The sequence below is a fragment of the Lepus europaeus genome, chromosome 4, assembly GCF_033115175.1.
Source record: "Lepus europaeus isolate LE1 chromosome 4, mLepTim1.pri, whole genome shotgun sequence".
In the NCBI taxonomy this organism is placed as follows: Eukaryota; Metazoa; Chordata; class Mammalia; order Lagomorpha; family Leporidae; genus Lepus; species Lepus europaeus.
This window is the reverse complement of record NC_084830.1, coordinates 161,181,917-161,293,617: the sequence shown is the minus strand read 5'-3', so window position 1 is coordinate 161,293,617 and position 111,701 is coordinate 161,181,917. Positions and strand designations below refer to the sequence as shown.

Sequence of the window (111,701 nt, the reverse complement as noted above, 5' to 3'; positions counted from 1 at the left end):
GATCAAGATCAAGAGGTTCAAATCCTGGTGCCTCTGTCTCGCGTTTTCAACAACAGACTTCTGGGGCCAGGGTTGTGGTGCCATGGGTTGAACTGCCACCTCCGATGCCAGCATCCTAAACGAGCTCAGGTTTGAACCCCGGCAGCTGCACTTCCGATCCAGCTCCCTGCTAACGCACGCTGGGAAAGCAGCAGAGGACGGCCCACGTGCTTGGGTCCCTTCTACCCTCCTGGCAGACCGGATGGCACTCCAGGCTCCTCGGGTGGAAGAGCTCTCTGCGCCTCCTCTCTGCTTTTCCAATAAATAAAGTCAATCTTTGGAAAACAAAGGCGAGCAACTTCCCAAGAACGGGGAGAGAATAAGGCCGGAGGCTCCATGGACGGAGCTCAGGTCAGAAGGGCCAGGTGTGTGGGCATGGGCAGGGGTGGCCGGGGGGAAGGGGCTCCACCGTGCAGCATGGGGTGAAGCCCGCGTGGAGCCGAGGCAGGACAGAGCCCGCCAGCCGCACCTGCCTCGGGGTCCAGGTGCACCGGTCCCAGGTGTGCACGAGGGGCCGGCTAAAGCTCACCCCAGGCCAATACGGCTGATTCGTCTCGTTTCTTCATGTTTTTCTCTATTTTAGATGAGCAATAAAACACACACCTATGGCAAATACTCGTTGTCTTACCTGGCGAACTACAGAAACAGGGGAGCCATGGGACATGTGACTCGGCCTGGCCAATCAAATCACTCCATCTGCGGGCGCAACAACAGACCGGGATTGGCTGCTGTCCCAGGCCGGCCCAATCACAGCGAGCCTCCGCCCTGCAGAGGATGTCGGGAAGGCGGCTCTCCCGGAAGGGGCGGGAGCTCAAGCGGGGCAGGCGGGAGGGAGAGAGTGTTGGCTGAAGGCCCCGTGGGCGCGGGTGTTGCTGGGATGGAGGGAGGAAGCCTCCCGTGATCCTCGGCGGCAGCTCTGTCAGGGGAGCGGGACTGTGGACTCTTCTTACCCTGAGACAGTAAGACCTCCTTCAGGTTGAATTTTTATTTCAATTTATTTTTAAAGGTTTATTAATTTGAAAGACAGAGTTACACAGGGAGAGGGAGAGCCTTCCATCCGCTGGTTCCCTCCCCAAATGGCTGCCAGGCTGAAGCCGGGGGTCTCCACGGGGGTTCAGGGCCCAACACTTGGGCCGTCCGCTGCTGCTTTCTTCCACGCGTTAGCAGGGAGCTGGGTTGGAAGTGGAGCAGCCGGGACTTGAACCTGTGCTCAGTGGATGCCCGCACTGCACTGTGGGCGTTACCCTGTGTGCCAGCTCCGCCGGAGATGTCAATGTGTGCAGGGGCGCCCCTCCGCGTACTCCAGCCGGCGTTTTCCGGGGTGCCTTTGCTCCTGGGGACTTCGGGTGGGGCCGGGCATGTCTCCTCAGTGGGCTTAGGGCACAGCAGTGTCCCGCAGCCGCCGAGAGGGTGCGAAACGTGGCTGCCGCAAGCAGTTCACGAAGCGGGATTTAGCAGCTGCCTGCTAGGCACCCTGGGAGGCAGCCAGCGGTGGCTCAAGAGCTGGGCCCTTGCCACCCACATCAGAGACCCCAGTGGAGTTCCAGCCGCCCGGCCTCGGCCCAGGCCTGACTGTCGCTGGGATTTGGGAAGTGAGCCAGCGGATGGAGGCGTGCTCGCTGTCTCCGTGTCTCCCTCACTGCGTGTGCGTGTGGGTGTGTGTGAGCTTTGTTGTATTAGGGATATTTAAAGTCCTCTTGTCCACCTGTTTTGAAATATATAGTAAATTATTGTGAATTACAGTCGCCCACTGTGCTGTAGAACCCTGGAACTAATTCCGAGCTGTGATTTTAGCCCATTAACCGACCCCTCGATGTGTCACTTTGAGAAGACACCTTTTGGAGTTCTATCAAGGCAGATAAGGAGCTAAACTCTCTTTCTGCTACTTCCTCCTGACCCTCTTCTTCCCACCCGCTAATAGGGGTGCTCCTCAGTTTAGGTCAAATCCACAGAGATTGGTTTGCACGCTGTCCACTGCTGTCCACAAGTCTGGTTCCCGCTCTGATAACGTTTCCTTCTTCGCAGAGTTAATCATTGCCTTGTTTTTTCTTCTGCTTGCACCTGTCTATTTCCAAGTAGCCACTGCAGTTTGCTTAAAGGGCTCCAGGAGAGGCATAAAACTTGGGCCAACAGTGTTTGTCGAAGACGAGAACACACCGGATGCTCCCGCGTCACACCGCACCTTGCGTCAGCCTGGAGCTCGCGCAGCCTCCACGCAGGAGCTAATATCCGGGCCGGCGCCGTGGCTCACTAGGCTAATCCTCCGCCTTGCGGTGCCGGCACATGGGGTTCTAGTCCTGGTCGGGGCGCCAGATTCTGTCCTGGTTGCCCCTCTTCCAGGCCAGCTCTCTGCTATGGCCCGGGAGTGCAGTGGAGGATGGCCCAAGTGCTTGGGCCCTGCACCCCATGGGAGACCAGGAGAAGCACCTGGCTCCTGCCTTCGGATCAGCGCGGTGCGGCGGCCATTGGAGGGTGAACCAACGGCAAAGGAAGACCTTTCTCTCTGTCTCTCTCTCTCACTGTCCACTCTGTCAAAAATAAAGGAGCTAATATCTGGGACTGCTGCACAGGCTCACCCTGCATGTTGAATCTGTTGCTACTTAGGCCCAAGTCTTCGACTCTCCAGTGGGTGAGGAGGCAGTCTTCCACTGGCTTTGTGGGAGTGCGTGGAAGGCAGATTTGTGTAGTCCTCACACACCTGAACATTCCAGATACTTAGTTCACGCTCACATTCATCAATACTTTGACTGAATATAGAATTCTTTTTTTTTTTTTGACAGAGTGAGACAGTGAGAGAGAGAGAGAGAGAGAGAGAGAGAGAGAGAGAGAGAGAGAGAAAGGTCTTCCTTTTCCATTGGTTCACCCCCCCAATGGCCACTGCGGTCAGCGCACCGCGCTGATCCGAAGCCAGGAGCCAGGTGCTTCTCCTGGTCTCCCATGAGGTACAGGGCCCAAGCACTTGGGCCATCCTCCACTGCACTCCTGGGCCACAGCAGAGAGCTGGACAGGAAGAGGAGCAACCAGGACAGAATCCAGCGCCCCAACCGGGACTAGAACCCAGGGTGCCGCTGCCATAGGCAGAGGATTAGCCTATTGAGACATGGGTGGGCAGTGTGGCACAGCGGGTTAAGCTGCTGACTGTGTGCCTTATCAGAGTGCCTGTTCAAGTCCTGGCTACACCACTTCTGACACAGCACCCTGCTAATGCGCCTGGTTGGCAGCCTGTGATGAGAGCAGCGACCCAGGAGAGAGGGAGAGGGCTTGCTGCAGGGTGGCAGAGTGAAGTTAGACGTGGATTTATTAATCACGATAGATGGGAAGTGTCAGGGAAAGAGAGACGTCAAGGAGGACTCCAGGTGTGGGGACCAGGCCGGGGGAGGATCCAGTGCCATCTGCTAGTGGGAGAGGAGGTCCAAGGTGGCTCTGGGTGTGCTGAGTCTCTCTGTGTTCCCTCCTGGCTTAGCCCTGCCCTCTGCTGGGTGTAGTGTCTTGAGATCAGAGCCACTGCCGTTCAGTTGTGACAAAGAGTAGGCCGCCAGGCTCTGTGTGTATGTGGACGTGGGGTGTTGGTAGACATTGGGAAATCTGTGGGCTGTAAAGAGTGAGCAAAAGTGTGTGGGGTGTCTGTGTGTGTCTCTATATGTGTATGTGTATCTGTGTGTGTATCTGTGTGTGTCTGAGTGTGTCTGTATGTGTGTATATGTCTGTGTGTGTCTCTGTATCTGTGTCTGAGTGTATCTCTGTGTCTGTGTGTGTCTCTGTGTGTCTGTATCTGTATGTGTGTGTGTCTGCCTGTGTCTCTGTGTCTGCGTGTGTCTGTATGTGTCTATGTATGTCTCTCTGTGTGTGTGTCTGCGTGTATGTGTGTGTGTGTGTATGCATGAGGGTGTGGCGGGAGTCAGCTCGATCCACACCATTTCACTGCCTTCCATGGAAACTGTCCCCTCCACCTCAGTTGCTCAGTGGTCCTGTAGTTGTAGAATTGCTCTCCTCTTTGCAGGTTTGGGTTCTAACTTAAACAGCTTTTTGAAGAGTTGCAAAAGGCTTGTATCCACTCTTGCTTTACTTACCTTTGGGGAATTGTCTTTCAAAATTCTTTTTCTGTGTTTTGAGCTTGGAGAAGAAGAAGTGTGTGTGGTCAGTTTATCATGTTGAACAAGATCGGTGCCTCAGGACGGCTTTGATATCATGTCCTTTTCCCTTCTGATCCAGCGTTGAGCTTTTACTGCTTAGGGGTGATAAATTCCTCGCTGGATCCCTCAGAGCTCATTCAGCTCAGCCTTGAGCGTAGAGCGGAACCTCAGGAAGCCATCATTTCCAGACCTGTCCCGTTCCCAGGCAAGCACTCCTGAGAAGCCGGGCTCGGGCTTGGAGTTTGAGGGTAAAACATGGTGAAACGAAGAAGGTGGTTGTTGTGCTCAGCTCTGAGAATGCGCTGTTCAGAGCAGATTCCCTGAAACCCTGTCTTCGCGTGGGCTTCATCGCAGCCACAGGAAGCTGAGCCGTGCCCCTGTGCTCTGGGCCTAACTAATGAGGAATAAAAATTGGAGCGCTTTCCTGTTTTTGACTCCCCCGACATTCGTTCTTTATGGGCTGGGTTATTAGGAAAAGACATCTGTGCAGATGCTCCCAACTTTTGTTTTCCCTCTTACTATCTAGTACTTGACCTCGCTAATCAGTTGATGCAAACGTCCATTTCTGGGCTTCTCTGAGGAGTGCTTGTTTTACTCCAGTTTGCCAAGATAAACAAAATCTCTGGTTCTGCTGCAATGATTTAATCGCCCAAAAAGAACATGCATAACCTCGTTTTACAGTCAGCCTCTCTTTTTCAGAAAAAAAGCACCAAGTCTTTTAAAATATTTTCTCAGTGCAAGAGAGGCTTGTTGTAAGCTCTTATGTTGAAGTGCAAGCATTTTTAGTCGATGCACATATCATAAGTAGAATGTATTTATGCAGTTAATTGATAGGTTGGAACCTTTTGTGTTGAGTCTGTTGCATACCTTCCACTTACATTGTGAAGGGATCTCGTGGAGAAGCATGCTTATTGGGTGGTGTTTGTGGATTCTGGTTTAATGACAGTGGAGGATAGATTGTTCTCTCTGCTCCATTCAGGTTTTCCCCTGGCCTGATGGGCCCGGTGCCAGGAGCGGGGCTGCCTCTGAGACAGGCTCTCCAGAGTGACTTCCCAGAGCCTGGCTGCTCAGCCATCCCATTTCTCTAGAGAAATGTCCGCCAGCCTCCTTGGGAGAGACAGGTGTGCCTGGTGCCGTGGTAGTCTGAATGGAAGAAATGGGCTTATCTTGCTGTCTGCTCTTTCAGTAGATCAGGCTGAGTCTGTGTGTCTGCTGGCAGGTGGCAGGAGGGAGGGGCTGGCCCAGCAGAGTGGAGTTGGTGTCACCATCTGCCTGACCAGCAGGGCCTAGATGTTGGCCCACCTGCCAACCAGTTCCGCCATGTCGAACCTTCAGCTTTTCTCCCGCTATCTGTTCTAGAAAGAACCGGTTTATGCAGTGCAAACACTCCAGTTCATGCAAATGGAGATTATTATTGTTATTATTATTTTTTGACAGGCAGAGTGGACAGTGAGAGAGAGAGACAGAGAGAAAGGTCTTCCTTTGCCGTTGGTTCACCCTCCAATGGCTGCTGCGGCCGGCGTACCGCACTGATCCGAAGCCAGGAGCCAGGTGCTTCTCCTGGTCTCCCATGGGGTGCAGGGCCCAAGGACTTGGGCCATCCTCCACTGCACTCCCGGGCCACAGCAGAGAGCTGGCCTGGCCTGGAAGAAGGGCAACCGGGACAGAATCTGGTGCCCTGACCGGGACTAGAACCCGTTGTGCCGGCGCCTCAGGCGGAAGATTAGCCTGTTGAGCCATGGCGCCGGCGCAAATGGAGACTATTACTAACATGCTTTTTTTCTGAGGCACCATGGTATGACTTTTACCACATTATCTTAGTCTTCCTTAAAAACGCTTTGGGGTGTGTCTTCTCAATATCCTTGTTTTGCAGAAAGAATTTGAGGATTGAAACCCCCAGCTGCCTGATTTCAGGGCTTCCCTCCCAACTGCTATGCAGGAAGGTCTCTCTGATGTATGAATAATGTGTTAAGACTCCCATGAGTGAATACACAGAGAACTGGAGTGAAGAGCTAAGTTTACAAAGAATACAGTGGTTCTGAAAAATTTTTTCTTCTCTTCTAGTAAGGTTGAACTTTAAACCTTAAAATAATAGAAATGGAAAATAATGACAGGCTTCTTATTTCAATTAGAGGGATCTTTAAAATTTCTTTAATTTTAAGCCAGTGCCGTGGCTTAACAGGCTAATCCTCTGCCTTGCGGCGCCGGCACACCGGGTTCTAGTCCCGGTTGCCCCTCTTCCAGGCCAGCTCTCTGCTGTGGCCCGAGAGTGCAGTGGAGGATGGCCCAAGTGCTTGGGCCCTGCACCCCATGGGAGACCAGGAGAAGCACCTGGCTCCTGCCATCGGATCAGCGCGGTGCGCCGGCCGCAGCGCGCCAACCGCGGTGGCCATTGGAGGGTGAACCAACGGCAAAGGAAGACCTTTCTCTCTGTCTCTCTCTCTCACTGTCCACTCTGCCTGTCAAAAAAAAAAAAAAAAACTTAAAAAAATTTCTTTAATTTTTAAAATACTTACTTTGAAGCCAGAGAGACAGAGACACACAGACAGAGATCTTTTTGTGCTGAGTTACTCTTCCAGTGCCCACAACAGGCAAGGCTCGACCAGGCAGACGCCAGAAGCCCAGAACTCAATCCAGGTCTCCTGCGTGGTGACAGGGCCCAAGTGCTGGACCATCATCTGCTGGCTACACTAGCAGAATGCCGGAATGAGGAGTGGAACCGAACTGGAACCCAGGCACTCCCATGGTGCGGCATGTGGGTGTCCCCAGCCGCGTCCTGACTGTTGCTTTTGTCAGTGGCAGTTTTCATTGCTATTAAGGGTGCAAGGTGGGGGCCCCGCGAATGAGCACATGCAGACTGATCTTCTGCTCGTGTGCCCCTAAGCCTCCTGTCCCAGTTCCCGGTGGCAGAAGTCTGTCCTCGGTGGCCAGTGGCCCTGCATGGCACTGAACGTTTTGATTTCCAACCCCACCTGGAAGACAGAGCACTGAGATCTATTTAGAAGCAGAAATGGCCATTCTCCTTGTAGTGGTCTGTAATTCTACTCATAAGGAAGTAATATAATTTTGGAACTAGGAGTAAACTTAATTCAACACTCTTAACCTTATTTTTCTTATCAAATATTTAGAAATAATCCACATGTACAGTAGCAGGAAAATGATTTAGTGAACAGAAAGATCTGTTTATACAGATATTAAAAATAAAACAATTATTGGGTAAAATAAAAAGTCACACAAGGAAATGCATAGATACAAGTTAACAGAGGGTCCTAAGGGGCTGACATTTTGGCGCACTGGGTAAAGCTGCTGTCTGCGACACTGGATTGTGTCCTGGCTGCTCCACTTCCCATCTGGTTCCCTACTGATGGCCTGGGAAAAGCAGTGGAAGATGGCCCACGTGCTTGGGCCCCTGCCACCCACATGGGAGACCTGGATGAAGCTCCAGGCTTCTGGCTTCAGTCTGGCTCAGCCCTGGCCATTACAGCCACTCGAAGAGTGAACCAACACGTGGAATATCTCTGTCTGTGTCTCTCCCTTTCTCTCTGTGTCTCTGACTTTCAAATCAATAAATAAATCCTTAAAAAAAGATTCTGTATTTTATAAATCTGTGCTTGTATCTGTGGTTGACTGGGTTTTCAGATGGGGAGATAGAAATAGTAGTTGGGAAGCAATGCGTCAACATGCTCATGGCATTTATGTTACTGTGATAGACTTCTTTTTCCCCATGTGACCTTTTCTATTTTCCATAGCATATGTGTATTTCTAACATGGGAAAAATGTGAAAGAAAAATAGGCTGCCCACAAATCAATTCCTCTTAGACACACAGAACTGCAACATCGTACCCAGTGAAGTGTGCGCTATTAAAGGAAACAGTTCAGTGTATTCTTCCTGGGATTTGGTGAAGGAGCCACAGCGATCCACTGCCGTCCACCTGTGCGAGGGAAGAGCCCATCGGCGCTGTCCCGAGTCTCCTCCGGGTGTGCAGTGCAGTCAGTGGGAAACAGCGCCCCCTTGTGAAGCACTGCGCGCCGGTGGAAGTCGGAGAGAAGACAGAAAGCCCGGCCGGCTTTCAGCAGTTAGCAAGCAAGCACACGCACACCAGAGCCACGGGTGGGCTTGTGAAGAGCGCGGCTGGCACAGGAGCCCAGCAGCGGGGGGTTACCCACCTTCGAGTTTGTGATGGAATATGCCAGCTAGTGGGAGTGGAGTGGGTGGACAGGTGCGGCCACGCAGCCCTGGCCACTGGGCTTTGAGTTTTGACATCCCAGCTTCCAGCGCAGGCTCGGGAGAAACGTGGCTCTCTGCCTCTGGCTTTTCTGTCCCGGATGTGAAGGGGCAGAATGCGGAGGGAGGGGCCCAAACGGGGACAGGTGGTGCAGTGGGGGTTTCAGAAGGGACCACAGCCCCCACTTGCTTACAGTGGGGTTTGTTTTCTCTCCCCTGTTTTGCTTTGCTTTCTTCTTATGTTAAAGATCTAACTGTTGTGCATCTCAGTATCTTAAAACACATGGCTTAGCATCGGAGGAATAGATACTCCTGCACGTGGCTGTGGGTTCAATTTGGGATTTTGTCTTCTCTTCTCTGGGGCAGGAAGTGCTCGAACTTCGCTCAAGTCACTGAGGCCAGCCCTGGCAGGGTGGATGTGGGGGTCATGCAGGGACGTTTCCTGGAGAAACCGCTTCAGGTACAGCTGCCTGGCGTCAGTGCCTTCTTGGTACGTTTGCAGGCGGCTTGTCTGGTATCTAAAATAGCCCTGTGAGTTGCAACTTCGGGATCCTCAGTGTGAGGCCTAGCTGAGCTCTTCCACTCTCACAGTAACCACAAGGGTCTATCCAAGCCAGACCACATGGGAGCACCGCTTGTTACCTGTGATCACATGACAGCAAAAAGCAGCAGCAGTGACAGAGTTGCTTAGACCTTTGTTCTCTCTGCAGTTAAGCTGTGGCCTCCCCAGTTACCTTCCCTCATACTTAGTTTTCAACAAAGCTGGGCAAAGACAGGGTCATTTGCTGTAGAGTTTTAAAAATAAGGTTCCTCTTTAATTTCTCTATTCTTTGGGGGGTGGGGAACAGGTTGGGAGGTGCTGAGCTGAAGCTGTATTTAGTATTAGAAAGTGGGTTTTGGTGTTGAGACATGTAAAGTCTTGTCCTTTCTCACATTTGCTAGGAAATAAGAAGCTATTCTGAGAGAGGAGGCATGTAAAGAAGGAAAGACAGGACAAAGAGGAGGCAGGACACGAGCTCACAGCCAGACAGGTTTACCCAGGGAACAGCCCGACAGGTGACTCGCTACCGGCATTTGCACACAGGCAAACCCGGCAGAGAGGGTCGTGAAGGGAGGGCACTACGCAGGGGCTGGGTGGGTTTGCGGGAGCTTTTCTATTTGGTGGGTGCAGGCTGCCGGCTGAGGTGGGGTCCAGCTGGTTGAGGGGAGCATGCAGGGGACAGGAAAGTCCTTGGGGGATTGGAATGCACTCTCAGTCACGTAGACAAGGAACTGAAATGGCTCTAGGTCTTACGTCCCTGCTTCACCAATGCTGGGGGTGAAGGTGGGGCTCCAGTTTCTTTCTGGCTGCTTCCTGCTGATGTAGGGTGTTGACGCAGGGTGGGGTATCTTACTCTGCATTGGACTCATTGAAGAAGAAGAGCGGTCTTGTGATGTTCTGCGTAATGGCTCAGGATGTAGCAGTCACTCGTTCCTGTAAGCACGTTTGAAATGCCTTAATTATACATGGTAGAAATAGAAGCACTGGGATCATGGAGATAAGAGGAGATAATAGAGACATTGCCTGTGGTGGTGAAGACATCCAGGATGAGGTGGGACTATTTGGGGAACAGATTCCAGATTTGACAGTGATCTGGCTGTGACATCTGTCACCCCACTGATCGCCAGGTTGATTTGGCTGACCTGGCTGGCTAGGGAGGTGTCCCCTTTGTCCCTCCCAGAGCTGTGCAGTCTGGGAGTAGAGAATGACCTTCCATGATAGAGGGGGACTGGTCTTTGGTCCAGGGTACGAGAGTAGCTGCACTCCCCTGTTAGAACCTCCTAATAAGCTCTCAGGGAAAAGATTTTGTTAGCATGCTTTTTATGCATTTGATCCCTTCTCTTACCACACCCTCCCCCAGGAAGAAGCAAAGTGAGCCTCTCTGGGTGTGAGGAGGTCTAATCCCTGGTAGTTCTGAAGGACCTTTGCCACCAAGGAATCCACCTGATCCTGCAGGTGATGCAGTTGCTGTGCTAGGTCGTTTATGTCTTCTTTGAGAGTGATGGATTAGTCTTTGATTTTATTTGCCTTGTCTGTCAAAATTGCCAGTCTGGCCACTCCTGCCCCAGTTCCTGCCAGGATACCTCACGAGATTAGCAAGGGGATGAGTCCAGAATCGCTCTTGATGCCGCGGGTTAGAGGGATGGAGAGCACAGATTGGTCTGGGGTATGGCACAGAGGGGGTGATCGGAAAGCGAGAGTCTGAGTCCCCGGGTGAGCGGGACGATGGACGTCTGGTTGCCGCGGGTTAGAGGGATGGAGAGCACAGGTTGGTCTGGGGTATAGCACAGAGGGGGAGATCGGAAAGCGAGAGTCTGAGTCGCCGGGTGAGCGGGACGATGGACGTCTGGTTGCCGCAGAGGAGGAACGCTCCTGTTTGTTTCGTGTGTACGTGCTGGCCAGGCGCTGTGGGATGCAGTTAGTCTGGCCTGCTTCTGGTCCCTCTGCGGAGGGCAACCCTGGCTGCCGTCAGGGGTTAGGGCGACAGCCGCTCTGGCTTCTGCAGGCTGAGTAGGGACAAAGTTGAGTCCTGCAGTCAAGACAGGGGTCCGGCAGGAGGTGGCCTCTCGAGGGGGCTGCCGTGCCAGCTGGCAGAAACTGCTTTCATTCGAGGCTTCACGTGCGTGACCATCTAGAATTTCACTGCTTCATGTTTGGAAGAAAAGATCTACAAGAGTAGACAGACAAGTTCCAAAACAAAGGACAGTCATTATTAGAGGACCTGGAAAAGGTGTTTTCCAAAACAGGAGGGGCAAATAGAGACTGACAGGAGGGGCTTGATGATAATCAGCTGGGTGTTAAGGCCTGGCCAGGAATATGTGAGGCAGAGACCTATCTCTTCCCACAGGGCACGGTAGGAGGTGTGAATCTCCTTAGGGAGGACACCCCACTGACTCCCAGTACCTGACTGGCCTGGGAGAGCTGAAAGAGGTCAGTGTAGCATAGGTGGCATCTCTAAAAGGAAGCTCCTGGTCCTGTTTGCAGCGTCACTGACCCTCGGCCACCCAGCGATAGCGATGTTAGAGGTTAGATGGTTAGAGGCTGGGCAGAGGGGAGGCATTTTCACCTGAGGGAGGGCCAAGAAGACCTGCAGCTCTGATCTGGGAGTCCTCAATCCCAGGGCAGCTCTGTTTCCAGTGGCCCAGCTCTTGGCAGAGCCGATAGGGCTCCTCAGAAGCTCGTTTCTGACCAATCCCCTGGCTTCCCACATCAGAAACAGATACCACGTGGAGGTGGACTGGTCTTGTTGGGTCTCCTTAGTGCAGTACACTGTGTGGGCAACTATTAACTGGCCTGCCGCCCATCTTTACGTTGCTTCTGCTGCCTAGCTCACTCTTCCTCCTGGCTTCTGTTTAAGACCATGGAGGAAGCCTTCAGGATGTTAGCCAAAGGGTTACTTAGTTCCATCCCTAATTCTTGCAGATTTCTTTTACTATCAGGGTGAGCTAGAAAGCTCTGGTCACGGGCAGAGTCCGATCCTTTATGCTTTCCTGTGAGTTAAGACAATGCCATGAGGAGAACGAGGTCCTTTCAGGTAAGATCAGATGTGGTGACCTGTCTGTCTATTCTGAGGTAACCAGTAAGACTTTTTCCTCTCTCACTTTGCTTGGTTTGAAAAAGGAGAGTTGCTTGTTTATGTGCCCATGGAAAAATAAATCGAACTGTGAAATCGTATCACAATTTAAGCTCTCCTTTGCTTGGCTATGCTAGTTGGTCTTCTCTGTGGTCAGGCATTATTGCAGAAGATGGTGTGTCTTCCCTTTTCTAAGGTCTGGGGAGGAAACTGTGCATCTAATGGAGAGCCCTTCAGAACAGAGTCAGTTTCCCATCTAGAAGAGGATAGAGGAGAATGAGGCTACAAGTCAGGCCTCCCTGGCTGCTTCGCCTGGCTGCCTGGGCTTTGAGACTTAGCTGGTGCCCACCATGTGCCACACTTCTGCGCCTTTGGACTTGGCCAATGTTCACCCTGCAGCATGTGGGTTATGGACCTGGGTTGCCGGGCTGAACTAACACCCGTGTATCCCATACTAGAGCTTCTGTCGGCTCCAGGAACCCTGTTATCTATTCGTCCATCCCATGTCTATTTATCCGTTATCTCTAATTGTCTCTAAGTCTCTTCTGGAACTTTGCTTTCCTTCTGGCTGGACCCTCGTTTGTCATCTCTCGACCTGGCAGTGACTGGGTGTTTTCTGGCCCTTCTTATTCTTCCTCTTCCCTCTTCTTTGTCCCCCTCCCCTCTCCCCTCCTTCTCTGTCAGTGACTGACTGTGGTGCCTAAAACATCAGCACTTTATATAAGCACAGCATAGTTTGGCCTCATTGTATAACCTGACAGTGTATTTTACACAATCTAAATTAGACAGCTATCAGATAAAATCTTAGGCCCTTGCTCGGGTAATTCATTTACCCTGAGTACCTAACCAGGGCCGTGGAGCAGGTCTAATCAGTTACAGTGATCAAACTTTTTAAAAAATAGGCAGATATGGCTAGCTCCTTTAAGACTCAGTTTTCTCAAACAGTCAAAACTCAGTAATGACACAGAAAACATGTGAGATCTTCCCCCAAGATACACAAAATCCTCATTATCAAAACACAGAAAAATCTTGATTAAAAGGATTAGCACATGACATCAGCATATGAACTCATTACTTACAACAGCTAAATACATCATGGAACAAAAACGTAAAGAGTCATAGTCCTGATATCTGGACTTTATCAGACTCTTACAGATTTTATAGTTTCTAGGATATTTACATCAATGACATTTTCATATTAGCATAACTTAGGCTCATTTCATGTCTTGACTGTACCTTTAACACAATCCAAATACTCTAGTTATTATCTCTACAAGATGAGAAATGTATACTTTGACATTTCCAGGGACCCAGCTGGAAATAGCAAAGTCCAAAGAATTTAGAACTTTGAATTTTAGGAAGCCTGTCAAAAGATGCCAAGAGGGCTCAAGATATCTGTCAAAATAAGATTCCTTGACATTGTGAAATAATAGCCGTCCATGTAGTCAAGGTGAATTAACCCGTTGCAGATCAGACTTACCCATTGTTATGGAGTACTTACTCAAATATTTCAAAATAAGTCCATATCCAAAATAAACCTAACTCTTCTTTCCAAACAAATCAGAACGTGTGAAAGACAGCAGTGAACACAAGAAATTACCTCAGTAAAATACAGAATCTGTGTCTCTGGGCGGTTAGCAAACCGGGAAACAAAAGCTGTGAACATAAGCGTCAGCACATAAAACCATGGGAACAAGTCAGCAGAGTCAGAAGCAGAGACGTTTCCAGCACCTGCTTTGTCACGCGGGGACAGTTCATGAAATTCTACCTGCTAACAAGCCCAATGTGTCTTTCTGCATAAAATGTAAGATGCTGAGAGTACTTAAGTTTGCATTTAGAGACATTTATCTCATTTACCTTTTTCCAGTGTATATTTAGCAATTATACCTAGGTGACTTAAGAGACTGAGATATTATACCTTTATATGAATTTGTTTTTAAAATTTTTTTAGTTGTTTATTTGAAAGGATTACACAGAGAGAGAAAGGAGGGAGGGTGGGAGGGAGGGAGAGAGAGAGAGAGGGAAAGAGAGAGAGAGGGGGAGAGAGGGGGAGAGAGGGGGAGAGAGGGGGAGAGGGAGAGAGGGAGAGAGGGGGAGAGGGGGAGAGAGAGAGAGAGAGAGAGAGAGAGAGAGAGAGAGAGGTCTTCAATCCACTGGTTCACTCCCCACTTAGCCACGACAGCCGGAGCTGGGCGGAACCGAAGCCAGGAGTCAGGAGCTTCCTCTGGTCTCCCACGCAGGTGCAAGGCCCCAAGGACTTGGGTCATCTGCTGCTGCTCTCCCAGGCCGCAGCAGAGAGCTGGGTCAGAAGTGGAGCAGCTGGGACCTGAACTGGTGCCCATTCAGGATGCCAGCACTGCAGGCGGCAGCTTTACTCACTACACCACAGCGCTGGCACCGTGAATTAGTTTTAAGGTCAAAGTTACATTTATAGAGAATTTTGCTTTTTGTTTGTTTTAATAAAAACAACTCTAGCTGGAAAACAGTGAGATAAACCAGGTCTATTAAGTGACCATCTCTTTATTTAATCTTAGGGAGTACTGAGACCAAGCAGTATTGTGAAATACCATCTTTTTTTTTTTTTTTAAATTATTTGTTTATTTGAAAGAGTTACAGTGAGAGTGGGAGAAACAGGGAGAAAGATCCGTCCTCTGGTTCCGTCTCCAGATGGCTGCAATGGCCGGGGCTGGGTCAGGCTGAAGCCAAGAGCTCCCGTGTGGGTGGTGGGAGCCAAGCACTTGGGCCATCTCCTGGTGCTTTCCCAGGGTGTAGCATGGAGCTGAATAGGAAGTGGAGCAGCCGGGACACGAACTGGTACCTGTATTGGATGTTGGTGATACAGGAGGTGGCTTTACTCACCAAACCACAATGCTGGCCGCCATCTTTTTTTTTAAATAGGTTTAAACTAAAAATTTTTAATTTTGCAAAGCATACCCTAAATATTAACACCCGGTGATATTTTGGCTGGACCAATTGCAAAATAAGTTTGGCAAGTTACAAAGCAATGTTTCAAGGAAGTGATCTTCCTAGATCCAAAAGGGAGAAATCCCTTTAAACCCTTTAATGTCCAGTCACAGCCGAACCAAAGAAGCATGACAGTATTACCCTGACATTCCTGTGCATGAGATTGTTGTGACCAAAGATGGCCTTTTAGATTTTAAATTGAATTTGAGGCTAGTTTTTTCCAATCCAACGGACACCTTAGGCCAACCTCACCCGGTCGCAGGCAACTGGCTGAGGCCGTCTCTGAGATGAGCAAGCCTTCAGGATGCTGTGTGCAGGCCGTGTGCCAGGGCAAGTTGTTCACTGGCATTGTTTAACTTACGAACAGATGTTAGCGAGAAGAGGGGGAGTCCTTGCCAGGGAGACTCCTGTCAGGGGTGATGTCACTGTGTCATCCTTTGAGAGTCCCAGGGCGCCAGCCAGGTCTCAGGTACAGGCACTTGGGTTTGGGATGTGAATGTGCCAGGCTTGGTTTAATCACTGCACCAAATGCCCACTCTGTGGGAGCTTGCTCTCTTCTACGTTTGTTTCTTTGTGTCTTTCTCTCTCTCTGTCTTTGAAATAAATATAAATGATAAGTTATATAAGTTACAGCAAGGAGAAAGAAGAAAACAATAAAGACATGAGCAGAAACCTATTAAATTTAAAAACAGTGCTAGTGAAATCACATTTCAAAAGCATCAATAAAATGACACATTTCCAGCCAGAATTATTAAGGAAGAAGAGATGACACAAATGACCAACATCTGGAACTCAATGGCCAACATCTGGAATTTAAGAGGGAATAACACCTTTTTCACAAAACATCTATAAACATTAAAAGTAAAGAAGTATTAGGATCAACTTTATGTTGACAAGGAATAAGTAGACTAAATCTACTGAAAGAAATAAACTGGTGGGGTTTTCTCATGAAGAGTTAGCTAACTTAAATATCCCCAAGATTAATAGATAAGTTGAATTTATAGTCAGAATTCTTCCCACAAAACAGTAAACAAGCCTCGGTCACTTTACTTAAGAATTCTACCAAACATTTAGGAAAGAAATAATGCAAACTAAAAAAATCCCTCAAGAAAATGCAAGAGAAGGGACTCCTTCCAATCTCCTTTTATGAAGTTGGTGTTAACCATGCTGTCAAAACCAGAAAAAGCCTGCGGGTGAGAGGCCTGCAGCTGGGAAACATTGGGAGGGATTGGCCTCCAGGGACACTGGAGTTGTCTGGTTGCTGGTGAGTTGCCTTTGTGACTAAAGAAGATGAGACTAAGGCTTGGGACCAGTAGTTAGGAGCTCAGGGAGGGCCCCGAGCTCCCACAGAGGCCTTCACTGAGATCCTCACACCCTCGTTGTCTGTAACAGGAGGACAACTGGACGGCAAGTCTTAGTGATGATCAGGGCCCTGGGGGGAAAACTGCAGTCCTGAAGAGTGGGACAGTGGGCTGGTGCTGTGGCGCAGCAGGGAGGGCGACCAGCGTCCCATAAGGGTGCCGGGTCGAGTCCGGCTGCTCCACTTCCGATCCAGCTCCCTGCTGATGTGCCTGGGAGGGCAGCAGAAGATAGCCCAAGTGCTTGGGCCCCTGCACCCATGTGGGGCACCCAGAGAAGCTCCTGGCTCCTGGCTTTAGCCTGGCCCAGCCCTAGCTGTTGTGGCCATTTGGAAAGTAAACCAGTGGATGGAAGACAGACTCTCTCTCTCTCTCTGTCTCTGTCTCTGTCTCTAACTCTGCCTTTCAAATAAATAACTCAAAAAAAAAAAAAAAAAAAAGAAAAGAAAAGAGAAGTGAGACAGGGACATGTGGGTTCCTCCCCTGTGTTGGAGTATACCACAGAAGCCTGTTGCCACAAGGAGACTGGGAGTCACTCCCTTCTGGAGCTGGCCCCCTCTTTTCTGCAGTTGGTAGGCTAGTATCCGGGGTCAATCCCGAATCTCTTGGTTGAGAGTGTGCTGCTCCTGGTGAGGGAGGGAAATGCCTGTGCTCTCAAGGAATTGGCAGACCTAGCTCGGCAAGGGAGTGCTCCTGGAGTTGAGTTTCCAAGTTGCATGATGAGGGGAGCGGAGTGTAGAGGTAGATGAGCCAAAGTTACTCGTCCGACGGGCTTTATCAGCACACTCAGATGGACACCTTGAAGGATCCCAGGGGCTGGTGTTGCTCTTGGAATCCTGGGAAAACAGATGACAGAGGCTCGTCCTGGGGGCAGATCTAGTGACTAGGATGCCTGCATCCTCCGTGAGTACCTGGGTTTGAGTCCCAGGCCTGGCTCCCGTTTCCAGCTGCTTGGTGCTGTGGTCCCTGTGAGGCTCATGTGGGAGGCCTGGACGGGTTCCTGGTGTCCAGCTTTTAACAAACCCTGTCCTGCCCTGGCCTTGGAGGCTTTTGGGAATGAATGAGAGCTGTCTGCCTCTCCCTCTCTTTTGTCTCTGTCCCCCAAAAATCTGATGACCACCTCTCAGCACAGTAGCAGTGCCTGATTCTCCCTGGCAGATGGTAGAGGCAGAGGAGAAAGTCCAGTCACCCCAGAATACAGTTTTTCCGTGAGCGTACCCAGAGGGTTCTCCTCAGCCAGGAGTGAGTCTGGTGTTGGCTCCTGGTAATGGATGACCACAGGAACACCCATGGTGGTGACGACTGAGCTCAGGCTGTACAGCATGTAGCCACCCCAATTCTACCGACCACAGCTGTCAGAACGACCTGCCAAGATGGAGGAGCGTCCAGGGGTGCTTGGCCCACCAGGAGCTTGGAGGAGGTTGTTAGCGCTTGGTGTCCACAGGAACAAAACACACCCCCAGCAGCAAGGTTGCCTTCACACCTACTGCAGCGTGGGAGACTGTTAGTAAAAGCGCAGGGGCTGCTCTCGACCCTGGTTTAGTTCCCAGACAGCTCGGCTCTGTAACTTGTACTGGAGAGGTGGCTGTCCCGCCCTTAGGAGCAAGGACCTGGTGACATGGTGGCTGGGGTCCCCTGAGGTGACGCCCCAGCCCTCCCGTGGAGTTCACTCGGGAGGCCGTCCCCTCGTGCAAGGGGATGGCTGGAATCCTGAGTGTTGGACACAGGGCCCGAGTTGACAGGAGCGAGCATCCTGCCTACCTTCAGTCTTCTACAGGCGTCTGGGTGGGGGTCTCCGCAGGTGGCGCTGTGAGGCTCACCCAGGCCACTGTGGGTTCGTGGACCTCAGGGAGGCGGGCCGGTCGCGGGCACAGCTAACCTCTTTTTATCTGTGCGCCGCATTGCGTCATCTGGGTCCCGTTGCCAAACCCCAGAGAAGGAGACTCGGGCGCATGGACTGGGTCCAGTTGAGGAAGCAAGCAACCCACCCTCGGGCGGGTCGGCGGGTGTCGCCCCTTGTTGGCGTGGGTGGTCCGGTGCAGGTCAGAGCGCAGGGGGGCTCGCCTCACCCGCCCTGGCTGTGGGTGCTGGACTCCACACCATGGCCTTTCACACCCTGAAAGAGAAGCTTCGGCCAAGTCCTTGCCCTAAAGTTCTCGTGGAGGCCTCCGTGGGCCAAGCCTGCTCGCAGGTGCTAGAGCCTTCTCTTTTTAAACCCGCATCAATTCCACCATCTGGCTAAGGAGGGCGGTTCCAAGTTAACGCCTCCCCAAGAATCTGTTTATTCCCTGGGAGTCACACAGCAAGTTACTGAAATTGTACCATCTTACCAAAATGGCTTCACTCTGTCAAGCTAATGGTGTATCTAAAACAGCTTAATATGTATTTGAGTTTTCAATATTTTATGCATGCCCTATGCACAGGACCAGGGAGCAAGTCTGGCTTGTGGTCCCCGGGTCAGATACTTGAAGTGGGAGTCATCCCAATGTCTCACTCCTGCGCCTGCCAGCCTGAGTCCGTCCCTAACAGTGTTGGACCCTGGGGCTGGCAGAAGTGAGTGCTGTCACCAGAGGCACAGACAGAGAGGCACGGTGGGGTTTGTCCTGGCCCTGTTCCGTCAGGAAGGGAGCCCAGAGGAGCCATGGAGGAGCTCCTCCCTGGATGTGTCTGCTGATCTGCCCCAGCACTGGCAGGCCTCCAGAGCTCCTCATGGAGGCAGGGCCTGAGTGGCCCGGCTAAAGGAAGCCCTGCCTGCCAGGGCTCCGCACTGAGTGAGGGAGGGAGACACAGAGCTCCCCGATGGTGCGCTGTGGGCTTGCCCACTTCCCAGCAGCCTTGCCGACCTTCCGGAGACGCCCACCCAAGCTCCCCTTTGTGGCTTGACGTCAGCTTTACGTTCACGTTTGATGGCTTTCCCAGTCTTCTCTGGCTCCCGCCCTGTTTCCTTTCCCACAGTCGTTTCCCCCGATGACGTTCCCGCACGGTCAGTCTCGTCTCCGTGTCTGCAGCCTGGGCCGAGACTTGGCTGTGGCAGACCGCTGACTGGCCCCGAGTCCGCTGGGCACACCTGAGGCTCGATGTTAACCTCCGATAGACCAGGTCTAAGATGGTCTTTTCCTCCCCTGGTGACTGAGCCCTGAAACCAAGACGTTCACGTTTGGCAGCCTCAGCCCGATGCCCTGAAGTTCAGTGAGCCCCCTTCACCTGGCTGGTCGGAGCTCAAGTCTCCCCACTTCCTGTGAACCCAGGGGTTCTCCTAACAGCTTCCTAGGTGGTCTTTGCTTGGCTTTGTGGCATTTACCCCATGCGTGCACAGCTAAAGATGCAGCCATTGAATCAAGGGACCCCTGTGGCCAGCGCCGTGGCTTAACAGGCTTATCCTCCACCTTGCGGCGCCGGCACACCGGGTTCTAGTCCTGGTTGGGGTGCCGGATTCTGTCTCGGTTGCCCCTCTTCCAGGCCAGCTCTCTGCTATGGCCCAGGAAGGCAGTGGAGGATGGCCCAAGTCTTTGGGCCCTGCACCCGCATGGGAGACCAGGAAAAGCACCTGGCTCCTGGCTTTGGATCAGCGTGATGCGCCGGCCGCAGCGGCCATTGGAGAGTGGACCAACGGCAAAAAGGAAAACCTTTCTCTCTCTCTCTCTCTCTCACTATCCACTCTGACTGTCAAAAAAAAAAAAAAAAAAAAAGGGGGACCCCTGTGCAGATTTCTCTGCATGGATCCCCCTCTCAAACTGTTTTGTGATCTGCCAAGCTCAGCGGCACCCCCCCCCGCCATACTCCAGTCCAGAAGGCGCTGTCACGTGGAAAGCCCAGGCAGCCACAGGTGTTACCATGTGTGTCCTCTCTCAGGAAAGGGTCAGGATTCTGTACAGGCCTCTGCTCAGTATCTGAAAACAGCTGTTTGATCAGTTTGCCCCAGTCTTCTGATGAGTGACCTAGAAGAGCAAGTACCCAGGGGCATAAGCCTGCTCCTAGAATTCCAGCACAGGGCAAGCAGAGCCGCTGGAGCCTCAGAGGGGCCTGTGCTTCAGAACACAGTGGTGATGTCTTCAAGTTTGTTCTGTCCCAGGCCTGAGTCCAGCTGGGACCACCGGGACCATCCTGTCGGGCTGTCCCAAGCCCACACTGGAACCTACACGGGCTTTTGCTCCATCTCTCCCCTTCTGGGTGCTTCTCAACCCTTACCCTGTGCGTGGGTTTTGCCAAGAGTTCCTGAGGGGACCTGATGTGTGAGTGCGGCTGGGCCGGTGGCCTGCTTCCTGTGGCTGATAGGGGATCTGTTTGCTGGGCTGTGTGAGGCTGGGCTGCCAGCAAGGTGCTGATACACTGATTTGGGATGACTTTCATATGAGACGCGGTTAAAGTTCAATTCTCTGGTCTGCTGCGGTCCTGTCCACCCTTGGAGTTCACCCATCGCTGCAGGCGCTGTGGTTTGGATGTGGTTTACGTGTCACACTGCTCCCCAATCATGTGTTGGTGCCTTGGTCCTGGTGTGGTATTGGAAAGCACCAGTTGGGGTGCTGCCCTCAGAAGGGATTAAGTTCTCCTGGGACCCTCGGGTAGTTCTTGTGATGGAAACCTGAGCCTGGCCCCCTCCTGCTCTCTGGCTTCCTGTTTGGGAACGTGATCACTTCTTCCCACAGGCACTTCTATTTCCATCTACCCAGGTGGGACCCAACCAAGAAGGCCCTCCCCAGAGCTGAGCCCGGGGTCCATGCCATGCCGTTGATGCTCTTGAATCTCCAGAACTGTGAGCCAAATGGACATTTTCCTTTGTAAGGTTAGCCTGTCTCAGGTGTTGCGTTACAGCAACTGAAACTCATGCTGTGGGCCTGTGCACCAACCCTCAGGTTCACCTCCCAGCTAGTCTGTCACCCTGAAGAGCAGGGGGCTGGCACGGACAGCCAGGGCGTCTCCTCACCCCTGCACAGGCTGTGCACCAAGCGCCAGGCTGTCTTCCACTGGTGGCTGCGTCTGGCCCTTTTCTGGGCCTGTCTGGGAGGTGGGAGACCAGGTGACACTTCAGGCCCATTCCGGGGTTTCCAAAGACAAGGGCTTGTTGGTTCCTTCCTGGCAACAGTGCTTCTCAGCACTGGAGTCCCCTGGGGAGCTTGAACACCAGAGAGCTTGGCTCCACCCCAGACTAATTGCAACTGCATCTCTGCTGGGCTTCAGAACCATTATGTGCAGAGCTCTGGAGGGGCTTCTGTCTATTAATTTTTATTTGATACTTTTAATTTTACAAAAGGATTGATTTATTTGAAAGGCAGAGTTACACACAGAGATGAGGAGAGACCGAGGAGGGGAGAGAGAGGTCTTTCATCCACTGATTCACTCCTCCAAATGACAGCAATGGACAGGGCTGGGCTAAAGCCAGGGGCCTGGAACTCCATCAGCCTCCCATGTGAGTGGCAGGGCCCAAGGACTTGCGCCACTTTCCACTGCCTTCCCAGGCACGTTCTGGGGAGCTGGACTGGAGCGGAGCAGCCAGGACTCCATCTGGCACTCCAGTGTGAGATGCCAGCGTGCCACAACGCCGGCCCTGGTAGTTGCACATTTCCATGGGGTGCAGCGCAGTACTTCAGCACTGGGTACCGTGCAAGCTGAGCAAGTCAGGCAGTTCGCGCTTCCATTTCCTCGTCTTTTCGTTATGTGTGGAGCCCCCAAACTCCTCTCTTGTAGTTCTGCACACAGTACCTAATACATTATGAGTGACAGTCACCTCTGTGCTAAATCTGTTGCTGGAATCTCTTGCTTCTCCCTGTGACCTTTACAAACTTCCTCTGTTTTCCATCCTCCCTTCCCAGTCTCGCCAACGTCCGCATGTGAGAAAGAACGTGAGTATTTGTCTTTCTGCACCTGGCTTATTTCACTCAGCGTAGTGACCCCCAGTTCCATCCTTTTGTCGAAAATGACAGGATTCTGTTCTTTTTCCTGGATGAATGATATTCCATTGCTTATGTGTATAAACCACATTTTAAAATCTGTTTATCTACTGGTGGAACCCTCAGTTGATTCCGTTCAGCACTGATGGTCAAGTGGGCTGAGTCCGTATCTTGGCTGTGGTGACTACTGGAGTGAGAATGCCACAGTGCCGGCGTCTCTTTGGTAGGCTGATTTCATTTCCCTCTAGCACCCACTCAGCCCTGGGATAACTGGGTCTTCCGGAGATCTCCATCACGGCTGAACTAACTTGCACTCGCTCCAGCAGTGTATGGAGCACCCTTGTCCCCACATCCTGCAGCATTTGTTATTTCTATTTATGTCTTTGTGATAACAGGCATTCTAACTAGGGCTGAGATGACACCTTTTTGTGGGCTTGGTTTGCATTTCCCTGACAGCTAGAGATACTGAACACTTTTTTATGTTTTGATTGCCCATTTGTATTTCTTCTTTTGAGAAATGTCTGTTCAGATCCTATGCCCTTTTCTTCCTAGACTGTTGGTTTTTTGTTGTTGTTGACTCTTCTCGATTCCTTGTATATTCTAGGTATTAATGTTGTGTCAGATGAGTAGTTTGCAAATATTCTCTCCCATTCTGTTTGTTGTCTTTTCAGTCTGTTGATTGTTTTCTTTGGCTGTGCGCAAGCTTATTATTTTGATGTGATCACATTTTTTTTGAAAGATTTATTTAGTCAAGTATTCACATATGTGTAGTCTCACTTTTGTTTCCTATGCTTTTGAATGTTGTCCAAAAAATTTCTGATATCTCAAAGTATTTCCCCTAGGTTTTCTTCTAATAGTTCCATAGTTTCAGGTCTAACAGTAAGATCTTAGATCCATTTTGAATTGATTTTTATATAGGTAGGGGACAGGGTGAGGTCTTGTTTCCATGTTTTGCTTGATGGTATCCAATTTTCCCAGCATTATTGAAAAGAATTTTTCACAGTCTGTGCACCTTTGTTGAGAATCAGCAGTAGATGCTTGGATTCATTTTTGGAATCTGTGTTTTTCGATTGGTCTATGGGCCTGTTTTTATGCCAGTACCCTACAGTTTGGTTTATTATAGCTCTGTGATATAATTTTTTTCCAAAAAAATATTTGTTTTGTTTGTAAATGAGAGGTGGAGAGACAGAGAACTTCCATCTGCTGGTTCACTGCTCAGATGGCTGCAATGGCCAGGGCTGAACCAGGCCGAAGCCAGGAGCTTCATGCAGGTCTGCCATGTGCATGGCAGGGGTCCACACACTTGAGCCATTGTCTGCTGCTTTTCCCAATCTGTCAACAGAGAGCTGGATCAGAAGTGGAGCAGCTGGGACATGAACCGGCTCCCGTATAGGATGCTAGCCATGTCACAATGCCAGCCCCACTGGTACAGTTTGAAATCAGATATTGTGATGCCTCCAGCATTGTTCAAGATTGCTTTGGTTATTTCATGTCTTTTGTGTTTCCATTATGAATTTTTGGATTATTTTTCTACTTTTGTGAAGGAAGTTGTTGGTATTTTGATAGGGATTGTGTTAAATCACTTTGTGTGGTATAGTTTAGTAATATCAATTCTTCCATGGGCACAGAAAGGCTTCGTGTGTGTGTGTGTGTGTGTTCTTCAATTTTTCTTCAGTGAAACCTTTTGGAAAATTATAATGCTCCTTATATTCCACCTAGTCAGTGTCAGAGAACCAGATGGTGGTGCTGGTGGTAGTGGGATTGTGGGTGGAGACTTCATGGAGTTGTATTAGACCCATTGTCACTCTCCACAGTTGTTTAGGATTCTGTTTCACTCTGTCATCTTGGTCAAGTATCTGTTAGGATTAAACTTGATTGTTGTCCTTACACAAATCTCAACACTGAATAGATTTTTTTTTCCTTTTGTATAGCTACATGGTGGGAGGGAAACACTTGATAAATTCTTCAAGAACTAATGGGAGGCCGGCACCGCAGCTCAACAGGCTAATCCTCCGCCTTGCGGCGCCGGCACACCAGGTTCTAGTCCCGGTCGGGGCGCCGGATTCTGTCCTGGTTGCCCCTCTTCCAGGCCAGCTCTCTGCTATGGCCCAGGAGTGCAGTGGAGGATGGCCCAAGTCCTTGGGCCCTGCACCCCATGGGAGACCAGGATAAGCACCTGGCTCCTGCCATCGGATCAGCACGGTGCGCCGGCCGCAGCATGGCGTCCATTGGAGAGTGAACCAACGGCAAAAGGAAGACCACCTTTCTCTCTCACTGTCCACTCTGCCTGTCAAAAAAAAAAAAAAAAAAAAAAGAACTAATGGGAGAAATGACCTAAGATAAAAATACAGAGGGAGTTTAATAGATAAAGAGGAGCAACAGAGATTCAACCTGATGAAAGAGCAACACCGATTGAAACAGAGGTGATAATTAATAACATAAGTCTAAAACTTCTGCCTTAAACTGAAGAAGGATTCAAATTACAACTCTCCAAAGAACTTTGAATATCCAAGGCAAAAAAAAAACAATGAAAAGTGACTTAACTCTTGGGAACATGCTAGCCATAATTTTTGATTTATAAGAATAAAGGAAAAGAAGAACGTTACTTGAATTTTAAACATAATTTTTCCCATAGTGTGTCAGGTGGGGTCCTCCAAGAAACTGACTCCGAAGGGGATCAGATGTGCAAATGATTTTCTGGGGGAAATGATTGGGAAAAGGGCGGAAGCCAGAGGGAACAGGGAGCCTTGGATGGTGCTGGAGTTCCACCCCTGCAGGAGGTGGGCACGAGGGGCGTGCAGGAGCGGAAGGCAGGTGTGGATCTAAGGCCATTGGATGTTTCCCGGTCAAATCCAGGGTCAGCTGAGCCTTCTGCAGCGTCCTCATTAGCATCCCTGCCACACTTGGCCTTGCACTGGCTCACCGCACGCCACAGGAAGCCTCCCTTTGATGAGTTTGTGCAAGAAACCCAGCTTGTGGATGGAGGCTGCAGGGGCTGGGGAGGAATCAACCGTGGTGTGTGTCTGCGTTTTGACTGTGACCGGTCACGTGCGGCCAGGTGCGGGATTTTCCACCTAAGGCATCATATCGGATGCTCAACCCATACTAGGTTTCAAAGTGGAGAAGTGCAACTCTGCCAATTTTATTTCTTTCTCATGATTGTTTTGTCTGCTTGGGACTGCTTGCAATTCCGTATGAATTTGAGGACTGGCTTTTCCATTTGTGTGAAAAAAAAAAAAAAAGGCTTAGAATTAGGGATTGTATTGAAGCTGTTGTGGGTGAGGTGATGTCTAAATCCCTATTCCAGGTCCTTGCCTTTTATTTAGAGAAGTGCTCTATGTACAGCCACAAATCCAGTGCACACAGTGATAAAGTTTATTTACAAGGTGAGGAAAACACACACATGTGTGCACGCATGTATTGTTCAGGTATGGATTGGGCCAGCATGGGAAAAGGATGGGGGTGAGAACTGCAGAATGGTGCCTCAGCTCTCTGTCTGCTCTGCAGAGAGAGAGAGAAAGAGAGAGAAGGGAGAGAGAAGAGAGAGAGCGGGGTAGGGGGGAGACTGAGAGATCAAAACTCTCAGCCCTCACAGCCCCCCACCTGACCTCTCTTGAGGTTGGAAAGGGGCGTGGTTATGTGGCACCACCCCCAGGTCTAGGTGAGGGAGACACATCCTGGGAAAGGGGTTGTTTGATGGGCAGGTGGCTAGGATTACATAGGGCGAGGGAGGTGTGGCTTCCAGCTCAGGCCCTAGTCTAGCTCCCTGCTTTATCCCATATCAATTTGGATTTTTTTTTTTGGGGGGGGGGCATTGACATCTTAATGTTGCATTTTCTTGCTCATAAGCATGGGAGGTCTTTGTATTTATTGAAGTATTCCTCAATTTCTTTCAGTGATATTTTGTATTTTTCAGTGTGCAAGTCTGAACATTTTCATTGGATTCCTTCTTCAGGTTGTCGCTTTCCTGGTTTCCTTTTCTGACTATTCGTTGTTATTCGATAGCAACCCAACTGGTTTTTGTGTTGATTGTGTATCCCACAACTTTGCTGAAGGTGTTAGTTGTAGCGGCATTTTATGGATTCTGTGGGATTTTCTATATATAGGATATGTTATTACAAATAGACATGGTTTCTTACCTTTTCCTTTGCAGTTTTGGAGACTTTTGTATCTTTTTCTTGTCTAATCGCTCTGGCCAGACCCTCCCAATACAGTGTTCAGTAGCAACAATGAAGGCAGGCGTCCCCGTCTGACTGCGTCTTAGCGGGAAAGTATTCAGTCCCAACATGGAATAGGATGTTGGCTGTGGGCTTCACCACCTATCATGGAGACGAATTTTCCCTTTGTTCTGTTTTCTGAGAGTCTGTATCATGAAAGGATTTCTGTATCAGTTGAGATGATTATGTAGGTTTTTTTTTGTTTTGTTCTGTTACTGTGATGTGTTGCATTGATTATTTTTCTTATGTTGAACCACCCACGCATTCTTGGGTCATGATGAATAATCCTTTTAATATGCTGATAGATTTCCTTTGCTAACATTTTGTTGAGGATTTCTGCATCTGTATTCGTAAGGATAGGTCTGTGATGTGTGTGTGTGTGTGTGTGTAACAGGTAGACTTATAGAGAGACAGAGAGAAAGGTCTTCCTTCCGTTGGTTCACTCCCCAAATGGCTGCTACAGCTGGAGCTACGCTGCCTCTTCCTGGTCTTCCATGCGGGTGCAGGGCCCAAGCACTTGGGCCATCCTCCACTGCCTTCCCGGGCCATAGCAGAGAGCTGGACTGGAAGAGGAGCAACCGGGACTAGAACCCGGCACTCATATGGGATGCTGGCGCCGCAGGCGGAGGATTAGCCAAGTGAGCCACGGTGCCAGCCCCTGATTTTCCTTTCTGACGATGTCTTTGTCTGGCTTTGTTAGCAGGGTTTTTGGGAGAGTTTTTAAAGAGTTGGTTTTGATCCTGTTTCAGAGCAGCCATCGGACCTGGACCTTCTGCTGCAGGAGTTGTCATGACCAACTCAGTTTCTGTGCCTTTTACAGATCTGTTGAGATCTCCTTTTTCTGGCTCTCATGAATCAGTTTACATAATTTGTGTGTTTCAGAGAATTTGTCCATTTCCTCTGGGTTATCTAATTGGTTGATATATAATTATTCATAGTATTCTGGCATAACCATTGTTTCATATCCGCAGTCAGTAGTGTGTTTTATTTTCCGACTTTAGTTATTTGTATCTTCCCTCTTTATTTCTTTGTCAGGATAACTAAATTGATGTCAGTTTTTTTTTTCTTTTTTTTGACAGGCAGAGTGGACAGTGAGAGAGAGAGAGACAGAGAGAAAGGTCTTCCTTTGCCGTTGGTTCACCCTCCAATGGCCGCCGCGGTTGGCGCGCTGCGGCCGGCGCACCGCGCTGATCCGATGGCAGGAGCCAGGTGCTTCTCCTGGTCTCCCATGGGGTGCAGGACCCAAGCACTTGGGCCATCCTCCACTGCACTCCCTGGCCACAGCAGAGAGCTGGCCTGGAAGAGGGGCAACCGGGACAGGATCGGTGCCCCGACCGGGACTAGAACCCGGTGTGCCGGCGCCGCAAGGTGGAGGATTAGCCTAGTGAGCCGCGGCGCCGGCCTGATGTCAGTTTTTAAAATCTTCCCAGAACCGTCTTTTGGTTTCTTTGATATTTTATTTTTTTTTTAAGATTTATTTATTTATTTGAAAGTCAGAGTTATACAGAGAGAGAAGGAGGCAGAGAGAGAGAGAGAGAGGTCTTCCATCCACTTGTTCGCTTCCCAATTGGCTGCAATGGCCAGAGCTGCACTGATCAGAAGCCAGGAGTCTCTTCCAGGCCTCCCACATGGGTGCAGGGGCCCAAGAACTTGGGCCATCTTCTACTGCTTTCCCAGGCCATAGCAGAGCGGGATCGGAAGTGGAGCAGCTGGGACTAGAACCCGCGACCATCTGGCATAGCTTTACCTGCTACGCCACAGCGCTGGCCCTTCTCTGATATTTTCTAGTGGTTTTCTACTGGGTTAGGTTTATCTCCACGCATCTGTATTATTCCTTCCTCCTGCTGACTTTGCGTTTCCTTTGTCCTTCTTTTCTTAATTACTGCTCTGAGATCTTCCTGGTTTTCTGATGTAGGCATTTACAGTTCTCTTGAATTACAGCTTTCACATCTCCCACAGTTTTCCTTGTGATTTCTTTTTTGGCCCACTGGTTGTGCATTTTTCCTGTTTCCACATATTTGTGAGTTCTTTAGTTTTCCTTCTGTTTCTGGTCTCCACCGTGATTCCCCATGACTGGAGAACATGCTTCCACATGACACCTGCTGCCTCAGATCTATTGAGACCTGTTGCCTGGACTAACGTACGGTCTGTCCACGGAGAGGAATCGTGTCCATCCATGGGGACGAGACAATGTCTGTTTTGCTGTTGTTGGTAGAGGGCTGTGTACATGCCTGTTAGGTCTAGTAGGCTGACTCTGTTGGTCTCTGTCTTCATACTTGTCCTGTCCAGTGGGCTTATTCACTGGTGAAACCAGGGTACTTACAGCTCCAAATATTATTGTAGGACTGTCTATTTCTCCTGTCAATTCTGCCAATTTTTGCTTCATTTTGAGTTTATGGTGTATAGGTGCATCTTTATACTATATTGAGCTTTTTATTAATATATGATCTCCTCACCAGGGTAACCTTTTACAAATTTAAGATGTATTTTGTTTGACGTTAGTATAACCACCTCCAATCTCTTGGTTATCCTTTTCCTGCTTTCATTTTCAGCCTGTAAACTTTGGATCTAAAGTGAGTCTCTTGTAGACAGTACATGGTTAGGTCATTAAAAAAATAAATTCTGGGCCAGCACTGTGGCTTAACAAGCTAATCCTCCACCTTGCGGCGCCGGCACACTGGGTTCTAGTCCCAGTCGAGGCACCGGATTCTATCCCAGTTGCCCCTCTTCCAGGCCAGCTCTCTGCTATGGCCCGGGAAGGCAGTGGAGGATGGCCCAAGTGCTTGGGCCCTGCACCTGCATGGGAGACCAGGAAAAAGCACCTGGCTCCTGGCTTCGGATCAGCACGATGCGCCGGCTGCAGCGGCCATTGGAGGGTGAACCAGCGGCAAAAAGGAAGACCTTTCTCTCTGTCTCTCTCTCTCACTATCCGCTCTGCCTGTCAAAAAAAAAAAAAAAAAAAAAATTCTGCCAGTCTCTTACTTTTATCTGGAGAGTTTAATACATTTACATTTAAAGTGATCAGTACTAAGAAGGAATTTATTCCAGCCATTTTGCTATTTGTTTTCTATATGCCTGATAGGTTTTTCTTCTGTTTCTTATTTCATCTATTACTGTCACTTTTGTGTGTAGTTTTTTTTTTTCTATGAACAATTTTGATTGCCCTCTCATTTCTTTATGTGACTGTTCTATAGGTATTTTCTTTGTGGTTACCATGGTTACTACATTGTAACTTTTTAAAAAAAATTATTTATTGGGGCTAGTGCGTGGCATAGCAAGTAAATCTGCTGCCTGGAATGCTGGCATCTCATATGGGCGCCAGTTCGAGTCCCAGCTGCTTCACTTCTGATCCAGCTCTCTGCTGTGGCCTGGGAAAGCAGCAGAAGATGGCCCAAGTCCTTGGGCCCTTGCACCCACATGGGAGACCCAGAAGAAGCTCCTGGCTCCTGGCTTCAGATCAGCGCAGCTTCGGCTGTTGCTGCCAGTTAGGGAGTGAAGCAGCAGATGGAAGACCTCTCTCTCTCTCTGCCTCCTTCTCTCTCTGTATAACTCTGACTTTCAAATAAATAAATTAAATCTTTAAAACAAAGATTTAATTTATTTATTTGAGAGGTCAGAGTTATAGACAGAGAGAGGGAGAGACACAGAGAGAGGTCTTCCACCCACTGGAAGACTGCAGATCGCCAACAGACAGTTGAGCCGTTCTCCACTGCTTTCCCAGGTGATAAGCAGAGAGCTGGATCTGAAGAGCAGCAGTTGAGACATGAACTGGTCCCATCTGTGATGCCAGTGGAGGCTTAGCCTACTATGCCGTAGTGCTGGCTCTGTAAAATTTTTTTGTAAAGATTTATTTATTTATTTGAAAGACAGAGTTACAGAGAGAGAGAAAGAGAGAGAGAGACAGAGAGAGATCAATCTTTTCTCTGCTGGTTTTCTCCCCAAATGGCCACAACAGCTGGGACTGGGACATGCTGAAGCTAGGAGCATGGAACGCTATCCAGGTCTCCCACATGGGTGGCAGTGGTCCAAGTATTATTTTCCCAGGTGCATTAAAGAGGGAGCTGGACTGTAAATAGAGCAGGTGGGACTTGAACCAGTACCCATATGGGATGCCAGCATTACAAGCGGCAGCTTCACCCACTGTGCCTCAGCGCCAGCCCCATGTTTAACATTTTAATGTTGTAGTAATCTAATTTGAATTCGTATCAAGTTAAATTCAAAGCGTGTACTTTGGGGTGTCTGTGAGCCCCAGTGGGGCTGGCCAGGAGCCCAGTGGGGTGAGGACAGCCTGCGGACCCCCACGCAGCCCTCCCCACAAAGGGAGGGCCTCAGAACTTCATGGCTCTGCTGCCTGGCTGTCTCAGCAGGGCGGGCAGGGAAATTTATTGCACTTCCTGGGGTTGGTTGGTTTGTTTTGCCTCTGGGCTTTTTTTTTCCTCCCCTTTTTCTTATTTTGGACGAAATGTCAGCCAGAGATATAAAAATTGAGCGAGGGACCTTGGTGGCATCAGGAGCTTTGCAGAAGTTGCAGTTTAGATTCTGCTGTTCTGCTCATTCTTGGCCGTAAGGGCAGCTGGAGCAACTCTTTTTTTTTTTTTTTTTTTTTTAAGATTTGTGTATTTATTTGAAAGTCAGAGTTATGCAGAGAGAGAAGGAGAGGCGAGAGATAGAGAGAGAGGTCTTCTATCCGCTGGTTCACTCCTCAATTGGCCGCAATGGTTGGAGCTGCACCGATCTGAAGCCAGGAGCCAGAAGCTTCCCCCAGGTCTCCCATGTGGGTGCAGGGGCCCAAGGACTTGGGCCATCTTCCACTGCTTTCCCAGGCCACAGCAGAGAGCTGGATGGAAAGTGGAGCAGCTGGGACTTGAACCAGCGCCCATGTGGAATGCCAGCACTGCAGGCAACGGCTTCACCCACTACACCACCGTGCCAGAGCCTGGAACAACTCTTTTCCAAGAGGTGACTTCACCAAGATGTCCAGTGATAGGCAGAGTTTATTGATAGGCACCTGCTTGCAAGTCTTGTGTCCTTTGGCTATCAAAATGTATTTTGTGATGTACTAAGGGTACACGTCCCAAAGTCTACCAAATACTGTGGGGCATCTTAGCCTATGTATGAAGTTACAAACGTAGCCGTAGATGACTAGGAATTGTGCCATGTGTTTTAAACCCAGATCTGTCTCTGAGTATGTGGTTCATGCTGTTGTGAGAAATGTTCTACTTTTACCTTTGTCAGTTTGTAATGAGAGGATTTCCTTTTACCCTTTGTAGCTCAGAGAGCACCTGATGTATCATCTCAAACGTAATGAACATGCCCTTGAAGGCATAAAAAAGCACGTACTTTGTTCCTATGGAGCACTGTTCCCCCTTCTGTTATTTTTATTTTTAATTATATTTTTAAAAATTAATTTTATTTGACAGAGAGGGAAAGAAAGAAAGAGAAATAAATGTCCCCTCCTCCGTCTTATTACCTAAATGCCTGCAACAGCAAAGACTGGGCCAGGCTGAAGTCAGGGGCTGGGAACTCCATCCAGGTCTTCCCCATGGGTGACAGAGACTCAGTCACATCACTTGTTGCCTCCTAGGAAGCTGGAATTAGGAGTGAAGCTGGACCTCAAACCCAGAAACACTCTGAGCTGGGGTGCAGGGTCCCAACTGGCATCTTAAGTGCGGAACAAATGCCTCCCTGTTTTCTGTTGTTGATTTCATAGATTACATGTTTATATTTTTATAGAATAAAAATTAATACTTTTATGCATTTTTCTTTTAAATCCCTATAGATAATCAAAAGTGTGGTTACAAACCAAAATTATAAAAATACCAGCTTTTATAACTGCTTACATATTTGTCTTTACCGTGCCACAGTGCCAGCCCTGGTGTCCAAGGTTTCTGGTGAGAAATCTGGTGGTGGTCTGTTGGCGATTGCTTGTATGTGATGGGTCACTGCTCCCTTGATGCTATCAAGATCCTCTCTTGGGCTTCGACTTTCCATAGTGTGATTAAAATGTACTGTGCTATGGGTCTCTTTTTTACCCCACTTGGAATCTGTAGAAGTTCTTGGGTTTATAGATTCGTGTCTTGCACCAACTTTGGGGAAGTTTTAGCCATTTTTTTTCTGTCTTTTTTTTTTTTTAAGATTTACTTATTTATTTGAAAGTCAGAGTTACACAGAGAGAGGAGAGGCAGAGAGAGAGAGAGAGAGAGAGAGAGAGAGAGAGAGAGAGGTCTTCCATCCACTGGTTCACTCCCTAGATGGCTGCAACGGCCAGAGCTGTACCGATCTGAAGCCAGGAGCCGGGAGCCAGGAGCCTCCTCCAGATCTTCCCATGCAGGTGCAGGGGCCCAAGGATTGGGCCATCTTCTACTGCTTTCCCAGGTCATGGCAGAGAGCTGGATCAGAAGTGGAGCAGCTGGGACTCAAACTAGTGCCCTTTTGGGATGCCGGCACTGCAGGCAGCGGCTTTTCCTGTTACGCCACAGTGCTGGCCCCAGCCATAATTTCTTCAATCTCTGACCCCCTCTTTCTCTGGAATTCCCACAGTGTTTATGTTGGTCTGCTTGGCTGTATCTCATGGTTCCTTAGGCTCTGTACATTTTGTCTTCATTTCCTCTCCCCCCTTTCTGTTCCTCATATTGCCTGTCTGTATTCCTTTGTTCTTTCTTCTTTCTGATAAAACCTACTGTTGCGGGGCTGGCGCTGTGGTGTAGCAGGTAAAGCTGCCGCCTGCAGTGCCAGCATCCTATATGGGCGCTGGTTCAAGTCCTGGCTACTCTAGGACTTCTGATCCAGCTCTCTGCTATGACCTGGGATAGCAGTAGAAGATGGCCCAAGTCCTTGGGCCCCTTCAGCCACATGGGAGACCCAGAGGAAGTTCCTGGCTTCAGATCGGTGCAGCACCAGCTGTTGCGGCCAAATGGGGAGTGAACCAGTGGATGGAAGATCTCTTTCTCTGCCTCTCCTTCTCTCTGTAAATCTGACTTTCAAATAAAATAATAAATCTTTTTTTAAAGAAAAGCCTGCTGTTGAGCTCATTTAGTGGATCTTTCATTTTGATTTTTTAAACAATTTATTTGGGGCTGGTGCTGTGGTACAGTGGGTTAAAGCCCCATCCTGCAGTGCCGGCATCCCATATGGGCGCCGGGTTTGAGTCCCAGCTGCTCCACTTCTGATCCAGCTCTCTGCTATGGCCTGGGAAGGCAGTGGAAGATGGCCCAAGTGCTTGGGCCTCTGAACCCATGTGGGAGAGCCGGAGGATGCTCCTGGCTCCTTGGCTTCAGATCGGAGCAGCTCCGGCCATTGCGGCAAATTGGGGAGTGAACCATAGGATGAAGATTGTCTCTCTCTCTCTTTCTCTCTCTCTCTCTCTCTCTCTGCCTCTCCTTCTCAATCTGTGTAATTCTGACCTTCAAGTAAATAAATAAATCTTTTAAAAAAAGATTTATTTATTTGAAAGGTGGAGAAAGAGAGAGAGAGAGAGAGAGAGAGAGAGAGAGAGAGAGAGAGAGAGATTTTCCATCTACTGGTTCACTTCCCAAATGGCTGCAACAGCCAGGCCTGGGCCAGACTGAAGCCAGGATCCAGGAGCTCCTCCAGGCTCCCACGTGGGTGCAGGGGCCCAAGAACTTGGGCCATCTTCTGCTGCTTTCCCAAGCGCATTAGCAGGGGGCTGGATCAGAAGTGGAGCAGCCAGGACTTGAACTAGAACTTTGATGTGGAATCACAGTGTTGCAGCAGCAGCTTACAAGGCCAGCCCCTGGGAATACTTTGTTTCTTTGCATGTCTTAACATTTCTTTACTGGAAAAATGGCATTAAAACAACAGGACAACTCTGAAGATCAGATTCTCTTCCCTAGAAAGGGCTTGCTGGTCACTTTTGGTTTTGCTTTGATGACTTGTCTGGATGAACTCCGCGAATTCTGATTCTTTTGCTGTTGGCTGCTGGTGCCCTTGCTCAGCCAGCCTGGTGATCAGCTCGTGATAAGACAGATTTCCTAGAGTGCCGAGGACCGGAAAGCCTCAGCCTCCGTGACGAGGCTGCGTGTGTGCTGAGGTTTCCTTCAGTTCTCGGCCAGGCGGTTCAGAGCTCTGCGTTGGCCTTCACACCCAGCTCAGGCAGCGCCTCCAGGTCAGCTGCCAGCAAGAGCCCGGGCCTTCTTGGATCCTCCCTAAGCACATATCATGTCTCTGCACCTGCGTGGCCTTCCAGATTTCTGGGGAGGTGTTAGAGGTTTTTAGAGCCTCTGCAGCTATCTCATTGCTGAGTTTTTCCTTTTAGGAAAATGTGATGAGTTTATTTTATTTTTATTTTTCCATTATTTGTTTGCTTTATTTGAAAATCATAGTGACAGAGAGAGAGAGAGAGAGAGAGAGAGAGAGAGAGAGAGAGAAAGCTTTCATCTGCTGGTTCACTTCCCAAATGACTGCAATGGCCAGAGCTGGGCTGGTCTGAAGCCAGGAGCCAGGAGCTTCTTCCAAGCCTCCCACATGGATGCAGGGGCCAAGGATTTGGGCCATCTTCTATTGTAAAAGCTATTTGAAATCATTATGAAAGTAGTAGAAGCAAGACATTTCAATATATATGTTTTGTTACTGTTTTGATTTTTGATCCTTCTTTATATATTACACATTTGAAAGCTGAATTTTCAAAGTAAATCAGAAAAGACAAATTAAGTCTTGTAGCCTAAGAGGGACAGTGCTATCAGAATTCATCCTAAATACCAAGAGAGGTGGACAACTGAGGACATGCCAAAGCTTATGTGTGCAGACAGATATTGACAGAAAGTTGAAGCTCACATTTTACTTGGCGAGTACGGAAAAGGCGTGGGTTTTGTTTGAACTCAGGGTTTCTGAATAGGTGCAGGGATTGCCTTTTGGGCAGGATGCTTTGCTGAGGGGAGCCGTCCTGTGCGCTGTGGGAGGCTTACCCACTAGCAGCCAGTAACGTCCCCTCCTCCCAGCTGTGGCAATCAGAAGTGTGAGAAGATACTGCCAAATCGGGAGGGACACCAGAATCAAGCCCTGCTGAGAAACACCGCGTTAGCCGTGATGTTAGATTTTAACAGCTCGTACTTCCTTTGTAGAATGTTTTCCTGGCATCTGAGGTTTTTTCCCGAGATGTCAGCTGTTTCACATACTACCTTCCCAGTTCTTTTACAATTGTTATCGTAACTCTGACTCAGCCAATCTGCTGTTTCGCAATACCTGAGTGACATTCATGACGGTCAGAAGTGTTTCATTCTTGATAAGATGCTTGCTGGATCCTTTGGCGTGCTTTGATGACAGTCAATCTGTGTGGGAGCCAGCCTCTGTGTAATGACTCTAGGGAAATAGAATTAAACACTCATGTCCACCTGTGCCCCTCCCTCGGGATCTGACCTCGTCCCAAATCTTCAAGCACCTGAGCAGGGGGTGGGAACGCCAGGGTTCGTTGATGAGCCCCTCCTCTGCGGATGCCCCTCTGCGCAGGGAGCAGGTTGTCACCCTGGCAGCGGAGCAGATCCAGCCCGGAGCCTGGAGGCTGCCAGCACCCGCACCTGCGAGAGGTGGATGTCCAATCAGCTCTCGCCCCCCGGACTCGCGGCCAGGAGCCGCGAGCTTCCCAGGAGCGCCACCTGGCCCACGGCGTGCGCGCCCAGGTGTGAGGCGTCCTCGCAGGCCGAGCTGTTGGCTCTAAAACCGGGTTGCTCTGGAGAGAACCCGGAGCCTATGGCTCCAGAGGCTGCCGCCTGGGAAGCGGGTTGGCCTCGGAGTTTCCTTTCGGCTCTGTTTCTTTTGCTGGAAACGCGCCGGGTTTGGGAACAGGACGCGCCCTCTCCAGGGCGGAGGCGCGCCTCCGGACACTCGCTGGGCTACGCGGAAGCTTCAGGTCGAGCCCCGGCCTGGCCTCTCCGGGACCCGCGGGCACCGCGCTCCCTGGCGTTCTTCTGCCTCTTCCCCGGCCGGCCCGGCTCCCAAGTTGCCGAGGCGCCCCGGACTCCTGACCCGATTTCCATCCTTCACTGGCTGCCCGGGCCGCGTGCGTCGGGCTCATTGCAGCGGCGACTTTAGGGCCATGGATTTGGCTTCAGAAAGTCATCCTGATGGAGCGGCCGCCTCATGGCCTCTTTCACAGCGCGGTCCCAATGTGCGGGCCCGGAGACCCCACCCCGCGCCCCAACACACCGAGCCTGGGTGCGGGCCTAGCAGGTGCGGCGCTGGACGCCCTCCGCAGCGTCAAGGAGGCCAGGGTGCTCGGTGCCGATTCCTTAAAACAAGCGGCACACCCCGGGGAATCTCCTCGAGCCAGGTAACCCCGCCGCAGGTGTCCAGGAGCGAGCCTGGCTTGGCCGCTAGCTCCTCGGTGCTGGCCCACCCCGCATTCCCCAGGGGTGCGCGCCTCAGTGCGCCGGGTCCCGCCTCCTCGAGGGCTGTGGCGGGTGGGGGTGGGGAAGCAGGGGCCTGGATTTGATTAGCTCCGAGGGGTAAGCCACAGTTCTCCTCCGCTCCCGGAGCAGGCGGAGAGACAGAACGAGAGAGGAGGGGCGCGGGTCCCAGTCCTGAGCGCCGGGCCGGGATTCCAGCTGCTGCCGCCGTCTCCAGACTTCATCCCGCTCCGGCGAGGCGCGCGCCATGGGGTCCCCTTCCAGCTCCGGCTTCTACTTGAGCCGCGCGGTGGCCCTGCTGCTCGCCGGGGTGGTCGCCGCGCTCCTGCTGGCGCTGGCCGTGCTGGCAGCCCTGTACGGACACTCCGTGCGCGCCCCGCCATCGGAACCCAGGGTCCCCGGCGTCCCCGACTCTGCGTCCTCCCCTCCCTTCGGGCAAGAGGAGACCCAGCCCACTCCAAAATCCGGCTCTGCACCGGAGCGGGCGGCGACGACCTCCTCGAGCGACTGGCGACCCCCGGGACCCTGGGACCAGCTGCGCCTGCCGCCCTGGCTTGTGCCGCTGCACTACGACCTGGAGCTGTGGCCCCGGCTGCGGCCGGACGCGCTCGCGGCGCCCGAGGTGCGCTTCAGCGGCCGCGTGAATATCACGGTGCGCTGCACGGCGGCCACCACGCGGCTGCTGCTGCACAGCCTCTTCCTAGACTGCGAACGCGCCGAGGTGCGGGGCCCCCTGCCCCCGGGCACCAGGGCCGGGGCCGCGGGCCGCGTGCCGGTGGACAACGTGTGGTTCGCGCTGGACACGCAGTACATGGTGCTGGAGCTGGGCGAGGCCCTGCAGCCGGGGGCCCGCTATGAGCTGCAGCTCAGCTTCTCCGGCCCGGTGTTCGCGGACATCAGGCAGGGGCTGTTCCTAAACGTCTACGCAGACCAGGGCGAGCGCAGGTAAGAGCTCCCCACGCGGGCGCGCGCCTCCCATCTTCCCTGGACCCTGCCGGGCGGGAGGGCGCGAGGGCGCGGGGGTCAGGTGCTTCTCAGGGCAGTGTGGCTCCCCGCCCCTCCCGTGTTCTCTGTCGCCGCCCCTTCTGAGGTCGCTGCTGCTGCAGAACTTGGGGTGTTCCTCAGGAAGAACCTCTAGCAGCTGCGCTGGGCCGGCGTCCCCTCCCCCGGGGACAGAGCCCTTGCTACTCCAGGGTGGTCGCTGGCCGCAGCTCTGACACCTGGGAGCGGTCAGGCTGTCAGGCCGCACCCGACCGGGTCCAGATCTTCAGGCGCTCCTTGGGCGGGAAGGGTGGAGCGGCGCAGGGCTAATCCGTCCTTCCTGGCTCTCTGGAAGCGCTGCTCTGGCAAGCCGCACACCGACACTGGGGCGCTTCGTTCCCGTACCTTGGATTTCTACTAAGCAGCTCCAAAACTCTGGGGTTTGCTTTCATCCATCGCCCGCCTGGCGCCTGGGGCCCGCATCTCCTGTGTGCCTACCCACTGCCGGCCAGAGCGTGGACACGGGCGGCATTCCTCTGCGGACCTAAGAGGACACTGAGGGCAGCCCCCGGGGTGCGCACGCCTGCCTTTTACTCCCCTTTGGGATGAGGCCCCTTCGCAGGCTCCGCAACCGCCCCCGGCCAAGGCTCCTCAGGGGTAAGGTGACTGGTGATCTCTCTCATGCCCGGGGTACAGCCTCTGCTGTCCCTACAAGCACGCACATCACCCTTTGGTATTAGAGAAAGTGCTCTCCGATGTTCGCTGAGGGAAGGAAACCCACTAAGTTGTCCCCTCAGCCATCTCCTGCTCACTTTTTGAATTCTCGAGGGTTTTAGGGTAAGTTGATGAGCTGCCCTGGTGGGAGAGCTGTAACTTTTTGTTTTCAGAGACAGCAGGCCTGGTTTTCCTCTTTCACAGATGCATCTCTGCTCGCAAAGTGATCTGGGGTTTTTTTCATTAGGATGCTGTGTTACGGGGCTAAGCCTGGGGGGCTTTCTGAAACCACTGTGTGCAATAGCTCAGAGTTCTTGCTCTGTGGGCGAGCCCCAGGTGTGCGCCTCTCCTCCCACCTCGGCACAGGGGCAGCCCACAGGAACTGGAAGTTCCCCTGCGTTCTGTTGCGGCAGCGACTCCAGCAGTGCCCAGCAGACATTTTTAGAGGGAAAGTCTCAAGGCACGCCGAATTCCAGGTGTGCGGCCTTTCGAAGGGCCAAGGACAGGAAGGTGTCCCTGGAGGTCCCTGCTTGGGAAACCACAAGGACAGACCCCTGTGGGCATGTGTTGGCCTTGGTCCCAGGGGCAGCCCCAGAGGCCCGAGTTTGGACCTTGGTATGTGGGTTGAGCCAGTCTCTAGCGGTCCAGAGTCTGTTGCCTATTCGCGGGGTGGACAGACTGCCCTTTGGCCAGTGTACCTTCCCAGGGGTTCGCAGTGGGGCACACAGGCTGGATGGTGGCAGCTGCTGCCGTGTGTCCCATGTCATTCTCAGGAATAGCCTGCTTGTGTCTGCACTTAGAACCGCCCAAGTTCCTGCTGGAGAGGAATCGGAGAGGATTCCCGGGTGGGAAGAGCAGGGTGTGGGGTGTGGGAGCTGCTCCAGTATCGTGGGCGTGGAGCTGTAGTTTGGCGAGATGAGAAGAGTTCTGGAGTTTGGTTGCACTATCTGGTGAGTTATCTTAACACTGCTGAATCACACACTTAAAATGTGGATGGGACAAACCTTAGGTTACATGAATTCTCCACACTTAAACATTTAGAAAGAACAAAAAAGTTCTACATCAGTGAGCTTAATTAAAATAAGGTTTAGAACTTTACAAATTGCCTCAGTTAATTGTAATGCTCACAGCCAGCACCTTTATTCCAGCTTTTGATTAATTGTAGTCCTTGCACGGGAGGCGTCCTGTGTGCCCTCTATCCAGTTTCCCCAGATGGTTTTATCAGATGTAAACAACAGTGCAGTGTTAAACACAGAAAGCCGCCACTGGTTCTGTGCACTTGTCACGTGGGTAAGTATCATCAGTAACCCCCCCCCCCATCACCTCAAGACTGGCTTCCTGCTTCCGGTGCTCACTCACAGCCCCCCTGCCCTACCCCAGGCCTCCATCTCTCCCCTCTGACAGTTTAGACAATGTCCCGTCCATGGAATCCTGTGCTGTATAGACTTTAGAGGTTGGCTTGAGGGGAGAGAGACTGAACCTGAAGTGTCCGTGCTTCTTTCTCTTGCTCTCAGGGAGAACGTTTCTAACCTTTCATCAGTTAGCATGGTGTGAGAATTAGGTGTAGGATTTTATTTATATCCTTTAACAAGTTAGGATGTCCTGCCGGCAGAGTGACTGAGGGAGAAAGACATGTTGTATCCAGTGGGTCATTCCCAGCTGGCTGCAGTGAACCCAGGATTCCGGAACTCCATCCGGCAGGGGCCCACGTACTTCAGCCATCGCTGGCTGCCATCCCAAGCACATCAGCAGGAAGCTAGGTCAGAAGTGGAGTAGGCGGGACTTGAACTGGCTCTCTGATATGTGCCAGCATGGCCAGTGGCAGCTTAATGCGCTGTGTCGCAGCGCTGGCCCCGTTTTCTTCTCTAGCCTGTTGCTACGAGGTATTCCAGTGAATGAGTTTTGGTACTGAGTCAGCCTTCGTGCCTCCACCTTCTTTGTTCCGGGCAGCTGCAAGCAGACCCCCCGGCAGTGCAGGGAGGAGGTGTGGTGGAGAGCACAGAGCAGGCGTTTCCGCCTCCCACCTCCTCCTCAGACGACACATAACTCTCAGACATTTTCCTACCAAAGTCATGTCTTAGGACGTGTTCCCGGGAAAAGCCATCTGGAGAATGGGAAAGTGTGACTGGGAGGGGAAGGAGGCCGGAGCCAGGACATGAGGTCAAAGTCCCAGGAAGGAAGATCTAGAGAGGCTGAGCAGCCCCTCCTCGGAGCTGCCCGCAGTAGCGAGGGAGCAGGAGTTCCCTCGCAGTGCTCGGGGACTCTGCTTGCTCCTCAGGGCCTTAGGCAGAGCAGCCCCACCAGAGCCCCATCCTCTGCAACCACTGCCCCTGCCCATTGGAATACACGTGCCTAGGCCAGTGGGCCCCCGGTACCTCATGTGGCCTCTGTGGTCCACTGAGGCCCAGGAGGATCGAGAGTCTCTCCAGTGGGCTGTGGAGGAGCCACCATGCCCACAGTCAGAGTGACCGGGTTGCAGTGGATGCTATGGAAAGTGTTCACCCGAGATCAAGATGTAGCTCAAGAGGGCTACAGCTAGACCCAGAGCGCTGGCTCTGCAGGCCTGAGCCCAGTGAGGGGCCACGAACCTTCGACAGCTGTGATGGAATGACTCGTGAGTCCCACCAGCCCAGAAAATGCACTCACTCCAATCTGCAGGCCCAGAAAGTCGTCGTCTTTAAATTTATTTTAAAGATTTTATTTATTTGAGAGGTAGAGCTACAGACAGTGAGAGGAAGAGACAGAAAGGTCTTCCATCTGTTGGTTCACTCCCCAAATGGCCTCAACAGCCGGAGCTGCGCTGATCCAAAGCCAAGAACCGGGAGCTGCTTCTGGGTCTCCCATATGGGAGCAGGAGCCCAAGGACTTGGGCCATCTGCTGCTGCTTTCCCACGCCATAGCAGAGAGCTGGATTGGAAGAGGAGCAGCCGGGAGTAGAACCAGAACCCATATGGGATGCTGGCTCCGCAGGTGGAGGATTAACCTAAACTGAGCTGCAGCGCTGACCCCCAGAAAGTCATCTTTTAAGGGCTCCCTTGTTTGTCTTCCCTCTGTGGCACCCAGACATGGAAGATTTTTTTTTTTTAAAGATCTATGTATTTGAGAGGTAATGAGTTACAGAGAGGGAGAGACAGAGAGATCTTCTCTCTGCTGATTCACGCCCCAAACAGCCAGAATAGCCCGAGCTTCCTCAGATGAGGCCAATCCGAAGCCAGGAGCCAGGATTTCTTCCAGGTCTCCCACACTGCTGGAGGGGGCTAACCACTTGGGTCATCTTCCACCGCTTTCCCAGGCTGTAGCAGAGAGCTGGATCAGCAGAGGAGCAGCTGGGACAGGAATCGGTGCCCATAAGAGATGCTGGTGCTGCAGGCGGAGGCCTAGCCCACTAGGCCATAGCGCTGGCCCAGAACGATTCTTAGTTCTCGTGTGCCAGGGATGTGAAAGGCCCTGGGTGGGGTTCGATCCTTGAGTTGACCTGAACCAGACTGTTTCGAACGTGGCAGCAGTGAGCAGTCTCTCACTGGCAAGCTTGCATTCCCCCTGCATCGGCAGTGAGGATGCAGGTTCCGGAGTGGAGAGGTGTGTTACACGTGAGCGCCTGCAGGCGATTGTGCTGACTCCTTCTGTTCCCTCAGATGAGATAACTGTCTCCCCCGGTATAAGTGACTGTGCTTGGACACTGCTGGGCTCTATGGGGCGGGAGTTCACAGGGCTGGGCAGGCCCACGTGGCGGACTGGTATGCCCGGGTCGGGTTCCACCTCTGCTGCCAGTTCAGCTTCCTGCTGTGTGCCCCGGGGGACAGCCGATGACAGCCCAAGTGCTTGTCTGTCACCCACATGGGAGACCCAGATGGAGCTCTGGCTTTGGCCTGACCCAGCCCTGTCTGCTGGGGGCATTTGGGAGTGAACCAGCAGGTGGAAGATCTCCTTTGGTCTGTCCCTGACCATCTCACTCTGTCGCTCTGCCTTTGAAATCAAGTAAGAAAAGAGATGCCTGTCTTTGCTCAGTGGCCCCCAGCACTTCTGAGAAAAATGCCCTTTAGAGCTCCGTCTGTTCCCAGCTGGCTGCACCCCTTCGTCTACTCCAGCTCTCAGGTGTTCAGTGCTGACATGATAAATCTTTTTCTGGCCTTTCACTGTTAGTCTTTGAGTCTTGATATTAAACATGAATTTATTGGGGCCATCACTGTGGCACAGTATGTTGTTGTTGTTGTTTTTGGCATATAGAGTTAGACAGAGAGAAAGGTCTTCCTTTTTCCATTGGTTCACCCCCCAAAATGGCTGCTACGGCCAGAGCTACGCGGATCCGAAGCCAGGAGCCAGGTGCTTCCTCCTGGTCTCCCATGCAGGTGCAGGGCCCAAGGACTTGGGCCATCCTCCACTGCACTCCCTGGCCACAGCAGAGAGCTGGACTGGAAGAGGAGCAACTGGGACTAGAACCCGGTGCCCATATAGGATGCCGGCACCACAGGTGGAGGATTAACCAAGTGAGCCATGGTGCCGGCCCCATGGCGCAGTATGTTAATCCTCTGCCTGCGACACAGGCATCCCACCTGGGTGTCAATTCTAGTTCCGGCTGCTCTTCTTCCAATCCAGCTCTCTGCTATGGCCTGGGAAAGCAGTGGAAGATGGCCCAAGTCCTTGGGCCCTGTACCTGCCTGGGAGACCCAGAAGAAGCTCCTGGCTCCTGGCTTTAGATTGGCTCAGCTCTGGCTATTGCAGCCATTTGGGGGGTGAACCAGCAGATGGAAGATGTCTCTCTCTGTCTCTTCCTCTCACTGTCTCTAACTCTACCTCTCAAATGAATAAATAAAATCTTTAGGGCCAGCTCCATGGTGCAGTGAGTATGTCAACCCTCCTACAGCACCGGTGTCCGTATGGGCGCCAGTTCTAGTCCCGGTTGCCCCTCTTCCAATCCAGCTCTCTGCTGTGGCCTGGGAGAGTAGAGGAAGATGGCCCAAGTGCTTGGGCCCCTGCACCTGTGTGGAAGACCTGGCAGGAACTCTGATCAGCGCAGCTTCAGCCGTCACGGCCATCTGGGGGGTGAACCAACAGAAGGAAGACCTTTCTCTCTGTCTTTCCCTCTCACTGTCTGTAACTCTCAAATAAATAAAAAAACTTAAAAAAAAAACTTAAAAAATAGTGTTGGATCTTTGTCATTGTACTGTCTAATAATCTGTATCTTTCTATAGGGGATATTCAGACCATGTTTTTAAACTAATTATTTGCAAAGAGCAAGTGCGTCCACTAAATCACTCCCCATTTTCCTGAATCTCAGTCCAGGTCTCATGTGGGTGGCAGGAGCCCAAATTCTTGAGCCATCATGGCTGCCTCCCAGGGTGTGCACAGCAGGAAGCTAGAGTCAAGGACAGGATATTGAACCAGACACTGAGCATGGGGGGTGTCTTTGTTGTTATTAAGATGTATTTTGAAAGGCAGAGTCAGAGGGAGCGGGGAAGACACACACACACACACACACACACCATCTTCCATCCTCTGGTTTGTTCCCGAAATGATCACAACAACCAGGTCTGGGCAAGCTGAAGCTATAGGCAGTAATTCTCTCTAGGTCGCCCATGTGGGTGGCAGGGGATTTGTACTGTGTTCTGCCTTCCCAAGAGTATTAGCAGGAAGCTGCTCCGGAAGTGGACCAGCTAGGGCTTGATCTGGCCCTCCTTCACATGCCACTGTTAAATGCGATGGTTTAAGGTGCTGTACCGTAATGCTGGCCTGATTGCAAGCATCTTTAGAAAAAAAAAAGATTTATTTTTTTATTTGGAAGTCAGTTACACAGAAGGAGAGGCAGAGAGAGAGAGAGGTCTTGAATTTGCTGGCTCACTCCCCAATTGGCTGCAACAGCCGGAGCTGCACCAATCCGAAGCCAGGAGCCAGGAGCTTCTTCTAGGTCTCCCACATGGGTACAGAGGCCCAAGGACCTGGGCCATCTTCTACTGCTTTCCCAGGCCACAGCAGAGAACTGGATCATAAGTGGAGCAGCCAGGACTTGAACCAGTGCCCATATGGGATGCTGACACTGCAGGCGGCGGCTTCACTTGCTGTGCTACAGTGCCAGCCCCTGCAAGCATCTTAACTGGCATGTTTCATGTGGTTACTGATTTGGTTGGGCTTAAATCTCTCTCTTTTTTTTTTAAGGATTTATTTGAGAGACAGAGTTACAGAGAGAGGGAGAGACAGAGAGAAAGGTCTTCCATTCACTGGTTCATTCCCCAAATGGCCACAACGGCCAGAGGTACACCAGTCTGGAGTCAGGAGCTTCTTCTGTAGGCTGGGAGCTGCCGGGACTCGAACCCGTGCCCATGTGGGATGAGGGCACTGCAGGCAGCTGCTTTACCCATGATAGCACAGTGCTGGCCCCAAGAACGTCAGTGTTTAAAAAAATGATTTATTTGAGAGACAGGGATAGTTCCCATTTCCCAAATGACTGCAGTGGCCGGGGCTGGGGCAGGCTGGAGCTGGGAGCTGGAATTTGACCCCAGTCTCCCACATGGGTACCTGAACCTAATCCCTTGAGCCTCCCTGCTGCCTCCCAGGGTCTATGTTATCAGGAAGCTGGAGTCAGGAGGCAGAGTGAGGGACGTGGGCATCTTCACCAGCCTCTCAGTGGCCAGGCCACGTGCTGTCCCCATGCGCGGAACGTCATCCAGCTCAAGGCTGGTGGGGCACTCTCAGCCTTTGAGAAACTTTGGGTTTTCCCTTTGGTTTTGAAGAATTTTCTCCCTCTCCCCGGATTTAGAACTCCAGTCAGGGCCGGCGCCGTGGCTTAACAGGCTAATCCTCTGCCTTGCGGCGCCAGCACACCGGGTTCTAGTCCCAGTTGGGGCGCTGGATTCTATCCTGGTTGCCCCTCTTCCAGGCCAGCTCTCTGCTATGGCCCGGGAAGGCAGTGGAGGATGGCCCAAGTGCTTGGGCCCTGCACCCACATGGGAGACCAGGAGAAGTACCTGGCTCCTGGCTTTGGATCAGCACAATGTGCCGGCTGCAACGGCCATTGGAGGGTGAACCAACGGCAAAAGGAAGACTTTTCTCTCTGTCCCTCTCTCTCACTATCCACTCTGCCTGTCAAAAAAAAGAACTCCAGTCAGCAAGTTGATTTTTTTTTTTTTTTTTTTGGACAGGCAGAGTTAGTGAGAGAGAAGGGTCTTCCTTTTCCGTTGGTTCACCCCACAAATGGCTGCTACAGCCGGTGCGCTGCGCTGATCTGAAACCAGGAGCCGGGTGCCTCCGCCTGGCCTCCCATGTAGGTGCAGGACCCAAGCACCTGGGCCATCCTCCACTGCCTTCCTGGGCCATGGCACAGAGCTGGACTGGAAGAGGAGCAACCGGGACAGAATCCAGCGCCCCAACTGGGACTAGAACCTGGTGAGCCGGCGCCGCAGGTGGAGGATTAGCCAAGTGAGCCGTGGCGCTGGCCAGCAAGTTGATTTTTATTGCTTTTAATCCCAGCCTCTCAGCGATGTCGTTTCATGGTCCTCCAGTTTGCTTGCTGTCCGGAGAGATCTGACTTGATTTTTGTCCCTCCGTGTCTGATGTGACTCTGAAGTTTACTTTGTTGCTTGTTTTCGGCAGTTTTACTAGGATTTGCTTCAGTGGGTTATCAGTGGACTTCGTGTGTCTATGGGCTTTCAGGGTCTAACAAGTTCGCAGAACTTCCAGATGTCCTTTGCTCCTCCTCCCTTTTCCCTCTCATTCTAGGGCTTCAGTCAGTGTTAGGCCGCCTGACACGCCCTCGGAGGTTCCTCAGGTCCTTTTCGTGGTTTTTAATGACTTCTTCTCTGTGTATTTGGTTTTGGGTAGCCTGTGTCACTTTGTTTTCAGTTTTATTGATTTCCTTTTTCTTTGTACTGTCCATTCTGCTTTTAGTGCTATCGAGTGAAGTTGTCATTTAAGATACTGAATTCTGGGGCCGGCACTGTGGTGCATCAGGTAAAGCCACCACCTGTGGTGACGGCGTCCCCTGTGAGTGCCAGTTCGAGTCCCAGCTGCTCTGTTTCCATTCTGGCCCCCTGATAATGTGCCTGGGAAGGCGGTGAAGGAAGGCCCAAGTACCCACGTGGGAGACCTGGAGGAAGCACCTGGCTTCAGACTGGTCCAGTTCCAGCCATATGGGGAGTGAACCAGCAGATGAAAGACCTCTCTTTATCTGTCTCTCCCTGCCTCTCTGTCTCTGTCTCTGTCTCTGTCTCTGTCTCTCCCTGCCTCTCTGTCTCTGTATCTGTATCTGTCTCTCCCTGCCTCTCTGTATCTGTATCTGTCTCTGTCTCTCCCTGCCTCTCTGTATCTGTATCTGTCTCTGTCTCTCCCTGCCTCTCTGTATCTGTATCTGTCTCTGTCTCTCCCTGCCTCTCTGTATCTGTATCTGTCTCTGTCTCTCCCTGCCTCTCTGTATCTGTATCTGTCTCTGTCTCTCCCTGCCTCTCTGTATCTGTATCTGTCTCTGTCTCTCCCTGCCTCTCTGTATCTGTATCTGTCTCTGTCTCTCCCTGCCTCTCTGTATCTGTATCTGTCTCTGTCTCTCCCTGCCTCTCTGTATCTGTATCTGTCTCTGTCTCTCCCTGCCTCTCTGTATCTGTATCTGTCTCTGTCTCTCCCTGCCTCTCTGTATCTGTATCTGTCTCTGTCTCTCCCTGCCTCTCTGTATCTGTATCTGTCTCTGTCTCTCCCTGCCTCTCTGTATCTGTATCTGTCTCTGTCTCTCCCTGCCTCTCTGTATCTGTCTCTGTCTCTGTCTCTCCCTGCCTCTCTGTATCTGTCTCTGTCTCTGTCTCTCCCTGCCTCTCTGTATCTGTATCTGTCTCTGTCTCTCCCTGCCTCTCTGTATCTGTATCTGTCTCTGTCTCTCCCTGCCTCTCTGTATCTGTATCTGTCTCTGTCTCTCCCTGCCTCTCTGTATCTGTATCTGTCTCTGTCTCTCCCTGCCTCTCTGTATCTGTATCTGTATCTGTCTCTCCCTGCCTCTCTGTATCTGTATCTGTATCTGTATCTGTCTCTCCCTGCCTCTCTGTATCTGTATCTGTATCTGTCTCTCCCTGCCTCTCTGTCTCTGTATCTGTATCTGTATCTGTCTCTCCCTGCCTCTCTGTCTCTGTCTCTGTATCTCTGCCTTTCAAGTAAATGAGTAAATCTTCTGAAAAGATACTGAATTTTTTCATGGGTTTCTGCGTTGTCATTTCTTCCTCTTCCATCCTCTCTGTCGTCTTGTTCTTTCTCCTCAGACGTGCAGTTGTCCTGTCTTTGCTGATTTCAATGTCTGGCATTTTTGAGGAGCAGGCGTTTGTGGCAGGTTTCTCTGCCTTCTCGTATTTCTGTAGCTGTTAAGTGTGTTGTTGTTGCATCGTTCCCGTAGAGGGCACGGCCTGGTGAGCTTCCGCGTGTGCACACCCGGGTGGTGGTGAGGGCATCTCCAGTGAGGCTCCCCAGTGTCCCCAGTGCTCCCAGTGTCTGCCCTTCCTGATGGCCCCTTCCTGCCCACCTGCCTCCCTCACCCCCGGGGGACTGTGGATCTCCCCTCTGTACCTGTAGGTTGTTTGGCATGTTCTGGTGTTTCATCTGAAGGGACCCGTAGTCTGTCCTCTGTCCTGTCTTCTCTCACTTGGTAGGGCCGCTTTGAGATGTAGCCTCTGGCGTGTATCAGCTCTTTCTGGTGCCTGCGGTCACTGCCTTGCACGCATCTTCCACGGTTTGTGCGTGCAGTGGATTTCCAGGTCGTTGGGATGGTTTCCAGCATGGGACTGTCACAAACAAAGTTCCAGCAGTAGTCGTGTTCAGGTCTTTGTGTAAGTTTACTTGTGTTGAGCTCATGTCCAGGAGTGGAAAGGTTAGGTCATATGGTAAGAGAATGTTTAATGTTTTAAGACATTACAAACTGCTCACCAAGGAATCTGACCGCTCAGAGTTTCCATCAACAGCACAGGCGTGTGCTAACTGCTCCACTCCTCCTCTGCAGTTGGTATTGCTAGAATTTCTCATTCTAGCCATTTCCATAGGTGTGTGTGGCCCCCACTGCAGTTTTAGTTTGTCCTGTGACCAGCAAGTTTGTCCATCATTTCCTGGACTTATTTTCCATCCACACATCTCCTTAGCAAAGCACCTGTTAGAATCTTTTCTATCTTTTTTTTCTTTGAATTTAGAAGAATTCTTTTTCAGATACGTGATTTATAGATATCTTCTAGTTACTTGTCTTCATCCCCTAAACTCTGTCTTTCAGAGACCAGAAGTTCTGATGAACCTGAATTGATCAATTTTTCCTTTTTAAGAAATTACTTATTTTTTGAGAGACAGAGCTTCCATGCACTGATTCACTTCCCAGAAGCACACAGCAACTGGGGTTGGACCAGGCTGAAGCAGGAGCTGGGAACGTCATGGGCCATCCCAAATGTGTGGCAGGGACTCAGGGACTGGAGCATCACAGCTGCCTCCCAGGGTGTGTATTAGCAGGTAGCTGGAGTGGGAGCAGAGCAGGGCTCAAACCCGGGCACACTGATACGGGATGCAGGTATCTGAGAGATGTTGACTGGCAGGGCAACACCTGCCCAACAGCTACTCCTTTTATGTATCAGGCGTTTGGTGTTGTGTTTAAGAAAACATTCTGTTCCAAACCCATAAAAATTTTCTTCCGTGCCTTCTGTAGTTTTAGGCTTTATAGAACATCTGTGATCCATTTTGAGCTAAATTTTGTATATAGTGTGAGAAATTCTTTCTTCACTGAATTGTCTTTGTAAAAAAAAAACAAAAAACAAAACAAAGAAAAACAGTAGTCATGGAGCCGTTGCTGTGGCACAGTGGGTTAATGTCTTGGCCTGAAGTGCCGGCAACCCATATGGGTGCTAGTTCGAGACCTGGGTGCTGGTTCGAGACCTGGCTGCTCCACTTCTGATCCAGCTCTCTGTTATGGCCTGGGAAAGCAGTAGGAGATGGCCCAAGTCCTTGGGCCCCTGCACCTATGTTGGAGACGCAGAAGAAGCTCCTGGCTTCGGATCGGCACAGCTCCGGCCGTTGTGGCCAACTGGGGAGTGAACCAGCGGATAGAAGATGGAAGACCTTTTTCTTCCTCTGACTCTCCTCTCTCTGTATAACTCTGACTTTCAAATAAATAAATCTTTTTTTTTTTTTTTTTTAACAGGCAGAGTGGATAGTGAGAGAGAGAGACAGAGAGAAAGGTCTTCCTTTTTCCATTGGTTCACCCCCACAATGGCCACTGCGGCCGGCGCATCGCGCTGATCCGAAGCCAGGAGCCAGGTGCTTCTTCCTGGTCTCCCATGCGGGTGCAGGGCCCAAGCACTTGGGCCATCCTCCACTGCCTTCCCGGGCCATAGCAGAGAGCTGGCCTGGAAGAGGGGCAACCGGGACTAGAACCCCGTGTGCTGGCACCACAAGGTGGAGGATTAGCCTGTTAAGCCACGGCGCCGGCCTCAAATAAATAAATAAATCTTAAAAAAGGGTAGTCCATATATATATTATATATATGGTATATTTTTGAATTGTCTGTGTTTAGCCCTGCTCTGTGTGTCCTTATACCAAGTCCACATTGTTTTGATTTCTGTGCCTTTAGAATAAGTCTTGAAGTCAGGTGGTGTGGTGTTCATCTACTGATTTTGTTCCGTTTCAGAGTTATCTAAGATGTTGCAGTCCTTTACATTTCCATATGTATTTAGAATTAGATAATTAATGTCTATAGATTAGGAGAGAATGAAAAAAACTTGTTAGGATTTTGACTGAGATTGTTTTCTCTATAGAATAATTTGAGAACAATTCAAAATTTTAAAATATTAAATCTTCTAATACATGCACATAGTATGTGCGTCTCTCCATTTATTTGGGTCGTCTTTATTTCCTCTCAGCAATGTTTTACAGTTTTCACTGTACATATTGTGCATGTCTTGCCAGATTTATCCCTACATAGTCATGTTTTTTCAATCTATTGTGAATGGTATTTTCGAAAACTTCATTTGTTTGCTGCTAATCTTTGTGTATTTATCTTGTGTGCTATAGCCTTACTAAACTCTTCCCTTAGTTTTAGCAGCGTTTTTGTTGAACATTACCAATTTTCTGTTAAGTTACATGGCTGATCATACTGTGTAAAGTGATGACAGTTTTATTCCTTTTCTAGTTGAGAAGCATTTTCTTTCTTTTTCTTGCTTATTCCTTTCACCATTGGTAGTGATTTCCCCTGTTTGTTGTTATTGGTTCCTCTTGTTAGATGGGGGAAGTTCCCTTCTATTTCTAATATTCCAAGTTTTGTCAGGACATCTCATATGTTGACATCCATTGAGATGTTCAGATGGGTTTTCTTCTTTAGTTTGTTAATTAAATTGCTTTAATTTTCCAGTGGTAAGCCAATCTAGGATAAATTGCACTTGTTCTTGGTGCGTTAGCCTTTTTATACACTGTTAGATTTGCTTTGCTAACATTTTGTTTAGCACTTTGACCCCGTGCCGTTAGAAACACTGACTTGCAATTGTCCTTATTTTCCTGCCACGCCTCTGATTCTGGCTCCAGAGTACCACTGTCTTTGAAGAATGAGTTAAGCGGTGCTCCGTCTCCTTCAGTGTTCAGAATGGAATTTGTATGAAGTAGGTGCAGTTTCTTCCTTGAATGCTTGGTTGAATTTCCCCAGAGAGGCCACCTGGTCCTGGAACTTGTGTGGCCTGGTTTTTACTGCACACTGAAGATATTTGGTAGAAACGGGGGCAGGGTCTGTCAGGTTGACCTGTGAGTGTTTCATGTGCCCATTTAATAAGGGCCGTCAAATTCTTCAGTGTAAAGTTCAAAAGTATTTCCTGTTCTTTTAATTGCCATGCGGTCTGTAATGACATCACCCCTTTCATTCCTGATACTATTAATCTGCGTCTTTTCCCTTTAGGAGCTGGGCACCAGGCTGATACGCTCCTACTACCACTTACGAGGTGTCTACCTAGTTTGATAAATTCCTAGGACCTCAGCTGTTAGATCTGTAAGTTGACAGTGTGGGAGTCTGAGGTCTCTCCTACTTCAATAGTCAGTGAGTTTGATCGGTTTGATTAGTGTTGTAGAACCAGTTTTTGGTTGCATTGATTTTCTCTACTGCTTCTATGTTTTTTCATTTTGATGATTCATATAGCGACCTTTAATGTTTTCTCCTTTTTATTTTGGGCTTCATTTCCTTTCCTTTCAATATTATTTTATTTATTTGTTATTTTTTTGAAGATTTATTTATTTATTTGAAAGTCCGAGTCACAGGAAAAGAGAGGGAGAGACAGAGATCTTCCATCTGCTGATTCTCTCCCCAGATGACTGCAACAGTCAGGGCTGAGCCAGGCCAAAACCAAGACCCAGGAGCTTCATCCAGGTCTCCCATGTGGGTCACGGGGCCCAAGCACCCGGGCCATCGTCCGCCGCATTTGGCATGTCATCATCAGGGGGTTGGACTGAAGTGGAGCAGCCGGGATGCCAGCTGGTGCCCTGCAGGATACTGGCGGCATGGGTGGTGTCTTCCTGCTATGCACAACGTTGGTCCCATTTCAGTTTTCTTAAGTCTGACACCGCTCATCACTTTAAGAACCTTCTTTCCTAATACGTGTATTCATAGTTAATTTCCCACTAACTTTTGCTTGAGCAACATGCCACGGTGGTTTTATGTTGTCATTTTCTTTTCCTTCCATTCTTAAGGCTTTTTTGACTCCAGGGTGATTTAGAACTGTGGTATTTCATTTGCAAGTATTTGGGCATTTTGTCATCTTTTTACCGAGTGCCTGACATGTAAGTTTTTACATTGCCAAGTGCCAGACTTTGTCACGTTAGTGTCTGTGGGTGAGTGCGAAGGCTGTGTGGCAGTCTGCTTGAGCCTTGCTGTGGGCTCTCCGAGAGCGATGCCCGGTGGCCTGGAGCCTTGCTGTGGGCTCTCCAAGGGCAACGCCTGGTGGCCTGGAGCCTTGCTGTGGGCTCTCCGAGAGCGATGCCCGGTGGCCTGGAGCCTTGCTGTGGGCTCTCCAAGGGCAACGCCTGGTGGCCTGGAGCCTTGCTGTGGGCTCTCCGAGGGTGACGCCTGGTGGCCTGGAGCCTTGCTGTGGGCTCTCCGAGGGCGACGCCCGGTGGCCTTTCCTCTGGGACTGTGCTCGTTCTCTGCTGAGCAGTGTAGGTGCCGTGGAGGTCGTGAGCGCTGACTGTGGGCACTCAGGCCACTCCTAGCGCTCTGCCAGCTCTGGGCCTTGCAGGGCTCACCCTCACCTCGTCCTGTTCTTTTCCTGACAGCTTTTCTTCAGCTGACCTCGTGCAGTGGAGATCAGTACTCAAGGAGACTTCTGGAGGTCTTTCTCGGCCTCCTTACCTCCCCGCTCCCCGCTGTCCCTTAGATTCTAACTGTCCAGGCTCCCCGAGCTCGCATCTCGGACTCCCCAGCTTGGACTCCTGGCCTCTCTCAGTTCCCCTGCCCTGTTGTGCGGTTTAGAAAATCTGTTCCAGGCAGGAGGACAGATGATGTTGAATTTCACCCTGCTGGTTTTTCTTTGGGGTCACAGTGCTCCCTGTGATGTGATGTCTGACACAGGTGTTCCTTGCAGTTCAGACTGCTAAGTTGTTTGCAGCAGAAGGCTCACTCCGCCCTCCTGATGGAAAGTGACGGTCCCTTCCTCTCTGCACTGAGTGCTGCTGAGTGTGACGGTAGTCTTCAGCCGTCTTCATCCATCTTACTTGCTTTTCATGTTTATTACATTATATACCTCGGAGTGGACAGTGTAACGACCTCTAGAGGACCCAGGCCTAGGAGCCGGGGCTGATTCTGGCACCAGCCTTGCCGCTTGCCAGGTGTCCGTCAGTTGCGTGAAGTCCCAGGGTGTTACTTTCCCGTGTCATAAATGTGAGTCTTGTATCTTTGAAATCCAGCGGGAGAAGATGTGTAATCCTTCTCTGGTTCACAGAGGCCCTGAAGGCATGCTCGCAGCTTCTCTGATACTGACTCTCTAGAAAAGTAAGGAAGAACTGGGAGACACTGGGAGAAACAAACTTGGGAAGATCCAGAGAGGGAGTGAGCTAGTTGGCTGAAGTTCGGCTCTCTGGGGGGAGCAGCATGGTGACAGCGGTGGGTGGGTGCAGGGGCAGGCAGTGAGCAGAGCAGGGGAAAGCCCTCCTTGCAGTCACCGCCCTGCTGGGAGTCTGGCAGGGTGCTGTGGGTGTGGCAAACAGGGAGGAGTTGAACAATGTTAGGAAGGAACTTGGGAGTCTCTACGCAAGGCCAGGCGCATGGTGATGCTGGTGGCCCGGGGAGAGAGCTGCAGTGCTCCGTGGAGGTGACCCACATATCTTATGGGGCTGAGCGATGCTCCTGGCAGGTGGTCGTGCTCAGTGATTGGAGAGCCTGTGTATCTTGAGAACAGGAGTAGCTGGCATTTTGCAGAAGTACAAAATAAGTACCCATAATTCCACTGAACATGCAACTGTGTTTCCCACTTCCCCTCCACAACGTGGACCAAGGGCTCCTCACCCCTGCTCCTGCACGAAGGCCCTGACAGCCCGTCCTCTGCTCTCACAGCTGCAGTCCCCGCGCCTGTCACACCTCCAGGTAGTTGCAGAAGTTGGGAAATGTGGACCTGCGCACACTCGGCACTGCAGCTTAGCTCACCGTGAGCTGTCCCTCGCCCCTCTGTCCTCCCCTTCCCACTCTGAGGCAGGCTCAGGGCGGAGGCTGCCGTGGGCTGGGTGATGGGGGGACATTTCCATTTCTCGTCCTCCCTGCCCTCCTTACAGCATTGTTTCTACCCCAGAGGGCCCAGCAGGGTGGTGTGTAGCACCCTCTGGACTCCGCCCACCCCTGCAGTTCCCTCGGCCCCCAGAGTCCTGTTGTGCTGGTCGCTGTGCCTCCTTCCTCAGTTCCCGGACGGGGAGTAGTGCAGCTCCGAGCTCCTCCAGCCTGCTGCAGGTGGCTGTGCTGGCAGGACCCAAGGCAGCCCCCATGCTGGCTCGCTCCGTCCCAGGGCTCGGCTCTTCCAGGGAGCACCCGCTCGTCCCTTGCCTGGGACTGACCAGGGTTCCAAGGCAGCTGTGCTCTTCTGGCTCTGCCTCCCAGTCAGCTCAGCTCTGCTGTCACCTTCGCATCCCCGCCTGTTGGCTTCCGCTTTCTCCAGGTCGAGCTGCTCGCAGCCTCTGCTGTCCTTTTGCCTTGTTGCTGTCTGTTTGCTGGGAGGTCAAACCTCAGATCTCCACTCCCTGCGCCACGCTCTGGGTGCTTCTGGGTTAGCTGAGTAGCTAGAGGGGCCCCAGTCTATCTGCAGGACACAGTTTGGCACCTTTTCTTGGGATTTTACTTCTACCATGTTCTGTTGCCTTTCCAGATCTGATTACACAAGTAACCAACAAACGTGGCTGACCGGCCGATCCCTGCACCACAGTCCAGTGGTGTAACATCTGGCTCTGCTAAAAACTTTGATTTCTGAATTAGTTTTGTGTTAGAAATTGGGGTGGGGCAGCAATTCCTCCAAGACTTTTATTTGAGCCTTGACCAGCTGAGTTCCTCAGAACTTGGTAACTAGAGCTGCAGGCTTGCAGAGCTCACAGAAGTTTGGGGTGCAGTAGTGTTCCGAGTGCAGGTAGTGGGTGTTTTTTCAAATGCTGGTAGATTGAAGCCTCAGGGGCATCACAGGGTGTGGACCACCCAGCAAGTGGGGGCCTTGGTCCTCAGGCCAGACAGGAGGGCAGCCCAGTGCACACACTCTCCCCCGCTTAGACCCATCCAGCTGACCACTCTGGCCACTGTAATAGCACATTTCAGCGAGGCTTGGAGGCAGGAGAGAAAGGAGCCGTCTCTTTTCTGAGGTCACGGTGTCCTTGCGTGAGTCTACTGCAGAGAGGAAAGGGGAAGGAAAGCCACCCAAGGGCCCCCACGGTCCTGGCCTCGGCGCCTGCGGATCACAGGTGCTGCTGTCCCGCTCTGTCTGCAGACTGAGAACCAAAAGGACCTTGTGCTGCAGGGTTTTTCCTGGCCTTTGGTTTGTGAAACACAGGGTGGGAAGTGGTTTTAGTTCACTTCTGTGGGCCCGAGCCGGGGAGTTGCAGGGCCCCGTGTCTGGTTTGCCTGTGCGCTGACTCCTGCACCGTCGCCTCACTGCCTCATGGGACTGAAGCGCCTGTGTTCTCTGCTCAGGAGAGCTGCTTGCTTCCCCCCACTCCCCATCTCGCAACTCCTTGAGACCCTGATCTTGGCTGCTCAGGGCAGCCAGGATGCTCTTCCCGTGCTTTTCTTCCCGTAGTTTCTCTTACAAAGGCAGGAGGCATCAGCTGGTGTTGCAGGTGCATGCATGAGCAGAAGGTACACGGAGCTGGGGGGCTGGTGTCTGAGCCCGTGGCTGCTGTCCTGCCCCTGCAAGCAAAGCTGTAAGGAAGGTGGGGGGTGGGGACTGGGCAGGACAGAACAGGCTTGCTCGGAAAGACACTTTGTCACGGTGGGCTTCTGGACCCCCAAATGGCCAACAGGGAAGGGTTTTGAGGGCCCTGCCCTGTGTGTCCTGAGTCCGTTTGGAGCTCTATGTGAGTGGGAGCCTTATCCTGGTGGGGAAGGATTCCGAGAGGGGGAAATGGGAGGCACCCACGCTCTCGAGATAGCTGTGCTGAAGTCACCTTTTATTTATGTAAGAATCGGGCCTTGGTGGCCGGTGCTATGGTGTAGTGCGTGAAGCCACCATCACTGCGATGCCAGCACCCCATACAGGTGCTGGTTCCATTCTCAGCTGCTCCACTTCTGATCCAGCTCCCTGCTAATGCACCTGCAAAGTCAGTGGAGGGGCTTTGACCCCTGCACCCATGTGACAGACCTGGAAGAAGCTCCCAGCTCCTGGCTTCGGTCTAGCCCAGCTCCGGCCATTGCAGCCATTTGGGGAGTGAACCAGTATATGGAAGATTTCTCTCTCTCTCTCTCTCTCTCTCTCTCTCTCTCTCTATATATATATATATATATATATATATATATATATATATATATATAAAACTCTGCTTTTCAAGTAGATAAATCTTTAAAAAAAAAAAAAAAAAAGAAGGCAGCCATGATGTATGTATTGAGTCATGAAGTCTCAGGACCTTCGCTGGAAAAGCATCCACGCTTGTCCTCGGAAGACGCTGGCATCCCAGGCCGCTCCTGTGGGGTGATACGGTGGCAGCTGTATCCTGAGGAGGAAGCTGTGGGCTACGACCCCTGGCCCCAGCAGACCTGGGTGTGTTTGCAGAGGGTGAGCCTGATGTCTGGTTGGCTCAGGCACCCCTGCCCCCGGCTCCCCACTGGCGGTCCCCAGTGCGCTGCAGGATGAGGTTGCTCTCCGCCCCTTCTGAGCACAGGGAGGGAGCGCCAGGGATGCATGCAGTCTGCCCATAAAACTGCAGAGTTGTTTGGTTGCCTTGTCGTGCGCTCACATGACTCACCCCAGCAGTGTTCAAAGTAAGATTTCCTCTAAGTCTCCGCCAGCGGGAAGAGGAGCTTCGTGAGAAATGGGAGAGCCCCGGCCGAGCTCACACAGGCTGCGCCAGCCACCCAGGTCAGGAGAGGCCCGCTCCTGCAGCCTGGCGAGGCAGGCGAGCTCGCTGTAGTTGTCACTGCTTCGTTTGTGAAAGGCTTTAAGGTTGATGATGTAATGAAGTAAATATTACTCTGCGGTTTGAAATTAAAGAGTTCCTTCATGTTCCGGGTCTCAGGAGAATGCCCAGTGTGGTTGTAACTGGGGCGTGAGTGCCGCAGCTGGGCAAAGTGCCCGGCTCCCCGCACGTACCAGGCTGGGTTACAGCCTTTGCCTCCTCGTGTCGTTTCTGCTCCCACTGATCTGCAGTAAAAATAAATGCATTTTTTCCCCGCAAAACTGTGTTTCAGGGCCCTGATAGCCTCGCAGATGGAGCCGACGTTTGCCAGGAGCGTCTTCCCGTGCTTTGACGAGCCGGCTCTGAAGGCCACCTTCAACGTCACACTTGTTCATCACCCGGTTTACGTGGCCCTCTCCAACATGCCGGTGCTGAGTGAGTAGCACCTCCGCGTGGTAGCTCCCAGCGGTGACTGCGCCGACCCCGAGGGCAGTTCCACACGGCGTCAGCACTTGCTTCGTTTTGTCCGAGAAGCCCGGGACCCCGTCCTGCTCTGTGCAGTCCTCCTTGAACCTTCTGCAGGTTCACCCTGCCCTGGCATCGTTCCTATGCACTGGCTTCCTCCTCTGACCCCCAGTGACAACAGGCTGGTGGCCTTGGTCAGAGCTGAACCACAGATGGGTTTTATTTGGCTCGTGTGCGTTTTTAAAAAAATTTGAGTGCGTTTCCATCTTTTAACAATCTGCCTGTTTCACAGAAAGGTCTCTGTTTTGTCTCCGTAAAGACCCAGGAGAACTAATGCTGGACCTGCCACTCTGCCAGGGCAGCCATCGGGGGAGCTGAGAAGAGACTGCACCTGTGCCACACGTGGGCGGTCCGCCCTATCCCTCTTGATACCAGCCTCTGTCCTGTCCACTGTCGGGCCCTCATGGGCCTTGAGGCCTGAGGTTTCCCTTCAGAGGCCCAGCTGGCTTCTATGGAGACCTCTGCACCCCTGGGGACCCCCTGAGAGCCCAGTAACTCTGTGCTGAGCGTTGAGAGAAATGAGTGGGACCAGGGGACAGCTGAAGTGAGTGGAAGAGAGGAGGCAGGCTGGGCGCCTAACTTGAGCTCTCTTGGGTGTGGCCCTCAGTTGAGCCTGTATGTGTCACTTGGGATGGAGACTGAGGCCCAAGATGCTACCCCCAGATCTTCGGGTCGTTTCTTGTGTCTTAGGGGAGTGTTGGCAGGGAGTATCTTGGCGACAAGCGGGTTGAGAAATGACTTTGGAAGGGAGGTTTAGGTTCTCAGTGCTCTGCTCTAAAATGACTACTCCAGGTCGGTCGGAAAGGGAAGACGTGAACGGCAGCAGGTGGACGGCCACCACCTTTCACACCACACCCCGCATGCCCACCTACGTGGTGGCCTTTGCTGTCTGCGACTTGGACTTCGTCAGCCGCACCGAAAGGGGGAAGGAGGTGAGGACGGGCTCTGGGGAGGGGAGCTGCGCTGGTCGTGGGTTGTTCGTGGTCTCTCTGCCGGCAGGACTCTTGCCTGGCTTCCTGGCATTCCCTTCTCTCCCAAGGCTTTGGAAAGCTTGTAAGGCATCCTTGCTGCAGGGGACACGAGGCTCTGTGGAGGGACTCCCGGGAAGGCCAGCCTTCTCGCCCACTCCCCCAGGCGGCTTCTGAGCACCTGCCAGGCCTGGAAGGGACGAAGGCACGTGAACTTCACGGCCGCATCTCCAGAGTGGTCCTCATTGGCCTGCTTCCTTGCTGGCCACCCAGCCTGAAATCCCATCACTGGCCTCACTTTTGGCTTCCGCAGTGGGCATTTATGGGAGGAGCCTTGTCTATGAGAAAGTAATGTACAGATGTTCATCGGGATTGTTTTTAAGCGTACCTCGTCTCCACCGCGGGCAGGGAGGACTTCAGTTCTGCTTGCAATGTGGCTTCTACGGAGCAGGCAGCAACCTGGGGCGCAGGCAGGGGGCGGGGAGGAGTTGGGTGAAGGGGTGGGGCCAAGCGCCGGGCCTCTCCTGCCCAGGGTAATGAACCCCAGCAGCAGTGGGGGAGACTGAGAGCAGTGGTGAGGTCCTGGCAGGAGCCTCAGAAACAGGTGGTTGCACTTTGTGCAGGGAGAACATTCCTGAGCCGTCGTGTAATTCCAAATGCACGTAATTCGAGACAGATTTTCTGTGGCTGGGTCCCCGGAGCGCAGGCCTGTCAGCACTGTGCTGCTGCCTCGCCTCGTTCCTCAGTGCTTCTCCAGCGGTTACATGTTGATTTATTTTCATCCATTTGAAAGGACTGACAGAGACATAAAGAGGGCAGGAGGGGCAGCCAGGAGGGAGAGTGCCTCCAAATGCTGGCTCATGACCCAGATGCCCGTAACAGGAGCCTGGAACTCCATCCGGATCTCCCACATGGATGTTAGGAACCCGAGTACTTGGGCCGTCATCTGCTGCCTCCTAGGCACAGTGGCAGGAAGTAGATTGGAAGCAGAGTGGCCAGCACTCAAACTAGGCACTTGTATTTGGAATGTGGTTGTCCCAGGTGGCGTTCTGCCCCACTGACCTTCAGTGCCCACCACGAAGAGCTCTTTCTTAAATGACCAGCCCTCAGCTCGGGACACGGGTTTTCTCTCACCTCAGACTGATTTCAAGGTTTTTGAGCTTCATCCACGTTTTCAGCATTAACACTGGCCATTCTGTTAAAAATTGCTTAGTATGTTGTAGAATATAAAATGCTTCCATAGTACAGTAATAGCGGATGTTAAACAGCTGCCTGTTAATCACCAGAAACACACAGGGCACCTCCCAAGTGCCCAACAGCAGCATGGCTCCGTACAACTGACGGAGTGAGGCAGGGTTCCCTCTCTGCTGAGTGGGAGGAGTTATTTGGCAACAGAATACACAGAGTATAATTTACTTGCTACAGTGGCTTTAGAAATGTAAGACTTCATTTCTAAGTGAGGAGAATTGATCTTATTTTTTGGAAATACAGCAGGACAATTGATGTTTTGATTATCAAACCATTTTAAATGTTCATGATTCACACTTGGTAAATATGTACCATTCTGCTTTTTTTAAAAAACAATTTTTATGTTTATTTGAGAGGCATAATTAGAGAGGGAGAGGGAGAGAGAGGTATCTTTCACCCTCTGGTTCACTTCCCAGATGGCCTCACAGCTGGAGCTGAATCCAGGAGCTCGGAACACCAACGTCTCCCATGTGGGTGGCAGGGACTCAGATACTTGGGCCCTCTGCTGCTGCTTTCCCAGGAATATTAGCAGAGCTGAATCAGAAACAGAGCAGCTGGAACTGCAACCAGCCCTCTGACACAGGATGCTGACTTTGCCAGTAGTGGCTTAACTCACTGTGCCACCGTGCCGGCCCCTGGATCCATATAAAAATGTTCTGGAAAAGGAAGAGTCCGAAGTGCCCTTTCACATGGGCTCTGTGCTTTCTGTGGGGACAGGTGGTGGCGTGGGCTGTTCCAGGGATGCCTTCACAGAGACTGAAATCGCACCCTCTCTGGGGAAGTCACCCTTGGTAACTTAGTGCTTGGTCTTCTAGGTTTGCTCAGCACACGTGTGCATTTCCGCATTTTCTGAGGTAGCTGCTTCTGACCCGGCAGGAGCTGGTGCAGGCAGAGTGCCGAGTCACCACTGCTTTTCCTAATTACTGCCTCTCGGTTTGGATTCAGATCCGCATCTGGGCACGGAAAGAAGCCATTGCAAACGGAAACGCGGACTTCGCCTTGAACATCACAGGGCCCATCTTCTCTTTCCTGGAGGATTTGTTTAACATCAGTTACCCTCTTCCAAAAACAGGTGAGGTCTTCCCTCGCAGTGCAGCGGCTTCCTGTGGCGGACACCTTGGGCTGTGCAGGTGGGCCTTTCAGGCCCGTCGTTGGCTGCCGTGTTGGAATTGGACTCCTGACCTCCCCTAGTTGTGGCTCCCACCTTCCAAAACACAAGCAGGGGTACTTGAGAAGCTCATGGAAAATGGAATTAAAAGAAGGGCTTATATTGCTTTAAATCATCTGGATTTTTTTTAATAGCGTGCATTTCCTGCAAGCTTTCTGAAGTCCCCCATGGAGGCCAGTCTGCTTTTTGGCTGTGCAGGGCGGTGCACTGGTCCAGCGGGCACCCAGGAGCTCCCGGGCTGCACACATCTCCTGGGGCCTCAGATGCTGCCTCCCGTGAGCTCTGGCCTCTCTGCCTCCTGCTGTGCTCCGTATCCTCTTAGCTAACAGCTTGCGTGAGCTATTCCTGCGCCCATCAGTGAATCTGGTGTGTCTTTACTCTGCATTTCTTGGGATCCTTTAGTTGTGAGTCATTGGATTAGGACTTGGTGGTCCCATCTGTGGGTTTTCCTTGTGTGGATTTGGGATCATGTGTGAATGTAGCATGCTTGTCAAGGAGACATGGAAATCCTTTGTCTTCGTCTCTCCTGTATCTGTATTGTGTGCCCTTGAAATTGTGTGAGCCACTCGCTCAGAAAGGTGTGTGCCGGTGTCTCCATGCTGAGTGTCCTGTCTGTGTCTTTGGTTCCTCTGGGCGTCCCCTGAGGTCCCGGAAGCAGAGGGCTCTGCCTATGCTGGCAGACGGTGGAAGAGGGAAGCAGGATGTTGGGGAGCTGCGGCCTCTAGGGCACCAGGAAGCCAGGGGCTCTGCAGCTCCAGCTTTCCAGCAAGGGGTAGTAGGAACTGAGGGCTGGAGACTGTGAGACGGGAGGGGACCCCTGTCGTCTGGGCATTGGAGACAGCAGGAGTCCAGGCGAGGAGACCAAACTCCTGTTGCCTCTGGGGACACACAGATGACCCTTGTTGAGGCCAGGAAAGTTTGACTGTTGCTGTTAGGGGGAGCAGAGGTTCCCAGGAATCCTGATACCCTGGTCCTTTGGAGCACGCCCAGCATCCAGCGTGTCACCGTGCTGTCGCCACCCCCACTGCTCACGTCCCTTCCCCTGGCTCCTCCTGTTGGCCACACCAACATCTCCACCACATTAGTCCTGCTCGCCCCCACCCAGTGCACTAGTGGGAAGCCAGCAGGATCTTCCCAGGGTGAAGCCTGGCCATGCTGCTGTCTTTAAAAGCTCTCTGTGGCTCCCCATTGCTCTGGGAATCAAGTCCCAACTCATCCCACATCTTAGCAGTGGTGCCTTGGCTGCCATGCTAAGTGACCGTTGTCCACTCCTCAGGGTGTGAAGCGAGTGCCCGCCTGCCACTGCCCTCTTGTCCCTTTGCTGTGCCTTCCTCTCTCCCAGGCTCTCACATGTGTGGTTTGCACATCCTGCAGTGCCGTCTGCCCGATGGGTCAGCTCAGCTTTCTCACGCCAGTGCCTCTTCCTCCAGGCAGCCTTGCCCTCACCCCTTTCCTAATGCATGCACAGCTTCCTGTGGGGCCTTCCACCAAGTCCCTGTGTGCTGTCTCCCCCACTGGCTTCCACGATCATTTGGGGAAGGATCTGGATTGTCTCTTGCCCTTCAGAGCCTGCAGGAGTTCTCTCAGGGGGTAAACCGTGAGCTGCTTTTGGTAGGGGATGAAGGCATGTGATGAGCTGCAAGATGCCCGGAAATTCTGATTACATTGTAACTCCCGGTGTTGAGGCAAGATTTATCCTTGGTAGCAGCTCACCTAGGGCTACCTTCTGAGCCTCTGCAGGTGGTGCTGGACCAGAACTTCACCTTGATTCCTGGCAGACAAAGGTGCTGTCTTCAGAAGGGAAACAAGTATGTCTTCTAACTCTAACTCCCTTGCTTGGGCCAGCAGTAAAACAAAACAAAGCAAAACAAAACAACAAACACCTTCTCCACCCGCATTTCCCACATATGCAAGAACTTGCCAAAGGTCAGGTGGAAAGCTGTGAAGTTTATTTCTTCCTGTGAAATCAGAGACGGGGGCTGAGCCCAGCCTAAGGCTCCTTTGAGAACTGCCTTCCAGGGGAACACCCCCAATGATGTGGTGACCTCCTGCTTCATCACACTGCTCATGGTTCCACTACTCCCTGTATCAGCACATTGGGACCAAGCCTTTAACACCTGGGGATTGCAGAATATGCAGCATCCAAATTAACACCCCAAGCTCAGCAACACTTGATATCAGGAAATTGTGGACATGGGAAAAAAAAAAGTTTATTGCTTCCTAGTCTTTTAGCATATCTTTTTGTAACTTGCTCGGTGAATCCTCAGCCCGAGAATCTAAGGTAATATAAAGCCTGTTCCTGTTATCTGTTCTGTTGAGCAACGTTTTCTCTGGTGTTGCTATCATTGTAACTCACGGTTTATAGTCAGAAGTGGACTGAAGTATCAAATATCAGAGACCATTAGAGTTAGATGCTTGAGTCATTGTGAATTTTGAAAGGAAGAATGAAGTGATGCTTGTAGGAATAAATAGGTATACTTGGGGCTGGTGCTGTGGCGTAGCAGGTAAAACTACCACCTACACACTGCCGGCTTCCGATATGGACACTGATTTGTGTCCTGGCTGCTCTGCTTCCCATCCAGCTCTCTGCTATGGCCTGGGAAAGAAGAAGAAGATGGCCCAAGCCCTTGGGCCCTTGCACCCTTGTGGGAGACCCGGAGGAAGCTCTTGGCTCCTGGCTTCCGATTGGCCCAACTCTGGCCATTGAGGCTATTTGGGGAGTGGACCGGCGGATGGAGGACCTCTCTCTCTCTCTCTCTCTCTCTCTGATTCTGCCTCTCTGTAACTCTGCCTTTCAAATAAGTAAATCTTTAAGAAACTGTGTATTTAAGATATGCAAGTTTTGAAATGGCAGTTTCCCCATCACCTTTTCAATGGGCTTTTAACTGTGATAACAGTGGATTCACTGCGTGTGTTATGCATCCCAGCATGCTAGGTGTTTTTGGAACAGTAAAACTCAGGTACAAGATAAATCACAAAGCCACAAAGTAGCGACAGTAACTAATGAGAATTCTCTGGGCATGTGCTAGGTTCCAGTTCTTTTTCTAGTTGCTGTGGAACCGCAGAAAAAGCAGGGACTCTGTTCAAGGAGCCAAGCTGGGGAGCTGGCATCTGTATGTTAGGCCCCATGGAAACTAATTAATTATTGATAAGGGACTGGCTAAATGCAAGTCTTAAAGAGGATTATCCCAAGAATATAAGGAACAACTCTAAATAAATTAGAAAAATAAAACCCAACTGAAAAGAAGCAAATAGAAAGATGGATGGGTCGAGGTTGTCCACAAGTGGGAGCAGCTGTGGCTAATAACTATGAAGAGACACTTAGCCTCATCAGTCGTCTCAAAATGAACACCCAAGGGCCTAGGGAAGCGTCTTGGGCTGCTCAGGTCTTCCCCAGGTGTGGAGAAGCAAACACCGGAACAAGTGCCAAGGTAGGAGAGAACGTGACATTGTTAATAGGAGCATCTATTGCTAGAGCCACTTTGAAACATTTGTTCTGGCAGTGTTGACCTTTAGACTACCTTAAACCCCAGTGGTACCATTCCCAGCCATACCGGAGGGATGGGGGCACATCTGTACCGTAAGACAGGAACAGGGATGCTCACAGCTGCACTTAGTGGAATCACCCCCACTGAACACCTCCACAGCGGCCATTCACAGCAGGATGGGTAAACAGATCCTGGTACACTTACACAACAGGAAACGACCTAGCAAGGATGGTGAAACAGTTTTTTTCTGAAGTTTAAAACGTAATTTTATTTGGGGCCAGTCCTGTGGCATAGCAGGTAAAGCCACTGTCTGCAGTGCTGGTATCCCATGTGGGTGCTGGTTTAAGTCCTAGCTGCTCCGAACCAGCAGATGAAAATCCTCATTCATTCATATTCTCTCTCTTTCTCTCTCTCTCTCTCTCTCCCCTCCCCCTGTAACTTTGCCTTTCAAATAATCTTTTTTTAAAAAAACATAATTTTCTTTAAAGTAAGGGAATAATCAGTAGAAAATGTGAAGAACTCTATCTGCCTTTTTTTTTTTTTTTTTTTGACAGGCAGGGTGGACAGTGAGAGAGACAGAGAGAAAGGTCTTCCTTTGCCGTTGGTTCACCCTCCAATGGCTGCCACGGTAGGCGCGCTGCAACCGGCGCACCGCGCTGATCCGAAGCCAGGAGCCAGGTGCTTCTCCTGGTCTCCCATGGGGTGCAGGGCCCAAGCACTTGGGCCATCCTCCACTGCACTCCCTGGCCACAGCAGAGAGCTGGCCTGGAAGAGGGGCAACCGGGACAGAACCGGTGCCCCGACCGGGGCTAGAACCCGGTGTGCCGGCGCCACAAGGCGGAGGATTAACCTATTGAGCCATGGCGCCAGCCTCTATCTGCCTTTTTAAAAATTTTTTATTTTTTTAATTTATTTTTTAAGGAATACAAATTTCAAAAGTACAGCTTTATAGTTATTCTTCCCACCAGACCCACTCTCCCACCCACACTCCTACCCCACTTCCTTCTCCCTCTCCCGTTCTCTATTAAGATTCGTTTTTTTGTTGGTTTTTTTTTTTTTTTTTTTTTTGTCAGGCAGAGTTAGACAGTGAGAGAGAGAGAGACAGAGAGAAAGGTCTTCCTTCCGTTGGTTCACCCCACAAATGGCTGCTTCAGCTGGCGCACTGCGCCGATCCGAAGCCAGGAGCCAGGTGCTTCCTCCTGGTCTCCCATGCGGGTGCAGGGTCCAAGCACTTGGGCCATCCTACACTGCCTTCCCGGGCCACAGCAGAGAGCTAGACTGGAAGAGGAGCAACCGAGACAAAACCGGTACCCCGACTGGGACTTGAACCCGGGGTGCTGGCACCGCAGGCAGAGGGTTAGCCTAGTGAGCCATGGTGCCGGCCCATTAAGATTCATTTTCAATTAACTTTGTACACTTAAGACCAAGTCTGTACTAAGTAAAGATTTCAAAAGTTTGCACACACACACAAACTGTTTGAGAACAAGTTTTACATTAACTCTGATAATATAACTCATTAAGGACAGAGGTCCTGCACGGGGAATTAGTACACAGTGACTCCTCTTATTAATTTAACAATTAACATTCTTAAGTATGACATCAGTGACCACCGGAGGCTCTTGACATGAGCTGCCTGGGCTATGGAAGCCTTCTGAGTCCACACACTCCGTCAGTATTTGAACACAGCCGTAGCAAAGTGCAAGTTCTCTACTCCCTTTAGAGAAAAGTACAACCTTCTTTGAAGGCTGCTTTTTCCACTGCAGTCTCACTCACAGAGATCTTCATGTAGAACATTTTTTGCCTCAGTGCCTTGGCTTTCCATGCCTGAAATGCTCTCATGGGCTTCTCAGTCCGACTAGGAAGCCTTAAGGGCTGATTCTGAGGTCAGAGTATTTCTTAAAGCAGTCGTCATTCTGAGTCTGCTGTGTGGACTGCTTCCCATGTTGGGACATTCTCTCCTTTTTAATTATATCTATTATTATTACCAGGCACTTGATTTATATGATCACTTTAACACTTAGTCCTATCTGTTCACTTTAACACTTAAATGGCATTTTTACCGCTAATCTTAATGAGATTTGGAGTCCCCTGACAAGTTTTTAAACTGTCCCCTTAGAAGTAAGTCCATAGGACTGTATGCAGAACCATACAGCTTTACAGTTACAAACTTCTTCCTCCCTCTTTTATTCCCACTCTTATTGCTTACTGAGATCTATTTTCAGTATACTTTATACACATACGATTAACTCTGTGTTATGAGTTCAACAAATAGTATGAAGAAAAAAAAGAAAAAAAAACCTTTACTGTTCCTCGACTGTCAAGACAAGGGCAGCTGAAGTCATCCCTTCTCAAAGTGTCGGTTTCAGTTCTACAGATTTCATTTTAGGTGCTCTATTAGTTCTCACAGATCAGGGAGAACCTATGGTATTTGTCCAGTTGGGACTGGCTTATTTCACTAGGTATGATGTTTTCCGGATTCATCCATTTTGTTGCAAATGACCAGATTTCATTTTTTTTTTTTTTTTTACCACTGTGTGGTATTCCATACTGTATGTATGCCAGGATTTCTTTATCCAGTCTTCAGTTGATGGGCATTTAGGTTGATTCTATGCCTTAGCTATTGTGAATTGAGCTGCAATACACATGGAGGTACAGGTAATTCTTTAGTTTACTGATTTTCATTTCCTTTGGGTAAATTCCCAGGATGAGAATGGCTGGGTTGTATTATAGGTCTATATTCAGATTTCTGAGCTATCTCCATACTGGCTTCCATAGTGGCTTTAGCAGTTTACATTCCCACCATTAGTGGATTAGGGTACCTTTTCCCCTACATCCTCACCAGCATTTGTTGTTTGTTGCTTTCTGTATGAAAGCCATTCTAACCGGGGTGAGGTGAAACTGTGGTTTCGATTTGCATTTCCCTGACAGCTAGTGATCCTGAGCAGTTTTTCATGTGTTTGTTGGCCGTTTGGATTTCCTCTTTTGAAAAATGTCTGTTTAAGTCCTTGGCCCATCTTAACTGGGTTGTTTGTTTTGTTGTTGTAGAGTTTCTTGATATCTTTGTAGATTCTGGTTATTAATCCTTTATCAGTTGCTTAGTTTGAAAATAATTTCTCCTTGGCCAGTGCTGCAGCTCAATAGGCTAATCCTCCGCCTAGCGGCGCCGGCACACCAGGTTCTAGTCTCTGTTGGGGCGCCGGATTCTGTCCCGGTTGTCCCTCTTCCAGGCCAGCTCTCTGCTGTGGCCCGGGAGGGCAGTGGAGGATGGCCCAAGTGTTTGGGCCCTGCACCTGCATGGGAGACCAGGAGAAGCACCTGGCTCCTGGCTTCGGACCAGCACAGTGTGCCGGCCGCAGCACGCCAGCTGCAGCGGCCATTGGGGGGTGAACCAACGGAGAAAAAGGAAGACCTTTCTCTCTGTCTCTCTCTTTCACTGTCCACTCTGCCTGTCCAAAAAAAATAATAATAATAATTTCTCCCATTCAGTCGGTTGTCTCTTTACTTTCCTGACTTTCTTTCGCAGTGCCTTCCCAAGTTTTTGATGTAGGCACTGATTGCTATAAACTTTCCTCTTAACAGTGTTTTTGCTGTATCCCACAGGTTTTGATAGTGTTGTGTTGTCATCTTCATTTGTTTCCAGAAAGTTTTTGGTTTCTCTTTTGATTTCATCTATGAAATTCAGGATCATGTTGTTCGGTCTCCATGTGTTTGCATATGCTCTAGGGATTCCTGAGTTGTTGATTTCCAGCTTCATTCCATTGTGGTCCAAGAAGATGCATAATATGATATAGATTTTTTTTTAATTTACTGAGACTTGCCTTATGGCTTAGCATGTGGTCAATGCTAGAGAAAGATTCGTGCACTGCTGAGAAGAATGTGTGTTCTGCAACTGTAGGATGGAAAGTTCTGTGGAATCTGTAAGGTCCGTTTGGTCTACAGTATAGATTAACTCTGTTGTTTCCTTGCTGATTTTCTGTCTGGTTGATCTGTCCATTGCTGAAAGTGGGGTATTGAAGTCCCCCATCAATATTGTATTGGAGTCTGTGTCTCCCTTTAGATTCCCTTAACGTTTATTTAAATAGCCTGGTGCCCTGTAATTAAGTGCATGTATGTTTATAATAGTCTCATCTTCCAGTTGAATTGGTCCCTTGATCATTACATAGTGCCCTTTATCTCTTTTAACAGTTTTTGTGTTGAAGTCGATTGTGTCTGATATTAAGATGGCTCTATCGGCTGTTTTTTGGTTTCTGTTGGCATGGAATATCTTTTTCCATCCTTTCACTTCAGTCTGCACACATCTTTGTTGGTGAGATGTGTTTCTTGTAAGCAGCAAATTGTTTGTTTGTTTGTTTGTTTGTTTTTTGATCCATTTAGCTAGTCTTTGTCTTTTAACTGGAGAGGTGACTATTGATAAGTAATGACTTGGCCCTGCCATTTTTCCAAAAATATTCTTATTTTTTGCTTTGAATTTCCTTTGATCTTTCACTGAGGGATTTTCTTTCTTTACATTCTTTCATGGTGATGACCGTGTTTCTGTGTGCAGTACATCCTTAAGCATCTTTTGTAGGGCTGGATGGGTGGTGACAGATTCTTTCAGTTTCTGTTGGATATAGAAGTTATTTATTTAACCTTCATTCACAAATGAGAGCTTTGCAGGGTACAGTATTCTGGGTTGACAGTTTTTTTTTTTTTTCTCGTAAGATTTAGAATATATCTCGCTATCCTCTCCTAGCTTGTAGGGTTTCTGATGAGAAGTCAGCTGTGAGTCTAGTTGGAGATCCTCTGAGAGTAATCTGGCATTTTTCTCATGTACATTTTAGAATCGTTTCTTTATGACTTACTGTGGAGAGTTTGATTACAATGTGTCATGGTGAAGATCTTTTCTGGTCATGTCTATTGGGAGTTCTGTGTGCTTCCTGTACTTGGGTGTCCCTTTCTTTCTCCAAATTAGGAAAGTTTTCTGTTAATATTTCACTAAAAAGGCCTTCTAATCCTTTCTCTCTTTCCATGCCTTCAGGAACTCCTAGAAACCGTATGTTGGGTTGTTTGATAGTACCCTATAGATTCCCAGCAGTGGTTTTTAGCTTTCTGATTTCTTCTTGTTGTCTTTGGTTTGACTGTATGCTTTCCTCTGCTTTGTCTTCTAAGTCCAAAAAAAATTCTTTCCCCTGCTTCACTGATTCGGTTGTTAAGGCTTCCCACTGTATTTTTATTTTTATTTTATTTTATTTTATTGTTTTTGGACAGGCAGAGTGGACAGTGAGAGAGAGAGACAGAGAGAAAGGTCTTCCTTTGCCGTTGGTTCACCCTCCAATGGCCACCGCGGCCGGCGCACCGCGCTGATCCGAAGGCAGGAGCCAGGTGCTTCTCCTGGTCTCCCATGTGGGTGCAGGGCCCAAGCACTTGGGCCATCCTCCACTGCATTCCTGGGCCATAGCAGAGAGCTGGCCTGGAAGAGGGGCAGCCGGGACAGAATCCGGTGCCCCGACCAGGACTAGAACCCGGTGTGCCGGTGCCGCAAGGCGGAGGATTAGCCTGTTGAGCCATGGCACTGGCCTGTATTTTTTTTTTTTTTTTTTAAATAGGGAAGTAAGGGTGGTAACTGAAGGGTACAGGGTTTTCTTTTTCTTTTTTCTTTTTTTTTTTTTTTTTTTTGACAGGCAGAGTGGACAGTGAGAGAGAGAGACAGAGAGAAAGGTCTTCCTTTTGCCGTTGGTTCACCCTCCAATGGCCGCCGCGGTAGCGCGCTGCGGCCGGCGCACCGCGCTGTTCCGATGGCAGGAGCCAGGTGCTTCTCCTGGTCTCCCATGGGGTGCAGGACCCAAGGACTTGGGCCATCCTCCACTGCACTCCCTAGCCACAGCAGAGAGCTGGCCTGGAAGCGGGGCAACCGGGACAGGATCGGTGCCCCGACCGGGACTAGAACCCGGTGTGCCGGCGCCGCAAGGCGGAGGATTAACCGGCCTGTATTTTTATTTTTTCTATTGAATTCTTCATTTCATTTTGATTTCTCTTTAAGATCTCAATTTCATGGGAGAAATTTTTTTCATGTCCTGTATGGATTTCAGTAGTTCGTGCATTTGCTTCTGATTACTTCTATGTAATCTTAGGGTCAGTTTTTTAAATTCCATTTCTTGCATTTCTTCCATCTTATCTTCTTCACAATCTAGTATTGAAGTTTTGTGTTCCTTTGGGGGTGTCATGTTGTCTTATTCTTGTTTCCTGATTGGTGTGCATGTTGTTTGGCATTTGTGGAGATACTTGTTGGTTTCTTTTGCTTTTTTTTTTTTTTTTTTTTTTTTGCTGTGTGGCAACTTTTATCTTTGTACTAAGACTCCGTAGATAAGTGGAATATCTGCTATCTTTCAGTGAATGTCTAGAGGCTTGCAGTGGGTGTGGTCAGGGAGCTCTGTTCAGTTCTCCAGGGTGAAGTGTGTATCTAAGGAGACACACCCTGGTTTGGCATAGTAAATCTCCTCTTTTTTTTTATCAGAAGGGAAGTTGATTCTGCTCAGCTGACCACCTCTCCTCAAAGGAGACTGGTGCCTGAGCACTAGCCCCAGTGGGTATAATGTTCGTCTGCTCTGGCCCAAGCACCACACAAAGGATCTGTGCAGTCCTCAGTGTAAGCTCAGGTTCCCCAGCAGTGTCCCTCATCAGGAAACCAGGAAGCCCTCAGCGTGTGGAGTCTCCCACTGAGACTGTTCACAGTCCCCCCACACCCTGAATCCTCCCACACATTCTCTGCTTTTTACACAGTCCCCAGCTCCCAACCCCCTGTTCTCCCCACCAGAGTCGGGAGTCTCCACTCGGCTGGTTGCCAGGTGCAGACACGGGCTGGCACAGCTGTGACATATGTCCAAAATGGTGCCCGCTCTATCGGACGCCATTGTAAAGTGATGGGGAGAGAGAAACATGTCCCTCTTTTTTTTTTTCTCCTCTAGCTGGGTTTTTTCTCCTCTATTCCCCGTGCAGCTCCAAGCCAGGTTCCCTCCAGGTTCTTCATGCAGTTCTTCACCAGTGGCTTGGCTGCTGCGGTGTGCTCTTACCTCACCTGTCAGCGCTGGTGTGTAGGCTTCAACTGCTGGAGTCCTGGGTCGTGGGGCACCCACACCCTCCACGTAGGTCCACTCTGCCTCTCATTTCGTAGTGTTCCCTCTGCCGTGTTTCCCTAGCTCTTCCTGGAGACTGCACTCTCTCCATCTTCTCCTGGACTAGAGCCATAAGGAGCTCCCTGTCTGCCTCTTAGAGAGGCTTGCCAGCCCCTGTTGAGTGGGGTTCACTGGTGGATTTGTGGAAGTTTGTATTATTATTTTTTAAATGAATTAATCATTGAAACAGGGTCATGTACCAATAATGATTTATGAAGAAACAAGGATTTTGTTTCATCCAGTTGTACTCATCTGAAGGAAAAGTGTTTTTAAAAAGGTGATCTGTGTTAAATGTGTCATAGAGGCAGCTGGGCAGGGAAGAAGCCAGCGAGAAAAGGCCGTACGCTGCGTTATCCCAGCCATAGGACGTTCCGGGAAAGGCAGAAGTGAGCAGAGTAATGAGAGCAGCACGGCTGTGTTTGTGGAGAAAGGTGGGAAGATGAACAGTGGGGTGCAGAGGAGCCACTCCGTGGGAGTGGGGGTGGGGGTGGGGGTTGGTGGCAGCAGTGCTGGGTCTTAGTCCACCCGTACAAGGATGGACTGGGTCCGAGGAAAGGTAAGTGCGCCGCTCGCCCGTTCCCCAGCCTCCCAATCCTGGAGACAATCAGACGCAGCGGGGAGCCAAGTCTAGCAAGGACTCATTTACTTCCTGCGTAACAGAACCTTTTATAGCACAAAACTGCAGAGTCATTGGGGCAGGGCTAAGGACCAACCAATCACTTAAATGGTCATTTTACGGGGGGGATTTCTATAGGACTAGCCATATGTCTATACACTTGTTACTAGTTTTGTTACCTCCCCTGATGTTGCACAGCCAATCAGTTTTAGTGGTAAACAACTTTGGATTCCGCCCACCTTACTTCCCCTGGGCTCCATCATGTAACTAATTTCCCCACACAGCAGCATGGTCTTCATGTGGCTGTTCCAGATCTCAGCCCTGCACTGCACCAAGAGGGGGCCCTCAGGGAGACTGTGGCCTGTCATTATCGATGGCCCACCCTCACTGGTTCAGCTGGATGGCAGGTGCACCACACAATTGCAAGACGTCAGCAGCCGGAGACAGCAGGGAGGGCTGAGAGAGGAGGGGGAAGAGGAGGAATCCGGGAGACCTGGGCGTTCTGCGTGATTTTTCTGTAAGCCTAAAGCTGCTGTAAAATACAAATCTGGTTAACATTAGACGCCTCAGTTCACACTATAGCAAATTTGAAAGGCAGAACACAGTCCAGGAAAAATGGTCGCAGCATATACCACATACAACTAGATTTTTTTTTTTTTTTTTTTTTTTTTTAGTTAAAAGGCTCTGATAATTCAGAAAAAGAGAAAGTATCTAAAAAGGGGACAGTTCACCAGTGAAATAATTCAAACTGCCAAAAATCTCATTTTAAGTGTTCAGCTTCATTAGCTGTAAAACAAAAGTTAAACTGATAAAATTTTCAAATGCATAAGAAGATTAATAATTAATACTGTGGATGGTGTAGGAAAACCAACACATACCTCTTGGTGAAGGTGTGAACTGGTGCAATCTTTCGTGAACAACCTGGCAAAATGTTTCATGATCTCCAAAAATGGCTAAGGATGGGGTTTAGCATGGTGGTTAAGATGGCCATATCCCATATCAGGTTACCTGGGTTTGATACCCGGCTCTGATTCCTGACTACAGCTCCTACTAATGCAGTCCCTGTGGAAGGCAGTGATGGCTCAATAATTGGGCTCCTGCAACCCATGTGGGAGACCTGGACTGGGTTTCCAGCTCCTGCCTTCAGCCCCGACCCAGGCCTAGCTGCAGGCCTAGCTGTAGGCCTGGCTGTTGCAGTCACTGGGGAGTGAACACCCAGAGGGCAATTCCCCCCCCCCCCCACCCCTGCCCTCCAGGTTTTCCTCTCTGTCCCTGCTGCATTGGCTTCTTGCACTTAGCAGCACACAGTTCAGACTGTTTCAGATTTTTTCAAAGCTTGTAGTTCATTTCTTTTTGTTGCAAAATAATACTGTCTTACATGGCTGTATCACAATCTGTTTGTCCATTCACCTAATGAAGGCATCTTGGTCGCTTCCAGTTTTTAGCATTGAATGAAGCTGCTATAAACATTTTTGTGCAGGCTTAAAAAATTCTTAATTAATTAATTAATTAGAGCTCATATCCACTCATTTACTCCTCAGATGCTTGCGATGGCTGGGACTAGGTCATGCCAAACCCAGGAGCCAGGAACCCAAGTGTTCTGGCTGTCACCGTGGCTTCCTAGCATCTGCATTAGCAGGAAGGTGGAGTTAGGAGCTGCAGCCAGCAGCCAAACCAGGTGTTCTAATGTGTGGCACAGCTATCTTGACCAGTAGGTCAAATGCCTACCACGTTGTGCAGCTTCTTCTGGGGCATAAACTTTCAGCTTACTTGGGTTAAATCCCTAGGAATGCAATTGTTAGACCATAGGTGAAGTCTGTATTTAACTTGTAAAGAAACTGCCAGGTGGGATTCCAGAGTGGCAGTGTCATCTTGCATCCCCCCAGCAGTGAATCAGAGTTCCTGGTGCCCACGTCCTTGTCAGCACTTGGTGGTGTCTGTAGCCATTGCAGCCGCAGCAGGTGGCGTCTCAGCATTGTGCTGTGTAGTTCCCTGAGGCCTGCGGATGCTGAGCTCCGTTGTCTTTGTTCATCCATCCGTGTGTCTCCTCTACTGAAGTGTCTCCTCAGATCTCTGCCTTTTGTGAAGAGGTTGGTTGTTTTCTTCCTGTGGAGTTCTAAGTGTTCGTTGTGTATTTTGGATGCGATTCCTTTCCTGAAAGTGTTTGAGTCTTGTATAGCCTGTACAGTTTATTTTCTGGTGGCTGTCTTTATTATTCACTTTTGGAAAGTCTTCTTTCCCCTTAGGTTATAAATACTCCCTTTTGTTTTTCATGAGTTTATGATTTAATTTTGAGATAATTTATTTCCAGAAACCCCGAGTTTCTTAAAAGGGATGATTTCATTTTTTTCCTTCATTTAAATCCACTTAGATTTAATTGCCTTGCCTGTTTTTGACAAGCATGCAATGGAAAACTGGGGCCTGATGATGTTCGATGAATCTTTGTTGTTGCTGCAACCCAGTGACCAGCTGACGGAGAAAAAGGCTACGATCACCAACGTCGTCTCCCACGAGATCGGACACCAGGCACGTGGCAAAATGTTCTTTCTTCTCGCTCAGGAAGGCATTCGGCAGCGCCCTGCCCAAAATAGCAGAAAACAAACCCACATTTTAAAAAAGGAAAACATAACTGAGAAAGTGAGACATTGAGAGAGGGAGTTTGTGTGGCCTTGAGCACAGAGATGAAGCCCCAGGGAAAGGCGATGTGCCAGTGTGCAGTGATGCCCCGGTGCACAGTCCACACACACAGTCATGGTTTTCATCTGTTACTCACCCCACGGCACGGTTTTTATTATGGCCTAAATCACATGTTGCTTTGGAACACAGGCTGCTAACTGTTAGTCCAGGACAGCTGCTAAAAGAATTTGGTTAAATACCAGGGCATGAATTTGTTGGTTTTGGAAGTTATTGTGATTTTCTTTCCTAATTCTGTTTATCATCCATTTGACACTTTTTTTTTCCGCCTCTTCAGCTCAAATAGAAAATAATTACGGCTGAAGCGTGTTGCAGAACATGTGATGGCTTGAGTGATTCTAGCATGGGCCAAATGCAGTCATGTTTCTAAAGCATAAAAGCTCACAGCAAAATCCTGCTGTGGCCTAGTTAGAGATTGGGGAGCTAGAGCTGGTAGTGGCCAGTGGGCTTCAGGCCTGCAGCCAGCTGTAAGCTGTGGGCAAAGGGGACAGCTTGAGAAATGCGCCTGTCGCTGATGTTGTGTCTGCACGTCACACGTTGAAAGCACAAACTGCCTGTGGTCACTGGGCACGAGATGATCACTTCAGAGGAGTGCGTTTCCGACTTCTCCACACCTTACACAGCAGTGCACCTGCAGGCTCCTCCTCTTCACGTTTTATTACTGATGGCACATAAACTTTAATTCTGTCCTTGGTGCACTCACTTAACATGGCATCGCAGTACATCTAACTTAAAGAGGGCTCTGTTTTCCCTCCCTCCCGTCTCTGAAAGTGGTTTGGAAACCTGGTCACCATGGACTGGTGGAACAACATCTGGCTCAATGAGGGCTTCGCGTCTTATTTCGAGCTTGGAGTCGTTGACAGCTTCAACCCTAGACTCCCAAGAGTAAGTATATTTGGTACATTTATGTAACGTTTTCCCCTGTCATAAAAGTAATGCATGTGCATTCATTGTTAAAAAAGAAAATTCAGAAAAAATAGGAGTGTTAGGTTCAGCTACCTTCTGATGCTTTTATTATTGTTAGTATTAGTATTAGTATTAGTATTAGTATTAGTATTAGTATTGTTCCAGGCTTTTTGCCTGTTCTCAATGGTCTTGAAAATGGGAATTGCATGGAAATTTGTAATTTTTTTCTTACTTCATAATGTATCATGAGCATTTCTGCAACTGACCAAATACTTTCTGGAAGCCAGTTTAGCGGCTGCCAGCATTCTCTTGCAGAGCATCCCCTGGGAAGGAGTTGGTGTGATCTTGCTCTCTCAGTCCTGCTGGACTGCATTTCCCAGCGGGTGTGAGGAGTGGCTGCCCTGTAGTGACAAGTGGTGCGCTGCATTCTGTGACCGGCTCGCTAGCGGATGTGGTTGGGCTGATGTGAGGAATTAGTAATGCCTGCCTGCCGAGAACTAAATCCATGGATATGCAGATGTGGTCCTTTCAACTGCAGGCCATGGCTGTGATACTTGGTTTATTTAGAATCTTCATAATGGCATGGTAAAGCCCAGTTGGTTTGACTTGACTTAGATTATTAAGTATTTACTTAAAGTTGCCTTTTGACATACAACTCACATAGCAAAGTGGAGGTCCATTCTTGATTTGCATTCCCCCTCCCCCGCAGGTTTCTGGCCCCTGTCTCCTCTTTGGTCCTTGAAGGGGCTTTTTCCTGTTTCCTGCTTCTCTCTCAGCTCCCCTCTCACTGGCCCCATGGCTGTCTTCTCTCCAGTGCCTGCCTGGTCTGCTTTACAGGGGGAATCTTCTGTTTTGAAGGAGATTCTGGGGCAGGCATTTGGCCTAGTGTTTAAGAGGCACGTCCCCATGTAGGCCTGGGTTCAGTCCCCTCTCTGGCTCCTGGCTCCAGCTTCCTGCCGAAGTAGTTGGATCTCCGCCATCCATGTGGGAACCCTGGGCTGAATTCCCAGCTGTGGTCTTCAGCCCTGGCAGGGCCTGTTGCAGGCATCTGAGGAGTGAGTCAGAGGGTGGGAGCGCTCTCTCTGCCCATGTCCCTCCCTGTCTTCCTTTCCAATTAGTAAGTCGATAAATAAATGCATTAGAAAGAGATAAAGGAATTGTGAGATTATAGTGTTGCCATTATTTGGGCAGTAGAGTTTCCTCTTTTGTGGAAGATGGAGAAGGCAGATAAGTGATGCTTGTTTCTGTTGGCCAAGTGAAGCATTGAGAAGCCTGTCTGGGCTTCAGTAAAAGCTCTCTGTAGATTGTTCTTCTCGGTCTGGGAAGCACCGACGTGGGGTAGACTCTTACTGTGCTGGTACCAGTGCCACCAGCCTAGTCGTGCAGACTTCTGGAAGATACCCCAGCCTGCTCTCTGCATCTGTCCTGCAAGGTTCAGAAATCCTCACACAGATCAGGAGACAGAAGCGCTGAAAGGCTACAGGACCCGCCCAAGGTCGGCTGCTTGCCTGGGGGAAGGGCGCACACCATCCAGCTGTCAGGGCCTGGTCCGGTGAGAAGGGTGGTGATGATAACACAGCCATAGCCCTTGGCACGGTGTGCCTGGAACATTCCCGCCAGGTTGTGTGAGTTCCGCAGACACATCTCTGTCCTCAAAACAAGCAAACGAGTATAGTTGCTATTTCAGTTTGCAGAGGAAGCAAAGGCACAGAAGCGTGAATTAAGCTGCCTAAAAATTCATGACTACCAGATGTTGAAGCCAAGATGCAGTCCCAGGCATCTCTGGCTGCAAAGTCCGTGTGCCAACTGCCGTGCTCTCGGGAGGAGGCACATGGAGTCTCTGTGCTCCCTGGGTAGAGGGCCGTGTGTGTGTGTGTGTGTGTGTGTGTGACTCTGCACAGCCACATGGCCTTGATTTACCTGCTGTGATCCACAGGGGTCGCTCCTTTCCAAATCCCTGTGCCTGCAAGCTTGTTTGTATCCATCTTTTAGAAGCTAGAATCACATGTGGGTTGTGCCCCACAGAACTGTTTTTGAAAACACTTGGTTGTATCCCAGATTAGCTCTGTGCTTAGAGTCAACAAGGAAAAAAGTTTCATTCCCTTAAAACAATGAAATGTGCCCTGTGTTTCCTTAATAGAATATGTCATTAACATCCATTTTAGTCATTTTTTGCACTTAAATTGGGGGAGGTATCGTCAGCATCTGGCAGAACTCGCTGAAGACATGTTCCTGGCGCTCTCAAAGCTGGGAGAACAGGAGTAGCTTTCGGCCATTCAGTTGCTTCTGCTTTCTCAGCAGCTAGTGGGGTACAATGACTTCTCAGGACTTGAGGCAACTGCTTTGTTCCCGTCATCCCTGGAGACCAGGAAGTGTGGCTTCCCGGTCATCAGAAAGCTGACGGAGGTGGACACAGATTTCTGTGCCCTCTGTTTCTTGGTCTGGTTTCAGCTGGAAGTCCTGAAAGCATGATAGTAATAAATGGGCATGGTCAAGGCTTCAGGGAGTTGAGGACAAAGGGCATCCAGCGCTGCCCTTGCTGCTCACTGGCTCTTGGCTGTCTCTCTCCTCTGCCAGGGCCCTGCCTCCACTCAGGTCTTTTTTTAATTTTTTTTTAAAGATTTTATTTATTTATTTGAGAGGTAGAGTTACAGGCCGTGAAAGAAGAGACAGAGAGAAAGGTCTTCCTTCCATTGGTTCACTCCCCAAATGGCCGCTACGGCCAGAGCTGTGCTGATCCGAAGCCAGGAGCTCCTTCCCAGTCTCTGATGCGGGTGCAGGGGCCCAAGCACTTGGGCCATCTTCTACTGCTTTCCCAGGCCATAGCAGAGAGCTGGACTGGAAGAGGAGCAACCGGGACTAGAACCGGCGTCCATATGGTATGCCGGTGCCGCAGGCGGAGGATTAACCCGCTGCCCCACAGCACCGGCTCCTCCACTCAGGTCTTGCTCTGTCTTCACAGTGCTGTGCAGGGGCAAGCAGCAAAGTCCTCTGAGCTCCAGTTGCTCACGTGGACATGCATCAGACCGCTGAGCGTGTTCCCTGTGCTGCCGGGAAGCTCCTGTCATTACCTAAGCACTCCTGTGTGCTTACGGAGTGTAGTCCACGCTCCTTCCCCAGGCCTCAGAAAGCCCTGAAGAAGTCATAGTGATTGAGGTGACCCAGCAGTGGCTAGCCCTGGTTGAACACAGGTTGTCCAGCAGGCACTGCGCTCAGAGCTTGGTGGAGTTTGGTCCTCGTAGCTATCCAGTGAGGGCGGTGCTGTCCGCCCCATTTCTCGGGGGCACATGAGTTGTGGAGGGAGCCTTGGCCACTGTGATGAGTCACCTGAGACAGAGACAGACAGCAAGGTCTTCCATCCACTGGTCATTCCCCGCATACCCTCAACAGCCACAGCTGAGCCAGGCTGAAGCTGGGAGCTGGGAACTCAGTCCAGGTCTCCCATGCAAACAGCAGGGATCCCAGCACCTGAGCCCTCACCTGCTGCACCCCAGGGTGCACGTTAGCATCAAGCTGGACTGGAGGCAGATAAGCCAGGACTCGTACCAGGCACTGTGCTGCAGGAGGTTGGTGTCCTACACAGTGTCTCGGCTGCTGTGCCAGATGCCTGCCCCCAAACCTGTGCTTTTAGCCGCTGTGGAATTCTACTTAAGTGTGACAGTAAATGCTGGAGTCTTGTAAAGATCAGAATAGATTCTGATAGACACAGGTCTTCTCTGGGAGATCCCACCTTGCAGGGAGAAGCAGCAGTGACTGCACAGTTTGATTTTATCAAATTATTGCATGCGACGGCTGGACAGTTTCTCTCATTTTACTTATTTTTTTTAAAGCTGGATTAAGGCATTTGTCCCAGCAGTTAAGAGGCCCACATCCCACACTGGAGTGCCTGCCTGCCTGGGTTCCATACCCAGCTCTGGCTTCCAGCTTCAGGTCCCTACCAATGTCTATCCCCAGGGGGCAGCACTGATGCCTCAAGTAATTGGGTTCCTGCACTCGGGAGACGGGGATTGAGCCGCAGGCATTCAAGGAGAGAACCAGCAGATAGGAGTGCTCTCTCTCACCCTCTGTCTCTCTGCTTAGTACATACTTTCTTTTTAAGATTTTATTTATTTTGAAAGAGTTACAGAGAGAGAGAAACAGAACTGCTGGTTCACTTCTAGATGGCTGCAACAGGCAGTGCTGGGCCAGGCTGAAGTCAGGAGCTGCTTCTGGGTCTCACATGGGTGGCAGGGGCCCAAACACTTGGGCCATCTTCTGTTGCTTCTCCCGGGCCATTATCTGGGAGCTGCATTGGAAGTAGGGTGGGACACGAACTGGTGCCCATATGGGATGCTGGGACACAAGCAGCGGCTTATCCACCACACCACAACACTGACCCTCATTTTTTTTTAAGCTGACATCACTTTTTGCATGTTGTCTCCTCTGGCAGGATTAAAACAGACATTGCTTTGTGGGGGACTCAGTGGAGCTGAAGGGTGTTGAGAAAGAGGCATTTGCCTCATTTATCACAGCTGCCGCGTGTGGTTAAGGTGATGCCAGGACTGGGGGAGCCTTACGCCAAGCACGCAGAGACGTGACAGACGATCGGTTCTGAGCAGGGAGACTTCCACAAGTAGGGAGAGAGCTTTTCATACGAAGTGTTTGTTGAAACGTCCTAATGGCAGAAAGTCAGAGCAGCTTAAACGTCTCACTAATAATAGAGCAGTGACCCTCGACAAGAGGAGTGTGGACAGCTGCGTCGTGGTTTTTAGTGTTCTGCTTTTGCGAAGGTAGACCTGAAATACCTTGACAGGAAGAAATCAGTGACTGGAGCTCCTGTGACAGTCACCACTATTTTGATCTCATTTGCAGTGCAGCAGCCCTTACAGGCATAGGTAAGATGGGGTAGCATTACTGTTTAAAAAAGATTTATTTATTTATTTTGCAAAAGTTACAGAGAGAGATCGATGTTCCACCCTCTCTTTCACTCCCCAGATGGCCACAACGTCCGGGGCTGGGCCAGACCTAAGCCAGGAGCTCCTCTGGGTTTCCCATGTGGGTGCAGGGGCCCAAGCTTTCGTCTTCCACTGCTTTTCCCGGGCCGTTAGCAGGGAGCTGGGTTGGAAGTGGAGCAGCCCAGACATGAACCAGTGTCCATATGGGGTCCTGGCACTGCAGACTGCAGCGTGTAGCTCCACACCCCAAAACAGCACAGTATCCAAGTGCTCTAATAAACAAGCAGGACAAAAAATATTTACGACTACGCGACTAAAAAAGATGGGAGGGAAGTGTGCTCACACTGGGACTGATGTTGCTGACACTGCGATGTGAGCGGCTGGGGGTTTGCAAAGTTTTCTCTGTGGTGTGGATGTGACACATGGGTCAATGGTGAGCCCCTCTCAAGATTCCTGAGTGTGAAACTACTACAGCCAGTGCCTGTGCGTGGCGGCCCACCCACGTGGGTGCCCCCTCTGGCCTTGCCATGCTGCCAGTTGATATGAGCAGCGTCACTATTGGGTAGCTTATTAGAAAGGCTCCAACCCAAACCAACTGAATTAGAACATGGTTTTGACAGACTCTCCAAACAGATGCAGAGGACGGTCCCTAGGGACCTGAGGCTCCGTGCGGGCCACCAGGACCCCGCCTGCACAGCTTGTCCACTGTGATGTGCTCTGGTCTGGCTGGTCCAGCCCCTCTGTGGCTCTAAATAGCCTTTCCTTCTAGCTTTCCTTCAGGCAGAGGGAGCCCCGGGCCGTGTCTGAGAGCTCTCCTCACTGGGAGAGTCCTGTGGTCCTCAGTGTCATGTGATGAATCCCCTCTTCGTGATGCATGGGCCATCGACGCCAGCATCCAGTCTTTCGACTCCCTCCCAGTTGCCACTGATGTCTGTGACCTGGTGGATCTGCAAATCAGGCATGCTTTTGGTTTGTAGTGTCCACGTGAGAGAGATTTGTCAATGTTAAGGCATCACTGATAACACTGCAAATAAAATTGTAGGTGTTGAAAACTGCCTAGAGATGCTCTTCCCTGAGGCCCTTTCAGGGGCCGGGAAGTTTTTAGGGGAAATGCAGGTTCGAGCCCCGGCTGCTCTACTTCTGGTCCAGCTCCCTGCTAATGTGACTGGGAAAGCTGTAGAAGATGGCTCAAGTCCTTGGGCACCTGCACCCACGTGGGAGACCCAGATGAGGCTCCTGGCTCCTGGCTTTGGGCTGGCTGGAAGCTGAGGAGTGAAGCAGCACATGGAAGATCTCTCTCTCTCTCTCTTATCCCCCTCCTCACCCCCCCCCCTCCTCTCTGTAGCTCTGCCTTTCAAATAAGTAAACAAATCTTTTTTAAAAAATACAAAACGGGTAAGAGAATTGTCCTACGGATGTGTTGTTTGAGGAATCCTGACTTACTGGGCCTGTTGCGATTTCCAAAGATGCTTCTCAGTTGTTCTCTTTTGCTACTTCAGCACCAAGTTTGGAAACTTTTAGGACCACTGACTGTTGTTTCTGTGCCACCTCAATGTTCTCCTTTACAGAATGAGATCTTTTTATCCGATGTTCTGCATGTTATCCTTGGACAAGATCACACCTTGGTGTCCAGAGCTGTGTCCACAAGGGTGGGAAATTTCACAGACACAAAAGAAATCAATGAGCTCTTCGACCTGTTTACATACTACAAGGTACAGGCGGTCATGTAGTTCCCTCTTCTCTCCTTCCCTGCAGAAATCACACAGAGTAGACTCTGAGGGTCATGATTGTCATTCAGCTTAAAACTTGATGCAAAAAACTGCAAGTTTATTCAGTGGACAGATTTAGGAAAATATGGTCACATCAGTTCTCACTTGGCAGATAGCAATCAAGCCCATGTTACCACCAATCATTATAAATAGGCTTGAATAATCAAACTTTGCTGCTGAGTGGAAATTTGTTCTTGCCATGTAAATGTCTCAGTTAAGTAGGATTGTGTACCCCAAGCCTTACTGTGAGGGACATTTGGTCTTTGATCTTTTCGTTAGTGGGGTCTGTTTTCTTAGAATATTTCTGGGGTAATTCAAGCACTCAGAGGCAGTGCAGAATGTTGCCTGTGCCGGCGGAATGTGTCTGCCTGTGGACAGGGAGCTGCCTTCAGATAACGCCAGGCCCTTCTGTCCTAGGGAGCCTCTCTGGCCCGGATGCTCTACAGCTTCCTGAATGACCGTGTCTTTATCAGCGCCCTCAAGGTGAGTTTGCAGAGTGGTTTGTCAGTGTGACAGTAACTGTGCTGCTCTGACATCTTTCTCCTGTTAACCTTACCTCTCCTGCCTTTGTAGTCCTATCTGGAGGCATTTTCTTACTCCAACGCTGACCAAGATGATTTGTGGAGGCATTTTCAAATGGTAATTGTCCTGCTTTCTGTCCCTAGGCTGGGGGTGGCGCTCAGCAGGCCATGGGTGAGTGGCTGTTTCCTGGGATGCCCCTGCCTTGTTTGTGACACCCCCTTCCTTTAGTTGTCACTGTTTTCCCAGGGCGCAGAACAGCCCCTGCACACAGTGGATCTGTAGACATGTGTTCAGGGAAGGAAGGGATGAGCTAAGGAGCCGTGTGTGTACAGAGAGAGAGTTCAGAACGTGGTCCAGAGTGTCGCCCGCTGGGGAGCGCTAGGCAGGAGAGGACCGGAACAGCAGCTTAGCTCCCAGTGGGAGGCTGCTGCTCACCCCATCTGCTGCTGTGATGGTTTGTAAACTACAGGCTGTGGATGCCCAGCGTGCAGTCGTCCTGCCGGCAACAGTGAAGAGCATAATGGACAGCTGGACCCACCACAGTGGTTTTCCAGTCGTCACTTTAAATGTGTCCTCTGGAGTCTTGCGGCAGGAACCGTTTTACCTGGGAAAGGTCCACAATCAGACTCTTCTCGGCCCCAGGTAGGTGGCTCTGCCCCGTGCCTGGTGCTGCTTCCTGGGGCTGGGCTCGGAGGGAGGCAGGTGAGGAGCTGGACCCTTGGTGAGCATACCCCTTCTGCACAGGGACCCCCCCCCAGGACTGTCCCTGCAGGCCAGGCAGAGATGGAGCCCCTGAGTCCCACGCTGGCTCCGAGGCCTTCATTAGGGGTCAAGGCAGTGCCACTGCTGCTGCCCTGGATTTAGGGCTCAGCAGCAGGCAGAGGCTCTCTCTGGCCTCCACACAGGGGTGGACCAGGAGACAGACAGTAGCTAGAGCTCCGTGTTCACCAGGAGAACAAGTCCTGTGCATAGTGCTCTGTCCCCTGGTGGCAGAGCTGAGTGCCGACTGTGTCTTTGAGGACTGTGTGTGTGTGTGTGTGAGAACATGCCATGTGGACACGTCTGTGTGTGCATGTGTATATACATGTATGTACAAGTGTGTGTGTGAGAACAGGCCATGTGGACACGTCTGTGTGTGCATGTGTATATACGTGTATGTACAAGTGTGTGTGTGAGAACATGCCATGTGGACACGTCTGTGTGTGCATGTGTATATGCATGTATATACAAGTGTGTGTGTGTGAGAACATGCCATGTGGACACGACTGTGTGTGCACGTGTATATACATGTATGTATGTGTGTGTGAGAACATGTCATGTGGACACGTCTGTGTGTGCACGTGTATATACGTGTATGTACGTGTGTGTGTGAGAACATGCCATGTGGACACGTCTGTGTGTGCACGTGTATATACGTGTATGTACAAGTGTGTGTGTGAGAACATGCCATGTGGACACGTCTGTGTGTGCATGTGTATATATGTGTATGTACAAGTGTGTGTGTGAGAACATGCCATGTGGACACGTCTGTGTGTGCATGTGTATATGCATGTATATACAAGTGTGTGTGTGTGAGAACATGCCATGTGGACACGACTGTGTGTGCGTGTGTATATACATGTATGTACGTGTGTGTGAGAGAACATGCCATGTGGACACGTCTGTGTGTGCACGTGTATATACATGTATGTACAAGTGTGTGTGTGAGAACATGCCATGTGGACACGTCTTTGTGCACGTGTATATACATGTATGTACAAGTGTGTGTGTGAGAACATGCCATGTGGACACGTCTTTGTGCACGTGTATATACGTGTATGTACAAGTGTGTGTGTGAGAACATGTCATGTGGACACGTCTGTGTGTGCACGTGTATATACATGTATGTACAAGTGTGTGTGTGAGAACATGCCATGTGGACACGTCTGTGTGTGCACGTGTATATACGTGTATGTACAAGTGTGTGTGTGTGAGAACATGCCATGTGGACACGTCTGTGTGTGCACGCGTATATACGTGTATGTACAAGTGTGTGTGTGAGAACATGCCATGTGGACACGTCTGTGTGTGCATGTGTATATGCATGTATGTACAAGTGTGTGTGTGTGAGAACATGCCATGTGGACACGTCTGTGTGTGCACGTGTATATACATGTATGTACAAGTGTGTGTGTGAGAACATGCCATGTGGACACGACTGTGTGTGCGTGTGTATATACATGTATGTACAAGTGTGTGTGAGAGAACATGCCATGTGGACACGACTGTGTGTGCACGTGTATATACATGTATGTACGTGTGTGTGTGTGAGAACATGCCATGTGGACACGTCTGTGTGTGCATGTGTATATGCATGTATATACAAGTGTGTGTGTGTGAGAACAGGCCATGTGGACACGTCTTTGTGCACGTGTATATACATGTATGTACAAGTGTGTGTGTGTGTCTGAGTGTGTGTGTTCCTGCGTGTGAGCATTTGCATATGTGTATGAGCTTGTGGGCATGTGTGTGATTGAGTATGTGCATGTATGTGTGGGTGTGAGTGTAAGAAATGTATTTAAAGCCATGCCTACAGCACTAGGACAGTGGCCTTCAGACTGAGTGAGACCTAGGTTCACATACTGACTTCACCATAATTCAAATCGTAGGTAGGTCTTATTTAAATTTGCTGAGTTTTATTTGTCTTTTTTTAAAAAAAGAATTTTATTTGTTTATTTGAGAGGTAGAGTTACGGACAGAGAGGTAGAGACAGGTCTTTCATCTGCTGGTTCACTCCCCAAATGGCTGCAATGGCTGGAGCTGGGCCACTCAAGCCAAGAGTGAGGAGCTTGTTCTGGGTCTCTCCCACGGGGACCAAGCACTTGGGCCGTCTTCTACTGCTTTCCCAAGATACAGCAGAGAGCTGGATGGAAGAGGGTCAGCTAGGACACGAACCAGCACCCACATGGGAGGCTGGTGCCGCAGGCAGAGACTTAGCCTACTGTTCCATAGCGCCAGCCCCTTTAGTTGTCTTTTTAAAAAATAAATGTATTGGCCGGTGCCGTGGCTCACTAGGCTAATCCTCCGCCTTGCGGCGCCGGCACACCAGGTTCTAGTCCCGGTCGGGGCACCGGATTCTGTCCCGGTTGCCCCTCTTCCAGGCCAGCTCTCTGCTGTGGCCAGGGAGTGCAGTGGAGGACGGCCCAAGTACTTGGGCCCTGCACCCCATGGGAGACCAGGAGAAGCACCTGGCTCCTGCCATCGGATCAGCGCGGTGCGCCGGCCGCAGCGCGCCAACCGCGGCGGCCATTGGAGGGTGAACCAATGGCAAAAGGAAGACCTTTCTGTCTCTCTCACTGTCCACTCTGCCTGTCAAAAAAAAAAAAATGTATTAGCAGGCATCCCAGGAGATAGCTATAAAAGTGAAATGATGTGTTCTTGCCTCACTTTCTCCGTCTCTTTCTTGGTCTGTTAGATAATTTCCTACTGTTTTTCATAGTTTTGACCTTCATATCCCATTGTAGTAAATAAAAGAGCCCAGATGAGTCCTTAATTTTGAAATACCATTGTCACAATCTGTGGAAAGTCCTGCTCCTCATTTAAAACCTCAGGGGAGAGAGAGGAGACTGGGAGTTTCCCTGGCACTGTAGTGTCCTGTGATGTTGAGACGAGGCTGTGTCTGAGCTGTACAATGAACACGGACACACAATTCACAGTCCCTCAGAAACCGGGCTTGCAAGAATCTGTGGGCAGCTGGAGACGCTGTCCAGCCTGTGAGCAGCCTCCTCGTGTGACAAATGTGCCCTGTGGTCAGCCGCTTGGTCCGGGTCTCGTCCACCATTCAGTGAATCTCAGCGTGCTGGCCGATTGCTGCTGGGCGGGTTTCTCCTGAAGTCACTGCTCCTCTCTGGGCAGCAATGGGTTCAGGGCCGTCTGCAGCCTTTGGGTGACCCTGGGGTGATGATAATTGACACCTCAGGCCTGGAAGGTTTCAGATACAAGGCAGTCATAGCAGCCACAAGATGAAGATGATCCTACAGGCACAGTAAGAGAGGCCTGAGCAAATGCCCCAGGAACCCTGGGACCCCAGCTGCAGGTGACCCCGGGAGCAGGGTGGCGGCCATGGGCCCCGAGTGCTGTCTCAGAGTATATTATGTGTGGAAATTAACTACATTTTTTATTTTCTCCCAATAAGTGACACATGGATTATTCCTATTCTTTGGATAAAAAATGGAACTACACAATCTTTAGTCTGGCTAGATAAAAGCAGTGGTAAGTAACAAATTTTAAAAATATTTTCATATATATATATATGTATATATATATATATATATATATATATATACACCGATATAAAGACAGAATAAAATTCTGAAATGTCTAGCTTTTGAAAAGTTACCTCAGTTAACACTAAAATGTATCATTCTTGTGGAACATGGAGCTTTAAAGGGAAGTTTTAAAGCAAAAAGACATATACATGAAAAATATGATTCTGTGGTAAGAGCGATATATTTTAGAATTCTTTGTAAATGTTAGACTTTATATGTTTCAATTTTGTGTTTAAGGCCGGCGCCACGGCTCTCTAGGCTAATCCTCTGCCTGCATCGCCAGTACCCTGGGTTCTAGTCCTGGTTGGGGCGCTGGTTCTGTCCCAGTTGCCCCTCTTCCAGTCCAGCTCTCTGTTGTGGCCCGGGAAGGCAGTGGAGGATGGCCCAGGTCCTTGGGCCCTGCACCCTCATGGGAGACCAGGAGGAAGCACCTGGCTCTTGGCTTCTGATCAGCGCAGTGTGCTGGTTGTAGCGGCCATTAGGGGGGTGAACCAATGGAAAAAGGAAGACCTTTCTCTCTGTCTCTCTCACTGTCCACTCTGCCTGTCCAAAAAAAAAAAAAAAATGTGTTTTTTTATTTGATAGAGACAGGGAGACGGGGCCTGGCTGTTGCTGGTTCACACTCCCCAAATGCCTGCAGTGGCTCAGGCTGGGCTGGCAGTCAGGAACCAGGAATGCAAGGCCAGTCTTTCGTGTAGGTGGCAGGGGTCCAACCCTCTCAGGGTCTGCGCTGGGCAGGAGGCTGGAGTCAGGAGTCAAAGCCAGGTACCGAATCCATGAGCTCTCCACTGCAGGACTAAATGCCTGCTTTAGAATTCTTGTAAATCTTGTTTCCTTTGGTTAATTGTTTAGCATTAACAGTGTATAGTATAAATAAACATTGGCTGTTTTTTCAAATTATTTCTACATTTTTTTGTAGAAACATTCCCTGAAATGCGAGTTTCAGATTCTGACCACGACTGGGTGATTTTAAATTTGAATATGACTGGCTATTATAGAGTTAATTACGATCAATTAGGTTGGAAGAAATTAAAACAGCAGCTTGAAAAGGATCCTAAGGTAAGGTTGCTTTTGATCCTTGTCAGTAGATCCTTGTCAGTTTGTCCTAGCATGCTCTACTCTCGGGCTGCCGGGTGCTCCACTCCCTCCCAGTCTCTCGGGATGCCAGAGAGGTTCTTAGGAAGGGCAGATTCTGGCTGAGTGTGTGGCGCTTCTGAACACTGGTCCTGCCTTCCCAAAACGGTTTTGCCCTCCCAGGTGAGAATCAGAATATATTTTCCCATTAATCCTTAGTTTTGTGATCCGTGGCAAGTTACCTAAATAGTCTGGTTCCATTTATCCACTTTAAATGGGAATATTATCATATCTTATTTTTCATGAGGATTCGAGATGATGTAGGTAAAAATACACGCCATGTCTAAGCCCACAGCAGGTACACAGTGTATACTCTAAAGTGTTCATTTTTGCTTCTTTTTTTGACAGGCAGAATTAGACAGAGAGAGACAGAGAGAATGGTCTTCCTTTCGTTGGTTCACCCCCCAAATGGCTGCTATGGCTGGTGTGCTGCGCCAATCCGAAGGCAGGAGCCAGGTGCTTCTCCTGGTCTCCCATGCGGGTGCAGGGCCCAAACACTTGGGCCATCCTCCACTGCCTTACTGGGCCACAGCAGAGAGCTGGACTGGAAGAGGAGCAACCAGGACAGAATCCGGCACCCCAACCGGGACTAGAACCTGGGGTGCTGGTGCCACAGGTGGAGGATTAGCCTAGTAAGCCGTGGCACCGGCCCATTTTTGTTTCTAATATTATGATTCCCACTCTTGCTCAGAGGAGAGAATTCAGTTTAAAAATATTTGATTAGTAATAGTCCAGCATCACTTTAAATTGCAGAGCACCCGTAAACCATTGTGCTAAAAGGCTACCAGCTCTGCCCAGCTGGACTCTGGTGGGCTGGGTTCATGAGTCTCCGTTGATGGAGACGGGCACTGGCGTGGGCTCTGCTGTGGCTTTGGCTCCACTCAGAAAACCAGAGTGGCCGACCAGCAGATCCCCAAGTGCCACTGTGTTGGAAAGTTCTGGAAGAAATGCACAGCCTGGCTGCAGAGGAGGTGGAGCAGCACCCTGGGCCGGAGCTCAGATTTCTGGTCATCCCTGGCCAGAAGTGTGGTTTCCACCTCAGGGACCAGGTGAGGCTCCGTCGTTTAACGGGAGCAGGTGTGAGTAGACCAGTCTTACTGGGTCGTCCTGAAGTCTGAGTTAGAGGACACAGGCGTTCACAGGTATTTCACGGAGGAATTAAAAGCTGAGTGTATCTTGGCACAAAACATCTCTGAACTCCGCGCAGAGTTTTTTCATAATGTGGGATTTCCATGAAATCTTGGAGGCCCCTTTGTGTCCGTTGAAGGCTTCCTTAAGCCTCGCACTCCTCTGGAGGTCGCTGGGATGTCGTGATAACGTGCCATGTGCACTCTGTGTTAGGGAGCCTTCTAAATCAGGCCGCCAGCTTTCATGCACTCGGCGTGTGGCTAGCAATTAAAACAAAACAAAAACCTCCTTGCTGGGGCTTTGAGGAAAGCTTCAAGAAGGACTTGCACTGATGCCTTCGCCCCAGTCCCTTGCAGAGTGGCCAGCACACTCAGCCGTGCAGGCGCCAGGCCATGCCGTCAGCGGTGCTTTCCTGAGACCACTGTAGACTTCCTTTGTGAAAAGCTCATGTAAATTATTTCTGTAGCACAACAGGTGAGCAGATGGAACACTGTTCTTAATAGTATTTGTGTAGGAAATGTAGGCATTACACAAGGCGAGAGAGGCCTACTGGGGACGGTTAGGGCTGGCTTGCTTGATACTGGAAGGGGCCGTGGACACAGGTTCCCTCGAGGTAGCTCATGCGCGGTGCTGGAAGCAGCCAAGGGCTGACGTCGGCTGCTTTGGGCCCGCCGGTGCCAGGGGGTTGAACAGATGCCCCAGAGTTAGGCAGGCGCTCGTCTCCCAAGCCTTTCCGTGGCTCCTGAAGGCTCTGTCGGTGGCGTGGTAGTGAAGTCTCAGCTGTCAGATACTACCTAAAAGCGTCCTTCAGTGTCACCAAAACAGTGCTAAATAATACAAGCATATTTCAAAAAAATCATGAAAAAATGGAATTTAAAACACAAGTTTCTTTTGGTGAAAGGCATTTTTGAAATCATGCAGGTTTTTTTTTTTTGTAATAAACATCTTTTGTGAACTTTCTGAAGCCCCCCACGCTCGTGTAAGGCCTCCTGCACCAAATGTGCTGAGACTCCCTTGGCTGCTCTCATGTGCTGGACTGTGTGCTGTGTGTCCTGGGGAGGCCCTGGGAGTCTGGGTCCTGTTGTGTTTGCAGCATGGCGTGTTCCGGGAGTGCGCTGGCGAGCCTCCTGCCATGTGTAAGCCCCATGATTGATGTCCAGGGGGAGCGGGTATCAAAACCAGATGTGCGATGAATAAATCACGGGCCCATTCCTAGCAGTGTAGCATTTCTCTGCGGATGAGCTAGTCCACGTGCAAGCGCTTTGTAGGCAGCACTGGTTTGAATTGTTACTGTTATTTGGAGCATTTTAAACCAGAAAGTTTTCTCATCTTTTCCTGCACATACTTGGCTCACGTCCCCCAGGCAATCCCTGTTGTGCACCGGCTGCAGCTGATTGACGACGCCTTTGCCTTGTCCAAGTGAGTACACTTTTCTCTCTCACGATTCTAGTGAATACCTTCATTACTGGATAAAAGCAGTGGCCTCGTCACTATGAATTTGATCCTTAAGTATGTGCAGGCGCTGACCGCTGAAGATGAGGACCCAGCTCTGGTCCCAGAGGGGTCGGGCAGAGAGAGTTGCAGGAGACACACAGGCTGTAGGGGCAGTGTGACCCGGGGGTGAAGCTGGTGCGGCGTTCTTATCACGTCTGGCCTGTATTGGAGTGCATCGCACAGTTATTGGTTTTATGTAGATTAGATTTACTCGGAGTAAGCTATCCAATTAAATTGTCACTATGAGTTGTCTTTAAAAAGTTCATGGAAATGTGCATTATGAAAAAGCTGTATGGATTTCAAAACTTCTAACAGTGAGATAAGCATCTTCTCATTCCGCTTTCCACACAATTTTTGAGCGAACTTCATATAATTAATTATGCGCTTTCTTCTTCTCTTTGGTCTGTCCTGTTTCTGCAGTAGAGAGCTACTTCCTTGGCCCTTTTTTCTTTACTACTTTTTCCTCGGTGACCTGCACCTCGTTTTCTTGCTCAGTGCTTGCTGGAGCTCCTGTCTCAAGTCCTGGCGCCCTTGCACGGTCAGCCGCCCTGTCCTGGAAACTGGCTTCCTGAGCCCCTGGTGGGCAAAGCTCGTTGTGCTCCTGTCTCTGACTTCTCTCCCTCCTGCTGGGAGCATCCTTGGGATCAGTCATGGATGTGCCTTTTCCGTCTGTCTTTCCTTTGGGGAGCCCGTTCATTCTTATTTTGTCTCTGTGCAATGCCCAGGAGAGGGAAAGTTACTTGGAAAGTGTTTCTGTTTCTGAATTGCTCTGTGTCAGCTTCTCCTTTTGTGTTAGAGTCAACACTAACTTCCTATCACCCGAACTTGAACCCTCAGCGATAACCTTGACTCCTTCCCTTGCCCAGCCGGTCTCCAGGCCTTGGCTATTCGTTCTTGCGCCTCTCTGGGTTTCTGCCCTGCATGGTGCCTGCACTCCTTCCACACTAAGCCAGGCGCTCGTTGTCCTTTGTCTGCCCGTTGCATTCACCTCCAGCTTTTGACCTTCCCAGTCCCACTCCCTCTTCATAAGCGCTGCTGCAGCACAGTCTTACGCTTCAGTTTCATGACGTTACCCCAGTTGCTGAAAACCCAAAGGACCTTCCCACCAAATCTGGACTCTTGACCCTGACCTTGAAGGACACCTGCAGCTTTGAGCTCCCTTGCTGTTAGCTTCTGTCTGTCCCTGTGCACAAAAGAAATCCCCTCTTCTGCTGGCTTGGTCTGCGCATCACACCGATTTCCTCTCCGTCTTTATCCTTTCTCTCGCCCCATTTCAGTCCCTCCTGGCCCGCATTGCTCTTTACAAGTGCCTCCTCCTCCAGGACGCCTCCCCTGATGTCTCCATCTTTGCCCTGCCTTCCCCTCAGTTTTCCATGTGCATGTTTTCCTACTGCTGCTGTATTATATTCACTGCCTTTTCCTGAGACCGTCCAGTCACAGGTTCTTGGACATAAGTTGTAATTCCAGGCAAGCACAGTGTCATGGCTGCTAATGTGTGTGCCCGCCAGGAGCTGGCAGAGGGTGACTCAGTCTGTCTTAAGTAGAGAGTATGCTCTCATGGGAATGCATACCAAATACACGGATGCTTGCTTGTCCAATCATCGATCCAGCAGTTGACCTGGATTTTTCTGTAGCTAGGTGTGTGGGCCTTTGAATGTACCCAGCTGAAGTGAAGTGTCTGCCAGCATTGCTTGGGATCCCCCTTACTCGTTCAAGGGGACCTTTGCCTTCCAGCCTCTTGAGTTATTCGCATAACTTACTGAAGTCACATATAGAAAGTGTGCAAGTCATTTAGCAAGTGAAGGTTTTTGAGTGTGTGCTTTTTAAAACCAAACAGAAACAATTATATTGACATTGAAACGGCACTTGATTTAACCAAGTACCTTGCTGAAGAAGATGAAATCGTAGTGTGGCGTGCAGTCTTGGTAAACTTGATAACCAGCGATCTTGTTTCTGATGCGAGCAACTATGATATGTACCCATTCTTAAAGGTAACTCCATGCTTTGTTACGTAGTTTTCCAATAAATCTCCTCTTCCTCTTTTCCTATTCTAGCCAGCATCTGTGATAGGTCTCCCCAAAGTAACATTCTGTTAGCTCCATATGTGTAGTGAGTAGCGCTGCTGATTGTTTTTAGAGGAAAATACTATGGTCATAGACCTGGACTGGGAGACAAGTGTGAGGGAAATTTGGAAGGGGATTTCATTCCTGGTGATGTGAGGTGTGTCCCAGAAACCAAAGTGGATATCAATGGAATCTTTTTTTAGAAAAAGATTTATTTATTTGTGTCAGGGTCACAGAATAAGAAAACAGCACACGGACAGAACATCTTCAATCCGCTAGTTAATTCTTCAGGTGGCTGCAACGGCTTGGGCTGGACTAGGTCGGAGCCAGGAGCCAGGAGCTTCTGCCAGGTCTCCCACATGAGTGGCAGAGGCCCATGAACTTGAGCCATCCTCTGCTGCTTTCCCAGGTGCATTAGCAGGGAGCTGGATCAGAAGTGGAGCAGCTGGACACGAACCAGTGCCCATATGGGAAGCCTGTGTTGCAGGCGGCGACTTTACCAGCTGCGCCACAACACTGGCCCATAATATTTTTTCTTACAGAAAAGGATACCAGCAACTATTCCTTTAAGAAATTGTCAGGCAAATAGGATGACTTTAAGCAGCTTTATCTGTGTAAATGCCCTGCTTTGATCTACCCAGCATTTAAAAGCAGAGGAGTAAGTTACAGAAAGTGTTCAAGTTTGGAGCTGCTTTGATGTTAGGTGAAAGGGGACATTAGCTTTAATCAAGGAAGACGTGACATGCCATCATAAATGAAATAACTGCACAGGGTGAGGGCTGTGCTCTGAGATCCTGCAGAGTAATCATAGGAAGGAAGGTGCAGGATAAAACCACGATGCTGGGAAGGGGCCACGGCTGAGCCAGGCCTGGTGGTGCCGAGAGCAGGGAGCTCCTGGGTCATTCTGAGCATGAGGCTGCAGTACCTCGGGCCCAGTCTCCCTGCTTCCCGTGTCCAGCGTACAAATGGGAGTCTGGCTGCATGGGGGTGCTGGTCTCCAGGCGGCCCTTAGTGTGAGCTGGGTTGGCTCACAGACAACATCTAATGGCTCATTTTGTATGGAGAATAAAAGCTATTTGATTTTTAGAGAATTTCAGCGAGTAGAATCTAGAGCTCTGTTGGTCAAGGTCTAGCCTCTGGAACCACGCGGTCACCAGCTGGGAGTGGTGGGAGGGGCTTTGTTTCAGACTCAGAGCTTCCGCTCGTCCCGGCGCAGGTCAGTTGTGCCTGTGTTTTGATAGCTTATACAGTGCAGGAGTTTTAAAGTAGGCAGGCTAATTGTTTTATATGTTACATTTTTTTATTTTACAGAATACTGGAAATGTTTGGTGTGGTATTTCATGCATTGTATAATTTAATCTTGATATTCACATTGCTATTATTATAAACAACATTTTACATAGGTGGTAACTGAACCTTGAGAGGTTAAAATATAAACCAATTATGCATTTAAATTAGACATTTACTAATACAACCCTAACAAAAATAATCCCTGAAGAACTATTTGTCACTCTTCTATTAACATCTTTTCAAATAAATACAAATACAGTGAATATTCAGTGTTGAGAGTTAGAACTGACTGTGTATTTTTGTTGTTGTTTATAGAAGTATCTATTAAAGAGACTTAAGTCAATATGGAATACTTATTCAACTATAATCCGTGAAAATGTGGCAGTACTACAAGATGACTATTTGGCTCTGTAAGTATTTTTAAGCAGTGATAATTGAATACAATGATTCTTACTAGTAGATGGGCTTTTGGAGTCATAAAATAAAGTCTTAGCACCTGCTGTTCACTGAGAGGTTTGTGTGCCCTGTGTCCGGGACTGGTGGGCCATATGCATCCTCACAGAGATGATGGTGTGGCGTCTTCATCTGCCTGCACAGCGCACGTGTGCACACACAGCGGCAGTAGCTCAGTGTTCTCAGAGTGCAGGCTGCTGGCTGAAATTGCAGGTGTGCCCTCCTCTGGGTCCAGTGAGGCCAAGCAAAGCGACCTTGGGTCAGTGAGTTGAAAGGCCAAGGGAAGGCCCCCGGGGAAAAGGCCCTTGGTAAATTGTGCCAAGGAGCAGTCTGCCATAATGCAAGTACGCTGAGGTCGGTTGACAGTGCTGTGTGCCAGTGGCTTGTGTGTGAGCAGGAGGAAGTACCGGAAATGGCTTTCAAATCTTTGGTGAGGGAGGTAAGCACCTGCCATGGCACAAGGGAGGAGGTGGAAAGCCGAGTGGGGCTGTGGTCCCTCTGGCCTGCCTGGGGCGGAGGTTTGCCCATGTGGGTGGCCTGCCACACGCAGAGAGGGAATCTGTCACCAACAGCAGTGGCAAGGCTGTCCAGTGAGCCCAGGGAAGAAGCACAGCACGTCCAGGGTGTGAGGGTCGGTGTAGTCCTGCCCTTCTGCGAGGGTAGAGGTTTTAGCACCGAAGCTTGTGCCTGGAGGGACAGTGCTGAAAGGGCAGGTGGGTGGAAGCCTGGAGGCCCAGCTGGGGAAGAGAGGGAGGCAAGTCGTGTGCATGGGCATCGGGCAACACACAGGCTAGCCAGACGTGTGCGTGGCTCTCCCGAGCTGCTGGAGTGGCCTCTCTCTTGTAGCATTGTTGGACCCGTTCTTTTCTGGGGAGTTGCCTTGTGGGGCCTGACAGCGCTTCCACAGAACTTGGTCTTTCTGTATCCAGTGTGAGCAGTGGGGTGGGGTGGGTACAGAGAGGCAGTGAGCATGTGCAGACGCCCGGAGTTATCTCCAGAGGGCCTCCGCCCTGGACATTCCACCTCTGCTTATCAGGAGGTCAGGCCAGAGGGTGGAGAAACAGAGGCTTAGCTCTGGCACTTCCTGGAAGCTCATGGTCAGGTCAGCTTCTCTACCCCAAGCGAACGTGGAGAGGGTAGGGAGACACCCATGGCAAGGCATCACGCACCCAGATTTCTTCTTCTTCGCTGTGTTCTTTTGTACTGAATTAATGTTGAGCCACAGTGCTCAGCTGCAGAGCCAAAGCCAACCGAAACCTCTGTTCTTTTCTTGGACGTGCAGGTCAGAGGCAGAGACAGATGCCCAAGCAAGGGAGAGAGAACTCTCCAGGGGGAGAATGAGCCGTCCTCTCCCCTTTCTTGAGTAGAGAAAGAACTTTGTTTTTAAGGGTATTACATCAGATGCTCTGAAGTCATCCCTCTACGCATAAGGCAGTATTGTAAAAGGGAGGAAAAATAAATTGACAGCAGATGTGGGGAGTGCGCCCACGTGTGTGAGGGAGGTGAGGGATGGCAGTGATGGATTTCTCACTTTAAAAAATGCTACCCAGAGGGGCTCTTTGTTGTTGTTGCTGGAGAGCTTTTCAGCAAATATTTCTTTGAGTCTTGAATTCATTTGTCATCCACAAAAGCTGTTTTCTTGAACAAACCTGATGTTATTGGAAGGATCCATCCTGTTATGAAACACACATTCTTGGAGGCAGAGAAATTGAAGGTGGTAATGAAAATAAACTTTTGCTTCGGCTTTTCCTTCCAGAATATCCCTGGAGAAACTCTTTGGAAGTGCGTGTTGGTTGGGCCTTGAAGACTGTCTTCAGCTGTCAAGAGAGCTCTTCAGAAAATGGATGAGCCGTCCCGAGGATGTGTGAGTGTCGCTCAGTAATCCTCGCTGGCGTCCTGCTTTGGCACCAGCGATCTCTCCCTGTGGGAGTGGCAGTTTGGCCTTCATTCACTCAGTCTTTCTCTTCTCTTCTTTTCAAATATTCCTTTCTAGAAAACAGTTGCCTACTGTGGTCTGTGTGCAGCAGCAGGTTGTAAGTTAGACGGGGAGTTCTCTGGGGCTGTCTGCCAGGGCTTCTCCGGTAACTCTGGCACGGTGGGGTCTCAGGAGGTTCTTCATGGTGGGGCATCCTGGTTCCGTCTGTAAGTGCATCGAAGCATCTCCCTGGGAACTTGTAGTGTTCCTAGGAGCAAAGCCCATGACTGCCTTTTTGGCTTCATTGCTGTAATGAACCCCCTCAGATGGACTCTTTGTTAATGGGGTCAGGAGATGCAAGACCACGCTGCTAGCCCTCACTGAGGACCCTGAGTCTCCTCTCTCGGCAGCCTGTTCTGAGCGCGTGGATGATCTGACGTCACGGCTCATGAATGTTCTTAGTTGCTTCTCGAGGTTTCTGCTTCTGACCTTTGTTACTGAGATCCAAGGGGACATTTGTGCTTCTAAATATGCAGCAACCTGGACAAAGCTGTGACCTTACCGTGTGCATCTCACACCTCACAGAATACCAAGTCCAATTAGAAGTATGGTTTTGTGTTACGGCGTTGCCTTGGGAAGTGATGAAGAATGGGACTTTGTGTTCAATTTCTACACTAATACCACGGAGGAAGAGGAAAGGATACAGTTTGTTTACGCCATGAGCTGCAGTAGAGACCCGTGGATACTTAACAGGTGATTACGGCCAGCTTGCCTCGAGAGTGTCCGGGGTGGGGGTGCAGTGAAGGCGTGAAGCAGGGGGCAGCAGAGCAGGGCAGAGGGACCAGCATCCTGGCACCGCGGCTTAAGCCACTGCCTGCGTGCTAGCATCCTGTATTACGTGTTCCGGCTGCTCTGCTTCCAATCCAGCTCTCTGCTGTTGTGCCTGGGAAGGTAGTGGAAGACACCCAAGTGTCTGGGCCCGTGCCACCCACGTAGGAGACCCAGATGGAGTTCCAGGCTCCTGGCGTTAGCCTGGCGCAGCGTGGCCCAGCCCTGGCTGTTGTGGCCATTTGTGAAGTGAACCAGCAGATGGGAGGATCTGTCTCTCTCTCTTCTTTTATCCTGGGCTCCCCTCTCTGCCCCCAATCCCCACTGTGCCACCCTGCCTTTCAAATAATCTTTAAAAAAAAAAAAGAAAAATGCTAATTTGAATATGACAATTAAAAATTGTGTGGGGGCAGGCGCCTTGGCTCACTTGGTTAATCCTCCGCCTGCAGTGCCGGCATCCCATATGGGCTCCAGATTCTGTCCCGGTTGCCCCTCTTCCAGTCCAGCTCTCTGCTGTGGCCCTGGAGGGCAGTGGAGGATGGTCCAAGTGCTTGGGCCCTGCACCCGCATGGGAGACCAGGAGGAAGTACCTGGCTTCTGGCTTTGATTGGCGCAGCACCAGCCATGGTGGCTATTTGGGGAGTGAACCAACGGAAGGAAGACCTTTCTCTCTGTCTCTCTCTCTCTCTTTCTCACTGTCTGTAACTCTACCTGTCAAATAAATTTTTTAAAAAATGTGTTTTTGTGCATCACTGAGAACTGTGCAATCTTAATTCCATTTATTTAACGTAACTCTTTATGTTGGAATTTTTCTTTTACTCATTCAGTTTTTGCCAATGCACTTTTGCAGGTATTTGGAATATGCCATCATTGTATCTCCATTTGCTTTTAATGAGACAAATGTGATTGAAACCGTGGCTGCCTCCGAAGTTGGCCGGTACATTGCAAAGGACTTTTTAGTCAACCACTGGCAGGCTGTGAGTGAAAGGTAAGAAAGGGACCAGGACCCTCCGGGGTGGAGGGCGCTGGGGAGGTGTCAGAGCCCAGCTGTCGTCTGAAGCCCTTTGCAATAAATAGAAAAGTATTTCCGCTGTTTACTGTCACCACAAGCCGGCTGTGTTATGGAAGAGAGAGTCAGTGACCCCAGCTCCGGCTTTGTCTGTAAATAGATTTCACTGGCTTTGCCACCTCAGTTTTCTCATGCCCACCAGCACGTCTGTCCTAAGAGACGTGGATTGGAGCAGGCTGTGCTTGGGAGTGTTTGGTATGTGGGGACGTCATGCATTCCCTTAATCCGATGGCTCCGTCATATTATCTTCAAGAAACAGCAGTGCTTGTTACAGCCTCAGAGTGGAGGCTGCTGGGGTCTTGTTTGTCAGATTCCCTTTATACATCTGGATTTTGGATTCCTGAAATGTTTATATTTTTCACATTTTAAGAGTAAATCTCACTTCCCACCCCTTTTGGGTAAAATACATATTAACAACATGCAGGAATCAGATAGCATGCCCTCAATGAGGGGGTCTTTCTAGAACACGGCTTAACCTTGCATTCTCAAAAGCCCAGAGTGAATGTAGGACATCCTAAACCATACTGTAGGGTCCTGGTCACATCTTGTAGATGGAGCAGATACACAGTCGCCAACTGAAGGTCCAAACACCTGAAACACTTGAATACCCCAGAGATACTGGAAGATGTTTTTTGTAAACCAGTTTCTTCTTTGGGATAAAAGGCATATTCAGGGCATAAATGTTTAAGCATGTGGATATGTTTTCGTGTAGAGAAAATAATGGAACGTTTTGTGTTTACAAATTAATTGAATACCTTCCTGCCACCAGAAAGCACATTGTTGGTGCTATGAAGGTGTTAAGGTATTCAGTGAAAATTTACAACTGAAATTGGCAGTGTGGAGCGGAAGCTCCTGGCCCGTGGCACACCCGGGCATGCGCGGTGGCAGTCTGGCCTTGTCTCTTATCTGAGATCTCTCTCATTCTTGGTTCATTGCTTTAGAGGGCCAGCAGTCCTTCCATGTCATGGGATCCCCAAGACCCTGGGGATTTCATGTTGTGTTTGTGCTTATGCCGGTAAAGACAATCCTCCGAAGCCCTTCCCTGCCTGCGGCCCGGGGCTGGGCTGTAGACTGGAGCTGTATATCCGGTGCCCTTCTCCTGAGGCATCTGAGACAGAGCTCACTGCTGTAGTCAGAGGCTGTCGTCTGTAGAATGACAGGTGTCAGATTGGGCCAGTTCTATTGGAAGATTCTTCAAGGTGTCCCTGGGGTGTCAAGTGACTGGGCCACGTGGGTTTGCGTCTCATTTGAGCAGAATGGAAGCTCGTCATTCTCCGAGAGAACAGGGCTCTGGAAGTTGTCAGCAGCAGGGCCGGAGGTTAATGGGGCTGGGGGCTGGTCACAGCGGCTGTTTGGCTGGGACGCAGCACCCTAGCAAGGAGGAAGTGGGGCTGGGAGGAGGAAGGGCTGCCAGGCCTGGGGTGCCACATGCAGCAGACTTACTCTGTGTGTCAGTCCGTGGTCGGCTCCCTCCTGGGCCTGTGCATTGTGTCGGGCACACACTGGCTCTGCCTTGTGGCACCGCTGGGGACAGTTCTAGAACAGGGCCGTGGGGAGACTTACCCAGAGCAGGACAGTAAAGGGCTGGCTTTTTAATCTCAGAATGATGGGGAGTGTCTTCACCGCTTTCTCCTGTCCTTTTGTTTACTGTGTTTTAGCTTTTTATTATCCATGAGAGACATGGTATGTCACAGAGTTAGGGACACAGAAGCTAGGACCAGGTCAATCTTGGGTCGAAGAGACAACTGAGTCCAAGGCTTTCAACAACATTTTTCACAGAAGTTTCAGTTTGCTCATTTACAGAAGGTTTACGATGACTTAATACTGTGCTGCGTGCAGCGCTGGGCACACAGGAAGTGCCCATTAGTATTAATATGACCTTACTAGGCTGATGCACGCACATATTTTATTGTGATTCCCTTCCTTAAGGAGTGTTTTTTCTCTTCTCAGGATTGTCACTTTCTGGTCTGTGACATTGATAACATCCCTCAGCAGTGTTGCAGTGTCATGGTTAGAGTGAAATACACGTGCCTAAAACTTGGTCCTTTAAATAACTTGTGTGGGACTGGACGTTTGTATAGCAGCGAGCCTCGCCTTTGGTCACCTGCATCCCATACTGCAGTGCCTGGTCTGAGTCCCAGATCTGCTTGCAGTTCCAGCTTCTGCTAATGTGCACTCTGGGAGGCAGGGGGGGATGGCCACCCCACTGGACACCAGGATGGAGTTCCAGGCTCCTGGCCTGGCCTGGCCCAGCTCTAACTGCTGTGGGCATTTGGGAACTAAACCAGTGGCTGGAGGGTAGCTGTCTGTTTCTCTCTGTCTCTTTGTCTCTCCCACCCCCTCAAATAAAAATGAAATAAAGTAATATACTTGCACATATAACAATTACTCTTTTCACATCCACCTGTGAAATAATTACCATTAAAAGGGTAAATAAATTACCCAAAGTCTATGTCTAGAGAATGGAAGAACTCGGGTCCTCTGGCTCTAATCTTATTTCCTGCTAAGTAAGGAAATGTTAGCATCTTATTTGTTGGTTTATGTGAGCACCCCTGGAGATACTGCAGTCAGTAATATGTTCTTATCTGACACCTCAAGTGTCTATATTTTTGACATCTTTCTATCTTTTAAATATTTTGAATTGCCAATAGTTGTTCAAAGGTTTGATGCTTATGTAGAAAGCTAATCATATGATGTGATTTATTTATCTAAATTCTAGAAAAAAACTTTTAAGTATGGTAAATGAGTTGGCTTTTCAGTTGATTTTTAAAAAATTAATAAACTTTGCTTTTTAGAGCAGTTTTAAGTTCATACCAAAAGTTGATAGCAGAGTTCCTGTCTACCCTCTGTCCACCCTGATACCCAGCCTCTCCCACTGTCAGCGTCCTGTGCCAGATAAACCCACCCCAGCGTGTCACTGTCACCCAGAGTCTGTGGTTCACGTTGGGTTTCGCTCTTGGTGTTGCCCATTCTGGGGTTCTGATGTGCACATGTGTGGTGACACGTGTGCACCAGCACTGCACCTGCAGAATCCTACTGCCCTCCGAATCCTGCCTGTTCATCCCTTCCTCCCACCAACCCCAGTCAGCAGCTTTGTAAGGAGAATACTTGAATAATCTACCTCTTCTTCCAGAAGCCTTTATTCACTGTTTACATGTGTTGAGCTCTGGGCTCTGGTTTGGGCTTGGCTGTGGGAGCTGGAACCAGGATGAGCCCGAGCCAAGGGGCTTTGTAGTAGCCCTGTCAGGTGCTGTCTTGCTGGGGTCTTCAGCTTGGAAAGACAACCCCATGTCTGTGGGTGAGGGTCAGTCTGGTAGAGGCAGAAGCAGCTCACCTAGATGCAAAAATAAAAAACAAAACAAACAAAAAACAAAGAAAATCCACATTGTCTCCTGTCCAGGTCTGGTCTGGGCATGGAGTGAACCACACTGTGGCTTTGATGACACCCCTCTCCTGTCTGAGGGGACCCACAGGTGTTACTTCTCACAGTGACACAGGCAGGCTTGCAAATGCCTTCTGCACACCAGGGTCTTGTGTTGGCGTGGAGAACACAGCCAGTACTGGTCTAAGGACTTTTGCTCCCCTCCACGGGGCCCAGAATTCTTCCCAGGAAGCCTAATCCAGGATGTATGTTGGGATATTTGATGCAGTACAGTTACTTTTGGCTTGGTTTGGCCCCTCACTCCCACGTTCAGGGCAGTGCAATGGTTGCTGTGGTGGAGTTCATTGTTGGCCCAGACAAGGTCTCTTGAATACTGATGCCATCGGGGAAGGCTCCCCTGGCCTTCCGGGTGACAGAAAGCGAGCGTGCGGCTGTGGAGAGAGCCTGTGAAGGAGCAGCCACAGGGAGGAAGCAGGAGTGTTCTGTGACTTTCTACCATATGTGGGAGAAATGACATCTGAGTCTTCATCCCTTGGTAAAGTGGACGTCACAGCCTACAGGAAAACCCTAGTTTTATTTGAGTGCAGAATTCAAGACATGCATGTCCAGCGTCACTGGGCTGAAATAACCCTACCATCTTCTCACTGAACAGCAGGTTTTTCTCCAGACACTGCTATGCTGCCTCAAGTCCCAAGACTGGGAACCTAAAGTGTTTGTCACTGTCGCTGTCATACTTGATGATGGGGAACGCTCAGCAGGAACAGGCGAATAGGAGCACAAGCAGCCGGAGCCGTAATGAAGTGGAGCTGCTGGGACCCACGCCCTTGGGGCCCCCTTCCTGGACCAGGCTGGGTGCCTGGTGTCCCCATGCTTGCCTAGTGGCCAAGTTCACCGCAGGGAGGTAGGAAATGTGAGGAAGGGGAGCAGTCGTAGGCCAAAGTCTGAGCTGTGGCCACAAGGACACCAGTGCTGCCCGTTTTTGAAAGGCTCTCATCTTTTTTTAAAAAGATTTATTTTATTTATTTGAAAGACAGAGTTACAGAAAGAGGTAGAAACAGAGAAAGAGAGAGAGAGAGAGAGGTCTTCCATCTGCTGGTTCACTCCCCAGATGGCTGCAACAGCCAGAGCTATGCCGATCCAAAGCCAGGAGCTTCTTCTGGGTTTCCCACACAGGTGCAGGGGCCCAAGGACTTGGGCCATCTTCTACTGCTTTCCCAGAGAGCTGGAGAGGAAGAGGAGCAGCCAGGACTCGAACCGGCGTCCATATGGGATGCCGGCGCTTCAGGCCAGGGCTTTAACCCACTGAGCCACAGTGCCAGCCCTGAAAGGCTATCATCTTTACATCACTTAAGAAGTATTGGAATGGGGGTAGAGTAAACGATTTGTAATATATGTATTTTTTATTCAGTAATATTTCAAAGATGTTTCTCCCTCGAGAGAAGTCATTTCTGTCTCAAACTGAACTCCTTGTGAAGTTGACAGAGGAAGGAAACATGCCAGCACTCTAGTGGTGCTCCCACACGAGGGCACTGCAGAAATTCCACAGAAAAATGGAATCGAAAGATGAATTTAGGGGCTGGCGCTGTGGTGCAGTGGGTTGATGCCCTGGCCTGAAGCACTGGCATCCCATTTGGGCATTGGTTCTAGTCCCGGCTGCTCCTCTTCCTCTCCAGCTCTCTGCTGTGGCCTGGGAAAGCAGTAGAAAATGGCCGAAGTGGTTGGGGCCCTGCATCCGCGTGGGAGACCTGAAAGAAGCTCCTGGCTCCTGGCTTCAGATTGGCACAGGTCTGGCTGTTGTGGCCAATTGAGGAGTGAACCAGTGGATGAAGACCTCTCTCTCTCCCTCTCTCTCTCTCCCTCTCTCTCTCTCTCTGTGTGTGTGTAGCTCTGACTTTCAAATAAATAAAATAAATCTTTTTTTTTTTTTAAAGATAAATTTAGGGACAGGCCTTTGGCCTAGTGATTAAGATCCCAGGTAGGACACCCCACCCCCACTGGAACACCTGGTTCCAGCACTGGCCCTAGCTCCTGACTCCAGCTTCTTGCTAATGCAAATCCCAGGACACAGTGGTGATAGCTCAAGTCTGATAGGGTCACTGCCACCAGGTGGAAGACATGGATTCAGTTCCCAGCTCTGGCTTTGGCCTGGTCTGGCTCGGGCTTGTGGGAATGTGGAGGGTGAACTAGCTGATTTTAGAGCTCCCTCGTGTTCTCTCTCTTGTTCTGTCTTTATCTCTCTTGTTTGGTTGCAAAACATTTTGAAATTCATACAGTTTTTTCCATAATATATGTTCTTTCATGAACTTCCTGAAGATAATAAAAAGCATGGGTTTCAAAATGTTTTACACCAAAAACTGCATTTTCCATCAACCTTTTGAAGTGCCCTCCAGAATCCATTACTCTGACTTTCACACGTTGAATGTTGCCCAGAGCAGCTTCCGTCCCAGGCCTGCCCCGGGCGACTTTCTCCTGTGTGGTGGAGAAGCATGTGCAGCGCCCTAGGCAGGTTCCTGTTTGCTGTTGCTGTGTATAATCTTGGAGCTCAGTTTCTCTGGACCTCACATTTCTTGCGTCATCTCACAGGCTTTTTCTTGCCGGCCTAATAATAAGCTGGAGAGTGAGAACTATATCCCTTCCCCCTGCACAAACAGGTTAGCTCGCTGGAGGCCTGCGGAGTGTCCCCTTGTCCTCACTGCTCACGTAGACACAGGGTAATTGACAGCTGGGAGCTAAAAAAACAGCAAAAGCAAATTTTCTGTCACCCTTATTTGTACCAAAGTTAACTCTTAAAATTTTTAATTCCAAATATACATATTTGAAGTAAATCAGTGGCGTGTGTTATCAAGGTGGTTCAACCGTTCCTTGGTTCCGTCCATTATAACAACTTCATTTTAATTTTTCTTCCTCTTTTAATGCACCCGTGGTCCTTTATTTGCCTTTTTACCTACAGCAGCACTTCGGACAGGTATGTATCTGCTGCTTCTTCGCACTCCTTGACAGGACTGTGTAAAACGAGTCTCGGCTGTCCAGCAGCACTGAGCTAAAGGGGACATTTCGGTGACGGCCCCTGCGGATCCACGGAGCACGCAGGATGCAGCGTGGTTCCCAGATCTCTCTGCTCCCGCCAAAACCATAGGCAGTACAGAATGGTGACTGCACTTTCAGGATGTTTTTGTAGTTCTGAAGTTGACCCCATGTTGACTGCAGACTTCGCAGATGTATTGCTCCCTTGCAAGTCGTCCTAATGTGAGACACGCAGTATGCAGTCTGTCTCCTTTAAGAAGTCAGCGTAAGTTTCGTCTCATAAATACAAATCCATAAATGACAGAACAGTGTCCCCCCCCCCCCCACAGTGACTGACACATGTGGCTGTGTAACACAGTTTCTCATGAAGGGAGTCTGGGGACTTGCTAAGGATAAATAAACATTTTCAGTATTTTGAATTGAAAAAGTCAGCATAGTTTTTGTTTTTCAGAGTTTTTATAGTCAAAACTGTTACATAAATAAGCATTTAACTCTAAATATTTTTTGAGTGTTAATAGAATTTTCTACGTTAATAGATTTTTCTATTTAAAGATTCAGCTAATCTGATTCACACGTTTTTGCTTAGATTTGGGCGACTGGAATGAACGGGGACTGTGTGCTGAGCTTTGCCTTGCACGCCCTTCCCACTCTGATCTCTTGTGCTCTGCAGGTACGGCCCACATGCCTTGGTTAGTCTCATGTACACGATTGGGAGAACAATAAGTACAGATTCACAGATCGCAGAGGTAAGTACTTTAAATAGCGGAAAATACAGTGCTAGATTTGAAACTGCTTTCTGTGTCATTAGGACACGGTAGAATTAAACATAACTTTCGAATTACCACCTGTCTGTTCCTCCTGATGCTATTAGCATTGTGAAAGGAGTGCTTTGGGAACCGGCCTTTTGGTGCAGTGGGTTAAGCCACGGGTGGCATCCTGTATGGGTGCTGGTTCAAGTTCCGATTGCTCCACTTCCAAGCCAGCTGCCTGCTAATACACCTGGGAAAGCAGTGGAGGATGGCCCAAGTGCTTGGGCCCCTGCACCCAAGTGGGAGACCCAGAAGAAGCTCCTGGCTCTTGGATTTGGCCTGGCCCAGCCCTGGCTGTTGCAGCCATCTGGGGAGTAAACCAGCAAATGGAAGGTCGGTCTGTCTCTCTCTCCCTCTCTCTCTCTCTCTCTCTCTCTCTAACTCTTGCCTTTCAAATAAATAAATAAATATTAAAAAGAAAGAAGTGCTTTCTGATCCGATGCTGGCCCTGCCGTGGAGATGGCTGTGCCCCTGGAGGGCTGGTTGTCCACTCTTCCACCAGGTCCTTCTCCCAGTCCGGTCTTGCCCCTCGCCCATCCTCCCATTGCCCTGCTCCCAGAGCTTCAGGAACTCTTCACAGATTTGAAATCTTCTGCTTCAGGACAAGTCCCGTGTCACAGGGCCTGGGTTCAGTTCCCTGCTGTGGCTCCACTGTGCTCCATGAGTGCACGAGGAGGCAGCGCTGACGCAGTGCTCACACAGCTGGGCTCCAGCAGCCACCAGGGAGCCTGCACTGAACTCCCAGACCAGCTGCTTGGAGGCATGCAGGGAGTGAACTAGCTGCTTGCTGTTCTGTCTCACCAAGAAAGACAGGAAGGAAGGAAAAAGGGGAGGAAAGAGAAGGAAGGGAGGGGAGGAAAGAGAAGGAAGGGAGGGAGGATGGATCTTTGATTAGCGCATGAAGCTCTTCATCATCTGGGCCCTGGCTCACTCTGACTTCATTTTCCCCATCTCAGCCCTGAGTGTCAGGGAGCAAGAGCCCCTCCGCAGTACCTCTTCCCTTCTCACGTGGTTTGGCCTCTTAGGTTCAGGGCACTCAGCCTTGTCTGGGGTGCCTCCCTCATCCCTTTTGGCTGGGTCACTCCTAACCTTCCTCATCCCTCTTCAGTGGGTGATTCCTGCCCCATTCTAGGAATTTTGTCGATGAACCACTTTATACTCTTCATGCTCCCGTGTCGCCCACGTCTGCCTTTATCTTAGTCCTCAGCACATTATGCAGCGGCCAGGGTGGCACTGTGGCTGTTGCCTGAGGCCAGACGAGCTCCTTGTGGACTGAGCACACTGCAGTCCTGGCTGTATTCTGGAATGTTCTGGAATGTAACGCAGGGCTTCCATTTCTTGGCTTTGATTCTCTTTGGGCTGAATTCTTCTGGTCTGAGCTCTCTCTACATGGAGGCAAGGGTGGCTCCTGGCTCACATCACCCCTGACACTCTCACATTTCTTTTTTCCTTTTTTTTTTTTTTTTTTTTTTTTTTTTTTTTGACAGGCAGAGTGGACAGAGAGAGAGACAGAGAGAAAGGTCTTCCTTTTGCCGTTGGTTCACCCTCCAATGGCCACCGCGGCTGGCACACCAGCGACCGCGCTGATCCGAAGGCAGGAGCCAGGTGCTTCTCCTGGTCTCCCATGGGGTGCAGGGCCCAAGCACTTGGGCCATCCTCCACTGCCCTCCTGGGCCACAGCAGAGAGCTGGCCTGGAAGAGGGACAACCGGGACAGAATCCAGGGCCCTGACCAGGACTAGAACCCGGTGTGCCAGCGCTGCAGGCGGAGGATTAACCAAGTGAGCCGCAGCACCGGCCATAGGCGGGAACATTTCATACTGAGCTTTAAGTGCCCAGCTTGAAAAGAAGACTCTCTTGATCCTGCTTGGGCTGCATGCACCAGGTCTTGTGAGAGGTGTGTCACTCTGACTGGGCCTAGCCGGGTCCTGTGCTGACATTTAGAGCCAGCCCCACCCAAACCTCAGGCGTTGGGCATGGCAGAGGAGTAGTTCAGGAAGCCAACAGGAGGTACTGAAACCAGAAGGTAAACAGAGAGGACACACACAGGTGCACAAAGTGGATCAAGAAAGGAGGGCACACGAAGCGCCTGCAGAAAGCAGAGCCGCTGGAGTTGACACTGAGTTTGTGTTTGTGACTCCTACCGTGCGTCAGTTCAGCTCTGCCTCCACTGAACCCAGTCGTGTTTGTTTTTTTAATGCATGAAGGTCTGAAGAAATTTGGCAAACGTTACTGTTCCAGATTTCTGTAGTCACTGAGAGCTTAACAGATGCACAGATGAATTTAGCAGTAGTCACATTATTATAATTTTGAAAGCAAATTAGCTGTGATGACTATCCTTAACAATAACGTCCATTGGTTCTACTGCAGTACATTAGTTCACATGATAATATCTAAGACAATTACTAAAAGAGATGTGAGAAATCGGTCCTCCAAGTTCTGTGCTTATCCAATGCCGTTTCCACAGACCCTTCTCTGCCTGGCCCTTGTGTTTATGCTCCGCTTGAAGCCGACCTCACTCCTGCTCTCCAGCACACACCCTGCCCCCTGCCCCATCCCACGACTGCAGCCGTCTAGTCACGGGCACGCCACATTGGTGTGAGCCGTGGGCAAGTGTGAGGAGGGAAGGAAAGACAGGAGGCTTGCTTCTGGCTCTGTACTCCACTCTACCCCAGAACTTTTCTTTTACACTGGGGCTGGCATTGTGGCTCAGTGTGTGGAGCCACAGGGGACTTCTGCATCCCATATCAGAGTGCCTGGTTTGCGTCCCAGCTACTGGATTTCCAGTCTGGCTCCCTGTTCATGGTCTGGAAAGCAGCAGGTGGTGGCCAAAGTACTCAGTTCCTGTCTTGCATGTGGGAGACCCAGCTGGAGCTTATGGCTCCTGGCTTCATCCTGGCTCAGCTCTGGATGCTGCAGCCATTTGAGGAGTGAACCAGCAGATGGAAAAATCTGTTTCTCTTCTCTGTCACTCTGCCTTTCAAATAAATCTTTAAAAAATACATTGGAATCATGTTTGATAGCCCTGTTCCTGTTCAGTTTCAGGGACATCTGGGCTGAAGTGAGCTTGCATGAGCTAGCATGGATACACTGTCACCTGTGGTGATCCGTTTTCTGAGTTTAATCCAGTGATGTAAAAATAGACTTTGGGAATATCACTTATTTTTCAGTTGGAGTCTGGCTTATGTGTAATAATTGGCACATGTTCCCTGAACAGAATGCTTGACCTGACCCAATTAAGAAATTTAGCCAATGGATGAATCACTGAAGAATTACATTTGTAAAGACACAAATATTATATACTAGTTTTGAGCTCTAGAAGTTGAAGTTTGTTTTGATATAGAAAGGTATTTATTGCATCTTTGTCTGAAGCTCCTTTTTTTTTTAAGATTGATATATTTGGAATCAGAATGAGAGGGAGAGGGAGAAGGGGAGGGGGAGAGGGAGGGGGAGGGGGAGGGAGAGGGATCTTCCATCTGCTACTTCACTCCCCAAATGGCTGAACTGACCAGGGCTGGGCCAGGCTGAAGCCAGTAGCCAGGCGCTTCCTGTGGGTCTCCCATGTAGGTGCAGGGGCCCACACTTCTTTCCCAAGTACATTAGAAGGGAGCTTTATTGGAAGTGAAACAGCTGGGACTTGAACTGCCTTCCATATGAGATGCTGGGACTGCAGACGGGGGCTTTGCGTTTTTTTCTTTTTTTCTTTCTTCTTTTTTTTTTTTTTAGACAGGCAGAGTGGACAGTGAGAGAGACAGAGAGAAAGGTCTTCCTTTGCCGTTGGTTCACCCTCCAATGGCCGCCGTGGCTGGCGCACTGCGGCCGGCGCACCACGCTGATCTGATGGCAGGAGCCAGGTGCTTACCCTGGTCTCCCATGGGGTGCAGGGCCCAAGTACTTGGGCCATCCTCCTCTGCACTCCCTGGCCACAGCAGAGAGCTGGCCTGGAAGAGGGGCAACCGGGACAGAATCCGGAGCTCCGACCAGGACTAGAACCCGGTGTGCCGGTGCCGCAAGGCGGAGGATTAGCCTGTTGAGCCACGGCGCTGGCCCGTTTTTTTCTTTTTTTAATATTTATTTATTTGAAAGAGTTACGCAGAGAGAGGAGAGGCAGAGAGAGGGAGGGAGGGAATGAGGGAGGGAGAGAGAGAGAGGGAGGGAGGGAGGGAGGGAGGAAGGAAGGAAGGAAGGAAGGAAGGAAGGAAGGAAGGAAGGAAGGTAGGTCTTCCATCCGCTGGTTCACTCCCCAGATGGCCACAATGGCTGGAGCTGCGCCTTTCCGAAGCCAGGAGCCAAGAGTCTTCCAGGTCTCCCAAATGGGTACAGGGGCCCAAGAACTTGGGCCATCTTCTACTGTTTTCCCAGGCCATAGCAGAGCGCTGGATTAGAAGTAGAGCAGCTGGGACTTGAACCGGCACCCATATGGGATGCTGGCACTGCAGGAGGTGGCTTTACAGGCACAGGTCCCCACATGGGGGCTTAACCTGCTGTGCCACAGTGTTGGACCCTATCTGCAAGTCTACGTCCAGTATGTGTTCAGCAAACACGGGGACTGGCTACAGCTTGTGCTTTGGAATGCAGCAATGGGTAGAACAAAGGCCTGCTCCCTGGGCTTCTTGCCAGCCCGCCTCCCCTGGGCAGGTGTGCTGTGCCACTTCCTGCTGGGGTTCGGCATGGACCCGGCCCAGCCATCTCTCTGTCCTTGCAGCTGCAGCAGTTTTTCAGCAGCATGTTGGAGGAGCACCAGAGGCTCGCAGCCCAGGCCAGACTGCAAAGCACGAAGAACGAGAATCTGGACCACAGAAAGCGAAGCGCCAGGATCGCCGCGTGGCTGCGCAAGCACACGTAGCCCCGGGAGTTACCGCTAGTCCACGCCAGCTGTCTTGCAGTACCCCGTGAGTCTGGACAACCGCACGTTTGTGCCTTTGCACGTCAGCCACGTGACCGGGGCCCTCTCCCCCTGCAGCGGCATGCTGGGCCCTGAGGCTCAGCCACTGCGGAGGAGTCTCTCAGCACTGCTGGATTTCTGGAGCAGAGTTCACGTTGTGTCGGCTATAAACACACAGAATTTACTCTAAAAGCCTTGTAAAAACCAATGTACCTAAGAAAATGTTGCTTATTGTGTCGTGAAGGCCCTGGAATATTAAACCATTGCCTTACTGAGAGCACACTCTTTTCTGAGGGAAGGCAGATGTGCAGGGCTTGAGGGTTTATTTGGAATTGGAAACGGTAATGAGAAAATAACACGGCGGTGTAAGAAACAGAAGCCAGAAAATAGTAATTCTCAGCAGAATCAACAAAGCCAAACAAGTGCACGCTTTATGCGGGACGAGTGGGCTGTCTCACGGCCAGGGCAGGTGCCCTCGGCAGGAAGTGGTCTTCTGGCTGGTTCTTCCTCCCACATACCTACGGCTGGGCCCACACCTTGCTGGGACCATACTTAAGACAAATGACCAGATGATCCACGGAGTGCCTCTAGCTGTGATGGCCAGAATGAGGACGAAGGCTCCGCCCCGATCTTGGCTGTGTTTCCACCTGGGCTTGGGCGCTTTCTCAGCCAATGACAGTGAAAACAATGCGGTTCTGATCTTTGGGGCAGAAGGAAATCACCAAATGGAGGGAGCTAGAAGCTAAAAGCTAACCAGAGCCTAATTCTTACAGTTTTATACTCAGGGGTTAGGTTTATAACTTGGTTTCTGTTGGCCAAACTGAAGCTAATTGTAATGCGGACTGACTTTAAACATGTTCATCACTGGCCTGACGCGCCAGCATCCCAT

At 50.2% G+C, this 111,701-nt stretch overlaps 1 protein-coding gene across 1 annotated transcript; it reads left to right on the top strand.

The window, feature by feature from the left end:
* Nucleotides 1-37,046: 37,046 nt before the first annotated feature.
* On the top strand, nucleotides 37,047-110,811 carry LVRN (laeverin). The gene is made up of 20 exons (XM_062189821.1): nucleotides 37,047-37,744; nucleotides 57,336-57,478; nucleotides 58,361-58,500; nucleotides 60,730-60,856; nucleotides 74,579-74,733; nucleotides 75,673-75,786; nucleotides 82,310-82,453; nucleotides 82,928-82,993; nucleotides 83,084-83,149; nucleotides 83,502-83,674; nucleotides 87,207-87,283; nucleotides 88,259-88,398; nucleotides 90,965-91,020; nucleotides 92,933-93,086; nucleotides 94,764-94,858; nucleotides 96,658-96,765; nucleotides 97,402-97,569; nucleotides 98,495-98,632; nucleotides 105,790-105,865; nucleotides 110,633-110,811. Exons 1-20 carry the CDS (start codon nucleotides 37,047-37,049, stop codon nucleotides 110,771-110,773), a joined length of 2,979 nt encoding a protein of 992 aa, XP_062045805.1. The 3' UTR covers nucleotides 110,774-110,811.
* The last annotated feature ends 890 nt before the right edge of the window (nucleotides 110,812-111,701 follow it).

What these genes read in the sequence shown, in the direction of transcription:
- LVRN (XM_062189821.1), top strand. Translation starts at nt 37,047, where the DNA reads ATGGGGTCCCCTTCCAGCTCCGGCTTCTACTTGAGCCGCGCGGTGGCC. An exon ending in CTCCAACATGCCGGTGCTGA is followed by an intron (nt 57,479 to 58,360) that starts GTGAGTAGCACC and finishes TGACTACTCCAG; the next exon opens with GTCGGTCGGAAAGGGAAGAC. An exon ending in TTACCCTCTTCCAAAAACAG is followed by an intron (nt 60,857 to 74,578) that starts GTGAGGTCTTCC and finishes AAATCCACTTAG; the next exon opens with ATTTAATTGCCTTGCCTGTT.